The sequence below is a fragment of the Podarcis tiliguerta genome (assembly GCF_965153285.1).
Source record: "Podarcis tiliguerta genome assembly, chromosome: 14".
In the NCBI taxonomy this organism is placed as follows: Eukaryota; Metazoa; Chordata; class Lepidosauria; order Squamata; family Lacertidae; genus Podarcis; species Podarcis tiliguerta.
This window is the reverse complement of record NC_139547.1, coordinates 44049473-44193651: the sequence shown is the minus strand read 5'-3', so window position 1 is coordinate 44193651 and position 144179 is coordinate 44049473. Positions and strand designations below refer to the sequence as shown.

General features: G+C 47.0%; 2 protein-coding genes across 4 annotated transcripts; one reads left to right on the top strand and one right to left on the bottom strand.

The window, feature by feature from the left end:
* Window positions 1-42710: 42710 nt before the first annotated feature.
* On the bottom strand, window positions 42711-104389 carry MAP2K3 (mitogen-activated protein kinase kinase 3). Of its 3 annotated transcripts, none has more exons than XM_083413709.1 (13): window positions 104184-104389; window positions 57660-57692; window positions 56547-56616; window positions 55613-55661; window positions 55068-55181; window positions 54568-54687; window positions 54095-54211; window positions 52394-52445; window positions 49799-49926; window positions 47616-47693; window positions 46685-46824; window positions 44732-44777; window positions 42711-43428 (listed from the first exon to the last, which is right to left on the bottom strand). In XM_083413709.1, the coding sequence occupies exons 1-13, from the start codon at window positions 104197-104199 to the stop codon at window positions 43345-43347; spliced, it is 1047 nt and encodes a 348-aa protein (XP_083269835.1). In that variant the 5' UTR covers window positions 104200-104389; the 3' UTR covers window positions 42711-43344. The 3 variants fall into 3 exon arrangements, with proteins under 3 accessions (XP_083269835.1, XP_083269836.1, XP_083269834.1); XM_083413710.1 differs by lacking the exon at window positions 104184-104389 and adding an exon at window positions 73683-73706; XM_083413708.1 differs by lacking the exon at window positions 104184-104389 and adding an exon at window positions 71626-72504.
* A 12689-nt stretch (window positions 104390-117078) lies between these two features.
* Window positions 117079-143613, top strand: NATD1 (N-acetyltransferase domain containing 1). The gene is made up of 3 exons (XM_083413854.1): window positions 117079-117669; window positions 131269-131387; window positions 140282-143613. Exons 1-3 carry the CDS (start codon window positions 117573-117575, stop codon window positions 140396-140398), a joined length of 333 nt encoding a protein of 110 aa, XP_083269980.1. The 5' UTR covers window positions 117079-117572; the 3' UTR covers window positions 140399-143613.
* The last annotated feature ends 566 nt before the right edge of the window (window positions 143614-144179 follow it).

The following is a 144179-nucleotide window of genomic DNA, read 5'->3' as shown; positions in this document are numbered from 1 at the left end:
GCCCAGTGAAAATGGATTGGATATAATGGCCTGTAACCCCGGAATCTGAAAGTGCACACTTAATAATTTTATTAATTACCATGGGGCAGGGCTTAGTGTGGTTTACAGTAATTATGTGAAACTCCAGGCTCTGCTCCCCAAGGGCAGGGAGGGGATAAACTGGGGCCCTGTGTAAGAAGGGAAAAGTTGAAGGCAGCCCTAGGAAGTGTAGCCAACTTTTGTTTTTTGACACCCGTGCTCTCGTTCTTGAGCTGTGGACACTAGCGGGTGCCAAAAGTGGCCCCCACTTCATAAAGCTTCCACTGCTGATTTATGCACAAATCAAATGGCATCATAAAAATTGCCTCTTTTTTACCTGTTGTTGTTGTTGTTGTCATTATTTTTATATCCCACCAAGGAACTCAAGGTGAGTGAGTTGTGTCCCGCATGTTTAGATCCCTGAAAGAAAGGGGATTTAAATAATAATAATTTTATAAGTTGTGTGTCTTTGTTTCTCAATTTTAGGGTTGCCTTGTTTCAAAAGGAAAACCCCAAAGTTGTTGAGCTTTTTTACAAAAATGCAAAAGAATACGCAATTTTTTGCATTGTGACTTGCAGTTATTTTTATTGATCATAGTTTAGTAATTATTGTACTTGTTAAGAGCGAATTTCTGTTTATTGTTTGCTGATGTTTAGAGAGTTAATTTTATTGTGTGCTATTATGTTCTAATAGATTGTTGAATATTACTTTATCTGATATATATAAGTCATTCCATTTTAAAGTTACAGTTTATTTTGACTTTTTGCATTGGGTCAGATTATTACGAGGTGTGTGTTCTTTGTTGTATATTCTGTTGTTGCAAACCGACTGGTGTATAGTGATATAGAAAGGTGGCATACAAATTAAAAGTGAAATGAAAGAAATGTCATACATGATTCTCTCTTGTCTCCATTGTTACGGCAAAATCTGGGTGCGAGGCTGCTCTGCCACCCAGCTCGTCGGACTAAGTCCGCGGGTCCCTGCGGAGGAAAATGAGTTCAGCCAGAGAGGAGCAAACTGCAGAAGATCCATGTTTATTGTGCAACAAGGTTCAAGGCGAGATTGAACAGCGAGAAAGGGGTGACATGAACTTTTGAAACTTCCCTCCATGTCCCAGAATACAGTGCAAAATACATCCCAGTTACATCATGAATACATTAAGAAGAGGTTGGCTTACACAGATTACATCATGAATATATTAAGAAGAGGTTGGGTTACACAGGATTAACATATGGAGGAGGGAGGGGGGAATATGCAGAGCTGGAGATATGCGTAGATAAGCACATCCTGAGTCCAGGTGATGAGAAGACAATAGCCCATGTATGCATAGTCTGCCACCTGGCAGAGTGATTTGACAGGATTAGGGTCTTAACACCTTGCTTGAGGGATTATGGAGGACAGGGAAGGTGTCATGGAGTTCTAGAGAAATTGAGCAAATTGGCACGTTGATTTTCTATGAATTTTATAGATTTTAGTCCCTTTTGTCATTAACAATTGGAAATAAATGGATATATTGTAGCGAAGAAGGAGGTGAAGAAGACATGCCCCCCCTCCGTATCACCATCTTATTCTCACAACAACCCTGTGAGGTAGGTAAGATTGAAATACAGTAACTGGCCCAAAGGTCACTAGCTTCAGGGCTGAGTGGCTATTCGAACCCTTGTCTCCCAGGCCCTAGTCCAGGCTAGCAGGCTAACCACTATTGTCACACTTCATCCCTGAGACAAATCTCATTTCCTGGTAGCTGTCACTCACTTTGTGCAACAGGGAAAGGAGCACACTTTTGTCCTAATGAAGAAACTAATTAACTTTAGTTGGTTTTGTTTAACTTTTTTTTCCCCTTACCCGGAAGATCTCTGTTCCCCTGCGACTTCCTTCCTACCAGATGGCGACAAGAATTTTTCTCTTTATAATTAAGGGCAACATCCTCAAACCGCTTTGGAAGACAATTGTCACCTCTTCTGCTAGATATCAATGTTTCTTACGTGTCCATCATCGCAAGGCACAGCATTCTCTTTGGTAAAAAACATCACACCCCTTCTGGGCATTAGGGAACTGATAACACTTAGAAGGTTGGCGTGATATGAGTCAGTCATCTGTGTGGGGAAATGGAGGGACTGTTTTCAAATTGAGGGCCGTCATCCCTTCTGGGCAACATGCTGAGGGCCACATGGTGGTGTTGGGCGGAGCCAGGGGCAAATATGGGCAGAGTAATGAATATTCATTTCACTTTGGCCCCTAGGTTTGCCCATCTTCCACCCCTGATCTATGTGATTATTTGTTTATTTGCAGACCACTTTGCATTTCAAAGTAGTCCCAAGGTAATATTGTGGGCTCTGACCAGCTCTCTTCGATATTTGGGCAGGTTTTGGTTTTTGGCAGAATTTGGGCCACAACTTTATTGATTACAGAAAGTGACTGGTTGCCTAGACTCTGCTTCAACTAGCTCCCTGCCATGCAGGTAGCGCTGACCCAGGGCACCAGCGTAGGTCAGCCAAGGGTGAACACCTGGATAAGCGGAAAGCCGGGAATGGGCTAACTCTGCCACCCAAATGTCCCCCTGGACTCAGGAACGGGCACAACCCCCTCTCACGGGTTGACCAAACCATCAAGTCCCTGGATTCCTTTAATGGAATACCCTTCATATAGGGATGGTGAGAGCATTCTCCCATCCCTATCACCTGAACCAGTGCATATCCGCAACCTTACAAGTTGTGATGATTTGCTATGTGGCAGGCGAAACCCAAATGGCAACAGCCAATAAGCCAAGTGGGGAAAATTCCTGCCGTGCCCCTGTCCCAACGACAGACGGCACACGACGGCATAGCAAGGTCAAGCGCAAAGCCCTAAAAGTAGGGAGAGGTGGGTGGGCGGGCATTCCGAATGCACGCTCTGAAAGAGGAAGCTCTGGGTCATGGGCATGAGCATAAATAGGGCCCTCGAACCATTTAGACTGCGTCCCATTGGCCAGATGGCACCCAGCTTCGAGGGACCTACCAATCGGGTGTTGTGGCTGTCCAAACGTACCCACCCACAACACAGGGTGTTGGTTGTCCTTAAATATGTGCCCTCTTTAAGGGAGGACCCTATTTGTCAGATTGTTCTGTTTTGCAACGCAGGGGGGTTTTTTTGTTGCGTGGTGTCTTTGTTTGGCAATCCAAGTGAGCCCGAGGATTTTCCTATGACACTGTGGTTCACATGAGCTCTTGACTCCCTTGAACATAGGAACACAGGAAGCTGCCTTGCAAGGAGTCGAGACTATTGGTCCATCTAGCTCAGTACTGTCCACACGGACTGGCAGCAGCTTTCCAGAATTCCAGGCAGGAGCATCTCCCAGAGTTACCTGGAGATGCCGAGGAGCAAAGCTGGGACCTTCTGCTTGCTCTCCCATGGAGCTATGGGCCTTCCGTGAAATAGTGAATGGCATGGGATCGTTCTCTTCCAAGCAGAACTCTTTCTCGTTCACAGAATACTGAACAATAAACTCAGGGCACACAATGACGAATAGCAATTACATGCCCTTAGCAGGCTATTAGTCTCTCCCCCCCCACACACACACACATCATGTACGTGTTTGAGGAGATTATCCACGATTTAGGATTACCGCTGTTGTTCTCAACATTTAATTCTGCCTTCCATGCACCTATGCGAGGGAGCTCTTTCCGCTTCCCTACCCCACACGCAATCTGGATTTTCGTGATGCTACTGTTGACATTACGATTATTTTATTTTTTAAAAAAAGCATAACCCTAACCCTCCATCGGCACAGATACAGGACCCCAAACGAGCGCAACCACGCTGTAAAATAAACAGCGCAACCTTGAAAAATATATGCCACCACACAAATAACAGCCGCTAAAAAAAAAAGGACAATGGGCTAGACAATAATCAGCTTACCAAAAAAAAAAATTGAAATGGGAGGTCAAAGAAACAAGCTGTAACTGGAGGCTGAGATGATGACAACTTGGGTGAAAGCTGTATCTATGGGGAAGATGTGTACATCTGGTTCCCTCACAACTGGGGGGGCGGGGGGCGTCTAAGGCTTCAATTGGTTTCACTCATTCAAAACATTCCTGAGAGTTTCCTGGCTACAACAGCTAATGTTACTCTAGGCTGCATCAGCAGAAGGATAGCATCCAGGTCAAGGGAAGTACAGTGGTACCTCAGGTTACGAACTTAATTCGTTCCGGAGCTCCGTTCTTAACCTGAAACTGTTCTTAACCTGAGGTACCAGTTTAGCTAATGAGCCTCCCGCTGCTGCCACGCCGCCGCCGTGCAATTTCTGTTCTCATCCTGAGGTAAAGTTCTTAACCTAAGGTACTACTTCCAGGTTAGCGGGATCTGTAACCTGAGGTGTTTGTAACCCGAGGCACCACTGTAATATTGCCACTTTATTCTGCCTTGATCAGACCACACCTGGAATTCTTTGTCCAGTTCTTGCCGCCACAATTTAAGGAGAATGTTGACAAGCTGGAAGGTGTGCAGAGAAGTGTGACCAGGATGATCCAGGGTCTGGAAACCAAAACTCGAGGGAGCTGGGTATGTTTAGCCTGGGTAAGAGGAGACTTGAGAGGAGATATGATTGCCATCTTTGAATATCTAAAGGGCTGTCACATGGAAGATGGAGAATGCTGAACCATTGGCTTCAAGTTGCAAGGAAGCAGATTCCACCAGGACGAAGTTTCTGACAGTAAGAGCTGTTTGACCTTGGAACAGACTCAGGAGGCCAGGCCTAGCAGTCAGGGACTGGGCAGAGGAGGAGTCCCCAGCCTGACCCTTCCATAAAAGAAGGAGACAGTTCAGAATTATAACAGGGGTTTGAGGAAAGTCACAGCTCAGAGGCAGATGAGGGGGAAACCTGGGAAATAATGGGAGAGGAGGAGGAGGAGGAGAAGAAGAAGAAGAAGAAGAAGAAGAAGAAGAAGAAGAAGAAGAAGAAGAAGAAGAGAGACAGCTGATGGACTTTGTGTCTTTAGAAAGCATTCCAGACACACACCCTCTCCCCGAACCTGGTGGGCATTGAAAGTAGGAGAGCCGAGAGCTCAAAGGCAAAAGGCACTTCCCAGCACCCGTAGTTATGACTCACGAGGAAGTGGGAGAGAAGTAGGGCGTGGAGATTCACTTGGAGCGCCATTATTCTGAGAGGCTGCATCCCCAAGCCTCTCTCTGTGAATATTGAATAAAAGCAGATGGTAAGGATTTTTCCTTGTCTTGTCCGTTCTCGGCAGCCTGCTGTGGGGGTTGGTACGTCTGCCGCCTGACTGAAGCTTTCCCACAGTCGCTGAAGCCACTTCTCTGCATCTAGCCATTCCATTACGCTAATAAAGAGATTGGAGGAGCCCTTGAACACATACAACTCATGTTCAGCTTTTGCCTCCAGCACAGCTGGCTGCATCTATCGTTCTGGATATGGATGTTGGTCTCAGCACGCACAATGCTTGGACAGTGTTGTATGGGACACGGGAGAGGGAAATGACTCAAGCACCAACAAGCCGAGTCGCCAGCTTTCCGAGCTAAATACACAAAGATGCAACAGGCAGCTACAGAGACATCTCCAGAACAATGGGGAGATTTGGCAGATAACATGACTGCATCGCAGATACCACGAGACAGCTGGGAGCACATAAAAAAAAACCCCACACATGCACCAGAAGGACCCATCTTCAGTACAGCCCACCTGCCGCCCTATGTCTCCAATGTCTTAATTTACGTATTCAATAAAGGCGTATTAAAGCTGGTCTCACTCTCCTGAGGTCTCTGTGGGCTCTCAGCGGAGCAGTCTCCCCTCCTCTGTCATGCCGTTCTATCAAAATTACACAAGCAATTAAGTCGTAATTAGCCTCTTTTGGCAAAAAGGCATCTGAGACTTAAGCTTACACGGTTGCTCTTAATGACTGCTCGACACCGGCGCTGCGGAAAATTAATCATGCATTTGGCTTAATTAATTAGCTGATCCCTTTGCCAGCAACAGGGTGGGTGTGGAAGCGATACCAGATACCACGTGATCCCGGATAGAGCTGCCTGGAAGGCACAAGGAGGTTTCATGTGGACTAGCGTCATCATTATTATTTATTAAACTTGTACATCTCCCTATCCCCATAGATCATACGGCGGTTCACAACACACTTTTGGTATGTGGAGTGTTTTGTCACTAGGTGCCCATTTTGAGATTTTTCACTATGCAATTTCTTTTCAGAGCAAGGATCTGTTTATGGAAAGCTGGGATCTACTGATGGACCTCTGGCCGATTTGGGGCATAGAACCAAGGGACTGTTGTTTTCTGAAGTAGGAGGATTAGCAAAGAATGTAAGACATTGCTGCCTAAACCCAACATTATATTCTAGAATCAATGGAGACTGGCTACTAGTTTTTTCTATGTAGTCCGCACACAATCCAGATCTATGGTCATTGTTGTTGTTGTTGTTACTGCCCCTGGAAAGCATTTCTTGAGAAACTGGTTTCATTCCTAACTTAGGTCCCATTTATCTGTGAGATCACCTTACCCCTGATATGGAAGGGGGGGGCATGTCTTCTTCACCTCCTTCTTCGCTACAATATATCCATTTATTTCCAATTGTCAATGTCAAAAGGCACTAAAATCTATAAAATCCATAGAAAATCAACGTGCCAATTTGCTCAATTTCTCTAGGACTTCATGACACCTTCCCTGTCCTCCATAATCCCTCAAGCAAGGTGTCAAGACCCTAATCCTGTCAAATCACTCTGCCAAGCCTTTCCTCCGGGCAATGCCAGGTGGCAGACTATGCATACATGGACCATTGTCTTCTCATCACCGGTACTCAGGATGTGCTTATCTGCGCATATCTCCAGCTCTGCATATTCCCCCCTCCCTACTCCATATGTTAATCCTGTGTAACCCAACCTCTTCTTAATGTATTCATGATGTAATCTGTGTAACCCAACCTCTTCTTAATGTATTCATGATGTAATCTGTGTAACCCAACCTCTTCTTAATGTATTCATGATGTAACTGGGATGTATTTTGCACTGTATTCTGGGACATGGAGGAAGTTTCAAAAGTTCATGTCAACCCTTTCTCGCTGTTCAATCTCGCCTTGAACCTGTTGCGCAGTAAACTTGGATCTTCTGCAGTTTGCTCCTGTCTCCGGCTGAACTCATTTTCCTCCGCAGGGACCCGCGGTCTTAGTCCGACAAGCTGGGTGGCAGAGCAGCCTTGCACCCAGATTTTACCGTAACACCCCCATATATGCCCACTCAGCCACTTTGATCTGTGGAACTGGCACTGTTACAGCTGCCCATTCCACATTTGTAAGAAATCAATCTTTTAGGGTGACAGCACCCGGGATTCTTTGGAATTCTCTGCTTACTGACATCAGGCAAGCACATTCGCTGTACCCCTTTCAGTGTCAGCTAAAAACATTTTTGTTTAGATAAGCCTAGATGTAGTGCATTTTAGTCTGTTTTTAGTTTATCGCTAGTTTTTATTTTTTTAAAATGTTTTAGTCGTTTTCAGCTGGCTTTGCCAATGACTTATTATCATAGAAGTCCACTCACTTTCCCCAGTGAGCAGTGACCCGGCTGAAGAGCAGAGGGATGCCGCCCGTGTCATCGGGACTCCCAGCTGCATCATGCCCCCAGCTGACCAATTGGCACAGCCGGGGGCGTGGCTGCTTGCTATTTAAACTGCGGCATCCTCCTTTCACCTCCTCGCCGGATCTCCCAGCCCGCCCACCCTCTTTTTATGTGTTGCTGTGACAGCAGCCTTGCCATGGACTAATGTCGGCCGCCATATTGGTGGGGCCAGGTAGGAATTTTCCCACTTGGCAAATTGGCACCAGCCATTTGGTTTTCACCTACCTTGTAGCAATCATCACAACTTTGCAAGGTTAGGCACTGGGTAAGCCTTTGTTAGGGGAGAGGAGGTTGTAGCCCCCGCCTGCCCCTCCTCAGTAAGAGTATCCTGTTAAAGGGATCCAGGGGGGTGGATCCTGTCTGAAGCCTGGTTGTGGGCGAGGGCCATCCACGACCCATCAGGGACCCTGGGGCTGCCCCAATTTGACATATGTCATAGGGCTCCCCCTACTGTGGTTTACCCTTAGTGGGACTCCCTGCAGATGGACAGGAGTCAGGATATACAGTGGTACCTCAGGTTAAGTACTTAATTCATTCCGGAGGTCCATACTTAACCAGAAACTGTTCTTAACCTGAAGCACCACTTTAGTTAATGGGGCCTCGTGCTGCTGCCGCACCGCTGGAGCACAATTTCTGTTCTCATCCTGAAGCAAAGTTCTTAACCTGAAACACTATTTCCGAGTTAGCGGAGTCTGTAACCTGAAGCGTATGTAACCTGAAGCATATGTAACCTGAGGTACCACTGTAGTCCAGTTTCACCCAATGCATAAGCCAAACCACTCACATCTGTAACCAATAAAGTTGTAGCCTATTTTATCCCATTAACCTAAATATTCGTGTCTATGTGTTTATTATCTAAGGGAACTGTGGGACCTGGGGCCTCGCCACGCAATAGTAGAGTTGCTTTATACTTTTTGTAAATCACTGCGGGGCGGCGGGGGGGGGCGCGTTTTGCAATCAAACGGTGTATATATTTTATGAAACGAAGAAACTAGATTTTCACCTGTGAGTTCAGGAGCTTGGATCCTGGGTTAAGTGGGACCGTGGGTTTGATCCAATAAGATTGTTTTTATGTTCATAGAACACACTGCCAAAGCACCTGAATGAAGTCTCTTTAATCAAATAACATTTTCAAAGGAATGGCTTTGTCAGTTGAGCCATGGATGAAAACATATGCCAAGATGAAAGAGGATGTTGGGCTGATATTTCATCTTCCCCTTTCTTTAGCTGTTATCTAAAAAGAAAAAGGAAAAAAAACACTTCTCCACCAGTGCTACCACCCCCGTAATCCAGACATTTTCTTTAATGAGCCTCACATTTAGAAGTGACAACAATGGATTTCTTTGAGCAGCCTGTTTGTTTGTTGAGGCCAAGGACCTTGGGACGAGAGCAAACCGCAGAATATAAATTACATTTCTCTGAGATCCGCTAAATAAAACATGCAGTTGGGGGAATAAGAGGGGAGTTTGTTAAATATTTCAGAGCATCTCCTTCTTCGAAGGTCCTCTTGCTCCCTCACTCCTTGTGTACCAATGTGCAAAATGTTTTCATACTCAAACACCTGTTAGATTTATTTCAAAACAGCATTTTCTCCCCCACCCCACCCCCAAAAAACCTCACAGAAAGCATGCCACTTAACTCTGTATCAAGAGCCTTACAAGGAATCAATTGTGCCCAAATTAAACAATGTTTGATACACCATGAGCTACGACAGAACCCATTTACTAATCAATATTGGGACTGAGAGCTAAACTATCTTTCCTGGAGATATTTTTACAACTATATGAGGCAAATTTTGCTTTTATTGCTGGAATCGAATCATGGGGAGAAACAGGAGATTCTTTCCCTTATTTGTCAGGCAAGATGCTCCATTATTTACACCGCATTTGTAGAGAACAAAGCCAAAGAGAGCTTGCCTTCCTACTTAATGAAAGGTTCTCCTTTCTTTTAAGAGAGAACACGCGCTCTTCAAATATTTCCTTTGATTGCGTTTCATCTGTAAGCGCTAAATATAACAAAAGCGCAGGGCGTTTTTCGTTCACAGGTTTCTCTGCAAATGGCTCTGAGGCATTTTTGAGCCGCGGGTGTCCTTGCTAGGCAGACTGGGTCAACAGGTGAACCTCTCTGAGGTTCCTGATTTGAGTGAGAAGTTCTAGAACGTGGAACCTAGAAGGCAACCACTAAAGACTTCTGATCTGTTGACAAGGCAAAGAGAGAAAGCCACTCCTAGTCTTTAAAGCATGAATGGGGAGAGGACAAGCACAGGATCCAAAAGCAACTCTCAGAACGCTCCTCAGGTCACACTTCTCTAGGGCTGGACAGCATATTGATATATCATCCAAAACCGGTTTGAAGTCCATGTTGTGATATTGGTTTCCTAATTTCTGACCTAGCGATATATCACAAATCATTATGTGTGTGCAGTGCTGGATTTACGTATAAGCTAAACAAGCTATAGCTTAGGGCCCCACTCTCTTGGGGCCCCCCAAAAAAAATTAAAGGAAAGAAAAACCTGGATGTACATTTCCAAAATATAAGATAAAAAACAAATAAAATAAAACCTACATACAGAGACAGTGTTTTGTTTTGTTTTTTGTTTTGTTTTGTTTTTTGTGTTGTGTTGTGTTGCATTTTGTGTTGTTGTGTTGTGTTGTTGTGTTGTGTTGTGTAGGCTCCTATGGTGTAAGTAAACTGTTTGCGCATTTGTTACGTGCAAGTGGCTTTAGATACCTTTTAGGTCCATAAACTACCATATAGCATATATTCAACACACAAAAAAGCGACAATCATAGCTGTCGTTTCACTTTTTTAAGGGAAATTCCCTTATTCCGAATAGGATTCCTCACAAGAAAAGGGAAAAGTTGACAGCTATAGCGACAATTCGTTGTTGAAAAAGGACAGCTGGACATATAAACAGCCCCATTACTGGTAAGTGGTCCCTATTTATCTACTTGCACCCGGGGGTGCTTTCGAACTGCTAGGTTGGCAGGCGCTGGGACCGAACGACAGGAGCGCACCCGCCGCGGGGATTCGAACCGCCGACTATGCGATCGGCAAGTCCTAGGCACTGAGGTTTAACCCACAGCGCCACCCGCGTCCCTTAAACAAGGATTACAGCAATGCATATAAATTAGCGTGCATAAAAAGTGAAGACTATTGGTGAAAATAATGTACAAAGTTGCATTATGCAAAAATCTGTACATTAGTCAAAACTGCTTATAAAAATGCACTAACATGCTGATGAATTTCCATGAGGGTTTTCATTTAAAAAAAACAACAACAGCACCAAATTGCAGATTGCTGCAAAATGTGGAGAACTGAATTTAAGACTGGAAAAGTTAGAAAGGGAGAGACCCTAAATTGGCAGGTCCTGTTCATTTCCCTGAATGAAAACTGCAGACTGCAAATGACTGGGAGGTGAAATAATACTTTTACCGTCAGCACTTTCCACTCCCCCACCCCTCCCCCCAGCATTTCATTAAAGAAGACATATTGACTCTGATAAAGTTAAAGCCGCCAGTCTCTCTTAATTGTTCTTGACATTTCCTTTGGTGTGCCAAATGATGGATCACCCCAGGAACTCAAGTCTCAGATAGCTGGCAAGGGAAGTCAAGAAAGTCATCTGTTTGTTTTATTTCTGGTGGGGGTGAGATCCTTCCCACTCAAGGGCCCAGTTCCCAGAAGGGCCTCACCTCTGATGGGTGAAAAATAAGGTTTGCATAGAGGGGAACAGATTTGTGGGCTGAGAGCTGGACTTACTTTATTCACATTTATTTGTAAGATTTCTTACCAGCCCGTCACCATAAGGTCGCAGGTTGTCCTGGACTGGTTGGACGCGGAAGAATGGTGGGACTTACAAGCTGGGGAACCCCCAAGGGAAGAAGGCTCTGAGCCTGGGGATTGGTGGTGGGACAACCAGGAGTGGTCAGAGAGATAAGACTGGGAAGAGGAGGTGTTGGAAGCTGAAGGGGTAACAGGACTCAGTGAGTGGGGAGAGTCCGTGGCAGAGAGAAGGCCAGAATCGGAGGCAGAAGCTGGAGCAGGAGGGTGGGATGAGGGAGGCTGAGAGGCAGAGCTGAATCTGGCTGGTGAAGTTTCTCAGGTGTATTCTCTCCTGCTGCAACCAGTTTTCCTCTCCCCTGGTCCCTCAGAACCGGAAGAGGCATGAAAAGGGCAGCAAAGAAGTTAGCAGGGGCAAGGGGGAAACTGCTCAGACCCGTGCTTTCTAGACACAGCACATGGAAGCATGGACAAGCCCTTAGTTTACTTTATCTCTTCAACCAGCAGTCTTACCAGACTGAGTAACGGGTGGCGCTGTGGTCTAACCACTGAGCCTCTTGGGTAGGGGTCAGCAACCTAAAGCCCATGGGCCGAAAGCGACCTGCGAAGGTCCTTTGACCAGCCCACGAGCCACCGCCAAACCAAGCTGCCCACTCGTGCACTGTGCTAAACCGGTGCAGCACGGCACGGGGACTCGCTTCTGGAGCATCAGAAATCACATCTATGCAGTTGCCGAAAATCGTGGGGGCGCAATCCAGCCCATGGAGGGATCTCCGCGGAACCGATCCAGCCCAGGCAAGAAAAACCTTGCTGACCCCTGCTCTTGGGCTCACCGATCGGAAGGTAGACGGTTTGAATCCCCACAATGGAGTGAGCTCCCGTTGCTCTGTCCCAGCTCCTGCCAACCTAGCAATTCAAAAGTATGCCAGTGCAAGTAGATAAATAGGTACTGCTGCGGTGAGAAGGTAAATGGCGTTTCCATGCGCTCTGGTTTCCATCACGGTGTTTGTTCTGTTGTGCCAGAAGTGGTTTAGTCATGCTGGCCCCATGACCTGGAAAGCTGTCTGTGGACAAACGCTGGCTCCCTCTACCTGAAAGCAAGATGAGCACCGCAACCCCATAGTCGCCTTTGACTGGACTTAAGTGTCCAGGGGTCCTTTACCATTTCCCCCCCCCTTACCAAACTATTCATTTCTGCATACTGTTGCAATATATTTACTAAACTCCAACAACAGAACTACCAGAAGAATCCCCTTTGCAGATCTTAACAGGTTGTTAGGTATGGAAATTGCCTTTCAGGTACTCGGGGCCTAAGTCATTTAGGGATTTAAACACTCATGTGAGCGTCTTGAATCGACCTGGAAACACACTGGTGATTCTTATACGCACTTACCAAACAGAAGTTAAAGTCCTAGAATTATGGGATCATAGAGTTGTAGAGTTGGAAGGGACTTTGAAGGTCATCTAATCCAACCCCCTGCAGTACAGGAATCTTCTTGCCCCAATGTGGAGCTCGGACTCATGGCCCTGAGATTAAGAGCCTCGTGCTCAACATTCCAGGGAGCACATGGCAGTGGTGGGCGGGGCCAGAGGCAAAGGTTGGAGGAGCAGCACTTGTCAATTTTGCCTTGTAGACTAGATTCCACACTCACACGCTCCTCTCTATCCTCCATGCAAGGAAGGAAGAAGCATCATCAGAGTTGAAGGACACATTCCGGCCAGGCAAAAACTTAAGGAGGGTACAAAGAAGGTGTGGCCTAGAGAGAGGGGTGTGGCTATGGAGGGTGTTTGGCATGGGGAGAGAGTCCCAAGGGCCAGAGAGGTTTAGAGGGCTGAATAGAGAAGAAGAAGAAGAGTTTGGATTTGATATCCTGCTTTATCACTACCCTAAGGAGTCTCAAAGCGGCTAACAATCTCCTTTCCCTTCCTCCCTCACAACAAACACTCTGTGAGGTGAGTGGGGCTGAGAGACTTCAGAGAAGTGTGACTAGCCCAAGGTCACCCAGCAGCTGCAGGTGGAGGAACGGGGAAGCGAACCTGGTTCACCAGATTACGAGCCTACCGCTCTTAACCACTACACCACACTGGCTCTCTAGACATCTAGAGATGTTTATCCCCTGGGTCTGAGATTCCTCATTCCTCCTTTAACATCGAAAACCAGCACTTTGAGTTGCCTTGCCCTAGATATTCTTGCAGCTGGTACAAAAGCCAAACATTGACACCCAAAAGATTCCTCCCCCCACCTCACAGAGTTGGCTGTCAATTCTACTGCGCTGTCAGATTTGGGGGTTGGGGCTGAAACAAAGTAAAAGAGCTTTTAATTTGGCAAGTGGAGATGGCAACAAAGCGAGGCACCTTGCCCAGTGATTGGCTTCCCTACGCGAAGAGCTGTCTGGTCTCCCCTTCCTCCTCTCTTTCTCTTCTTGTGTGGCCTTCAATCAGCTTGGCTCTTTCTGACATGTGGTGACACCAGTCTAGAAGTCACCATCTGTTTTCCCCAGCGTAGGGCTCCCTCCCTTCCCCGGGCCCAGATCGACGTTTTAATTAACAAGGCCGTTTCACAGAGGCAAAACCTTTGCCGAACATGTAATTTAAAAATTGCAGAGGGCAGGAATGGAGAGAGAGGAGGCGGCAAATGGACACAGCTGCCCTTATTTGAGCTCTCAAAGTGTTGCTATTGAAAATGAGACTTTGGCCCCATCTACGCCATATATTTCAAGCACTCATAGTACCACTTTAACACCGCCATGGCTTCCCGCAAAGAACCATGGGGATTGTAGTTTGTTAAGGGTGCTGAGAGTTGTTAGGCAAACCCCTCACAGAGATACAATTCACAGCACCCTTAAAAAACTACAGTTTACGGAGATCTTTGGGTTCAGATCCTCTAAGACCGCACATGCAAAGAGCTGCACCCTCAGCAGTGTGGAGTGGTTAGAGCACAGGTGAGGAATGCAAGGCCTGAGGGCTAAATGCTGCCTTCCAGGCTGTCGATCTGGCCCGTGGGAATGTCCCAAGGACACACCCTCTCTCCACAAGCCCTTCACCACCTCCTGGAATGATCTTGCCTGGCTGCATCGTGTCCTTGTCCTCTGATAACGCATCTTGCTTGCTTGGAAGGATGGAGGATAGAGAGAGGTGCTTACCTGTTCAGAGGAGGTCAACTGAGATGATCAAGGGTCTGGAAACCAAGCCTTATGAAGAATGGTTGAAGGGTCTGGGTATGTTTAGCCTGGAAAAGAGGAGACTGAGAGGAGATAGGATAGCCATCTTCAAATATCTCAAAGGCTGTCACGTGGAAGAGGGAACAAGCTTGATTTCTCCCGCTCCAGAGGGTAGGACCCAAATCAATGGCTTCAAGTTACAAGAAAGGAGATTCTGACTAAACTTTCTGACAATAAGAGCTGTTCAACAGTGGAACAGTCTCCCTTGGGACTCCCCTGCCTTGGAGGTTTTTAAGCAGAGGTTGAATCATGGCCGTCTTGCCCATAGACAGTGGCGTAGCGTGTGGGGTGCAGGGGGGGCCGGCCGCACCAGGCACAACATCGGGGGGGGGCGCGCTCGCACTCGCAGCTCTCTGCCCCTACCTGGCTCACTCACTCTCTCTCTCACACTGCAGTGCTGGCTGTGCGAATCTGATCCGAGCCGCCCACTGTGGAGGGGAGGGTGCCAGGCGTGCGGTGCGGAGAGAGAGCGAGGGACTATCTGGGGGAGGGACAGTGCAGCGGGGGGGGGGCGCAAATTACTTGCCTTGCCCCGGGTTAGGGGGCGCAAATTACTTGCCTTGTCCCGGGTGCTGACAACCCACGCTACGCCACTGCCCATAGAGGCAAGTGGGGCAGGGCACGAGGGCGCCAAGTTCTGGAGGGCGCCAGGAAAGAGGCGGAGGCTGGGCGCGGTGCCTCCCAGCATCAGCTTGCCGCCCTCGCGCTTCTCGGTGAAGCCGTGCCCGGAGTCTCTGCCTCTTCCCCGCCAGAGGAGCCACCCTCCAGCCGCTGCCTGCCTCCTCCAGCCCCGCAAAGCTGCCGACAGCGCCGTAAAAAGGTCGGTAACTCTGGGAAATGGGTTGAGGGGGCGCCGGAGGGATCTTTGCACCATGGCACTGGATATACTTAAGATGGCCCTGGGTTGAATGGCCATCTGTCATGGGTGCTTTAGCTGAGATTCCTGCATTGCAGAGGGTTGGACTGGATGAACTTTGGGGTTCCTTCCAACTCTACAATTCCATATGAGAGAGAGAGAGAGGGAGGGAGGGAGGGAGAGAGAGAGAGAGAGAGAGAGAGAGAGAGAGAGAGAGAGAGAGAAGGCTACTGTGCAAAGCCCAACTTTATACAGTGGTACCTCGGGTTACAGACGCTTCAAGCTACAGACGCCTCAGGTTACAGACTCCGCTAACCCAGAAAAACTAGAGAAGAAGAAGAGTTTGGATTTGATATCCCGCCTTTCACTCCCCTTCAGGAGTTTCAAAGCGGCTAACATTCTCCTTTCCCTTCCTCCCCCACAACAAACACTCTGTGAGGTGAGTGGGGCTGAGAGACTTCAAAGAAGTGTGACTGGCCCAAGGTCACCCAGCAGCTGCATGTGGAGGAGCGGAGACGCGAACCCGGTTCCCCAGATTACGTGACTACCGCTCTTAACCACTACACCACACTACCTCAGGTTACCTCAACTTTGCTTCAGGATGAGAACAGAAATCGCATGGTGGCAGTGGGAGGCCCCATTAGCTAAAGTGGTACCTCAGGTTAAGAACAGTTTCAGGTTAAGAACGGACCTCCAGACCTACTTTTCCCACTGTTCCTGCCCAGCATAAGCATGCGACCCATAGAATATGAGCCAGAAGAGAGTGCAAACCCACTTTTTTCTGAAAAAGGATTCCCACAAGTGCTGTAGAAATATTTGTGGACTATTGTGCTCCAATATCTTATTTTGGGGTGGCTTAAGCTGCGTTGTCGCCAAAGAATTGATGCTTTTGAATTATGGTGTTGAAGGACTCTTGAGAGTCCCGTGGACTGCAAGAAGATCAAACCTCTCCATTCTGAAGGAAATCAGCCCTGAGTGCTCACTGGAAGGACAGATCGTGAAGCTGAGGCTCCAATACTTTGGCCACCTCATGAGAAGAGAAGACTCCCTGGAAAAGACCCTGATGTTGGGGAAGATGGCGGGCACAAGGAGGAGGGGACGACAGAGGACGAGATGGTTGGACAGTGTTCTCAAAGCTACCAGCATGAGTTTGACCAAACTGCGGGAGGCAGTGGAAGACAGGAGTGCCTGGCGTGCTCTGGTCCATGGGGTCACGAAGAGTCGGACACGACTAAACAACAACAACAAGTCTGTTCCTCCTTAAGGTGCCGCGAGACTTTCCCAGCATCCACGCTAATGTGTGGTTTTTTGCTTCTGGGTTGCGTGCCCTCCGCGGCTTGCATCTCTGGTGCACTTATTAAACCTTCTTCCAAGAGATGTAGGGAACTGATAATACTGGCTGGGGAGGTCAGAGAAGAACCCATTTCATGCCCTTGAGAGCTCCCTCTCCATCTCCATCCCACTGCCACCGAGCTCCAGCCAAATTGACTTAACGCAAGGCAACTGCATGTTAAAGCCTGGTTAAAAATACAACATAACTGGATTGCTATCGATGTTTCGTTTGGCAGGATAAATTCGGGAGACTTTACACGGCCGTCAGCAGAAAGACTCGTTTTTTTCCCTCTGCCAGAGATTGCAAAGCTTGTAAACAGAACCGGCCCAAGCATGAGGCGGATTGCAGCAGGTGGATCCAGAGGCAAAAACGGGCAGGGAAATGGACCTGACTGTTACCTGTGCACAATAGGCAGCAATCTAGCCATGCTAAGAACAGAGATTTACACACATACACACCCCTCTATCTCACATCCAGGCAAGTAAGAGGCAGCATCACTAGTCGAGGGCAAATTCCAGACAGGCAGAAACACTTGAAGAGGTTGCAGAAGAGAATCAGCAAGGGGTGTGGCATGGGGAAGAGGGAGAACCAAGTAGAATCCCAAGGGCCAGATCTGAACCCCTGGAGGGCCACATTTGGACCCCAAGCCTGAGGTTCCCTCCCTGTTCCCTAGAGGAATATTTATTTAGGACCCTCGTACCTACGGGACCGCCACTCCCAGTATGCCCCATGGAGGACCTCAAGGTCCATAAATAGCAACACCCTAGTGGTCCCGGGCCCTAAGGAAGTTAGATTAGCTTCAACCAGAGCCAGGGCCTTTTCAGCTCTGGCTCCGGCCTGGTGGAACGCTCTGCCTCATGAGACCAGGGCCCTGCAGGATCTGATTTCTTTCCGCAGGGCCTGTAAGACAGAGTTGTTCCACCTGGCGTTTGGCTTGGAGTCAATTTGATTCCCTCCCCCTCTTTCTTTTTTTCCTTTCTCCTCCTGTGATGAGGCTGCATTTTAATGTTTTAATGTTGTATTTAAACTTGTTTTTAAGTTGTATTTCAATCAACTTGTTTTTATTATTGGTTGTTAGCTGCCCTGAGCCCGGTCTTGGCTGGGGAGGGCGGGGTATAAAGAAAATGTATTCTTCTTCTTATTATTATTATTACATACATACATACATACATACATACTCCACCCATCTGGTTGCGTTGCCCCAGCTACTCTGGGCGGCTTCCAACACATATAAAAACATAATTAAACATTAGTAGTAACACTATGATCCAATACAAAAAAAAGTCACAATAACTTTAAAACAAACAGCTTATATCAAACAAAGCAACATTCAACAGTCCACCAGAATCTAAACGTAAACAGTACAATTTAACATCAGCAAATAATAATTAAACACTTACCAACCACAATAGGGAATTACCAATCTGTAATCAATAAAAATACGTAATAGCAAATCGCAATGCATAAAATACGGCAAGACATACAAAAAAACCATGTAAAAGGATCCAGTTGAGAAACAAAGGCAGAAAACTTATAAAACATGGCCCTGGATGCTCTGAGGTATTGAGGGAAGTGAAAAAACATCCGTTCCTAGCTGCCCGTCACATGACAAGGGCAAGTATCAGTGCTACTTAGGATGTAAACATGCTTGGCATCATAGGAGCCAACTCTGAGGGGCTGAGGTTCCTTCGCCCCACCCAATAAAACATTTGAGGGGACCAGCCCCACCGCCAAATTGATGGGTATTGCCATTCAAATGGTGTGTGCATGCTGTACCACGTGATCGATTATGTGGGGCGGGACATGCACACCCCCAATATTTTATTCAAGTTGGCACCCCTGCTTGGGATAATTGTGTCAAAAAACAACAACAACCACACGTCCTGAGAAACCCAACGCTGGGATCAGCAATAAATTGTGCTTACTTACATAGGCTCCTACTCCTAGAGACCAAGGAACCTTCACACCCCCCCATGTTTTTTTTAAGGACGGGCCCCCTCCTTAATATTCAGAGGGTATTCCGCTCCATCCCCTGGCTCCTCATGATGTTGCACGCATGATATCAGAAAGTTGAGTCAGGCCCCCTCAATCATCTTGAGAAGATGACACCTCTGCTCACTTATTTATAATAATGACGAGAACCTACATATATACTGGATCATTTAGGGACATCTATATTTTCAAAAGCAAGAACTGCTTCAACATATCCAAGTCAATTCAAAATAGCCGTTACAAAATCATTATCATTTTTTATAGCTGTTATCATTTCCACTCTATAATTGGACTTGAGTTATTATGCACAAGCTATTGGGGAAGACTAACAGCGGAAATACATTCATCTGTTGCGGAGCCAACGGATTTTTTGATTTTATTTTTTTAAAAAAGATGATCTAATAATTTTGCAGTCCCTATTTTTAGAAGTCTTCAGCTGGCGAGAATGGGTGTGCTGCATTTTTTATGGCGCCTGAAAAACTGTACATGTAAATAAATTATTAGCATAGACTGATTTATTGTTGATCCCAGGAACTGATTTCCTTCTGAGTATTCAAACGATATTTATTGCAAGGCCTTGTTAAACAATATATCCCAGTGATGCCCCACACTGGACCAGACCCCAAAAAATCTGGGGGGTCATATTAGGAGCTGCCAGGACCCATAAGAATATTTGAAGAGCCCTGCTGGATCAAATCAAAGACACACCTGGCCAACTAGGTGCAAGACATTAGCACAATAGGCCTCTTCCAGTTGTGATCTTCAGCAATTGGTATTACTCAGCCTCTAATACTAGGGATAGGGACGCGGGTGGCGCTGTGGTCTAAACCACAGAGCCTAGGGCTTGCAGATCAGAAGGTCAGCGGTTTGAATCCCTGCGACGGAGTGAGGAGTGAACTCCCGTTGCTACCCGGTCCCTGCTCCTGTCAACCTAGCAGTTCGAAAGTCCATCAAAGTGCAAGTAGATAAATAGGTACCACTCCAGCGAGAAGGTAAACGACGTTTCCGTGTGCTGCTCTGGTTTGCCAGAAGTGGTTTAGTCATGCTGGCCGCATGACCCAGAAGCTGTACACCGGCTCCCTTGGCCAATAAAGCGAGACGAGCGCCGCAACCCCAGAGTCGTTCGCAACTGGACTTAACGGTCAGGGGTCCCTTTACCTTTAATACTAGAGATAATGCATATAGCAAGGATGGAGAAACTCAGCCTTGAGGACCAGATTAAGTCCTCAAGGCCTCTCTGCCTGACCCTTGGGATTCTCCACAAAATTTATATTGTTGGCATCCGATTGTCTCAAAAGACAATGGAGGTGCCTCTGTGGGTGAAGCCAAACTGCTGCATTAGCAGCACTGGGTGCAAGCCTGGGCAGTACAGAGGTCTTGGGCTGCCCAGGCAACAAGACCTCACGCTTGGCCTTGCTGATGTGGTCCGAAGGAAAGCAGAGCAAGACGTTTGGCACCAACTTAGCTGCACGAGTTGGAAGTAGGCATGTAAGGTGCCATCCAACCGTCTTAGGGACCCTACTCTGGAGTTTGTTCCTGGGCCTTTTCTTCTCCTGAAGATATCCCACAAGGCAGCAGAGGTTTAGGTTCGGAGTTATCCTTCTCCTAGATGGGCTACCTTCCCAGGTTGAATGTCAGTGAAGGATGTCAGAGAAGTTCCTTCACTGACATTGATGTGCCCCTTGCTTCCCACTATGGCACATGCAGAAACCACCTTCTTGACCATTGGACCCACTCTTGGCCTCATCCGCTCAATCCACCAGAGCCTGGCTTCACATGCAGGGGACGCCCTTAACTCGCTAAGAGTTTTGAGACCCATCGGCTCGCCTCACCAGATTTAGCCAACCAGTAGAAAAGCTATTTCCCAGGGTGCGGCCACTGTCACATGCTGACAGCTTCTAGCAGCCACAGGTGAGAGCTGAGTGCAGAGTGGGGACCAAAGGTGGGCAGACTATCCCAGAAGGAGCACAATGTGCCCCCTACCATACACTCCACCATACACTCCCCATACACTCCACAAAATTTATATACCCCTTGATTATGTTGTTGTTGTTGTTGTTTAGTCGTTTAGTCGTGTCCGACTCTTCGTGACCCCCTGGGCCAGAGCACACCAGGCACTCCTGTCTTCCACTGCCTCCCGCAGTTTGGTCAAACTCATGCTGGTAGCTTCGAGAACACTGTCCAACCATCTCGTCCTCTGTCGCCCCCTTCTCCTTGTGCCCTCCATCTTTCCCAACATCAGAGTCTTTTCCAGGGTCCTTGATTATACATAGCCCTTTAAGCAGCTTACAAGAAATATTAAAATTTCAAATCCAATACAGCCCTGGCCAGGCACTAACAAAACTGGGCCTATCTCTGCTCAACAGGGACAATGGAGGGTGTTGCTGAGGGTGGGGTGAATCATTTTGCTGCTCCTTTGCTCTTCCACCAGCCAGATCCCCGGAGATCCGTCTCGCCTGGATGGATCGATAAGACACAGTTCGGCTCCATTATCCTCAATCTGCTCTCTCACGCTTCCGGTGTCTTTTGCAGCTGCTGGCAAGCTTGTCAGGATGCTATTGATCTGTCGCTGAGTGACAGGAGCTCCTTCAGATTTACACGGTGGCAGCCGCTCGGCGGGCATGTGACAAGGAGGCCACCAATGAGGCAGGTGAGCGGAGGTATCACCCAGAGGGAGAGCATTCGAGGAAAAACACCCAGCACAACCCCAGAATCAGGTTTTTGTCTTCTGCCACAACCCAAGAATGAAATGACTCTCTTACGGAGAAAAGTGAGGTGGTTGTTGTTTTTTTATCAGAAGAAAAATGAGTCCAGTGGAGGTTTAAGGTATTGGGCATATTTAGCTGGGAGGGAAAAAAGCAGAGACATCACCTTGCCGACAAAGGTCCATATAGTCAAAGCTATGGTTTTCCCAGTAGTGATGCATGGAAGTGAGAGCTGGACCATAAAGAAGGCTGATCGCCGAAGAATTGATGCTTTTGAATTACGGTGCTGGAGGAGACTCTTGAGAGTCCCATGGACTGCAAAAAGATCAAATGCATCCATTCTTAAGGAAATTAGCCCTGAGTGCTCACTGGAAGGACAGATCGTGAAGCTGAGGCTCCAGTACTTTGGCCACCTCATGAGAAGAGAAGACTCCCTGGAAAAGACCCTGATGTTGGGGAAGACTGAGGGCACAAGGAGAAGGAGACAACAGAGGATGAGATGGTTGGATGGTGTTCTCCAAGCTACTAACATGAGTTTGACCAAACTGCGGGAGGCAGTGGGAGACAGGAGTGCCTGGCGTGCTCTGGTCCAGGGGGTCACGAAGAGTCGGTTTATTCCTTATAAGGAAGAGCTGCCTTGCTTTCCCCCCCCCCTTACATAAAGCATGGTGGCACTTTGTTTTTGCCTTATATTTTCCGCTACCCGCTTGAAAGTTCTAATGAGAGAGATGGTCTTTTATCATCCTAATTAGACGTGACCTTGCAAGGCCTTGGAGATGCATATATGGAGAAGATGAATGGATGCCTATGACAGCAAGACTGGGTGCTCAACCTTTAGATGACAAAGCAATACGGATGATCTTCCAGAAAAACAAAACTCGTGAGCCTGCCTGTTGGCGTCCTTCTTCTAAAAGCCCTCTGCCAGCTTCGGTGCAGATAGGAAAATGTTCCGTGTCACGAAATGGCAGGACAACGGGGAGGAGAAAGAGGATCTCGGCAAAGGGGGCAGATAAACCAGGGATCGGAAGAGAGAGGTTGGGGTTGCGGAAAGTACACACAGGATGACAGAGGATGGCGAGGGGAAGCTGCCTGACTGAGGGTTTCTCTTTTTTAAAAATAATAATAATATTTATTACTTTTTCAACAATTTAAACACTACACAAAAAAGAAAAAAGAAACAATACAAAAAGCAAAAAATAAAAAGAATGCAATACAATACAAAGACACTACATAACACTAACACATTAAACTAACAAAATCAGACAAAGACAATTTAAAACACCTCAAACATTTTCAATATCTTATCTTTCATTCACTTATTTCAACAACCTCCTCACACCTCCCTTTTTGTATTCCACTTCTGTTAATTGTTTCAGCAATTCCTTTCCATCTTCCTCTGTTTTCTATCCTATAATTATCTTAACACATTCTAACCTTATTTTTTTCCTTTAATATTCCATTAATCTATTTATACTTAATTCCTTATAACATTTCTACTAAAGCCATATAACTTCATTCCAACATTTTTCTAACATTAATTTTACAGTATTTCTGTAAATAATCTTTAAACCTTTTCCAGAAAACTGACTGAGAGTTTCTCTTGGTCCACCCTGTAGTCTTCACACCATTTAAACATTTTGTTTCCCTGGCAGCGTGTGTGTTGCCCATGGGTGACAGTGTACAGGAATCTCAACGCAAGCATACAGGATACATGGTGAAATGTCATGAAGTACCATTCCCTTCTGGCAGTTCCCTTGCTGCGAAAAGTGAGGTTACAGGGAACCAGGCAGAGGGCCTTCTCAGTAGAAGAAGAAGAAGAGTTTGGATTTGATATCCCGCTTTATCACTACCCGAAGGAATCTCAAAGCGGCTAACATTCTCCTTTCCCTTCCTCCCCCACAACAAACCCTCTGTGAGGTGAGTGGGGCTGAGAGACTTCAAAGAAGTGTGACTGGCCCAAGGTCACCCAGCAGCTGCATGTGGAGGAGCGGAGACGCGAACCCAGTTCACCAGATTACGAGACTACCCCTCTTAACCACTACACCACACTGGCACCACACAGTAGTATTTATTTATTTATATATTTATTTATACCATACCCCACCCATCTGGCTGAGTCTCCCCAGCCACTCTGGGTGGCTCCCAATCAAGGGATCCGCCGGAAAGCCCTTGGCGCTGGATCTCAGTGTCCAGGCTGAACAATGGGGGTGGAGACGCTCCTTCAGGTATACAGGACCGAGGCCATTTAGGGCTTTAAAGGTCAGCACCAACACTTTGACATGTTTCACCTTTTACTTTCACCTGCCCTGTGTAAAGCCCTCCCACCAGATGTCAAGGCAATAAGCAACTATTTTACTTTTAAAAGACATCTGAAGGCAGCCCTGTTTAGGGAAGTTTTTAATGTTTAATGCTGTATTGTGTTTTTAATATTCAGTTGGGAGCCGCCCAGAGTGGCTGGGGAAACCCAGCTAGATGGGCGAGGTATAAATTATTATTATTATTATTATTATTATTATTATTATTATTATTATTATTAGTGGGTTCCCACAAGGCAAGACACAGTGATAACAGCAAGAACCTTTATTGAACTACATAACTGGGAAACGGGCAAAGCAACTGCTTATATACATTCCTGAAAGCCTGGGCCACTCCCACTCCCAACGTGATTGGCTGCCTAAACTTCCAAGCTGCAAATCATGACTCAGAGTTCAAGGGCCAATGGCAGAGGCCCAAATCCTGAAATGTTCTGTGGTTGGACATCATGTATCGAATCAGAACACAGGAGCTCAGAATCCTTAGTCCGGACTCAAGCTCAGGCAAACACAGACCACTGAATACATAACACATGGCCACCCAAACTCTGCTTGAAAACCTCATAGGAAGGAGTCTACCACCTCCCAATAAGTCTGTTCCGCTGTCAAATGTTCTCCGATAAATGAATAAAACATAAACAAATAACAAACACATTGCTGCTGCTGCTGCTTATTTTGCGGACTTCTGTAAAAATGTAAAAGCAATAAAATTACATTTTTTAAAAGAAATTGGGTGGTAGGTAAGGTGTCCAGGTGGACAGGGCTCTTGCACGTTTAATGGTTATACATAAGAGGGAATTTCAACCACCGTCTTAAAAAACAATAATAGTGACTTTATTCCATTATGTTTGGCAATAAAATATTTCACATTATAACTGTTAAAAAATCTGGAAGGACTGATCTTCGTTACAGCAGCTGCAGAACAGGCAGAAACTTCACAGATGAGGCTTATTTGAGCAATCGGAAAGCTTCCTGTGCGGAGTTTGCCTGCCAACCATATGCAGCTGTTAAAGGCAGAGGAGTCCTGCCAAGGTGGGCAGGCCAGGAGAGGTTGGCACCCTTTTCTGCTCTCAATTCCAGAAGTGCAGTTTTAGAGCGACAAAGAGGAGGGGAAGGAGGGAGACCTATCTAAACATGAAACACTTTGTAGAGGGAAGGAACAAATAGTTCAACAGAGGCCTCGTGAGTGTGAACTCTGGTTATACAGGTATTATTTTTAGAAAGTTTCCAGAGGGGTAGCGGCATCAGTCTCTTGCTGCAAAAACAAAGAATCCCGTGGCACCTTAAAGACTTGGGTCTCCTACAGATGATATTTATTACACATTCATGATTGTTTGTGCTCATGATGTTGTCAGGGAGGTCACACAAGATGCCGCTTTCACTACTGTTTCCGTTTCAAGACGTCCAGGGACAGTCATACGTTGTTTCCTTTTAAATAATTTTTATTAAGTTTTACAATTTTATTTTCAACGCAATCATTATCATCACAAAAAGCATATATACATCCCATTCTCCTCCACCTTCCCTCCCGTGACTTCCCTCAACTTCCTCTTCTGGTTCTTTAAATATTTACTTCTCTTGCTTGTTTTATTCTACCCTAATTTTGTAATCATTTACAGTGGTACCTCGGGTTACAGACGCTTCAGGTTACGGACGCTTCAGGTTACAGACTCCGCTAACCCAGAAATAGTGCCTCGGGTTAAGAACTTTGCTTCAGAATGAGAACAGAAATCATGTGGCGGCAGCACAGCGGCTGCGGGAGGCCCCATTAGCTAAAGTGGTACCTCAGGTTAAGAACAGTTTCAGGTTAAGAACGGACCTCCGGAACAAATTACAGCATTTTTCCATCTATAAGAAACCCCCATGTATAATAAGCCCCCTATTTTGGAGGACCCAGATTTAAGAAAATGGGTGGAGATGGATCCGTGTATAAGACGCCCCCTAATTTTTGACATTAGTTTTAAGGGGGAAAACCTAGTCTTATACACGGAAAAATACGGTAAGTTCTTAACCCGAGGTACCACTGTAGTTTGATATTGGTGTGATCTTAGCATGGTTGTACCATACCTTTTCGTATTACATCTTACCCTTCGTTATTTTCTCATTATTACATCTTAACTTTTATGCTTGTTTTCTTAATTGTAAGTGTTCACTCAAACCCTGCTGGTGAGTCCACTTCTTTACAACATTCCTGTAAATACAACATATACTTTTTAAAGTCTCTATTGTCCTTGTCTCTTAGTTTCCTAGTTAGTTCTGCCATTTCGGCGTACACCAGTTTTTCTTGCCAGTCTTGTTTCTTTGGTATCGTGTCGTATACTTTGCTTCCAATCAGAACTCTTGCAGCTGAAGCCCTGCGACTTTCCGTACTACAAATGTTTTTTTCGATTGTGCCACATCTCCTCTGGACGGCAACGATGTTCGTTGCACCGTAGAAGCATTGCAGAAGAAACTAAAGCGGGATAAACCCACCATTAATGCAATATTATTGGGCCTTAAGAACATGCTGGAAAAGTCACCTGCAGCGCGGAACAACAGTCCCGAGGGACCCTAACCAATTTATTATGGGCTCTATGGAAGCTTGTGCTCTAATATATTTGTTACTCTTTAAGATGCCGCGGGGACTCTCGCCTTATTTTTAGAAAGGTTATTTCAGGTTATTCTGCCTTGAGATGGTCTAATTGCTTCAACATGCCTTCCTGGTGCTTTTCCAGATCCACAAATAGGCCTCCCACATTGCACTAACCTTTCTTTAAATACCCCACAGTCGATTCCAAAGGAGGTTGCCAACTTCTTCCTTTAATACCGGCCCTGCTGCTGTGCTTTTCAACAGTGCATGCGTATAACAAAATGAAGCACCTGGAACTTAGAATCATAGAATCATAGAATCATAGAGTTGGAAGAGACCACAAGGGCCATCGAGTCCAACCCCCTGCCAAGCAGGAAACACCATCAGAGCACTCCTGACATATGGTTGTCAAGCCTCTGCTTAAAGACCTCCAACGAAGGAGACTCCACCACACTCCTTGGCAGCAAATTCCACTGTCGAACAGCTCTTACTGTCAGGAAGTTCTTCCTAATGTTTAGGTGGAATCTTCTTTCTTGTAGTTTGGATCCATTGCTCCGTGTCCGCTTCTCTGGAGCAGCAGAAAACAACCTTTCTCCCTCCTCTATGTGACATCCTTTTATATATTTGAACATGGCTATCCTATCACCCCTTAACCTCCTCTTCTCCAGGCTAAACATGCCCAGCTCCCTTAGCCGTTCCTCATAAGGCATCGTTTCCAGGCCTTTGACCATTTTGGTTGCCCTCCTCTGGACATGTTCCAGTTTGTCAGTGTCCTTCTTGAACTGTGGTGCCCAGAACTGGACACAGTACTCCAGGTGAGGTCTGACCAGAGCAGAATACAGTGGCACTATTACTTCCCTTGATCTAGATGCTATACTCCTATTGATGGAGCCCAGAACTGCATTGGCTTTTTTAGCTGCCGTGTTATACTGTTGGCTCATGTCAAGTTTGTGGTCAACCAAGACTCCTAGATCCTTTTCACATGTACTGCTCTCAAGCCAGGTGTCCCCCATCTTGTATTTGTGCCTCTCATTTTCCTACTATATAGCAGGAAAGGGGAACCTGTGGCTTTTTGGGTGTTGCAGGATCAACTCCGGCCAGACCAAGTCAGCGATCAAGAGACGGCAGGAATTGTGCTCCAGCAACATCTGAAGAGCTGCATGTTCCCCCATCCCTGCCTATAGAAACAAAGTTAAGAGGCAGAGCCGTCTTCCCCATACGGCTTAGTGGTTCGTTGCACCAGGGCGCCGGCCTCTCAGGGGCGCCCCAGCGAGTGGGAGAGCTACGCGGCTTTCCCGGCGGCCTCTCCTTTCCCTGCACACCTGACAGCTACTCCCCATCAGACATATGGCTGGCGGACATGCAGCTTGCCTCCCAAGCCTCTGTGGGGATTGTTCTCAGCAGCATGGGGGAGAGTTGCACGCGCGCACACACACACACACACCATGGCTGGCAGTGCACAGCTTCCCACCCTCCCCCCACTATCCATGGTAATTTGGGGGCGCTGAGCGGATATTTGCACCCCGGCGCCGCATCTGCTAAAGACGGCCCTGTTAAGAGGGGTGAGCAACTCACTACTTCCAAGCAGAGTCTGAATAACTGTAGAATTTGGAGGTGTATAACGATGGAATTTTGCTTTTGCTACTTAATTATTAGTAGGAATAATAATAATAATAATAATAATAATAATAATAATAATTTATTTATACCCCGCCCATCTGGCAGAGTTTCCCCAGCTACTCTGGGCGGCTTCCAATCGAGTGTTAAAAACAATGCAGCATTAAATACTAAAAACTTCCCTGAACAGGGCTGCCTTCAGATGTCTTTTAAAGATAAGATAGCTGCTTATTTCCTTCACATCTGAAGGGAGGGTGTTCCACAGGGCGGGCGCCACTACTGAGAAGGCCCTCTGCCTGCTTCCCTGTACTGTAGCTTCACTTCTTGCAATGAGGGAACCGCCAGAAGGCCCTCAGCGCTGGATCTCAGTGTCCGGGCTGAACGATGGGGGTGGAGACGCTCCTTCAGGTATAGGGATGAGAGGGGAATTCAACTCAGGATGCATTTAAAGGCAAACCACCACTATTTTCACTTTCTGTGGGATAGCCAGCCTCGTATAAGCAACATGCCTAAGTCTACTGAAGCCCTTTCGCCTCAGCATTCCTTGTTTGCTCTTATTCATGGCAAACCTAGTCCAGACCAATCCTCCGAGTGAGGCTTGCAGATGCTCTCGTAATCATTGAAGATCTTCCTTTCTCGTTCCCATGGAAAACTACGTATCCTTGGGGCAGACCTACAGTCATGGTTTTTAACATTAAGGAAGGGTTAAGGAATGCTTAACATAGCGTAGTTGGACACACAAAGTCCCACTTTTAACCTTCGTAACGCGTTATTAAAATGAGACCCCAGAGAGCTCTGCAGAGCAACCAGCAACCAGCAGCAGGGAGACAACGTTTTGACCACACACACAAAACAAAGGTAAAAAAAAAAAGCCGCTCTAATTTACGAGTACGCCCTGTGATGTTTTAGAACGACATTATCTAATATCGTCCTAATAACATTACACAGGTCAGTGTAGATACACCTCTTACTGCTCTCTAGGAAACACCTATGTTTTGTGAGAGCATCCTTAGAATTCTGCTCCATTGAGGAAGAAAAAGTTCAATTAAATCAGGCTCCTGTTTTTTGGCACAGCAAGTCTGAAATAATATTGTTTAGCCGGGAACAGCAAATGCATCGAGGGGCTTTGGGAAACAGCCGAAACCTTAATTCTTTTCGTTTCTTTTTTTTTTCTTTTGGTCAGTGTCTAAAAAAAGAAAGGGGGTGAAATAAAACCCTTTTGAGCTAATAAAGTAATTTTAAAATGATGGATTTCTCTCCCTCTCTCTTCTGTTCCTTTCCTTACTGGGGCCTAATGCATTTTTAATGCTTCTTGATGTAGCTATTAAGTTTGTAATTGAAGGAGAGCGGAAGGAAGACCTGTTTAAGTTGGACTGTTCCACCATGGAGACTTCAGCCGAGGAATGGACAGATCTCCCAATTTCTGGATTTTTCGATCTTAAACTCAGTTCTTCCCAGTTCAACGTCATTTTGCTATTTATTTTTTGTTGTTGTTTGAAAATCTGCAATAAAAATTCACACACAGTTCAAATCAAATCAATGAGCAGCATTTTTATGCCCACTTTTGTATGCCCGTTGCGCCTCAATTGTCAAACGTTTAAGAAGTCAAATGGTCTTCTGGAACAGATTACATTCGACAACTGAGGTACCCCTGTATTTCTATTATTGATATCAATTTCTATTGAGTTATTGGTTGGTTTGTTCCTTGTAGAGGATATTTTGTGTTTAATGTTTGATGTTTCATTGTGTTTTTGTAAGCTGCCCAGAGTGACAGGGGAAACCCAGCCAGATGGATGGGATATTAAAAAAATAATAATTAAGTGGCCTCCCCAGGGTGCAAACCTGGGTAGTGGGTCCGGGGGTCCTGGGCTGCCCAGGCTTGCAGCAGGAGGTAGAGACACCTATGACTCTTCATTCTTGAAAGACCTACATTGGCTCCCACTACGTTTCCAAGCACAATTCAAAGTGTTGGTGCTGACCTTTAAACGGCCTCAGCCCAGTATACCTGAAGGAGCGTCTCCACGCCCATCGTTCTGCCCAGACACTGAGGTCCAGCACCAAGGGCCTTCTGGCGGTTCCCTCACTGCGAGAAGCAAAGCTACAGGGAACCAAGCAGAAGGCCTTCTCGGTAGTGGCACCGGCCCTGTGGAACGCCCTCCCACCAGATGTCAAAGAGAACAACAACTACCAGACTTTTAGAAGACATCTGAAGGCAGCCCTGTTTAGGGAAGCTTTCAATGTTTGATGCATTGTTGTATTTTAATATTTTGTTGGAAGCTGCCCAGAGTGGCTGGGGGAGCCCAGTCAGATGGGTGGGGTATAAATATTATTATTATTATTATTATTATTATTATTATTATTATTATTATTTAGCTAGACTCATCTCTGCCTCTTGGCCCTCCTTCTCTCCTACTTCAGCTTCTCCCTCTGCTTCCGGACTCTCCCTGCTCACTAAGCCCTGTTACCTCTTCAGCTTCCAACACCTCTTCCCAATCTTCTCCCTCTTCTGCCTCTGACCACCCAGGGTCGTCCCACCACCTGCGTCCAACCGGTCCAGGGCAGCACCCTGTTCCCTGCTAGTGTTGTCTCTCAAGAGCCCTCCCTCCTGGAGAACAAGAAAGAGCTGCTCTTCAGTCGCAGCATCTGGTGGCTTCTGCTTCGCCCGCTGTGGGTGGAGGCCCCCCCCTCTGCTAAGACTTCCATGGCCTCCGGTGACCAATGGCCCCATTGTAAAGGGGGAACAATAGCAATGGTCTCCACCCCTGGTCCCACCCAATCGTGTCCCGTCCCCGCTGCAACAATGACAACAAACGACTTGTGTTAGAGCAACAATGCATATTGTTGTGTCCCAAGCTTCCTTTACGATAGCAAAGCAGGGGAAAAACAGAAAGCTGGAATCCTGGCAGTACAGAAGCCTTTGTCCACATCCACTGATAGGGCAGGGCTGAAAGCGGAGGAGTTGGGAGATGGGTCAGGAGCACCAATCACAGGCCTCGTTGTAAACTGGGTGGGTGGTAGCACCCATCACAGGTCTTGACACAAATCAGGTGGGTGGCAGCATGTGGCTATTTGCTATAGTTAAAACCTTTGTGGAGCAGTGGTAGAATTCAAATTACAGGGCACTTCCAAGGAGAGTCCCGCGAGAGCCAGTGTGGTATAGTGGTTAAGAGCAGTGGACTCGTAATCTGGGGAACCGGGTTCGTGTCTCCACTCTCCACATGCAGCTGCTGGGTAACCTTAGGCCAGTCACACTTCTCTGAAGTCTCTCAGCCCCACTCACCTCTCAGAGTCTTTGTTGTGGGGGAGGGAGGGAAAAGGAGATTGTTAGCCGCTTTGAGACTCCATAAAGGTAAAGGTAAAGGGACCCCTGACCATTAGGTCCAGTCGTGACCGACTCTGGGGTTGCGGCACTCATCTCGCTTTACTGGCCGAGGGAGCCGGCGTACAGCTTCTGGGTCATGTGGCCAGCATGACTAAGCCACTTCTGGCGAACCAGAGCAGCGCACAGAAATGCCGTTTACCTTCCCGCCGGAGCGGTACCTATTTAGGCTTTGACTGGCTGGCTAAGCCAGGTGACGGGAACCAATGGGTCTCAAACCCTCAGTGAGTTCGGGACTACCCCTGCATGCAAAGACAGGCTGTGGTCGATTGAGTAGACAAGACCAGTAGCGGGTCCAATGGTCCAGAAGGTGGTTTCTGCACGTGCCGTAGAGGGAAGTGAGGGGCAGATGGGGCTCGTCCACCTGGGAAGGAGGTCCATCTAGAAGGAAATCTCTGGAGCTAAACGTCCATGGCCTCGAGGCTAAACTCATTCATGAGAAAGGCTCTGGGAGTAAACCCATGGGGAAATCTGTACCCTCTGCCTTGTGGGACATCTTCGGGAGAAGAAAAGGCTGAGTAAACGCTACACAGAGTGGGGTTCCTAAGACAGTTGGATGGTGCCTTGTACGCCTCCTTGCGGCAACTCCTTCAGCCAAGCTGGGGCCAAACGTCTTGCTCTACTTTCCTTTGGTCCGTATCAGGGATGCTGAGGGGGGGGGGTGACTTCTGGGCAGCCCAGGACCCCCAAACACACTGCCCAGGCTTGCATCCCGGGGAGGTCACTTTGGTGCTACTAACACAGTGCTTTGACTTCACCCCTGGAAGCAAACTCCATTGTTTCTCGAGACAGACAAATGCCTAAAATGCTATTTTTACCGCCAGGGAAGTGAAGGAGGTGGGTTTTCTTTTAAAAATATTTATTAAAAGTTGCATTTTAATATTATCCTCTCTCAATAAAAATATTTTGCATGTAGTTTTGATTAATAAACACATTTTTTTGCTGTCTGGCATACCTCTCAGGGTTACCGTGAGAATAAAAACGGGATGATGGCAGGTACAGTCCCATCAGCATCTTGGTGGAAAAGTGTGATCTACGATTGTGATGGCTAGTTAGCAAATAAAGCTCCATTCACTTGGAAGCCCCTTCGAATTCAATAGGACTTATTTCTGAGCAGACATGGTTAATACTGTTTCACAGTGCAATCTTCTATTGGTACAGTGTAGAGGGGCAAACATATGTCAACAGCACCCTCTAGTGGTGAATGATGGGGAAGTTTGGATATCACTTTCTTATCAGAAAATTTCCCAGACAATGGCCAACAAGTAAGGAAAACTGTGTTGCAGTGCCTGATGGGATGAATAGCACCTGTGAGTGGAAACACAATGTTCATTTTTATGTCTACTCAGGTGCAAGCAGCAGTGTATAGTGGCAAATTCAGAAGTACAGGGTCCCTTCACGATAGTCCCCTCTGTGGGATAACCAGTCTTGTATAGCCAACATGCTTAAATCTAATTAATGCATGAAGGGGTTAAAACCATAAAGTAAGCTGTCCTGCCAGGCCTAGCTATGTTACTTCCCCTTATCTTGGGAGGAAATGGATAATCAGATCTGTTTACCTGAGAAGCTCAGGATGTGAAGAGCTTTGGGCTGGTTGCTCCAGCTCTGCTGAATGGCTCTCACCAGCCACTTTTGAGTTCATATATCAATAAGCTAGGAACCTTTACCACTTTGTAACTAAACTAAGTTCTACTGCCTCTGCAATTTTTCTGAAGCACATGAACATGGCCTTCAAAGGCTTTGCAAGGAAACCAATTTTTAACTTAACATATTTGCCGCATTTTTCCTATGATGAGCGAGGAGGGAAACTTTGAAAAGAGACAGTTTAAGGGGACATTTTGGAACTCACTTGGAGGGTCACATTTTAAAGGACTAACAGTCTATATTTTCACAATTTACTTTGCTGCATACTTTATGACTTTAAATCTCTGATGGGATCTCTCACCAAAGACTACTTGCCCCAAACTTGGATCTTGGCATCCAGGAATTTATTTATTTTGCACCAATACTCACAGCCACATCCCCTCACAGCCACTCCTCCTTCTACAATTATACAATAATCTTATAACAATGCAATAAGAAATATAATTGCAATGTATCCCTAATTATAATTACGCAATAGTTATAATTAGGGATACATTGCAATGATCAGTGGAGATCTCCATGTGTTGCCTTTCAGCTAGATGTATTATTTTCCATGTACATACATGGGCTGTAATGGTTCTAGGGGTTGCTTGTGCGTAAATCGGCGCCACAGCTGGGTGGGTTGCCTGGGTGAACCTTTCCTGTCCGGACAGCCACTCGCCCGTGGCTGTCTCATTCACTGGCAGAATCCGCCAGTGGGCATTTCTTGAACTTCTTCCAGCATAAAAGTTCTTTGACGCCTAGTCTCCGCCTACTCTCCCTGCGCGGAAGCCTTCTGTGCAGGGAGGGTGTGGGCATCGGAGGGCCCATGCTCTCCCCGCTGGTCCCCGGCAAGGAGTCTTGGAGCCACCTCGCCGATTCCCCCATCTGCCCCCCTTCTCCACTGGTGCTACGCTGATTTCCTTCCCCAGAAGATGTGCTGCTTCTCTCCCTCCCAGGACGCTCTCCGGAATCCCTCTGGAGCCCTCCCTCTCTCTCTGGCTCCGATGGCAGTTCCCTGACATGGGCAAATAATTTGGAGTGCTCCAATATCTTATTTTGGGGTGGCTTAAGCTGTGTTTTCGCCAAATAATTGATGCCTTTGAATTATGGTGTTGGAGGAGACTCTTGAGAGTCCCATGGACTGCAAGAAGATCAAACCTCTCCATTCTTAAGTAAATCAGCCCTGAGTGCTCACTGGAAGGACAGATCCTGAAGCTGAGGCTCCAATACTTTGGCCACCTCATGAGAAGAGAAGACTCCCCGGAAAGGACCCTGATGTTGGGAAAGATGGCGGGCACAAGGAGAAGGGGACGACAGAGGACGAGATGGTTGAACAGTGTTCTCGAAGCTACTAACACGAGTTTGACCAAACTGTGGGAGGCAGTGGAAGACAGGAGGGCCTGGCGTGCTCCGGTCCATGGGGTCATGAAGAGTCGGACATGACTAAACGACTAAACAACAACAAAGCTGTGTTTCCCTTGAAGAATTTAAAATGATGCAAGTAATTCCAGCCTGAACATCTGTGGCACGAAGGTATTGAGGTTATGGGGGGGGGGGCAGTTAAAAATGGATTTCACAGAAGCATCAAATGGAATTTCTTGCACTTGCCCCGGTATGCATTTATTACATTCACCAGGAAGACAACTTTGGCATCGTTAAGCCACTTTGAGTAGACAAAAATGCTTAAAAATAAGCACAAAGCCCCTTCTCTTTTGAAGCTGTGCTGTTATGAATAAAAGATTAATAGGGATATGGTACCTAATTCGGAAGGCATTCGTCAAAATGATGTGATAGCACTCTTGAAGTACCTCCTACAAACCCCTCTTCCAACTCTGTGAAAAAGGCAAATGGCACTTAATTCCTTGCTTTAAGGTGTAAATTCAGCATGGATAAGAACTAGCAACCAGGCGAGAATAAACTAGGTCCCATCTGCACTCTGCATTTTATCTTCTGGTTAGCCTGCACTTTCTACTGCAATCCTCCCATCGTGGTTTTTTTTAACTGCACCAAAAAATGTGGGGAAATGATAAAACGATGGCAATAGCGTATGACATTTTAAGTTCCACCAGGAATTTGGGAAGAAGTCAGGAGACTGCACTGTACTTGCATTGTTCCCCATCCTGTGTCTTCCTGCTGAAATTCTGTAGCATTTTATGACTGATGCTTCGGTTTAATTTTTTTTATTGCCCTTATTTTGTCATGCAGCGGGACCCCTCCAGATAGCAGTAATGCAATTAACATGGGAGAGGTATTGCAGATATAATAGAGCAGAATGATTAGTCAACAGCCCAGTGTAAATCCACCGCTATTTCACTATTATTGCATCCATGTCATGTCGCAAAAATGAACAGCAGCGTAGAAGGCTTCTGTACACTTGCCTTGACGGAATGTAGATTTTAAAAACACTTGGGTTTAACAGTTTTCTGTAAGTTGTTCTGTAAACATGTAAGGCAGTCTGGAGCTATTGCAAATCGGCAATCAGCTCCGATCTAGGTGTGCAACTCAGATCTAGGTGAGCAACTCATCACAGAATAATGGCAACACATTATATCAATAGACAGAACCATTTGGGTCAAACCAAGGATGCCTTAAACAAGCAGTTTCTTCCCCCAGCTAGGAATTAATGTAAGATTTAAGAGTTGTGATGGCGAGCAGCTTTAGAACATTGTTTCTCCGGCTGTCTTTGGACTACAACTCCCATCATCCCTAGCTAGCAGGAACAGTGGTCGGGAATGATGGAAGTTGTAGTCCAAAAACAGCTGGAGAGGGACCCAAGTTTGAGAAACACTGATTTGGAGTAAGAACACATCATCAAGGAAAGCTTGGCTGTTACTTTTATTTAAAGTGTTTGTAAGGGGGGAAAAAATCACAGAAGAAACTGGGTTGGGTGGCTTATTTTATTGAAAACCAATGACCAAGTTCGTTGTTATATACAGTCTTCCAATTCATAAAAGCATCCAGTCCTTTTCTAGATACAAAACCATTTTCCATCCCCACCAGTGAGCCTTTTTTTGGAAAGGGCCCAGGCGGGGTAGGGGAAGCGGAGGAAAAAAAGCAAGCAAGCTGCAGTGTAGTTTAGAGAGAGGTATGTGGTTCTCTCTAAACTAAGATCAACCCAGAAGGTTCTCTCTGGCTCCACGTAGTTCCAGCTCATGTAACAAGGACATGAAAGTATTTTCAGGCTGAGGGCCACATTCCGTAGTGCGCAACCTTTGGTGGGCCACATTCCGGGAGAGGGCAGGGCCAGAGGCAAACGCTGAATGTGAATTTTACCTACATACAATAGGCTAATTTCTACACACACACACCATTCACCATCCAGGCAAGCAAGAGGCATTATTAGGGCGCATTCCAGTCAGGCAAAAACCACTCAACAAGTGTGTGAGGTAAGGTCAGTTATGGGCATGGCCTGGACAGAGGAGGCGTGGCCAGGACAGAGGGGGTGTGGCCTGAACAGAGGGGGCACATGGGCTGCATTTAGCCCCTTGGCCTGAATTCTCTCTAGTGGGGAAGCGGCCATTTCATTCGTTGGGTGTTCAAAATGGAGTCACTCTCGCTTTCTCAAACCAGGTTTTTATTGGAAAAAGTGGGGTGGGGTGGGGATATAAAAGTGGAGAAAAAGAAAAATCCAAAACCATGCAGTTTAAAAAAAAATTCACAAAAGCTTTGAAGGAAGAGGAGGATGGGAGGTATTTTCCAGAAAGGTACAACGGCAATGTTAAAAATAAAGAGTGATAAAAATTATACAACACCTGCAATTCAAAAAACCTGCCACACGACACTTGCAGGGCTAACCCATGACAAAAGTGCAGCAGTTCGCCTTAGGAAGAGATGAAGGGAGAGGGAATTCAGGAGAAAAATGGAAAGTGATCATCTTTTTTTAAAAAAAACACACATTAAAAATGGTGAAGGCATGGGTTTTTCGGGACAGACAAAAGAACGAACTTGATCATACGACACCTATTTAATTTAAGGAGGTTGCTAACGCAATAGTCGCTGGGCTTTGGTGGCTACAAGGAGGGAGGTTGGGCAAAGTAATAGGAGCAATAGTGATGGCAATATACCACCTCCACTTTCAGTGGCGGCATGGCTACTGAAGCCCAGGTGTGGAAAGGCAATAGAAATAGAAATAGAAGTTTATTAGATTTGTGAGGTCCATGCCTTTACACAAAATACCATAAAACATTATTAAAAGATAAACAATAAAATTATAGAAATAAGCTAAAATTCATGCCATGCTGTCCCAGCGAAGAAACTACCCAAGAACCCCCGCCTTTCAGGGAAGAAGATACAGCAACAGGTTAGGGGAGCAATGGGAGGGACCTCACCATTTCATCCAGGAACCATACCCTAGTTTTCATAGCCTTCACCACAAAGACCGCTACCACGTGAGAAATCCGTGGATCAGCGTCCACCAATAAAAACTTTACTTGGTCCTCAGAGTTGGCTATTGATTTGGGAATAGTTTGTAACATCACATCCCTGAAGGCCGAATAGATGGGACAATACAACATGTAATGTGTGAGATCCTCTTTGGTTCTCATATGACAAGGACATATACGCTGCTCTACTGGGATTTTTGCATATCTGCCTGACAGATAGGCCGTAGGAATGGTTTGAAAACGGGCCATGGTGAAAGCTCTCCGAAGGGTGGGATTGGTGATATTCGCCAAGTAATTGGCGCAGGTTTTGACTGTTTTCAGACGGGGAAACCAGTGGGAGGACGCTGGGTTCTGTGTTTTTGTGATATCTAACAGAGCGTCTCTCTCCAGGATCCATTCCCGAACTTTGTCCGGGCTCCACAGTTTGAGAATATTAAACTCCGGTAGGGTGTATCTAACCAGGATCTCAGATAGGTTTTGACGCCAAGTGGTGTTCTTTTGAAGAGATACAAAGGCTTGTTTGGCCAATAAGATGTTTGAAGTATTTGCAAGGTTGATGTAAAATCGTAGGAATCTTAAGTGGGCCCTGGCAGACACAGAGGGTAATCCAACCTCCACCCTCAAGAAAGCTGCTGGGGTTCCTTGGGGAAGGCCTAGAATCCTCTTGAGATAATAATTTTGCAAAATTTCAAGCCGTTCCAACAGCCTCTGGTTCCACCCCCAGAGTTCTATCCCATATAACATCTGGGGAATAGCTTTCCCAACAAAAGCTCTTAATGCCGGGATCACCAATTGTCCTCCCCGGGTATGGAAGAAACTAAGCAGGACACCAATTGTTCTTCGTGTTAGGATGGTTACAGCCTTAAAGTGAGCTAGCCAGCTAGATGTAGCCTGAAATGTAACACCCAGATATTTAAAAAAGGGGCACTGTTCAATCACATGTTCGTTTAAAAACCATCTAAAGGTGTGGCGAGCTCTAGTGAACACCACAATTTTTGTTTTGTCATAGTTTATCTTTAGTGAGTTATGGGAACAGTAGGTTGCGATCCCCTCCAGCATGCTGCGTAAGCCTCTTCGGGTGAGTGCCATTAAAGCCATGTCATCGGCGTATAGCAATATATTCAGACGTTTACCTTCAAGGGCTGGAGCCGATGACTTGTACTTTGCCATGTACTGAACAATGTCGTTTATATAAAAGTTAAAAAGAAATGGGGCTAGCAGGCATCCCTGTTTGACCCCTTTCCCCAATGGCAGTGGGTCCGTAAGAGTTCCCGATGGCCCAGTTCTGATTTTGACTGTAGTATCTGTGTGTAACTCTCTGAGAATTTTTAAAAGTCGTCTATCAATGTCCGTTTCATATAATTTTTTCCATAGTCTATCTCTACAGATTGAGTCAAAGGCAGATGTCAAGTCAACGAAGGCCACAAAGAGTCTGCTCTTATACGCTTTTGCATATTTAGCTACCAGGGTCTGTAGTACCATACAGTGACCTATCGTATTGTGGCCCTTTCTAAATCCTGCCTGTTCCTGGTTGAACAGGTTAGAATGGTCCGCCCAATCTACCAACTTGTTTAATAAGTACCGGGTATAAAGTTTGTATGCGATGTCCAGAAGGCTTACAGGGCGGTAGTTTGCTGGATCTTGAATATCTCCCTTCTTGTAGATAGGGGCTACCACACTTAGTTTCCAATTTGCTGGGATTTTACATGTGTTGTTTATTGCCGTAAAAAGTTTGGCCAAAAAGATGGCCCACCATTGGGTATTTGACTTAAATACCTCAGGGGGGATCATATCCTCACCAGGAGCTTTGCCATTTTTTAATGTTTTAATTAACTGTAGGCACTCTAATTCCGTAACAGGATCCCAACTAGCTAGATGAACATTCTTCAAAGGGAGGGACGGACTCGAATTAGCAATATTTGAGGGTGTGTATAGCTGGAAAAAGTGTTGAAACCACACCTCGGATGGAATACTGTTGTTTACAATTTTTCCTTTGGATGAGACTCCCTGTGTTACTATTGCCCAAAATTTTCTATCATCTCGCGATTTAATCGCCTTATCAAGTGCCTCCCATTGTTCCTTCCTATAAAGGGATTTCTTGAGTTTTAAGGTGTTTTTATAGTAAGAGCGCCATCTGTGGAGATTTACTATAGATGACAGAGTCCTCTCCTGTTTTACCTTGTTTTGTTGCTTCCTAAGCAGGGATCTTAGCTTCCGGCAATCTTTGTCAAACCAGCCCCCCGATTTGTTATGTTGTTTGGGAGGCCTGGAGTTTGTAAGTAGTGGGAAAAGAGACTCTGAGACCCGCTGATATAGTGAAAAAGGATCAGAGTTAGGTAAAAGACACTGGTCTCTCAGAACCAATAAATCTGGAGAGTGCAGGTGTTGTTTAATTTTAAGCTCCAGCTCGCTGTTCCATTTACGCCTGCGTGGGGCCGGTGCTTGAGGAGGGACTGCACGATGTAGTTGTTGTAATCCCCCTGATTCGAGGGGAGTTAGTGAGATTGCTCTAGGAAGATGGTCGCTCTCAGTTCTGTTAAAAGTGCTGAGACCCTGTGCCCTCTCCAAAATTGTTGGAGAGACCAGGATATGGTCAATCACACTTACACCGCGAGGGCCGATAAAAGAAAAAAAACCTCCTGACCTATCCATGTAAGTACCATGCAGGTTGTACAAATTATGCTTAAAGGCGATCTCCAGTAATGTATTACCTGCCTTATTCAGGACCTTTTCATCAGAACTCCAAGGGATAAACCAGTCCGCTTCTGGTAGAAACTGGGACTTGGAGCCATACGAATTGATGTCACTGCCTATCCTAGCATTAAAGTCACCTGCCAGCAGGATGTTCCAGTCAGGAAATTCTATTTTGGCCTTCTCCAAGCATGACTGGTGTGGAAAGGCAACCCAGCCAGTGACGGCATTGTGTTGCCCACGTGAAAGCAGGAGGTGGCACCTCTCCTCACCCATTCCATATACCAGGCGTGGGGAACCTTTGCTGAAAAACAACTTCCATCAGCCCCGGCGAGGCCACTGATCCCAGGAGTTGTGGGTCAGCAACAACTGGAAGGCCAAAAGTAACTCCACGCCCATCACACGCAGAAGCTACGGTTCTCGGGAGCTGTTTAGCAGCCAATCCCTCTTCCCCAAGGGACTCTGTGACTTGAATGGGGTTCTCCCAACAGCTCTCAGCAGTTTCTGGCATTGTTTAAAGTAGAAGGAGGCTACTTCAAATGTACAGAGCAAATGGGGTCAAACTTCAGCACTGGTGATGGAACTGCTTCCTCAACTGCCCCCAAAATCAGCTTGCTAGCTTAGGAGGCATGCAGGTGCCACTCTGTAGCTGCTCCCAGCCCCTCGGCAGATGTAGCCTGAGGCAGACACTTCACTCTGCCAAATGGCAGGACCGGTCCTAACAGGAGTCGAGGGCCCTTAGCTCCCCACTTGCAGGTTTCCCGCAGGGATGTGGTTGGTCAGTGATGGAGCTTGGCCTGATCTTGCTTGCATTCCTATGGTTCCAGAACCCTGGACCTTATTCCACAGAATTACGAAAGTAGTTAAGGCAGAGAACTTTTAGGAACATTATTGGGGTTGGGGGTAGGAAGGAGGGAAACCTAATTTCTCCAAAGGAGATGGCCACTTTTGAAGACCCAAGGCATGCTTTTAAGGATCCAGGGATGCTTCTTAAAAAGGACCCGTTAAAAATTAGGTGGCTTGTTTTTTCCCCCCTTTGAACCACAACGCTTCGCCAACACTCCCTAAGGCTGGTTGGTCTAACTGAAACTGCTGGTTGTTTTGCCAAACCTATTCCCACCTGGGCATAATGCTGAGTTTTCAAAATATAATTTATATGTACAAATATATTAGAAAGAAGGAAGATAATAATAGATATGACTTGGACGTGTGTTTAGGAGAGGGGAGAGAGACGTAATCCACAGAAACCAAGTGGGGCTATATAATATCACAGGTAAATGCTTCCCTTTTGTCGGTCGTGGGCAGGGCATTAGAGTAGGACTTAGAAACAAGTGTCAACTGTGTTGGTAAGCACCTTTTCCGAGAGGATGAGGCAGATGAGCAAAAGGAGGCGGTCCCTAGCTCAGCGGTAGAGCACCTGGCTTTCGCATGCAGAAGGTCCCGGGTTCAGATCCCAGCAGTTCCAGGTAGGAATGGAAATGGGCACCGCCTGAGAAATCCCAGATAGGGACTGCCATTTAGCACACCCAACACTGGACAACCTTCCCCATGTGCAGGCATTAGCTGGCATGAAAAAGCAAGTCTGCTTGTCCCCGTGGTGGGGAAACCGACATGGATGCTTCTACCCTGCAATGTGTCGCAGATGAAAAAGTGTGGATTTTAAAAAAAGTCTTATTAAGACTACAACTCCCATTGTCGCCGACTGGCTGGCTGGTACTGAAGCTGGTTTGTGTGTGTGTGAACTTTGGGGGGGGGGGAGCAGCAGAGAAAGTGTCAACATGCCCCACCCCAATACATATAGACGCGTTCAACTGCTCTTTTCATTAAAAAGGAAAGAAAGATCTGGGGATTTGTTAGATAAATCTGGACGTTAGATTCTTCCCTCCACTACGTTAAATATGGCTATGAACTGCCTGCCTGTCCTTGGGCCTCTTTCTATAGCAGGATTGGGAAACACGCGGTGTTCAAAGCGTTGCTCAACTAGCAATCCCATCACCCCCAGCAGAGAGCATGGCCAGCGGATGAGGGATGATGGGTATGGCAGTCCAGCAGCAGGATGCGCCTGTGGTCTTAGGTCAGCAGAGAGATGGCAGCTCAACTCAATCCCTGCTTCCAGAACAACTCTGGAGAGGGCGAGACTCTGCTTGTGTTTAAAGAGGGGTTTGTGTATGTGTGTGTCTACTGATTTTGCCACACAACTGTGACTGGACAGAGCATTTAAAAGAAACTGATAATATATTACATTTAGCTGTGGAAAAGTGAAGGAGACGTCTGTTAGGCCTAAGAAAAACGGCTGTTAGAATTAAATGAGTAAATGGTTTGGGGGTGATAACAAAACTAAGAGTCATGTTAAAAACAGAATTATAGGCGAGAGTCCTTCCCAGACTTCCATAGTGGAGAACATTTAAATAACTCTTCCATTCTGCTCTAAGAGCTAGTTTTCTACATACAGGGAGTAACTGGGGTGTGGGTTCAGTTCATAGATATCAGATCATAGAGTTGGAAGGGACCACAAGAGGCATCTAGTCCAACCTCCTGCAATGCAAGAATCTTTTGCCCAACGTGAGGCTCAAACCCACGACCCTGAGATTAAGAGCCTCGTGATCTACTGAGCTTTTTATTTTATTTTAATGCGATCTGCCGCTTGCAAGATGACGGGACACCAGCCAAAAAACAACCAGCCCCGCAGGTCTGCTGGTTAACCTGCGACAGGTGACACTTCTGTGGCTGCTGTGGTTTTGTATGCAGTTTTAGATGGGCTCAGATCTCTCCAAGCAAAAGTACACATGCTCATAGACACACAAACATACACACACACGTACACACACACAGCTGCATTTCAAAAAGGCGCCTGGTTTTAAAAGTAACACAACGTGCTTTTCTCAAAACCCACCCGAGGGGGAGTTGTCTTGAGCGCCCTTCAACCCTTAAGCGGACTGTGCGTGGCTACAGTTGGGATCGAAGACGTCTACGTGTCAAAAACATGTCATTCATAGAGGCCTCTTGTTAAATAATAATAATAAAATCGCTCTCTAAGTCCAGCATGATGCCGAGAAAGGGGGTGGGAGGAAAGAGAAAAATTATTTTTTTTGGGGGGGGGGTGGGGAGGGGAGGAAGCAGCGAAGACATTCATTCTCTTTTGTGCAAACCACAGTTGGTGCTATAAAAATCCTTATTCCGTTCTCTCTCCCCGCCAGGAGAAGGCAGGGCTGGTTCTTTTGTTCCGATGGCGAGGTTCCGTGGGACTTTTAGGAGTCCTCTCCCAGGATTTCTGTGACGAAGGAGACCATATCAGTCTCGCTGGTGTCGTGCATAGTGAAGAACGGGTGGGCCTGTTGGGAAAGGAGAACGGTTTCAGTTTGGGACAGGGAGAAGAGGTCTCATTTTGCACAAGGAGCAAAGGAAGAGGCAGTCATAGAATTGTGGACATGGAAGGCACCCCCAAAGAGTATCTCATAGAATCCTAGAGTTGGAAGAGACCACAAGGGCCATCGAGTCCAACCCCCTGCCAAGCAGGAAACACCATCAGAGCACTCCTGACATATGGTTGTCAAGCCTCTGCTTAAAGACCTCCAAAGAAGGAGACTCCACCACACTCCTTGGCAGCAAATTCCACTGTCAAACAGCTCTTACTGTCAGGAAGTTCTTCCTAATGTTTAGGTGGAATCTTCTTTCTTGTAGTTTGGATCCATTGCTCCGTGTCCGCTTCTCTGGAGCAGCAGAAAACAACCTTTCTCCCTCCTCTGTATTACATCCTTTTATATATTTGAACATGGCTATCATATCACCCCTTAACCTCCTCTTCTCCAGGCTAAACATGCCCAGCTCCCTTAGCCGTTCCTCATAAGGCATCGTTTCCAGGCCTTATCTGGTCCAGCCCCCTGCAATGAAGGAATCACACACTAAAGAGTTCCTGATAAGATGGCCGTCCAAACCCTGTTTAAAATCCTCCAATGAAGGGCAGTCATTTCCTGGATAGCTCAGTAGGTGGAACATGAGACTCAGGATCACGGATTTGAAGCCCACGTTGGTCAAAAGATTCCTGCATTGCAGGGGGTTGGACCTACGGGATCGCCTCTCCTGGTATGCCCCGCAGAGGACCTTAAGGTCCACAAATGACAACATTTTGGAGGTCCCAGGTCGCAAGGTGGTTAGATTGGTCTCAACTAGGCCCAGGGCCTTTTCAGTACCGGCCCCGACTTGGTGGAACGCTCTGTCACAAGAGACTAGGGCCCTGTGGGACTTGACATCTTTCCGCAGGGCCTGCAAGACAGAGCTGTTCCGCCTGGCCTTTGGTTTGGACTCAGTCTGACCCTTATGTTTCCCTCCCCTTATGGTTTTTGATCTATGGGCTACTTTTAAAATGAGGCTGCATTTTAAATTGCATTTTGAACCTGTATTTTAAATTAGTGTCCCCCCCCCCCTTTTCACTGTAATTTTACTGTTGTTAGCCGCTCTGAGCCCGGCTCTGGCCAGGGAGGGTGGGGTATAAATAAAAGTATTATTATTGTTGTTGTTGTTGTTGTTATTAATGACTCTTGTGGTCCCTTCCAACTCTACAATTCTATTAATTCCTTGCTGGCACCACATAAGCCTTAACCAAATTTGGAGATAGAAGGAAGAAGAGACACTCACCATGAGTTCCACATAACTCAATCGTTCGGCAGGATTCTTCCTCAAGCTGAAAGAACAAAAAACAAGGAAGGAAAATTCGTGAGAGTTAAGAGGTCGGTTGTACAAAAGGTTAAGAACTTTAGAGAAAAGCTGGATAGACATCATGTTGCTATGAAGGAAGTAAACATAAAATGTAACTTTTTCATAGTAATGAAGCCATTGGTTTTATTTGTGTGGCATTTTAATATAGTCCTGAATATTCATCAGGTTGTTTTATGTAAATAAGAGTTTTGTGATATATATATATATATATATATATATATATGGTTATGTGTAATATATGTTTTGGTGATTAAATGCATCCTACCAAGACCCAGAAGAAACTCAAGTGCTGTGTGAGGCTTTCATTCCTCCCAATCTATATTATTACTGCATAACATTAACAAAGGTTATATTTGAAAAAGGAAAAAACAACAATAGTTTGCATCATATTTTACTCATCCATGGTTTGTTTTTGTTTTTTAAAAAAGGGGGTGTGGGCAGGTCCCAGTATTCTGCTCTTGTTGTAGGCAGCTTTTATGTTGCCTTTTAATTACACATTATAATTTTAATTTGCATACATTTCAGCTGCCCAAATTCATCAGGGACAGTCCTTATTTCCTCTCACCTGTTCCTACAAAATTGCTTTCTTTGCTTTTGCCTTCTGCAGAGCTGCAAGAGTGCAAATTTCTGGATTTGCCATACTTAAGGGTATCAGCTTGCTACCGTGTGACTCAGTAATATCAAAAGCAGCACGATGGCCAGAAACAATTACAATATAGAAAACTTTATGGAATAACACAGAACATCAAAATTATCCAACTGAAGTTTCTAAAAGTCCTTGAATAAGTCACGGTGCCAGATTTTACCCAGCAGAGATCAAGCTTGTAAAGCTTTGTATGATCAGCAAATGTCCAAATCTGAACTCTGCTGAACCGTGTTTCCGGATAGCAACTACTGTTTCATTCAGTTCTTCATCAGTTTGATAATGTTGATGTTTTGCATTATTCCATAAAGTTTTCTATACAGTGGTGCCTCGCAAGACGAAAAGAATCCGTTCCGCGAGTCTCTTCGTCTTGCGGTTTTTTCGTCTTGCGAAGCAAGCCCATTAGTGGATTAGCGCTATTAGCAGTTTAAGGGCTATTAACGGCTATTAAAGGCTTAAGGGATTAGCGGATTAGCTGCTAAAAGGCTATTAGCAGCTTAGCGCTTTAGAAAAAGGGGTTGGGGAGCGGAAAAAAACCCTCAAGAATCGCAAGACATTTTCGTCTTGCGAAGCAAACCCATAGAGAAATTCGTCCTGCGAAGCACCTATGAAAACGGAAAACCCTTTCGTCTTGCGGGTTTTCCGTCTTGCGAGGCATTCGTCTTGCGGGGCACCACTGTACTGTAAATGTTTCTGGCCATCATGTTGTTTTTGATATTGCCGAGTCACATTTTGCAACATAGGGGTTGTTTGTTTACTTATTGCTACATGTGACTACAGGGGTAAATCTGGGCTGGGAATGGGGGTGGTGAGAGTTGGCAGATGCACCTCGTTTCCAAGGCACAGGCTTGCCCATGCATCATCCACATGAACCCAGAGATGCTTCTCCCAGGAATTTCACATGCTGGTGAAGTTCACTGCAAGCTGCTAATAACAGACAGTGGGAAAATGAAGTTCCTCTTCCTTCAAATCACTCCAGCAGCAAAGCTCAGGTGGTGAAGAAGCTGTATTGCACACATCCCTAAAACCACCAACAGCCAAGGGGGTCCTAAACCAGATTAAAATGCCCAAGGGTAAAACCGATAAAACCAACTTGGAGGTGCTGCCAGGGACGTTCTGCATGCAAAGCTGGGGGTGTTTTGAAGCACTGTGCTCCAGGGAAATGGATCACCTCCAGTGCAGTGCATTCTGGGAGACAAGATGGCGGCCTGGATGGGAAGGGCACCTACCACTGGGCTGTGAAGTCCACAAAGTTCTGTGAGAAGTGCTCCGCAGGCAGCTGAGGCGAGGGCTCTTCCACCACTTGCTTCAGCTGCTGGAAAGGGGTGCCCCAGGATTCGTACGGGAATCGGAGAATGGCCATTTCAATCTGAGAGGGAGAGACCAGAACAGAACGTAAACAGAGAGCCCTTCCTGGTCAAACAGAACTTCTACCTTGGTCCAGTGTTTCTGCTTGCTGCAGTGACCAACCAGAAAGCCTGAAGGCAACAGCTTCATCATCCTACATCCCTGACATTTCTTATTTGGAGGTATCCTGCCTTGGAACAAGGAGCTTCCATTTAGCTATCACTCCCAGCAGCCACTGATGAAACTCTCCCTGTGATTTTTTTTTAATCCTCTTTTAAAGCTAAGTACACCAATACACAGGGACACGGGTGGCGCTGTGGGTTAAACCACAGAGCCTAGGACTTGCTGATCAGAAGATCGGCAGTTCGAATTCCCGCGACGGGGTGATTTCCCATTGCTCAGTCCCTGCTCCTGCCAACCTAGCAGTTCAAAAGCACGTCAAAGTGCAAGTAGATAAATAGGTACCGCTCCAGCGGGAAGGTAAATGGCTTAGTCATGCTGGCCACATGACCCGGAAGCTGTATGCCGGCTCCCTTGGCCAGTAAAGCGAGATGAGTGCCGCAACCCCAGAGTCGACCATGACTGGACCTAATGAACAGGGGTCCTTTTACCTTTACACCAATACACACCCCTGCATCTGGTAGCAGGGAGTTCCATATGTCTCTTCTAGATTGGGGCAAGCCCCACAACAAGGTGACAATATCTTTCTTAGATCCCCAACAGCGTTCACGTGTTTCCTAACTGTTGAATTCTTAAACCCACAAGATTACTGGTCCCTTTACACACCGACACACTTCTGCGTAGATTTCTTACCAAGGTGATGCCCAGGCTCCAGACGTCCGATTTCACATTGTACCCCTGCTGGTTCAGCTCGGGGTTTATTCTCTCTGGCTGCAAAGGAAAGGTATCGAAAAGGGTTGGCACGGTCTGGTGGTTGAGCTACGGAAAGCTGGATTCAAGTCCCTGCCTGGCCATGAAAGCTCACCTTGAGCCAGGCCACGCCTTCTCTCAGCCACAAACTACCCTGCACAGTTGTTTTAAGGATAAAAAGGGGAAGCGAAGAACCATTCCCCCAAGTTCCTTGCAGGTAGGGTAAGATATAAATATACTGTTTGCGCCTGCAGAAATCTTCAGGGCAGACACACTGCACATTACATACAGTGCTACCTCAGGTTACGAACAGTCCTGCTTACAACTGCTTCGGGTTACGAACTCCACAAACCCAAAAGTAGGTGTCCCGGGTTGCGAACTTTACCCTGGGATATGAACGCAATCCACTTCCGGGGGCGCATGAGGCCTATCTAGGGAATGAGAGCCTCAGGTTAAGAATGGACTTCCGGAACAAATTAAGTTCGTAACCCGAGGTACCATTGTAGCTTCCTGCTGAAATCCTGTGGGGTTTTTTTAATACTGCAAATATCCAGATACGTTTTGGTTTGCCGCACAAGAGTTACCCTCCAGAAAGGGTACCAGAAAGGGTTACTTCCGGGTTTCACCACTCACGAATGCGTAGAAGCACTAAATCGCGCTTCGCGCATGCACACAGGCACCAAATTGTGCCGCGCACCTGCGCAGATACGGCGCTGCAGGTTGCGGGCTTTTCATGTTGCGAACGGGCCTCCGGAATGGATCCCGTTCTCAACCAGAGGTACCACTGCACTGCAAATATCCAGATACGTTTTGCTTTGCCGCACAAGAGTTATCCTCCAGACGGCAATTATGCCCATTCACATCAGGGGAAGCATCACAGAACAACTAACGAAGTGGAATGACATGTGGACAATCCGTATCACTCCTATCACTAAAACACTATTATGGGACCAATAGCAGAATATACCCTCCCACTCATTCACCCCAGAGAGCCTGGAAAGGGTCCTCAGCCAAGTGACACTCATTCTGTTGAAACGACCAATGGGGAGGAATTGGGTTCTTTGTGTGCTCTTTGAACATCACGGGGCATTTATTCTGGCACCGTTAGATGCACTTTCATCAGCAGTTCTGGAGGGGAAGGTCAAAGAAGTCCCCTATTGCCAATGTAAACGTTTCTCTGAATCCAGAGAGGCAGACTAATAATAATTATTACTACAATTATAATTATAATAATTTTTATGCCACCCATCAGACTGGGTTGCCCCAGCTACTCTGGGTGGCTCCCAACAAATGATAAAACCACAGTAGAACTTGACAACCCATGCATTTAAGCACCACTTCTCTTCCTGGAATTTACATAAGATTTGTACTTGAACTCACTTTACGGAAATTCCCAGGATGATTAAATGCATTTTATGCTTTTTGGGGGGTCCTTTCAGATAAGAACACATCCATCTCTTTCTTCCAGAGCAGCTAAATATTGCGCATGTGAAACTCACCAGAGTTCATTTGAGCAAACTTATAATTTTGTTTTCCATGCCTGCCTAAGACTGTTATTAGTAATTTTATCAGTCTGGTTTCCCATTATTGATACAATTTATATTACCACCCTTTATCCGAAGATCCCAGGGCCTGGTATTATTGTATAAACAGCTCAGGATCGCAATACCTCAAGGACCACCTCTCCCCATATGAACCCACCTGGACCCTGCAGTCATCACCTGCGGCCCTTCTTTGTGTGCCTACCCTGCAAGAGGTCCAGAGGGAGGAAACATGAGAGCGGAGCCTTTTCTGTGGTGGCTCCCCACTTGTGGGATGCTCTTCCCAAGGAGGCTTGTCTGGTGCCTTCATTTAAACGCCAGACGAAAGCATTCCTCTTCTCCCAGGCCTTTGGGCTAATTAAACAATCTATAGCCTCTTATACTGGGGAGTGGTTATTGTTTACATTTGTTACTAGGTCGTGTATCTTTGTGATCCTCGGATATAGGAAACAAATGAACCAACAAATAAATAATTGTGCATGTTTCTTCCTGGAGGCTGATCACAAAAAACTGATGGATTGAACAGAGGGGGGCTGGGAGACAAGAGAAGGGCGGTGCACCCCAAACAGCTGATCAAAAACTCACCGCCATATAAGGTTTGCAACCAGCATCCAGGGTCTTCGCCACGGAATCTACCAAGTATCCACTGATCCCGAAGTCACACATTTTGACATGTCCCTGTTTATTGATAAGGACGTTGGACGGCTTCACGTCTGTTAAGAGGAAGAGATCGGTTAACCCTCCTTTCTCTGGATCAACTAGGGAGACTTCCCTCCGTTAAAAATGTTAACGAAGATTATTTAAAGGCACATTTGTGCACAGTTTTAGTCATATGCTTGAAGAGCACGCAGCTGGAGCTGTGAAGGCTTTCTGCTGCCATGCCCACAACTCGGTTTGTGCAACCCGTACAGCACATAGGCGACAATTATTCACACAATTAATATTCTTGTCCAAAAACAATTTTCACCATTTTTCAAATTTGTGAGAATAAGAAAACTACTTACAAAGTGCCATGAAAACTAATAAGCTATCTAAAATAAAGTGAATTTGCAGTATCAGATTTTACTAAGTTCTTACAACTTCTTGACTCAATTTTTGTTTTTTCTTGTTTTTTAGGTAAGTTCAAGAAGAAGGTAGGTAGGTTCAATGATGTTCCCGGTAGCTGTGAAGTGCAGATGGAAGACAGGGTACCAGAGTTCTATCCCGTTTCGCCCTAGCAGTCCATAAAGTTGAAGAGCTGCTATTTCGCCCCCGACAGGGCCGATTTATTGGGGTTGGCTGATAGCCCACTCCTTGAGCAGAGTTTTCTGGACTTCCTCAGTAGCCTCGAGCCATTAATGTGACTATTAGTGCTAAATGTAGTTATAGAAACAATTTCTTGGCTTAAGCATAAAGAACTGAATGGCTTAGCTTATGCTGTACGGGTTGCACAATCATTACTAACAGCACAGGTTGTATTTCTTCAGCATGTCCACAACTCTAGCTGTGTGCTGAACGTAAGAGTCTTAGTCAATGCCAAACCAAACCAAACCACAACACTTTTCAGGTTCCTAGACCTCATGATTGTGTCTGCGGAAGGAACACAAAACCTGGGCAGGGCTCCCGTGCTGTGAACGGCAGCCTCCCCAAGGGCCTTTAAATTAGGGGGGGCTACAAACACAGCTGAAATGTTCTGTACTGAGCTCCCATCCTGTTGCATTGCATCAAGTTCCCAAGACTTTCCACGTGTTAACATGCGAATCAAAATTATGCATGTGGAGTAACCGTCCCCTTGAAGGACCAGGTACGAGGCCTGGGAGTCATTTTGGACTCACAGCTGTCCGTGGAGGCGAAGGTCGCTTCTGTGTCCAGGGCAGCTGTCTATCAGCTCCATCTGGTATGCAGGCTGAGACCCTACCTGCCCGCGGACTGTCTTGCCAGAGTGGTGCATGCTCTGGTTATCTCCCGCTTAAAGGTAAAGGTAAAGGTACCCCTGCCCGTACGGGCCAGTCTTGTCAGACTCTAGGGTTGTGCACTCATCTCACTCTATAGGCCGGGAGCCAGCGCTGTCCGCAGACACTTCCGGGTCACGTGGCCAGCGTGACAAGCTGCATCTGGCGAGCCAGCACAGCACACGGAACGGCGTTTACCTTCCCGCTGGTAAGCGGTCCCTATTTATCTACTTGCACCCGCGGGTGCTTTCAAACTGCTAGGTTGGCAGGCGCTGGGACCGAAGGACAGGAGCGCACCCCACCGCGGGGATTCGAACCGCCGACCTTTCGATCGGCAAGTCCTAGGCGCTGAGGCTTTTACCCACAGCGCCACCCGCGTCCGCTTAGACTACTGCAATGTGCTCCACGTGGGGCCACCTTTGAAGGTGACCTGGAAACTACAACTAATCGAGAATGCGGCAGCTAGACTGGTGACTGGGAGCAGCCGCCGAGACCACATAACACTGGTCCTGAAAGACCTACACTGGCTCCCAGTACGTTTCTGAGCTCAATTCAAAGCGTCAGTGCTGGCCTTTAAAGCCCTAAACCTGAAGGCGTGTCTCCAGCCCCATCATTCAGCCCGGACACTGAGGTCCAACTCCAAGGGCCTTCTGGCGGTTCCCTCACTGTGAGAAGTGAAGCTACAGGGAACCAGGCAGAGGGCCTTCTCGGTAGTGGCACCCGCCTTGTGGAACGCACCAGATGTCAAGGAAATAAACAACTATCTGACTTTTAGAAGACATCTGAAGGCACCCCTGTTTAGGGAAGTTTTTAATGTCTGGTGCTTTATCATTTTTTATTGTTATTATTATCATTAATTCTGTTGGGAGCCACCCAGAGTGGCTGGGGAAACCCAGCCAGATGGGCGGGGTATAAATAATAAATTATTATTATATGCAAGATACAGATGCAAACATGACATGTGTCCAGTCAGGCAGAATGGAAACAAACTTTAGCAGCTCTGGAATGATTAATGGTGAAGCCACCTTCTATCAGCTCAGACTGTTCTCTGCCTCTAGCTCAGTATGGCATATTGACTGGCAACAGCTTGGCAGGGTTCTGGGCAGGCAATCTTTCTATATTGTCTACAGCCAGGATCGTTCCAACAGGAGATGCTGGAGGCTGGATCTTCCACATCCTAAGAGGTGCTCTGCCCATGAGCTCTACGCCCCCTACTCAGCCCTCGCAATGCACAAACTCCAATGCCTACCTCTGTGAATCACAGACAGCTTGCTATGCAAATGCTCCAAGGCTCGGACAATCTGGAGAAAGACAGAGAGAGAGAGGTGTGTAATTCTAGCTGCAGACCAGCTTTGGCCAACCAGGTGACCAGCCTTGACTGCAGCGACCCAGCAGTAAAGCCTCTCCTCCTAACAGAGGGGAGGAGTTGTGAGCAGGAGTCGGTTCCCCTGACGGCAGGGGGGTGTATTCAGCCCCCTACGTCAGCTTACCTGGCCGCCGCGCCACGCCTGTAGGCCAGCCAATAGGACCGGCTTCTGGGCAGGGTTTAGCCACATTCAAGCAGCTGTGGCAGCTCCATCTTCTCATTCTGTGCCCCTTTGTCATCGGATCACCCGCCCACCCTCCCTTTAGGTCATATTTATGCGTCTGACTTTGCTATGGACTCAGGTTGGTTGCCCTGGTTGCCCAGGCGGCCTGGTAGAAATGTTTATCCATCTGGCAAATTGGAACCAGCCTCTTGATTTTTCACCTACCTCGTAGCAAACCGTCAGAACTTTTTGGGTATTGGCTGTTAGGCATTGGATTATGTGTTGTGTGTTGGAGGGCAGCTGTGGCCATCACCTACCCCTCCCCTGGTTGGGTATTCCATTAAAGGAATCCGGCGGTCGTGGATCCTGTCCAATGCCCTGCTGGTGGCTAGGGCCATGGCACGACCTCCGGTGACATCATGGGAAGCTTCAGTTGTACACTGGTACCTTGGGTTAAGTACTTAATTCGTTCCGGAGGTCCGTTCTTAACCTGAAACTGTTCTTAACCTGAAGCACCACTTTAGCTAATGGGGCCTCCTGCTGCTGCTGTGCCGCCGCTGCACAATTTCTGTTCTCATCCTGAAACAAAGTTCTTAACTCGAGGTACTATTTCTGGGTTAGCGGAGTCTGTAACCTGAAGCATATGTAATCTGAAGCGTATGTAACCCAAGGTACCACTGTATTTTCATCAGCAAGCTCTCCCACTGGTTGTTAACCTTCGGGTGACTCCCCGCTGAGTGGGGTGGAGTCATGTATAGACTGTTTGATCCAATGCCTAAAGCCAATAGCACTCACATGCTGTAACCAATAAAGTTGTGGCCTTCTTTAGCCCATTAACCTCAAATTCATGTGTCCCTGTGTCTTTTTTATCTCTAAGCGGGTGGCGGATCCTCGACTCACCAATCACGCTATGCAAGCTGGAGTTAACTCTATTAGCAAAAAACACAATCTGCAAAGGAGTGTCAGGCCTAATGAGCACAGCAACTCATCTCCAATAAGTCTTGCCCCCATGAGACTGAAGGTCCCCCATCTCCCCACGGCTGCCTAAGTCCCCTCTTTTCCACATAATCAGAGACTGCGCCTGCGGGCGGCCTATGTCTCCTCTGCCCATTTCATGCCTCTTCTGGTTCTGGGAGGCAAGCAGGGAAGGGAATTTGTTGCAGCAGGAGGGGGAGATACACACGCCTCTACACCAGCCTGAAATAAGCAGCTTGGGGAGACAGTCCTCGATATAGAAGTTTAATTAATAAAAAGGGTTTGCACAACCCCACCCTGATTTTAAAAAGAAGCTGGGGTCTCTCCATCTGTGTTGGCTGCTGCATTCTGTGTTTGCAATCATGCAGACTGCCCTCCCTGGCTCACTTGCTCTGGGTGGGTGGGTCCCACAGCAACCTTCCCCATAGAAAGAAGGTGCCACTCACAGACACGGTTATTTTCCCAAGTATATCTTCGGGGATCGTCTTCTTCTTTTCCAGGACCCTCTTATAAAATTTATCCAGAGACGTATCCATTAGCTCCATGCAGATCCACACATCACCCTGAAAAAGAAGGGAGTGAGAGGAGGAGAAGGGGGAGAGAGATGAATTGGTTGGCCTTCGTCAGAGGACTGAACCTTTAGCAGGTCCTGCCCTGTGGAACTCCCTGCCAATGGACATGCCTTTGGAACTTGACTTTTCAAAAATGCACTTTATTGAGAATGCTATTTGTTTAACCAATGTTAAGTGTTACATTTTTTGTGCTGTATACCTCCTTTAAATAAATAAATACGTAAGACATCTGGAAGGCACCAGGTTGGCTTCCCCCTGCTTTTCAGCAAATGCTTCAGAAGTTGTGCTCGCTGTCTGAGGTGGCCGGCAAAAACGAAGAGGCTCTGGCCTTCCCGCTGCTCACCTACCTCTCTGAAAAGGGCTCCGTAGAACGTGACGGTGTAAAAGCAGTCCACGGTCCTCATGGAAATGTCCAAGTCCATCACTAGCCTCTTCTGTTCCTGAGAGTTCACAGTGGCTCGGATTCTCTGCAGAGAGTGGGAAAGGAAAAAGAAAATAACCATACTGTCAAGGCTTCGGGAAAATTATTCCTCCCCCGGTTGTTTTTAAAAGTCTGGAACGGATTAATCCATTTTGCATTACTTTCTATGGGAAAGCGCACCTTGGTTTTGGAACGATTTGGTTTTGGAACGGACTTCCGGAACGGATTAAGTTTGAGAACCAAGGTACCACTTTTATAAAAGACGCAGGAGGAAATGACTAACAACAGGACCCACAAAGGGGAGGAGGGACGTCCAGGAGGTTCTTTGGAATCTTGTTTTTATGATGTACGTTGAATATGTGATTGTAAAACTTTAATTTGAAAAACCAAATAAATAAATTGTTTATATAGTACTGCGGCTCTTACCTTCACAGCCATGGTGGTGTCGCTCTGCGCGTGATACACTTTCTCCACTACACCGTAAGCTCCTCTTCCCAACTCCGAAATGCTCACCAAGTCATCGGCCTCTACTTCAAAGTTCTGTTGACCGGGAGAGAGAGAGAAAGATGCACAAAAAATTGTCAAAATAATACGTTTAGGATCAAGCCAATATTCGTATTGCTAGCATCAGCCGGCGACCTTCTTTATCTCTTTCGCAAACAAAATTTGTTGTTAAAGAAGTGATTTGCCTCAGAGAAACACACATAGCGAGGAAACGTAGAAGAATATTGAAGAACAAAAGGGCTTTGGGAAAGGACTTTGTAACCTCAAGTGTAACAAAAAAGGAAGGAGCTGTAATCCATATAAAACCGGACCCAAAACAATTTTAAAAAGATGAACAAGGAAGAATCATTAATAATCCAGATAACATCACAGGGAGTAAGAAATTTGTTAATCGGTCTGCATGTGCCAAACAAGTAAAAAAAAAAAAAAAAAAAAAAAGAACAACATCAGCATCAGCATCAACATACCTTCTCACCAACAGTAATGAAAGTCCTGGAATCCAAGTTTCTTGGAGGTCTGCAAGGAAAGACAAAGCCTCTATTTAAAAATCCAATCCCGTATCCACCACCTAGTGTCGATTTTCTGAAATTTTGCAATTTGGCTGCTGGTGAGTATCAAACGGGTACTCTCAGTAAAGTCACTAGGGCTCCAGCAAAACTGAGGGGCACATAAATGGGGAGGAGAATCTAAAGAAGAAGTGGGCAACTGTGCCCCTAACAAAGGTGATGTTGGACGCCAACTCCCATCAGCCCCAAGCCAGCATGCACAATGGTCAGGGCTTTATGAGAGATATATAGTCCACCAAAGCCACAGACTCCTCTCTCCTTATGTAGACAAACAATGAGCTAGAGAGTTCCAGCTTTATTTGTTTTTATTTATTTATTCAATTTATAAACCACCCTTTATCAAAAACATCCCAGGGCGGCGTACAACACTAAAAACACATTAAATGTAAAGGGACCCCTGACCATTAGGTCCAGTCGTGGCCGACTCTGGGGTTGCAGCGCTCATCTCGCTTTATTGGCCAAGGGAGCCGGCATACAGCTTCTGGGTCATGTGGCCAGCATGACTAAGCCGCTTCTGGCCAACCAGAGCAGCGCACAGAAACACCGTTTATCTTCCCGCCGGAGTGGTACCTATTTATCTACTTGCACTTTGACGTGCTTTCGAACTGCTAGGTTGGCAGGAGCAGGGACCAAGCAACGGGAGCTCACCCCGTCACAGGATTTCGAACCGCTGACCTTCTGATCAGCAAGTTCTAGGCTCTGTGGCTTAACCCACAGCGCCACCCATGTCCCTCTGAAAACACATTACAGAGCACCAATAATTAAAAAAAAAAAAAAAGCATTACAGCAGACAGCATATTAGGAATTTGCAAGAGAGCGAGGCAGAGGTTCTTACGTTGGTGGGACGGATGACTGCCTGTTTGCTGACGGCATGCTCAAGAGGGGCGGCCGTTTCTTCTTCGGCCCTGGAAAGAAAGAGGACACACACTCTCTTATCATCTTTTTATATAGAACTGTAGAATTGGAAGGGACCCTAAGGGTCATCTAGCCCAACCCCTGCGATGCAGGAATCTTTGCCCAACATGGGCCTCGAACGCAAGACCCTGAGATTAAGAGTCATATGCTCTACCAACTGAGCTACCCCAGGTTATTTTTAATAAAGCAAAACCAGCAGGGGCATAGCAGTGCTGAAATGAGGTTGGGAAGACTCAGGTTCGAATTCACACTCCAACACCATGTTCACTGGACTGGGTGACCATGGGAAAGTCACTATCTGACCTGCCTCACAGGGTTGTTTTAAGGGAGAGGGGGTAACTTGAGCTCTTTGGAGAGGGAATAAAAAAATGTACACCCAAAATGCAATCAATTAAATCTTGATGTACCATGTTCAGAATAGGACCAGGTCCTAAACATCGATTCCAAAGTGTTGACCTCTCAAGCAAATCTGCAAGACAGGGTCTTTTCAAGAGTGGCACCAAAACAATGGAACACAACTCCATGGAGAACCACCAGGGTGTTTCTCCTTAAGGAATCAGTTGAAAACTTCCCTTATGTCACTATACTTTATTCTGCAACTTTATATTAGCCCACAAAATATCGATTTTAATTTTAATTTTAGTCCACAAAACTTTGTATTAAAAACCCTTTAATTAGAATCCTTTAATTTAGCCTTTTTCAGCTGTCTGCTTCTTGGCCTCCCTCCTCTTCTGCTTCAGCTTCAGCTTCTGCCTCTGAATCTGGACTCCTCTCTGCCACAGACTCTCCCCGCTCACTAAGCCCTGTTACCTCTCCAGCTTTCAACACCACCTCTTCCCAGTCTTCTCCCTCTACTTATCATTGTCCCACCACCAATCCCTGGGCTCTGAGCTCTCTTCTCTTAAGAATTCCAAAGCCGGCTCCTCCCACCATTCCTCCGCTTCCAACCAGTCCATGACAGTCCATGGGTGGGGAGAAGAAAAAGCACTGTGGAGACGAAGAAATGTTTCCAAAAGTTCAGGTGATCCCTTACCTCCTTTCCGCTTTTCCGAGGATCCTTTAGGATCTATGAGAAAGGAGAAAGAGAAAACAAACTAAGAGCCCAATTCTAGCTATGCCGCTATCCAGGTACTAAAGAATTCTAACCCCCCTGCAATGCAGGAATCTTTTGCCCAATGTGGACCTCGAACCCACAACTCTGAAATTAGGAGTCTCATGCGAGAAGTGAGGTTACAGGGAACCAGGCAGAGGGCCTTCTCGGTAGTGGCACCCTCCCTGTGGAACACCCTCCCATCAGATGTCTGGGGCAACCCAGTCAGGTGGGCAGCATATAGATCAGGCAAACTCGGCCCTCCAGATGTTTTGGGACTACAACTCCCATGATCCCTACCTGACAGGACCAGTGGTCAGGGATGATGGGAACTGTAGTCCCAAAACATCTGGAGGGCTGAGTTTGCCTATGCCTGATACAGATATTGAGTTGTTTTTGTTTTTGTTATTGATTTTGTATTTTTTATATTGTGATTTTATGCTATAACCGCCCTGAGACTTGCAGGTATAGGGCAGTACAGTGGTACCTCAGGTTAAGTACTTAATTCGTTCTGGAGGTCTGTTCTTAACCTGAAACTGTTCTTAACCTGAAGCACCACTTTAGCTAATGGGGCCTCCTGCTGCCACTGCACGATTTCTGTTCTCATCCTGAAGCAAAGTTCTCAACCTGAGGTAATATTTCTGGGTTAGTGGAGTCTGTAACCTGAAGCGTATGTAACCAGAGGTACCACTGTATACAAAAGAATAAATTTATTTTTATTATTATTGGGCTCTACCAACTGAGCTATCCCTCTCTGCTACATGGACCAATGATCAATCCATCAATCATTTTATTTGTATGTCGCCTTTCCAAAGTTAAAACCACGCTCAAGGCACCTTACAACACATGTACTAACCATGAACATAAGCAAAAGCAGTCAGAAGCAAAACATCAGAACCTACACAACCAAACTGAATGATTTCCACATAAACCAACGATCTGATTTGGTACACGGCAGCTTCCTACGCCTGGATTTTGCCATTTAACTCCTAACCAGTACGAACCAGCTCTGGGCTGTGGGGTGCACAGCACAGTCTCAGGGCAGCGGCTGAATTTCAATTCCCCAGGGTTCCTATTCCTTGGGGAGCCAAGGGCGAACGAGCTCTGGGCTTCTGCCACTTCAGGCCTTTCTTGACCGCTAGAGGTCACTACATCTCCAAGCATTTGGATGGGGGGGGTGAAGCAAGATATAAAACCCAGTTTGGGACAACGCCGCCTTTTTCGAGAATCCGTTCAAGCTCTTCATTCAGAATGCGGTGGCGGCAGCAACCGCTCACAGGGGGTTATGATCGTTCAGGTCACCAAGTTTCCAAGGCTGGATCCAGCTGGCCAGGACTGGCGTTAGCAGCAATCCTTGCTATCCTCAGGATAACTCGAGAGACGGTGCAAAATGCCCATCTATTCCACGGGGAACTTTGGTCTTTTTTTTAAAGAATATATGGATGATTTGAGAAGGTTGTAGAATGCAAAGATTATTGTAAATTGTATAATGTGGAGGAAATCGAGTGGGGGCGGAGGGACGTGGGAGGAAGGAGAAAAGAATAATATGATGTACTGAGGAAATAGAAATGTAAATGTATGGGGGGATGAGGAGGAAATGGGGTTTGGGCTTTGGTACATTTGTATTGTAATGTAGTATGTGAAAACCAATAAAAAAGGGGGGTTAATAGAGGTGAGGGAAAAGGAGACAACGGGGCAGATAGATTGTCAAAGCTGGGGGGAAATACGGGAGAATCGTGCATTGAAAATGTTGTCTATAAGAATAAAAGAAAATTATTATTTTTTAAAAAAGGGAAACTTTGGTCTTAACGGCTCGGGCACCAAGTGTAGGGTTCTTAAGGAGAGCTCTTCTCAATTTCCACATAACAGCATCGGTGGGAGCGGGGTGTTGCTGTGTGTTGAGTTACTGCTTGTTCATTTCTTGCAAAGTGATCAAGGTAGCATGCTTGTTTCTTCCTCCCTCCTCAATTAACCGCCACAACAACCCTGTGAGTAGGCTAGGCTGAGATGCAGTGACTTCCCCTCCTATAGGGAAGGTTTTAATGTTTGGTGTCTTACTGTATTTTTTTTTAATATTTTGCTGGAAGCCGCCCAGAGTGGCGAGCTAGTCAGATGGATGGCATATAAACAACAACAACATCATTACAGTGGTGCCTCGCAAGACGAAAAGAATCTGTTCCGCGAGTCTCTTCGTCTTGCGGTTTTTTTTGTCTTGCGAAGCAAGCCCATTAGCGGCTTAGTGCTATTAGCGACTTAGCGGGCTTAGCGGATCAGCTGTTAAGCGGCTTAGCGGCTTGGGGAAAAGGGGGGGAAAGGAAAAAAACCCCGCAGGAACTCGCAATACATTTTCGTCTTGCGAAGCAAGCCCATAGCAAATTCGTTTTGCGAAGCACCTCCAAAACGGAAAACCCTTTCGTCTAGCGGGTTTTCCGTCTTGCGAGGCATTCGTCTTGCGGGGCACCACTGTAGTAAAAACAAAAACTACTACAGCTACCCCAAAGTCACCCTGTGAGCTTCATGGCCAATATCAGTGGCAGACACGGGTACTATGGCGCCCTGTGCAAGGCCAAAATTTGGCACAGAGACATGCCCACTCCTTGCTGGGCCTTGGCAAGATCTGTTGATGGCCCTTGACACACTGTCTGATTAACGCCTGGACTCCCCCTGCTAGAAAGCTTTCGCCTTGCACATTCCAAAATGCACACCCAACATCAATTCTGCAGGAGTAGGCTGCATAAGGCATGGGGGGAGGATTGTAATAATTCTGGTATAGAGGGGGGGGGGGCTTGCAGCTCCAGGATTGCAACAGCAGCTGATGACACAGATGATGTGAGCTAAAGTGAAAATCTGTAGTCAGGCCGCAGAACATCTGCCTTGGGTAGGCAAACTAAGGCCCAGGGGCCGGATCCAGCCCAATCACCTTCTAAATCCGGCCCACAGACGGTCCGGGAATCAGCATGTTTTCACACGAGTAGAATGTGTCCTTTTATTTAAAATGCACCTCTGGGTTATTTGTGGGGCCTGCCTGGTGTTTTTACAGGAGTAGAATGTGTGCTTTTATTTAAAATGCATCTCTGGGTTATTTGTGGGGCATAGGAATTCATTCATTATTATGTTTTCAAAATATAGTCCGGCCCCCCACAAGGTCTGAGAGGCAGTGGACTGGCCCCCTGCTGAAAAAGTTTGCTGATCCCTGATGTAGAAGGTCCCAATTCCATAGCACTTCCCGGCACAGTTAGAGAAGACTCCCCATCGGAAAGCATGGAAAGCCATCCCCAATCAGCAAAACAGTTAGAAGGATCAGTCATCTCACTTAGTAGAAAACAACTTCCTGCGCTGCCAACCACAGTCTAGGCTCCAAACCACAAATTGTGCCCCCAATATTCAGGCAGACCATAGCATCTATTGTTTCCGTTCCCCTGTGCCTCAAAAGTCCCCGAATCCTACCCCCAAACCAAAGCCTCTTGAGGCCGAAGCAACACCACAGTTTGTCAGTTCACATGCAACACCAAACCACGATCCGCCTGAACCATGGTTTGGAAAAAAAACAGTTTCAACAGCCACTCACAAACCATAGCTCTATCAGGTGGGAGCCGGTGCAGATGCCACAATAAATCAAGCATGCAAAAAAAAAAAAAAAAAAATTCACAGTTTCAGAGTCAAGTCTGAACCCTCTCAGTCTCAGCTGAGCTCTCCTGGAGACGTGAAGATGTAGAATGGAGCTTGCAAAACTCAAAGAGATCATGGGAAGGGTTAACTGGGGAGAGAGAAATTGTCCAACACCATCGCAAAAGAGCGCCAGTGATGTCAGCCTGGAACAGCAGGCAGCAGGACAATGGCCATTCATTACGGCCTTCATGAAGGAGGCGGCAGCAATGGCGTATCCTCCTATTTTCTGCTAGTGTGAAAGGACTGAGAGAAGCCATTAACTGCAACGGGCCTCTACTGCTTGGACCAGGTTTACATGGAAAAAATGTTCGAAATCACAAAATGGCCTCCATGCACTTTTCAAGACAGAGCTTTTTGGGTAGGGGGGAGGAGTGGACGGCCAATATTCAAGTTCTGCTTCTGGCCTCATCTGCACTAAACATCTGAAGCAGTTTCATGCCACTTTAAATCACCAAGGCTTACCCCAAGAATTATGGGAGCTGTAGTTTCTTAAGGGTACTGAGGGTTCTTAGGAGAACCTTGTTCTCCTCACTGAACAAATTCCCAGAGTTCCCTGGGAAGAGGGATCGACAGTTAAGCCGCTCCGGGAACTAGCTCTGGGATGAGACTAAAGGGGGGGGGGGATGTCCTCTCCTAACACCTCACTTAACAAATGGGGGAAGCCATGACTGTTTAAAGTGCTTTTACAGTCATACCTCGGAAGTCGAACGGAATCCGTTCCAGAAGTCCGTTCGACTTCCAAAACATTCAGAAACCAAAGCGCAGCTTCCGATAGGCTGCAGGAAGCTCTTGCAGCCCATCAGAAGCTCCATCGGACATTCAGGTTCCAAAGAACGTTCGCAAACCGAAGCAGTCACTTCTGGGTTTGCGGCGTTCAGGAGCCAAAACGTCCGAGTACCAAGGCGTTCAGGATCCAAGGAACGACTGTATAGTGCTTTAAATGTTCAGCAAAGATGGGGCCAAAAAGAGTTGGGAGATAGAGAGAGAAAGATACATAGATAGATAGATAGATAGATAGATAGATAGATAGATAGACAGGGTGGTACCTCGGTTTACAAACTTAATCCGTTCCGGAAGCCCATTCTTAAACCGAGGTGCCTTTTCCCTAAGGAGGCCTCCCGCCGCCGGTGCGCTTCCACTGTTTGGATTCCGTTCTTAGACCGAAGTAAAGTTCTCAAACTGTTTCTGGTTTTGCGGAGTTTGTAAACCAAATTGTTCTTAAATAGGACTGTTCTTAAACCGAGGTACCACTGTACCCTGTTTCCCGTTGCAAACGGACAGCCAGAGCAAGCATGGGGAGGCCTGTTCTAGCTGACACCCTTTTCAAAGCTGGGGCTCACTTGCTCTCCATACCTGGAAAACCTGGAACCAGCTACTTGGTGTGAGGAGTCTGTTTTGACAACCTTTCTCCAGCCCCAAAGTTCAGAGGAAGCCTGAGATCTCTCATGTTGAGAGAAGATGCAGTCAGCTCACAAGACCTGAAAAGCAGAGCTGAAGCATGCAAAGGCCCCGTCTGTCTTTCCCGTTTCCCGTCCCTGTCGCTGAGACCTCGTTGCAAGCTGGCAGGGAGGGGCAGAGGCTCCACAAGCCCCTCCCCACGGTCTTGTGCAAATTTCTCCCCAAGAGATGTGGCTTCATACAGAAAATAATGGAACGCAGAAAATGTTCCTTTGCCCTAAACCGAGTGTGTAACCTGGACCCCAAAGGGCAAACAGATATGAATTAAAATATTTGATGGGTGGTGAGGGAAAACCCATTAAGCACATTTAATGTTACATTTTAATAATAGTAATAATAATGCAAAGCTTTACCTGGTAAGTAATTTTCTCCGAATACCTGGCAGTATTTGAGGCAAAATAGCATTGTGTTCTTAAGACATATGAAAACTCAAGTGAATATTATTTATGAATAAATAAATAAGAATACCCGGAAGTATTTCAAGGCATGGCCTGTAGTTTCCTTACATTGTTTAAGGTAAGAAAACTATATAGGTCAATGCCTTGAAATACTTCCGGGTATTCTTCTGTTTTTATCTCTAAACTTTGAGTTTTCAGATGTTTTAAGGAGGGAACAAGGAGGGCGTAAACATTAGCATTTGTAAATTTTAGCACACCCCAAAAGCGGTGCACCCATACACACACACACACACACACTTGAATTAATTGCAACTCTAAAACTGCCTGATGTTTGACTGGTATTGCAGCTATTAATAATGTCTTTTAGAAAATGAAAAGCTTTCCAATACTCTGATTTCTCTTCCTCCCCACCATGAAAAGTTCCCCATCCATGTTACTACCCACCTCCCAAATTCAGGAAGATTTTAAAATGTAGGTTAGTGAGGGGTTGGCTAAGGTGGGGGGGGGGGGGGAGAGAAAGCTGCCAAGGCCTCAGCCGTAGACTGAATTACTGTGTGAACCGTCCCTTCGTCACCCATAAAATGAGTGACTGCAACAAGGCTGGTCTGCCTAGTGTCAGGCGCTATAAATCTTTTCATAGCTGAGGGGATGTATGTTCCCCGCTGCGGCTTTCCAGCGAGCAGGTAAAAACCCTTAATCTTGCCCTCCGACTAGACGCCAACTTATAATTTTTTTAAAATGCCCATCTAGTAACAGTTTATTAGTGAACTCTGATCGTGGGGACTTCTGCAGAATTTAGAATGCTGCAGGAGGCAAAGGGGTAGAAATTTGGGACAGGCAACAAGAAAGGTCCCGAGAGAGAATTGTTCAACATTTACCAAGCGCATTTTGCAGCTGGCGATTATCCACCACTTGCAACCAAGCGAAGATGCCCAGGTGCCAAAATGTCACCTGACGTTTGTATCTTGCCTGTTTTCACAAGCAAATCCTGTAGAATTTGACCCATGACATTTTATCTGCACCATCGGAACGAAATTCAGGAACCCAAAAGTAGTGTTACTGAAAAATAGAACTTTCGAGCCGTCGGGCCCCCAAACGGCATCTAAGACATTCGGTTTTGGCGACTGTAATCCCAGTTTAAAGGAGCCATTTGCTGCCTAGTTTATATATCCTAGTTTCTAACACTGAGAGACCCCAGAGAAGGGGGGGGAGCGTATTTCTAGGCTAGGCAATCCAAAACCCTGCATGAAGGAAACCCAAAATTCTACCATCAGCATAAAATTAAGCCAATTGGCTTATTTTCCTCAAGGAACCTCTGCAGCAGTCTGCTATTTTTGCTCCTCTGATTTCCCAAACAGAGCCACCCAGAAGTTCTTACTCAGATGCCTCCCTGGGATTCCGGGATTCTGGCAGCCATCGCCCCCACTCACTTTCAAGCACATCCTCGGATCCTTGAGGCCTAGAGACTTGCTCCCCGCTCCCCCAAAGTGAAATCTGGGGTGGATCAGGAAGCTGGAATGCCGTGTCCACAAACTGCAGCCCACAACTTCTACCGAGAGTGTGTGACACACAAGGGAGAGAGTTCTACTCATTGGTAGACGGGCACAGCTATCAGTGGAGAGGTCTCCCATAGGTGGCCAAATCCTTAGGTCCAAACTTTGCCCCCTTCCCTCCGCAATCAGGGGTGCTAGTACTACCACGTCGGCAGCAAATGCTACTTCAAGGATCCAGAGTCTAGTTCCAGATTATTATTATTCATTTATTTTATTATCCGCATCTTATCTAAAAGGACTGCTGTAAACAGATGAAAACACTAGCAGGATTGCAGTAACACTTGTAATGTGGCAAATATTACGGACAAAATGGGAGACATATAACATGTAATACGAAATAATATGCAGTTGAAAAGGATGACAATAGGACCCCGTGGAGGGGGAGGCGGGAAGTCCAGAGATTCGGATAAATCTCTAAATATGGATATCTATTTTGTATTGCACTTTTATAATTCTATATTTGTAAAACCAAATAAAAACTATTTTTAAAAATATGTGTGTGTAATTATTAGCTGCATCTTTTGCCACAGCAACTCAAAGCGACTTACAATATTTTAAGCAGAAAACAAGCACAAACATGCATTAACACTGGAGAAGCATCACAGAAAAAAATAAAGCAGAATGATACTGAATGGATGGTCCAATATATATCTACCACCAAAGGACTATCATTACATCTCTGAAAAGTTGCAGAAAATGCTTGCAAAAAGACCCCAAACATCTGGAGGGGTCCTACGTTAGAATAATCTCCCTGTAGGGCAGGGGTCAGCAAACTTTTTCAGCAGGGGGCCGGTCCACTGTCCCTCAGACCTTGTGGGGGGCTGGGCTATATGGGGGGGGGGAGAAAATGAATGAATTCCTATGCCCCACAAATAACCAGAGATGCATTTTAAATAAAAGCACACATTCTACTTATGTAAAAAAACACCAGGCAGGCCCCACAAATAACCCAGAAATGCATTTTAAATAAAAGGACACATTCTACTCTTGTAGAAACATGCTGATTCCCGGACTGTCTGTGGGCCGGATTTAGAAGGCGATTGGGCCGGATCCGGCCCCCGGGCTTTAGTTTGCCTACCCATGTTGTAGGGTGCAGGTTGGACGACAACCCCACCCCTCCACAGATCTTCAGACTGCAGTTTACATAGCAACCAGAAAAGCATCTTCAAACCCACCGCCTCAATGCCTGCGCCCTTGTTAACATTTTTATTTCCTCAGCGGCACCATTGCAACACCTCCGAGATTAAAGGGTGGGTTGCAGCCTCACGTTGCATTGCAATCTCCACCCTTCTGACGCACCAACTTCCTGGAACACCTCAAGCCAGGAGCATGCATGAAAATATGCACATTTGGTGACCTGTTCCTAACCCAACAAGCTCTGCTGGAAATTCCGCCTTTCTGTTTTGGAGGCCTTGTCAACAACGCTTGCTGCGGCTACAGTTCCAGGGTTGCCTCTTTTGCGAAGGCTGCAGCGCAGTTCCCTCCACCTCTTGTATACCTCTTCATCACCGCACAAACACACACACACACAGGGCAAAGAAAAGCTATAAATAGCACAAGGAGATTTACACTCAGCTGACACTTCTCCGAATACTTGTCTGAGCAAGCAGGAGGATGACAAACCAAAACGGAGAGACGAGGAAAGAGAATTCCAGCTAGTCTAAAAATCCACCCTCAAAAAACCAGGAATTGCACATTAACTAAATGCCAGTTTGCAGGGAAGGGGTCTGCTAAGTACGGGGATAACAGGACCGCTCACTCGCCTAACCAAGAACGCATACAGCTTAGGAGCCATCTTTCTGCCTTAATGTGCTTTCAGGTGCTACAGGCAAGAGGCGGCAAGACTCTGTATACCAGCTGCAAGCGAAGAGACGGCTGTTGCACCCAGGAGTCCTGCTTGCAAGCTTCCCAGAAACATCTGCTTAGCCACTGCGAGAGCAAGAAGCTGGATTAGGCGAGGCTTCTGCCTGACCTGGCAGCCTCTTCTTATATTCTGATGCTCTTATACGGTATTAGACAAATGGACCAGAGCTAAGGCTGTATGCTGTACCTCTTCGTTTTGGAGGGAGTCTGCCTCTGAACTGCAGCTGCTGGAAATCGCCAAGTCCCAGGGGAGCGAAGCTGCAACTCAGATCCCCATTCGTGGGTTTTCTATTGGGACAGGACATCTTTTTGGCCACAGTGAATACAGGGCACTGGACCAGAGAGCGCCGTTCTTAAATCCTCAAGGCCACTATGTCTTTGGTGCTGCTCCACGCATCTTGCAAAGTTCACTCGCACGGGCTTGCATGTTAAGTTTGCAAACAGATTCCCAACTTGCAGGCTGGTTTTAACAATGCAGCAAGGAAACTAGTTTAATCACTTCATTACTGGCAACGTGCAGCCCAGACAGAGAGATGCACAGATTCTGGTGTAGCTTTGTTTATGGGGGGGAGGGTTCTCTAATTGTTTTGGCTGGCATGGGTAGCCAAAACACATTCCTCCTAATACACGCAGCTAACAGCCGCTATAGCCAGTAGGAGAACCTGCGCTGTGCTAAATGTGTGCCGTCACACCGGTTGAGGGGAAAGAGAACAAGCAGCCCTCGCTCATACTCTTGTCGACCAACTAACCCCGTAAATAAAATCGAAAAGATAAAACTGCTGTTCTGCACAGTGTCATTCTTACCTTTAGGAATTACAGAGAAGCCGATTGTTGACATTTGACCTATTAGCGGACAAGCATGCAGCACACTCACCTATCCTCAATATCTAGCCAAAACAACCCAGGCAACAATTGTTTTCCAGGGGGCGTGCTTTTAAATTATTTCACTTCCATTGCACTACCTTTTCTTTCAGCCTGAGACCTTCCTCCAATTCCCCTAATGGAAACCCTTCATAAACACACCCAAAATCACTTGGCGGATTAGGGTTGCTGGTTTTTTTTAATGGTATGTTTGGGGCATCAACCACCAGCCCTCTCCTAAATCCTTGATTTGTTTGGTACCAAGTCTGGATTTTCGGTAGCCTTCCAGATGATCATTCCAACAATGTCAAAGCTCCAGGGAGGAGCTTCTTGTTATATTCTGGGTTATCAATTCTACAGCGGACGACACGTAGTGTTTCGCTTGGAATTCTCCCTGCCTTGCAGACCATGCGTCAAGACAGAATTGCGCATGTGCGTTAAGCGCATGAGCAGAGTGGAGCACAAAATGATCAACGAAAGCCATGCACATCCAGGAGAGCTGGGTAGAGATCCCTACTCAGGTACCAAGGTTTCCCGGAGGATCTTGGCCCGTTCACACTATACCAGTCTAACCACAATCACAGGATGGGTTTAAGGGATAAAAACCCAGCATGCTACTCTGAGCTCCTGGAAGACAAGAAGAATAAATACTGTAAAAGTAATGCTGCAAACAGAGACCAATGTGCTACAGTTTGAAGAACTCCTGTTCCGGGTTTAGAGGTCCGTCCCCCCTCCAACAATCAAGAGGTATATACATTTTATGGAATAAATACAAAGCCAGCCTGCGTCTCTTCCAGAACACACATTCTAGCCCCCCACCCCATTCATCCAAGAGAGCTCAGCATTCTGTGGTCACTGAGCATCTCTGGGCTTCACTGGACAATACTGTATGGGGGGGGGGGGTTGTTTGCAAAATACTCCCAACTATTAAACTACTCCACCCTCATCATTCTACCCGGACACTGAGGTCCAGCTCCGAGGGCCTTCTGGCGGTTCCCTCGCTGCGAGAAGCCAATTTACAGGGAACCAGGCAGAGGGCCTTCTCGGTAGTGGCGCCCGCCCTTTGGAACGCCCTCCCACCAGATGTCAAAGAGAAGAACAACTACCAGACTTTTAGAAGACATCTGAAGGCAGCCCTGTTTAGGGAAGCTTTTAATGTTTGATGGATTACTGTATTTTAGTATTTTGTTGGAAGCTGTCCAGAGTGGCTGGGGAAGCCCAGCCAGATGGGCGGGGTATAAATAATAAATTATTAGTAGTAGTAGTTGTAGTAGTAACATGTAAGGGTTTTTGGGTACTTCTGCAAAGCTCGAATTTCCTCTGAGCACACAGGTGACCTGTTCCAACTTGGCTACAGTTTTGTTGGCACTCACCAGCCGCGTTCACTATTAGATGGAGATACACCTGGAGTCAAATACCGCGCTAAGTGCCAAACTGACAAAACTTTTATTTGCCCAGACATTTCGGTATACAATATCTCCAGCTGCTTGGATGGTTTTATTCCTCCGAGTCTCCATCTGCACTATACTTTTAAAGCAGTATCATAGCACTTTCAAGAGTCATGGCTTGCCACCCAAAGAATACTGGGAGCTGTCATTTGCTAGGTTTTCTGGGTGTTGTTAGGCGATTCCCAGTGCCCCTTTGCAGAACTACAATTCCTGGAGTTCCCGGGGGGGGGGGGGAGGGCCTGGAAAATGACTGTCAAGTTAAGTGCAGCTGGGCCAGGATCAGTGCAATATGCTCAAACCATCCTGTCCTCTGTGTGAGATAACCACTGGCATAGTAAGAACACAAGGGATGACCTGGAAAGCCTTAAATCCCACCTCTGCACAAACTGAATGGGTGGTCTTTGGCAAATCAGCAAGCCCTTCCCATGTGTTGACAACAGGATATATAAAACCACTGAGGTGGGTGGCTTGAAAAGAGAAGTGAACCAATCATGGAGGACAAAGTTATGAATGGCTACACAAGTCACCGATGGCTATAAATAAGTGGGTTTTTTTTCAGGGGGTGCTTAAAGGTATGCAGTACCGGCACCTCTTTTTTTGTTGTTGTTAAAAAAGTGTGGCACTTACTATAACAACTTCATTGTGAGTTCCGGCACCTATTTTTCTAGGGGGGCAGGATCACTGGCTACACCATGGGTAGGCAAACTAAGGCCTGGGGCCCGGATCCGGCCCAATCGCCTTCTGAATCTGGCCTGCAGATGGTCCAGGAATCAGTGCATTTTTACATGAGTAGAATGTGTCCTTTTATTTAAAATGCATCTCTGGGTTATTTGTGGGGCCTGCCTGGTGTTTTTACATGAGTATAATGTGTCCTTTTATTTAAAATGCATCTCTGGGTTATTTGTGGGGCATAGGAATTCGTTCATTCCCCCCCCCCAAAAAAAATACAGTCCGGCCCCCCACAAGGTCTGAGGGACAGTGGACCGGCCCCCTGCTGAAAAAGTTTGCTGACCCCTGGGCTACACTCTGTCTCTGGAAGGAGCAGCGGGTCTCGGAAGCAGCAATACTTCTGAATATCAGTTGCCGGAAACCACGCGAGGGAAGAGCACTCTGGGGCTCAAAAATCCTGCTTGTGGTTTTCTGGCCGGCCACTGTGAGAACACGATGCTGGACTTAGAGGAGCCACTGAAACTGATCCAAGCAAGCTGGTTGCATATTCTTACGTCCGCTTGCAAGGATTCCTGCCTGGTGCGCACTGCACAGATGTTGCCTCAAGAGGAAGGATAATAGGCTGAGAAGCAGGGTGCCTTTTCCGCGTCCAGCCGCCTCTTAAGCCCTGCCCCTCCCCGTTGCAAGAGATGCGGCAGAAATTCTGTGCATGTCTGCAAACTTTTCCTTTCTAGAGCCAAACTTTTCTTTCAGCCAGCCCCGAGAACTGGAAACTTGCTCAACGCGAAACCACCGCAGACATCAAGAGATGTTCCGATGGCATGCCTTAATCCGGCAGAGATTGCAAGAAAGTACACGGAGTCCTGAGCGAGTGGGGCAAAAGTTCGAGTTTCTTTCCCACCCCTCTCCAAAGAGGCCTTTCTCCACCATCATGTCCCCGGGAGCACACAAAGATATATACATGTTGCGAACGCATGCATGGCAAGGCAAAAAAAAACCCTGTTTTTGCGCACGTGCAGAGTGCATCGCCTTATGCCCCAGAATTATAAACTCGCCCGCCCCCATGGTCCAAAAACAAGTGGAGACTGCAGAACAAATAAATGGACCGAGCACATCTTGGTCTAGGAACAGAGAGGTTTTAGGTGCGTGCGCGCGCACTCTGTCATTCTCACATACACACACATAGACAAAACAACTGTGGACATTGCAAGCTTTGCAAGCGCTTGGGGGGGGGGAGCCTCTAGTTGCGGCCCATCACCCCATCGCCGACCCTCGGAGAGCTTTCTCCTGCAAGGGCCAAGTGACCTTTTTGTTTGCAGAAGTTGCAACTGGGCGTGGGGGAGGGGAGGCGGACGCGAGAGGAAAAAGCAGCTCACTAAGAAAAGTCCCCTTTCCAAGGCGCAGAGGCCTGTGCAAAGGAAGGGGAAAGGGGGGGGGGTAAAAACTCAGCAGCAGCAGCAGCTGCAAAGGCAACCCCAGAGAGTGTTACCTGTCAACTGCCAAAGCTAAAATCAGAACTTGGAAAAGGGGAGCGGGGGGGGGGGCTTGCAAGGCAGCATGCAACGTTAAAATGCTCTGCAGAACAATAACCCGGCGCTGGGGGGGGGGGGTAAAGTTGTGCAACGGGGAAGCATTTCCGCGCAGACCCTCCCGCACACACACAAAATGCATCACCCAACTCTTCCCCCCTGCAAAACTTTTTTTTTTTTTTGCACGCTCATGATTGAACCAGGATGACATTTCAGCCGCCCCCCACCCTCCACCTTGCAAATCCCTTCCTCCGGCTGTTCCCGGCACCTCCCCGCAAAAGCATGCAAGTTTCCTGCGACTCTCCGCCGAGCCCAGACCCTCTTTTGCAAAATAAAAAAAATAAAATTTGCAATTGCACACAGGGCATTTTAATGAGCCTTGGGAGCAGCACGAGCTGCATTGCAATCGACCTCTCTTAAGCCTTCCGCCACCCTTTTTCCGACAGTTGCAACACATCTACCTTGTTTTCTGTCCATGTTGGTTTCCCAGAAGTGAAAGAACAGCGAACGGCACGCCTCGGAGGGGCGATTTTGCGCCCTGCAGAAAAGCAACCCCGGGTCGGCTGCAAGAAGCGGCGGCTAGTCGGAAAAACACGGGTGCATGCTCCCAAGTTCTTGCGGACTAGAACCTTTATCCGCCAATTGCTTCTTTTCGCCTCCTGCTCCCTTAAAAAAAAAAAAAAAGCACTCTTCCTTCGTGCTCTCGGCGTGCAGAAAACCCGCAGCAAGGAGGCGAGTGGAGGGAGGGAAGGTTTGCACAGAGTCAAAGCAATCCGGATTTTTTATTTTTTTCCCTTTTCCTCCCGCAGGCTAAAAAAAGAGACCCCGCGAGAGAGGCAGCAGGGAGGAGGAGGGAGAACCAACTCCCGGCGGTAGTAAACGCAGCGCGATCTCTCCAGGCGGCAGCTGAGGTTGCCCCGTTCCGGGGGCTTCTCGGATTACAAGCGGAACGCAGCGCAAGTTGCAAAAAAGAGCAGCGGCGGCGGCAGGAGAGAGGAGAGAAAGAGAGAGGCCCGTGACGTCAAACAGGAAACTGGAAGGCCGCCAACTCGGGGAGGCAGCGGCCAGGCTGCCCGTGGGGGGCGGGCGAGGAAAAGCCCCGGCTCCCGGGAATCGGGGCGGAAGGGAGACGGCAGCTCTGGGACCGGACACGGAGGCTGCTCATTGCAGCCTCCTCCTCCTGCTGCTACTGCCGCTCGCCCAAAAAGGAGAATGATCCAGCAGCCCAAGCGAGACTTTTGCATTGGAAACGCCAGCGCAGGATTCGAACCGGGGACCCATTCTCTCCAAGCGCGGAAAGGGGGGCGAGCGGCACCCATGGGCAGCTGCCGCCCTTCCCTCCCTCCCTCCCTCCCTCCCTCCCAATCAAGCAAATAAATAAACTTAACCACAAGTTTACACTGTAGCGGTGCTCCCCCCCCCCCCGAGGGACGCATACACCTAAACATTTTGTGGATCTAAAGTTTGGCCTCATTGAGGGGCAGTATTTCAATAGGAATAGGAAAATGAGAGTATGCACCCCTAAAAAATTTTTTACGGCAATGCACTGCATTGTAGAAAAATTGACAGATTTTTGTAAGCACTTGGGGGTCAAAAGAAAAGTAAAAGAACTGCTGTGGAGACATTTCCTTTGGAATCTGCTGAGTATGATGATAGGTGGGTGTCCTGCCCCCCCCATCCTAGATACCTGCCCCCCACAAGATAAATCCTGGCTACGCCCATGCCAGCACCCCAATATTTCGCTCCCTGTCTGGGGGCTCGCGGAAAGGCATGCCCCATTCATGTACAAAATTGTAACTGAATCAAACCAAGGTGCAACCCAAAGTAAGCTTAGGAAATTTTAGTTAATTTTATTAGAAACATGATTTTGGAGAACTGTTACAATGTGATACAATGAAATTCACTTAGGGGGGATTTGAGGAAGTCCCTTGACAATGAAAGTTAAATTAGGTCTTAGAAGTAATAAGTGTTTTTATTTTCTTTTTTTCTTTAGTATTGTAATGTGTTTTGTTTTGTGTGTTGTGTATGTTATTTCTGTTATAAATGTGGAAAATAAATAAAAAAATGGGGGAAAAAGGAAATCATGAGATCATAGAGTTGGAAGGGACCCCGGGGAATCATCTGGCCTAACCCCCTGAAATGCAGGATTTTTTTTGCCCAAAGTGGGGCTCGAACCCACAACCCTAAAATTAAGAGTCTCGTGCTATCCCACTTACAATAAATTAAATTTGTTAGTCGCTTTTTCTTGCCCCGAGGCAACGCTCGTTGCACAAAAAGTCCCCAAGCAGCTAATGACATAATAAAATGTTATAATTAACAACAATGTGTTTTTATTATTTGGCTATAATACTGAGTACTGTTTCTAAAAACCTTGCCAATGTTGAATTCTAGTATTCTAAAAACCGCTTTGAGGTTTCCTTTTTTTTAGCAATCAGGTGGCATATAATTCTTATGAAATAAATGAGTTACGAAACAGCAGAAGCATCTACTAAGAACTGTGGGCAGACGGAAGAGTTACCTGAAAGTCGACTTCAGAGGAGAGAGTTACTTCAGAGGAATAATACTTTAGGGGAGAGATCAGGTTCAGAGTGGGGGCGTTTGTGAGTAATGTGCTGTTGTTTCTCGGCCGGAAAATAGCCCACTTTCCTAGAAATGTTCCTCTCTGTGCACAAAGGCAGAATCTGATTTTTATTTTTAGGTCAGGAGTGACCTCGATGACCCTTGTTTTTAGCTTAAGCCAACAGATAAACGCCAAATTGCTTGTAATACGAATGGAAGGGGGGAAAGTAATAAAAATGTGGATAGCAGATACCTTTATGATAAATAGATCTGAAAGAGTCATTCCTTCCTGGATAAGAGAAAAGGGGATTTTCCCTTCAAAGATGGTGGTCAGCTGCAACGCAGGCATACACAAGCCGACAATCACACTTTGTCTCTCTAAAACAGTTCTCCCAAATATTTTGAGTAACGGTAGGCGGAGCCTATTGGACATGGGGTGGAGCCAAGAGTGAGAAACTAGCTAGACACGAATTCTAGCACCTTCCGCTCAGATATTCCTTCCTGCCCTGAAACTTCAGATCAAATTACAGAGGGTTGCATCTAAGTTTTACCTAGACTGGGCCCACTGAAATTGATAAATCAATTTCATTAATAGCACTGATTTCAGTGGGTCTTCTCTGGGTAAGACTAACACTGGAGACAACTCCGAGACTTGGCAACCCTTGTGTGATTTCACACATTACACGGACAAACCCGGGTTTCAGAACTCCAGTGGGTACACACCCAAAACAGGTGTGGCCTACAAGTTAATGTCCATAGGGAACCATCATCCTCTCAGGCCCTGTGGGTACATTTGCAAACCAGAGGAGCTTCTGCGGGCAGAAACTCCCCTCTCTCCCCATCTGTGGCATCGCTGAAATTGTTCCTGGTTGGGCTTTTAAAATGAGTGTTTTATTGACTAAAGGCGGCCTCTTTCAAGCACAATTTCAGCAGGGATGGGGGGGGGCGGTGGAGAGAATGGAATCCTGTGGGCACGAAGGCAAACGTTTGGGCGGATGTGTGCCCGCAAGTGCCACACTGGCAACCCACATTTCAGCCCCTTGCAAGGCTCTGTGTGCGTGTGCCCTTGGCAAACACAGAATCATGGAACTGCAGAATTGGAGGGTCCCTAAGGGTCATCTAGTCCAACCCCACTGCAATGCAGGAACCTCAACTTACACAGGCCTGCAAACTCCCTGCATTTGGCTTAAGAAGCACCGTGCATCTCTCCAAGATATGGAAGGGGAAGCCGACGACGGAAACAAAGGCTACCTCGTGTGTGTTTTTAAAAATAAACGAAATAATAACAGTAATATAATAATAGCAGCGGTGAAAAGGTTTTGTTTGTGTTCCACTGTAGCTGGGTAGCTATGGAACTTCTTCGGGAGAGGGTGCCTCCTGGTGACAGCTCTCACCTATCCAGCTGACGCCAAACTGCCAAGCCCGGCCTCCTTCACGGCAACCTGCGTCAGGAGCGAAACAAGAGATCCTCTTTTGGAACATGAGCAAGCCAGCTGTCAGGAGGAGAGTGGAATCGGTAACCCTATGCCAGTGCGCTTGCAGGGGTTTTGATTTTTTTCCGGGGAGGGGGAAGGAGGGCGGCCGGGAGGGAGGCAGAAAGAGAAGAGATTGGATGGACTTGTTTGAAGTTAGGCAGGCGGGCACGGGAGTGAAACACAACTCAGTGCAGGATCTGTGCTGGGAGGAGCATTTGTTATCAAACTGATGCATCATCCACCACAAATATACGATTATTGCATCAATTAAATACTGCAAATAAAAAACACTCTGGAGGAGCTCATAAGGATTTAATAATGTACCTCTCTGCTCAGTGCGGGGTAGGGTGAGAGAGAGATTTTAAGTAAGCGCTACAGCATGGTTGCAAAACTTAGATCCCTTCCTCTACACCAAAGTCTCAATCAAAACCGGGACCTCTCTGCAGCTGAGTTTTAGGAAGGGTGAAGGGAGACGTTGTTTGCTCCCAAGACGGATAAACCTCCCTCTTCTGCCCAGCTATTAAAGGTAGCAGAGGTCCAGTCCTGATTATTATTAACTAAGCTGCTAGACACCATATACTTAGTACGATTCCCAAATGTATCTACTCCTTTAAGGACAGATTTGAACACTCAATCCCTGACATGGTACTAAATAGATTTCCAGCTCGCTTTTGGGGGTAACTAGCCCCTTGTAAAGCAGATTACAGCACACTTGTAAAAGCAGAATGAATAGACAAACCATAAATAAATAGCTAAGGTGGCGGCAGCAGAGAAAACCTCTGTTGAAAAGCACCGGGCATTGAAACTAACCACATGCAAAAAGGGAGACCATACGTTCTTCCAAAGAAAATGTGGAGTCGCCATAGAAGAGGCTCTGTCCTTGGTACTCACTAATCTCACAGCTTTCACCAGTAGATTAAGGTAAAGGTAAAGGGACCCCTGACCATTGGGTCCAGTCGTGACCGACTCGGGTTGCGGTGCTCATCTCACTTTGTTGGCCGAGAGAGCTTCCGGGTCATGTGGCCAGCATGACCAAGCCGCTTCTGGCGAACCAGAGCAGCACACAGAAACACTGTTTACCTTCCCGCCGGAGTGGTACCTATTTATCTACTTGCACTTTGACATGCTTTTGAACTGCTAGGTTGGCAGGAGCAGGGACCGAGCAACGGGAGCTCACCCCGTCGCGGGAATTCGAACCACCGACCTTCTGATCGGCAAGTCCTAGGCTCTGTGGTTTAACCCACAGCGCCACCCGCATCCCCACCAGTAGATTACATGGCCTCAAATGCTGATTATAAAGCTCGAGCAAGCTCATATGAACTGACGCAGATCCTGCAATCATCACCTGAGGTCCTTCTTCATTTGCCCCATTCATGAGCAGTCCGGATGGCAGCAGTACAGGAACAGGCCTTTTCTACTGTGGCTCCCATTTGTGGAATATTCTCCCCAGGGAGGCTTGCTTGGCCCCTTTTATTACATATCTTTAGGCGCCAGGCGAAAACATTCCTGTTCTCCCAGGCCTTTGCTTAAATAATATATGGCAGGCTTCAACCTCGGCCCTCCAGGTGTTTTTGGCCTACAACTCCCATGATCCCTAGCTAGCAGGACCAGTGGTCAGGGATGATGGGAATTGTAGTCTCAAGACATCTGGAGGGCCGAGGTTGAGGAAGCCTGATCTATGGCCTTTTAAACTGCGGAGGGAGCAGTGTTAGAAACTCCGGTATATAAGCTCACTACCAAATGGCAGTGAACCATGCAGTCCTTGGAGAAAAAGGTGGGATATAAATACAATAAGCTCTTCTTGCTTACCTGTGTAAGAAAGCTGGAAACAGCCAGCCAGACGGAGATGTCGGTCGCCAACCTGGCATCCCAGAGATCTCCATGTGCTTACAATTGGACCAGCACTAGTCAAAAAACGCGCCTGGCGCCTGGCTAATTTCAAACATCGGGAAGGGGTGTTGTTTTGCTTGTTACTATGTTATGTATTTTTGCATTTTTATATTGTACACCACCCTGTGATGTAGAAATTTAATAAATACATACAGTATATAAATCCTGCTGACCAAGTCGAGCATTTCTGTTAGCTGCTGGGAACAGAATGCAGTAAACGCAGAATTTTTTTTAATTTTTTAATTTTTTAAATAACTTTTATTTACAACATAGCATAAACCCCCCACCCCCCAATACATTTCTGTATTGGGGTGGGGGGTACAGTCAACACAGAATTAAACTCCGTCCTCCCACCCATAGGCTGATGTCACCATGGTTGGGGAATGGCCTGGCAGGCCGAATTGGACCCCATTTTTGACTCACCAGCTGCAAGCTCCATCCACCGTATTAAGGGAAATTGCATGCATGCATGTACAGTGGTACCTCGCAAGACGAATGCCTTGCAAGATGAAAAACTCACAAGACGAAAGAGTTTTTCGTTTTTTGAGTTGCTTCGCAAGAGGAATTTCCCTATGGGCTTGCTTCGCAAGACGAAAATGTCTTGCGCCTTTTTTTTAAAACCACCAATGCATTCCTATGGGAAACCATCAATGCACAGTGGTGCTTCGCAAGACGAAAAAATTCACAAGACGAAAAAACTCGCAGAACGAATTAATGTTGTCTTGCGAGGCACCACTGTATATTATATATATGACAAGCTTGCATACGTAAATGTATATATCTGCATAAATTTGAGACAAACACTGGTGAATTTAAATTAGGCCTTTTTTAAAAAAAAATCACTTAATGTGGAGAACTGAACTTAGGGAAAACGAGAAACCAAATTTGACAGATTCACCAACCTCACAGGGTTGTTGTGGTGGTGAAATGGGCAGAATCAGGCGTGCCACCTTGAGTTCTTTATGGAAAAGACGGAACACAAATGCAATAGTAGCAACATAATGGAATAGAAACGCACACTGTCTTCCTACCAAGGGCTGGTAGGAATACTGGTCATCATTACCTGATCAAAGAGAAATCGAAGTTTCAGTGCGGCTGGAGAAACTTGTTCATCTCTCTCTCTCTCTCCCCTCCTAACTATCATTCCAAAGTGAGTCAGTCTAGGAAACAATAGGGCACCCAGTTGCTTTACCTTCAAATGAGCAGAGAGTTTCGTCATCGCCAAAAAATGCCCCAATTACGTTACGTTAAGTTAAACCATATACGTTGAGTGAGGCTTGTGGGGAAAGGGGGTGGGGGTGGGGGAGGAGGACCGTGGCTGAGTTAACCGCAAAATTCTTGCATTATGAGGCTGTGCCTCTTCAGCCCCTCTATAATGGGACCCAGATGGGCTGCAGAGGCATAGATCTCCATATACAGAGAGGCGCGCTGAGGTTTGCTCTGCAGAAAGCCTAAGAAGTGGATAGCAACCTTCCCCGCAAGGCTGGCTCCCTCGAACCATTTCTGCTGATTGGATTTTAGAACCGTGATCTCATAAGCCCCTAGAGAAAAGGGGCGGGGGAGACTTTTTTTTTCATCCAACTCAGCAAAAAAAATCCAGCTCATGCAAGACTCAGGCACATGAGCTGACCTGGCACTAAACCCACGATCCAGCGGGCTTGCAAGGCCGTGGGCACAGCAGATTTATCAGCTAGAGGAAGAGAAACCAGGAAGGGGCTGGGTGGGAGCAGCAATTGAGCCTTGGAGGTATGGACAACCAGTAAAGAGGAGGGTTTTTGAGACAGACAGTAGTTGTGTGGAAAGGAATTGCACTCTCATGGCATGCTCTCTCAGATACAAGAAAAAGACGCATCACAGGCAGAAGCAGGGGTGTGGCCAGGAGGCAGGCCCAAGACACAAATTTACATATGCTAATATATACGAATAGATGCTAATTTAAAATCCAATCACAGCAAATTAAGATGTACAAGCTTTCTGCTTTGCAGCACAGCCACAGACCCCATAAGCAAATAATTATATCTCTTTTGGTTATGTTTTTAAAAGTTGCAGAGGGGAGAGAAGGGGATGGAGATATGGGGCCCAGACTGAAAAAAACCAGGGCTTAAGTCATTCTTGAACACCTGGGAAGAAGGATTCAGATTAGCCCACCAACATGCAGTATTTTTCAGCCTGCAGGGAGAAGGAATGTGAGGAGGCAAGGCTTTCCATCCTCTGCATTTGTCACAATCAGCGCTGTTTCCCTTCGGCTGCAGTTCGGCTTCCTCCAAAAGCAACATAATTAACATTGGGTATATGCAGCTTTGCATGCCTTCACTCAGTAGAGGGCAGGGTTGAGTGCGCACTCTCTCTCCCCCTCTCCCTCCTGCATGAGACAACCATGAAAAACTAGCTGTACTGTGTAGGTTAGAATCCGATGCCATCCTTGTAAATACAAAGAAACTCAGTATGTTCTCTTTTTTTGTTTAGTAATTTTTACAGATTTTCTTTTCACATGTCAAATATCCAACATCCTTACTAAACGTTCACTTTTCAAATTTCCCCCCTCCCTGTTGACGTCCCTCAGCTTCCATTTCTAGTTTGTTACATCAAATGATACATTCTGCTGTTTTTATATAATACTATGTTATACTTCTTGCTCTCTGTAAATCAAATTGTAAATGTTTATTTAAATCCTGCCAACGAGTCCATATTTTTTTGTTGTTTCTGCAAATATACTGTAAAGGGTTCCCATTCTTTTTCAAAATCACCATTGTCCTTTTCACGCAGTTTGTCCGTTAACGTTGCTCATTTGCAAAGAACCTGCTCTTTACAAGTGGGACCTTGGTGCAATCCATTTACTCTTCTTAAGCAATGGTAGTGAGGCGCGAATGAGACAAAATGGGCAGACCCAGCTTCCAAACTATTAAAACTCTCCTATAAACTAACTGATTTTATTACCATATTTTTTGCTCTATAAGACGCACCAGACCACAAGACGCACCTAGTCTTTGGAGGAGGAAAACAAGAAAAAAAATATTCTGAATCTCAGAAGCCAGAACAGCAAGAGGGATCGCTGCGCAGTGAAAGCAGCAATCCCTCTTGCTGTTCTGGCTTCTGGGATAGCTGCACAGCCTGTATTCGCTCCATAGGACGCACTCACATTTCCCCTTACTTTTTAGGAGGGAAAAAGTGAATCTTATAGAGCAAAAAATACGGTACTTTCTTTAGAAACCCAAGGATTAATTATGCTGTTACATAATTAACTTCAGTCCGTTCTAATGGAAGGGAAACATCAAAAACGATGCAGCTCAGAGGTGGAGCATCAGCCTTGCATGCAGAACAATGTCCTAATGTTTGATCCCAGACATCTCCAGGCAGGGCAAGGTGAGGGCTCTGTCTGAAACCCTGGAGAGATGCCGTCAGCCAGAGCAGACGCTCTCAAGCCATATGGGCCAATGGCCTGCTACCAGGCAGCGTCCTAAGTTCCTACGAGCAAAATAAACTTGCATCTGCATATCGCAAAAGAAATTTGCATCTGTATATCACACAGCAAAGTCCCAGCGTACTGTCTTTCCACATGCAGGCAGTGTTCTAAATTAAAGGTAAATGGACCCCTGACCATTAGGTCCAGTTGTGGCCGACTCAGGTTGCGGCGCTCATCTCGCTTTATTGGCCGAGGGAGCCAGTGTACAGCGTACAGTTTCCGGGTCATGTGGCCAGCATGACTAAGCCGCTTCTGGCGAACCAGAGCAGCGCACGGAAACGCTGTTTACCTTCCCGCCGCAGCGGTACCTATTTATCTACTTGCACTTTGACGTGCTTTCGAACTGCTAGGTTGGCAGGAGCTCGGACTGAGCAATGGGAGCTGACCCCATCGCGGGGATTCGAACCGCCGACCTTCTGATCAGCAGTCCTAGGCTCTGTGGTTTAACCCACAGCGCCACCTGCGTCCCCTTAACCTAGCTCAAGGGTGTCATCTGAACTAGCCAGAGGTTTAACTGAGAATCAATCACAAGCCGTCCATCATTTGAAAAATAAAGACTTTGCAGCCGCCTTGCAACTAGACATTCCGTTTTGGCGACTGCAACCTTGGTTTAAGAAGCCTTTTGGCGCCTAGCTTGTGTATCTGAGTTTCTAAGACTGCATGCGGGGAGTTTGACAGGGGTGGGAACATTCAGATGTGCAGCTCTCCCCCTTGCAATCCGAAGAGGTTCAGTTCCAGCAACACCGTAGCTCTTGCTTCCCATTGGCTTTTTACATTATTATTTTTTTGGCACCGACTGTCCACATTCTTGCGCTCTGCAGGTCAGCTCTGAAATATGTGGTGCCCCGAGACCCCGTCTGCCAGCAGCAGCGTGGCTGGCCTTGCAGAACGAACGCCGGCTGCACACTCAACTCTTCCTGCAAGGGAAGAGATTCTCAGAACGAGGAGCGACTGGAAGAGAGGCCAGCATGACTCAGCGCCTTGCCGACAAGCCTGGAGCTCGGCCAGAGCTCACTTCTATCTAGGGCAGGGGGCCTTTGCAAGCTCCGAAGGTAGCACAAGGAGGAAGGCTGGAGGCAGAAAATGAAAATGTACCCCTTCAACATTGTCGCACCTCTTGCACAGCTCAGTGCACAACAGAATAGGAGCTCAACCATGGCAGATGGCCATGCAACCTCTGTTTAAAAGCCTTCAGAGAAGGCAAGCCCCTTTGTTTTTGCATGTTGTTCCCCACTAACACGTGCATTCTTGTGCATATATTTTTATGCAAATTTTACACTAATAAGTGCATTCTTGTGCACAGCACGTGGCTGCAACGCTGCATGCATAATTCAGAGACGTGCAAATCTGCTGGGTTTCAGTTTGTTTCAGGAAGGGCAAATAAGACAAGGCTCACCTTTAAATGCAAACCAGTTCCAAATTCTTTCTGCTTCCCAACTGATCACCAACCCCATCTCAAAGATTTCTGCCTAAGACAATCTAGTTTTAAAAAATGGGATAGAGGGAAAGGAGGATTTTTTAAAAAGCATCATTGTAACTGAGATGGTAGTTTCCAAGATTACATGGAAATCTAACTTTGCAGGTTTTCCCCCTCTACTATCCACAGTTAATGACGGAGGAAATAAAAAGTCATTCAGTTCTATGGAAATTGAATTTCCCCACAGCAGGCTAGTCCCAGGCGCAAAAGCACACCATCCCTTGCCAGCTCAAGATCTCAAAGGCTGTGAATCAACCCTCCTGGAACCAGCAGGGCAGGACTTTCAAGGCAGAGATGTGGGGCCCCACCCAGAAGAATGGAGAGGAAAGCCCCCAAACAGACCAGGGCTGCCTTGCCCCATTTTGAAGTGAGTGAAGGAATATACTATCAGGAGCAGGGGTGTGTGTGACACATTGCACCCATTCAATGCAGCCTAAAAGTACCTACTAATTGCTTCTTCTTTGGTGATCACTCATAGCTGAGTAAGATTGTCTTCCATAAACACAGTTTTAACAGTGAGTCCGTAAATGACTGGAGGCCAATTCTGGATCCACACATCCTTCCACAGTGGGGACATAGCTTTCCGGGCGGGAGTTGATCACGGTGAGGGTTTGCCAAGCATGCCTTCCTCTTAGCACGTTTCTCCCTTGCGTCCCGAGTTCAAGTGTCTTAAAAGCCCCTAACAACAACAATAGTTTATTATTTATACCCCACCAATCTGGCTAGGTTTCCCCAGCCACTTTGGGCGGCTTCCAACAAAATATTAAAATACAGTGGTACCTCGGGTTTAGAACTTAATTCGTTCCGGAGGCCTGTTCTTAACCTGAAACTGTTCTTAACCTGAAACTGTTCTTAACCTGAGCTACCACTTTAGCTAATGGGGCCTCCCGCTGCCGCCACGGAATTTCTGTTCTCATCCTGAAGCAAAGTTCTTAACCCGAGGTACTATTTCTGGGTTAGCAGAGTATGTAACCTGAAGCATCTGTAACCCGAGGTACCACTGTACAATAGTCTGTTAAACATTAAAAGCTTCCCTAAACGGGGCTGCCTTCAGGTGTCTTCTAAAAGTCTGGTAGTTTTTCTGTTTGACATCTGGTGGGAGGGCGTTCCACAGGGCGGGCGCCACTACCGAGAAGGCCCTCTGCCTGGTTTCCTGTAACTTGGCTTCTCGCAGCAAGGGAACTGCCAGAAAGCCCTCGGTGCTGGACCTCAGTGTCCGGGCAGAACGATGAGGGTGGAGACGCTTCTTCAGGTGTGCTTCAGCCCATGACACCTTTGGTAAAGGCTGCTCTCCAATTGGAGCAGTTGCAGGCCAGTGTGTCCCAGTTGTAATTTTTTTAGATTTGCCTTGAGAGTGTCTTTAAACCTCTTTTGTTGACCACCAGCATTACGCTTTCAATTTTAAAGTTTGGAATAGAGTAGTTGCTTTGGAAGACGATAATCAGGAATCTGCACAACATGACTAGTCCAACAAAGTTGATGTTGAAGAATCAACCTACAGATTGCACCCAAGTCGTCGCTGCCACAGTAACATTCAGAAGAACAGCGTGTCACCTACCTGCATGTCTGCCTTTCCTCTAGCTACAGTTGCTGTGATGTCCAAATGTACACTTTCTTATTTTTAAAAAATACATTTTCCCCTGTTTTGTTTTATATATGTAAAAAAGTCAGAGCAGCGTACAAAACAAAGTTCTGTTTGTTACATTTATAAACCATCTTTATCCTCCAAGGAGCTCAAGGTGGTTGTTTTCTTCCCCGTTTTATCCTTACAACTACCTTGTGAGGTAGGTTAGGCTGAGAGATTGTGACTGGCCCAAGGCCACCCAGTGAATTCCATGGCCAAGTAGGGGTTTGAACCCGGCTCTCCCAGGCCCTAGTCCAACTGTTTAACCACTACACCACCCTGGCTCTCCTCATACACTCAGATCAACTTTAATATATAAAGCTCTTAACCACTTGGGACCAGTTTATTGTGGAATTGCCTTTTCCCCTATACGCCCACTTGACAGCTTCAGTAAACAGAAGTCGCCCTGTTACACATACGGTCCACATTTGTGAGAAACTGATCTTTAACTGTGGTAGCAGATACACTTTGGAAATCCCTGCCGATTGAAATCAGGCACCTTTGCTGTATGCCTTTCAGCACCTGCTTAAAACTATTTTGTTTAGGCAAGCCTATCTGGACATACAGATGTTGTTCTTTTTAGATTACAATTAAATTAATTAAAACCGGCAGTAAACATTTAAACTGTTATTGATAATCTGAATATTTCTTGTAAACTGCCAGGATGTTTTACTGCAATCATAAATGATGAAATATTAGCGGTCCTATCCCCCTCTCCTGCCAGATTAAGTACAGCAGGTAGGCAGAGAAGAAGGTAGGTGCTGAGGCTCTAAAGTCTGCAGTCTCCCCAAGGAAGTCTGACATGCCTGTCATCATAGACATTTTCCCCAGCTAATTAAAACCTGACTTTCAGGATGCCTTTGGGGAGGTTGGTATTGATCTGCTGCAGCGCTTTTGCTGCATCATCAAGAACATGGGTAGGCAAACTAAGGCCCAGGGGCCGGATCCAGCTCAATTGCCTTCTAAATCCCTCGGACGGGAAACACAAGAATCAGTGTGTTTTTACATGAGTAGAATGTGTCCTTTTATTTAAAATGCATCTCTGGGTTATTTGTGGGGTCCTGCCTGGTGTTTTTAAATGAGTAGAATGTGTGCTTTTATTTAAAATGCATCCCTGGGTTATTTGTGGGGCATAGGAATTCGTTCATCATTATTTTTTCAAAATATAGTCCGGCCCCACAAGGTCTGAAGGACAGTGGACCGGCCCCCTGCTGAACAAGTTTGCTGACCCCTGATCAAGAACATAGGATTTTGCTTTCTATACCACAGGGGTGTGGAACCCTGTGGCCCCCCAGATTTTGCTGACGCACAGTTCCCACTATCCCTGACCACTCGTCTTGCTGGTCAAAGCTGATACAGAGCTGGAGGGCCACAAGGTTCCTGACCTCACTTAAGCCAAATCAGATTGCTGGTTTATCTTCCTCAGTAGGATTCAAGATTTCTCCAGGGGTCTCAGGCAACTGCCTTTCCCAACCCTTATCTAGGGACATGTTTTGCATCCAAAACCTACACTCTCAACTCACTACCATTAAGCAGCACGCTCAGTGTGCAGAAACTGTGAGAAACAGTTTCTACGCAAATGCAATTCTGGTTCTAAATGCAGCATAAGGGGTCTCTATAGTATAGTGTATTTTAAAATGGGGTTTTAGAGTTTTTAGGGGTTTTTGAATGTTTTGTGTAGTTTTTCAAGTTCATTGTTCTGCATGAGACAATGACAGTAAAGATACCGTATCGGATGCCAGGCAAGGATTGTGCTCTATGCCTGAGCCACCTGTTCGTTCCCCTAAGATTTTTATTTATGGCTGCTGGGTTTAAACATGTTTTGCTGTTAAATGATTTGGGCTCTTGAAGGGAAGAAAAGTAGAATTATTTTCTAAAAAATACATTAATAAGTAAAAAATAAATAAATACAAAGGACCCCCCAAAAAACACCTTTAAAAAACCCCACTTTGTCATGAAGCTTCATTTATTTCTGTTCTTGTTTAGTACATTTCTACGCCACCTTTCATCCGAGGATCACAGGGCTGTTTACAACATAAAAACACAAAGATAACGCACGTAGCATAGTAACAAACACTAACAAGGATCATCGGGTGACCTTGAGCTGTCACTCTCAGCCCGACTGACCTCGCAGGGCCCTTGTGAATAATAAAGTTATGGTGGAGGAAAGGACCGATCGCACCGTCCTGAGCAGGTGGCATTTTTTAAAAATGGAATAATTGGAATGACCAGTACAGTGGTACCTCAGGTTAAATACTTAATTCGTTCCGGAGGTCCGTTCTTAACCTGAAACTGTTCTTAACCTGAAGCACCACTTTAGCTAATAGGGCCTCCTGCTGCCGCCGCACCGCCGGAGCACGATTTCTGTTCTCATCCTGAAGCAAAGTTCTTAACCTGAGGTAAGATTTCTGGGTTAGCAGAATCTGTAACCTGAAGAGTATGTAACCTGAGGTACCACTGTTACAGAATACAACAGCAGAAACAGCAGCCAACAAGTCAACTCAAAGGCTATTTGGAAAAGGTACTGATCAGTCTTCGAAAGGGGAGCAGTCATACCAACATCCTTAAGGAATAGTTTCCTAGGCTTAACAGCATGCTTCCATAAACCATTATTTTACACCCACAGGTGTTTTGTGTGGTTTTAAAGCAGATTTTGAGCCTGAACCACAATAGAGGATTGAATTCAGGAAATCTTGAACTGCACCAACATTCCTTTGCTTGTGTAAGAGAAACACAGAATAAATAAAGCGGGGGCGGGAGGGGGAAAATCATACAATTCTCCAGGGAGGAACTCAAGAACAGCGCAAACAAGAAGGGTGGCAGTAGTTAGCATCTGAAGATGAAAGAGAGAGAGAAACATTCCTCTCAGCTTCTTCCCGTGCAATTGTTACCAGCACAATTCAAGGAAAGGACGTTAACAAGGAAAACCCAACTTCTAACTAAAGCCTTGTCCATCCCAACCTGAAAAGGCTCAGCGAAATGTTGATTTTCTGGCAGATAAGGCGTTTATAGCAGGCCTAGGTTCAAACACACCTGGAAAGTCCGTGGTTCCAGACATTACGGAATGGTTTGGAGACACAGGGAGCAGAGGAAGCACATGTCCCCTCACGCTTCCTGTTCCCTTCATTTCTTGGTACGGTATATCCGACATGGACATTATGCATCTCTCCATGTGTTAGGAGCAGGTTTGCACACAAGGAATGGGGAAGCTGCAGCCCTCCAGATGTTGCTAAAGGGAGCCAGTGTGGTGTAGTGGTTAAGAGCGGTGGACTCGTAATCTGGTGAACCGGGTTCGATTCCCCGCTCCTCCACATGCAACTCCTGGGTGACCTTGGGCCAGTCACACTTCTCTGAAGTCTCTCAGCCCCACTCACCTCACAGAGTGTTTGTTGTGGGGGAGGAAGGGAAAGGAGAATGTTAGCCGCTTTGAGACTCCTGAAGGGGAGTGAAAGGCGGGATATCAAATCCAAACTCTTCTTCTTCTTCTTCTTCTTCTGCTACACTGCGGTTCCCATTAGCCCCGTTCAGCGTCACTAATGATCTAGGATGATGGGAGATGCAGTCCACAGGCACCCAACGGAACCACATGAGACAGGCTCTTGCTATGTGTTGTCCCCACACATTACATCGTGTCCGAAACCACTTGTACATTTTTATTTTTAAATCAGGGTCCGTATGGTGCAGTGGTTAGAGAGTTGTAGGACCTGAGAGACCAGGGTCCAAACCCACACCCAGCTTTGAAAGCTCACTGGGTGACCTTGGGCCCATCAAAGTCCCTTAGCCTATAGTCTACCTCGCAAGGCTGTTAAGAGGATGAACTGAAGAGGGGAGAACCATGCACAATCCGGGGAGTCCTTGGAGAAAAGGCGGGATATAAATGTAAATAAACGAATATTGCACTCTTGAATTTTCAACGCCCGTGACTGCTTGTATTGAGGGTTGTGGTATGTTGCACTGACCGACATGCCCCGTTGTAGCCTTAGCCCTGCCCACAAAAATTTCCCCAGAGTCTAGTTTTCGGGCCTGACCCTTCATAAGGAGAGAGGTTAGGCTGGCCTAAACCAGAGCCAGGGCTTTTTCGGCTGTAGCTCCGATCTGGTGGAGAGCTCTGTCACAAGAAACTAGGGCCCTGCGGGACTTGACATCTTTCCGCAGGGCCTGCAAAACAGAGCTGTTCCACCAGGCCTTTGGCCAGGGCACAGCCTGACCCCCTCCTTTGGCAATCCTCACAGAACTTCTAGCCCAATGGTTGCCATTAACTTGATTGGAATTAATTTTATAATGAAATGATTTTAGAATGTTTTATCATTTTACTGTTGTTAGCCGCTCTGAGCCCGGCTTCGGCTGGGGAGGGCGGGATATAAATAAAAATTATTATTATTATTAATTATTATTATTATTATTATTACAAAAGCACGAATAATCTGAAGCAGTGAAAGAAAATTCAAGAGAATCACACCCGTGAGAAATTTGCAAGTGCAATAACTTCCAGCCAAATGCTTGCGGATTTTACAGGCTGCAACACAGTTTCAGCCTCGAAAAAGGAAATGAAACAAAAATAACAGTTTCCCACCCCCACCCCCTTGTCAATGCTGCCAGGAAGATAAGAGAGCGAGCCGCAGTTATGATCCCATTCACAACTGAGCCACCCACACAAAAAGCTCCTTCCACAGCAGCCGGCCTGACATCCTCTCTTTATATACCGTTGCTTTATTTGGCTTCTGCGAAACACCAGCCAATAAGGGAGGGCGTCAACAGGAAGTGTTGCTAGCTGACCGAGTTTGAATTAAATGGGCAACGCCGGGTGGAAAGCAAAAAAAAATTCACCTAAAGAAAAGGAGAAGGGATACTTATTTTTTAAAAAGAAAAGCAGTGACTCGAGTCAATGCTTTCGACACTGTTGTAAAAATAAACCCGAAGCCACTATGTGGAGCTCTTGTATAAATGCGCTCCAGAAATGCAAGGCTGTAACTAGTCAGCAAGGCAGCCTAGTCTGCATGAGAGAGAACTCGGCTTGTGCGTCATGTCCAGAAACTTTCCAGGAATCGCAGAGCATTGGGGACATTCATGGGGGATTGAGACAATCATTGGCTGCTTGGCTGGTCATCTTGGCTGCTTTGTACCCCCGGGGATGAGAGGCAAAAATGCCTCCAGATTCTGGGGGATGACAGCAGGAGACAGTCATTGTACTAGTGACCTGTTTGCGAGTTTCCCACTAGGGTAAACAAAGATGATGGAGTGGGCTGGAGGCATAGGATCCGTAGCCCTCCAAAATGATGGTTGAGTAATACTATTTGTTTCGCTGCAAGCCAGAACAAAGGGGGAAAGGCATTCAGAGCCGAGTCACGAAGTCGGCCAATGCAAACAGAGAACAAGGCAAGACAACGTTAATTTCCCTTGCGCAGCAGCAAAAAGAAAGCAAACTCCACTTGATGTAGCAAACTTTGCCGAGCACAACCTCCATCATCCCAGAGTCCTCTCCTGACCCATTATTAGCTCAAGAGATCTAGGTCTACATCTAAGAACCTCACGATCTAAGTCAGTGGTTCTCAAAGGGTGTGGCAGGAGACAAGGGCAAGTACGTATGTTGGGAAGACCCAAGGATGATCGAAGTAACACTTAAACATTCCTGTGTCGTATATCATGCAGTGGTTGGACTTCACCGCCAGAGGCAAACTCCATTGTCTCTTGAGACAGACGGATGCCAACAAAGTACAGCACAGTATAATATCAAAATGATTACTGTATTATAATTATTTGACTATTATGCTGTCTATTATGCTTTGTATTTTGCTTTTACTATTAAATGATGGACACCACACTAGGATCTTTTGATTGGTGAAGATCAGTATTTAAATCAATTTATTTATTTATTTATTATTATTATTATTATTAAATGTTCTTATTTGCAGAATATGTAGCTGCTTTCTGGATGTCCCAGCTGCAATAGCTACTAGCCACAATGACTGGATCCTGTCATAGAATTTTGTAGGGACTCTGAGGATCAGTCCAGCCCCCTGCAATGCAGGAATATGAGGTTGTCCCAAATGGGGATCAAACCTGCAGCCTTGGCATTATCAGCACCACGCTCTAACCAACTGAGCTATCAGGCAGTCTGCCTTGGAATACCAGCTGCTGGGAATTACAAGTGGGAAAATGCTGTTCCACTCAGGTCTTGCTGGCAAGCATCTGGCTGCACAATGTGATCAAAGATGTTGGACTCGATGGGCCTTTGACCTTTGTCTCCAAGGAGCTCAGGGTGAAATGCACAACCCTCATTTCATCCGCACAACAACCCTGTGAGGTATGTTAGGGTGAGAGGTCAACCCAGTGAGCTTCACGGCCGAGTGGAGATTGGAACCCTGGTCTCTCGGGTCCAACACTAACCACTACACCATACTGTCTCTCGTGCACAGCCCTGGCAGCACAAGATCCAGATCAGCTCCTCCCAGAAGGAGCATGATTAGCCTTCAGGGTTCAGAATAACTTCCATTTTCATTGTGCAGAAAGGGGAAGGAAGAGCTGGTGGGTTTCAAGAGCTGTAGGCGTACTTGTGAGGCTCAGGCACCTGATGGCTCTTTCGGCCCGTCCTTCCTGTCTTACTGGATAACCCCAACCCGCATTTCCTTCCACTATCTGCAGCCACCACCAGCCAGAAGGAACTTGCCCCATTCCCAGCACAGCCCCTTCAGCTTGCTGCGCTATTGATTTCCTGCCTCGCCAAGTTCCAAGATGGTACTGTTTGTTTCCCCAGAGATGACGTCTCCCACCACACAAACCTTCCCTCTCTTATGCATCGCATTCCATTAAAAGAATCACAACATGACCCATTTTTTTACCTCGAAATGTACCAAATTTGTGGGGTCGCCTGGACCAGATTAAAAACGGCTGCTGCGCTAGGTGCTCGTTTCCACGTTGCACACTCATTTTGATGTCGGGAATCTCAGCTCTTGTGCAAAATCGAGCTGGTTTACTTACAAAACAAGTTCAGACACTCTCCCCCTTTATGCTTCAGCAATGCACCAGACCAATTTCAGTCAGGCTACCAAGACACGGTGGGACACCTCTACCTTGATGGAACTACCGGATTTGGCAGCGTCAACCAATTAATATCACAACATGACAGATGCAACAGAGCCAAGTTTCTCCAAGTTGGGACAATCTCTTGGCCAACTAGCGTTATGCAGTTGATGCCCATTTCAAGCTGTCTGTTTGTGCATTAAAATATAATAACATTGAAGGAGCGTCTCCAACCCCACGGTTCAGCCTGGACACAGAGGTCCGGCCCGGAGGGCCTTCTGGCAGTTCCCTCATTACAAGAAGTGAAGTTACAAGGAACCTCTCAGCAGACACGAGAGGGCAATTAAAGGCATAATGAAGAGAGATACCTTCGAAGACACAAGGGCCCCCTTTCTTTAACTATGTTAATGACCAAAATCAAGACCTTGTTACACTAACAGATCAATACTCTCAGTGGAGAGGTTCAGTTAACTAATCACACCCTCCCTGTGGAACACCTTCTCATCAGATGTCAAAGAAATAAATGCCTGATTTTTAGAAGACATCTGAAGGCAGTCCTGAAAAGGGTAGTTTTTATTGTGGTTTTATTGAGGTTTTATTGCAGGGGTAGGCAACCTAAGGTCCATGGGTCACAAGCGGCCCTTGGGGGGGTCATTTAACTGGCCCACGAGCTACCCCTGAACCGAGCCACCTGCTCGACAAGTCCCCGCGCGCTGCACTAAACTGGCACAGGGCAGGGACTCGCTTCAGAGGCGGCGGAAATCGCCTCTGCACAGACGCAGACGCCGGAAATCACGGGTAAACCTTGCCAACCCGTTTTACTGTGTTTTTAATATTTTGTTGCAAGCCACCCATAGTGGCCAGGGCAACCCAGTCAGATTGGCGGTGCACATTTATTATTATTATTATTATTATTATTATTATTATTGCAAGAATCAGGTCTTGTTAGTTCCCAATATCTCCTACTGCACCATATGATTCTACTCTCCAGATAGCTCAGCTGTGCAATGCCACATTAAAAAGCTCAAGCTGTTCAGTATTGTTGCCGCTGCTGCTTTTAAACAAAGGAAGAAATCTAATCCCCTCTAGCCAGTTCTACTATTTTCTACACAAGGAATGCATTTTGCCTGTTGGGTTTATAAATGCTGACCCACTGCAGGCACCAGGCTTAGAAATTTGAATTTATTATTATTAATTGCACTTTGTCCTCTCTTTTTTTCTCCAAAACGTGAACCAGCGGGGGGGTGGGGAATGTAAGTATTTAGTTGAGAAAAGGCGAATAAGAGCTGAGAGGGGACACGAAATTTTGTCCTCACTCAGAGAGCCACATTACCAACGTTCGCCCCGAACCCAGACCTCCAACACATGAGGGAAGCGGAAACTGGACCAGTTGGGATCTATCCTTATACAGTGGTACCTCGGGTTACATACGCTTCAGGTTACAGACTCTGCTAACCCAGAAATATTACCTCAGGTTAAGAACTTTGCTTCAGGATAAGAACAGAAATCGGGCTCCGGTGGCACGGCGGGAGGCCCCATTAGCTAAAGTGGTGCTTCAGGTTAAGAACAGTTTCAGGTTAATTATGGACCTCCGGAACGAATTAAGTACTTAACCCGAGGTACCACTGTACTTGCACTGCAAACCCTGTCACAACTCAAGGCCACACCATTTCCCCTTTAAAAGGCAGAGCTGCTTGCTTCAAGGACCAGGAAGCCGGGCCCAACCTACACACTTCTGCCGGTGAATCAGCTTCTTCATTCAGAAACATGACGGTGCTGACTCATAAGAGGGTTACACGCCAATAGACAGGAAATGCAAATCCAGATTCTCTCTGGTTAAACACACACACACACACACACACACACACACACACACACACTCAGCTCAGCTCAACCTACTGGGACGTGTTATGGCGTCCCTCACTGAAACCCAGCAAGAATCCTGCACACCTCCTCACCGGAAGGAAGATCCCCCTCAGTTATTGAAACCTCGGTGGGATACCTAATCCGGAAAGACAATAAATGAGCCCACCTACACCTACACACTATTTGTTTAAAGCGGTATTGTAACACTTTAAACCAGTCCTGTCCAAAGTCCGTTTCGGGGGCCTAATCCGGCCCACTGATCTGTTTAATCCAGTCCCTGTGGCAGTCTATCTCCTGGGGTAAAATCCTTAAAAAAGCTCAACAACGTCAATCTTAAAAAAAGGCTGAACAACTTCAATCCTTAAAAACTACCGTATTTTTTGCTCTATAAGACTCACTTTTTCCCTCCTAAAAAGTAAGGGGAAATGTGTGTACGTCTTATGGAGCGAATGCAGGCTGCGCAGCTATCCCAGAAGCCAGAACAGCAAGAGGGATTGCTGCTTTCACTGCACTGCAATCCCTCTTGCTGTTCTGGCTTCTGAGATTCAGAATATTTTTTTTCTTGTTTTCCTCCTCCAAAAACTAGGTGCGTCTTGTCGTCTGATGCGTCTTATAGAGCAAAAAATATGGTACTTTGGTTGGCCCTCATGCATGTTCACTCCATCAAATCTGGCCCTCTTTGAAAAAAGTTTGGACACCCCAAAACTGTCATGGCTTCCTGCAAAGAATCCTGGGAGCAGTAGTTTGTTACGTTTAAACCGTCCATTCCTCTTCCCAGGGAATTCTGGGAACCTTGTGAGAATAATAAGGGGCCAGCTAACAATCCTGGCTCTGCCTACTGTGGGCCCCCCGGCCTTTCGCCGTAAAAGCACCTTCGGCGCCAGCCACCACCAAGGGTAGCCCAGTCAGTTTGCTGCAACGAAAACGGCAAAGAATCAACGAATTCAGAACGGCAAGCCTTTGGCGTCCCCAATCCACCTCTTCAGAATCCATGCAATGTTGACAAGTGTTACTGGGGAGGAGGGAAATGTGGGAGAGAACGGTTTGGAGGCAGGAAATGGTATGCAAAACCTGCTGACCACAATCCTTCAAACATTTCCTTGGGAGAAATTCCACTGCAATCTGTGGGGCTTCCTTCCAAGCAAACAAAGATAGGATGTTCAAGGCAAAAAAGGATGGGACACGTCTGTCAAAGAAACTCCTGCCCACATACCAGCCGAGGATTTTAATTTTATTTTATTTTATTAAAGATGTTCTTGGTTTACAAAAGTATGTCTGTCTGTCTGTCTGTCTCTCTTTTTTCAAGTAACATTTTTTACAGATCAGTTTTTTACAGACCAGCCAAGGATTATTATGAACTGTAGAACTGTGAACTTTCCCCACATGCCCAGATTTTAATCTTCCTCGCCCTCTTCCCTGACGGTTTATTTAAACATCCAGCCTGAAGAATTCTGCGGGATAAAAAGCAAGATGAACAATGAAATACACAGACACACCTCTGCAACATTTTGGTTGGTCCAAAAATGTTAACTACACTTTTATCCTGCCATATCTCCAAGGAGTTCAAGGTAGAATAGACAATTATTTCTCCACAGCCAACCCATTTACACACACACACACACACACACACACACCTCACACACACTTTGTGAAGTAGGTTACGCTACAGAGCCAGGAAACCTATAGCATCTCCAAGCATTTTTGGACTGGACAATTCCTATCACTCCTAAGCCCGATCCAGACCAGTGCTCTAGCCACTACACCATGCTGCCTCTCACACCCTGTCTTTCAATAATAATAATAATAATAATAATAACAACAACCAAAGAATTGGTGCTTTTGAATTATTGTGCTGGAGGAGACGCTTGAGAGTCCCATGGACTGCAAAAAGATCAAACCTCTCCTTTTTGAAGGAAATCAGCCCTGAGTGCTCACTGGAAGGACAGATCCTGAAGCTGAGGCTCCAATACTTTGGCGACCTCGTGAGAAGAGAAGACTCCCTGGAAAAGACCCTGGTGTTGGGAAAGATGGAGGGCACAAGGAGAAGGGGATGACAGAGGACGAGATGGTTGGACAGTGTTCTAGGAGCTACCAGCATGAGTTTAACCAAACTGCAGAAGGCAGTGGAAGACAGGAGTGCCTGGCGTGCTCTGGCCCAGGGGGGTCACGAAGAGTCGGACACAACTAAACGACTAAACAACAACCACCACCAAAGTACACAACGGAAACTTCCATCCTGACTCAAACTCACTTCCTTTCCTCGAGGGCTTAGTAATGATGTGATGGCCAACATTTTTGCATGAGCTTAACCGGATTCAGAAGGAAGTGATTTTTATGGCTGATGGGAATTGGAGTCCAACAACAACTGGAGGGTGTGCAATATTTGCTACGCCTGCTTTAAGACAGCTGTATATTACTCTTCTGCAAATTACTCTTCTGCAAATATATACCACAGCAGTTCACAACACGGTCCGAGGTTTTGGTCTGAAGTTGCAGGAGGGCCTGCTGAAGTAAAATAGGTCTGCTTCTGGTCAGTATCTGGGTGGCTGACCATCTCAGAACAGGAGGTATGCTGATTTGAGTTCCAGGATGGAAGAATGGTGGGACAGAATTTGCTGTTGACATCCATTTGTCCTGGACGCAAATCTCAGCAGTGTATATGGAAGGCAGCCCTGTACATATCGGAGTTTTAAATGTTTGACGTTTTATTACGTTTTTATATTTTGCTGCAAGCCTCCCAGAGTAGCTGGGGAAAGCCAGCCAGATGGGCAGGGTATAAATAATAAAATTGTTATTATTATTAAATTATTATGGAGGTGCTGGGCTGCTCAAACATCAAGACACCCCACTTGGTCTTGCTGATGTGGTCCAAAAGAACGCAGTGCATTGAGAGGGATATTATAATATGATGAATGCGCAAGCAGGATTTGAATTGTGAGCAACGGAAAGATTTAGAAATTATTGTACTGTGATTAGGATACAAAAGAGGGAAGATGGGGTGCAGCAAAGAGGTAGGGGGGAATTGGAAAACAGGATAAGAAGAAGAAAGAATTGTAGTCGTACCTCGGTGTGACGTTAACATATGAGAGTGCTGGAGGTGAAATAGTTAAACAGATTACCCAATCAGAACCCAGGGGGGTGGAGTCAGAGGGACTATAAAACCAGCTCTGGGAGGGGGAAACAGGAAGTTCATTGGGAGTTGGGTGGTTGGTTGGAGTGGGAGTGAATTGGGATAGAGTCTGTGGGTAGGTTGAGTTAGTGTAGCAAAATAAGCCGAATCAGGAACAGTTAGGAGCCAGGAAGACAAGTAAAAATATATGAGAGGTGGTTCAGTGAGTGAGAGCAGGTAGCGGAAGTTATAGGTCTGGATAGGCAGCCCATGATTGTAATTGACTGAGACCGTTTATGAAACCACACGCTTGTTAAACTGCAATAAATAAACAGAAGTTTATGTTCCAATTGAACCCTGACTGGGCCTGGGTGGTGGCAGCGAGAAATAAAGTGGTGAATTAACCGTGGATCCTGTGTGATCGCCACACTCGGTTCCCCAATGCCTTGGGAGTCGAATGTTCTGGCTGCTGAAGGATCAAAAACCAGGAGTGTTCCAGTTTTCGAACGTTCTTTCGGAAGCTGAACATATGACGGGGCTTCCACGGCTTTCGATTGGCTGCAGGAGCTTCCTACAGCCAATCAGAAGCCGTGCTTTGAAAGTCGAACATTCCAGAAGTCGAACAGACTTCCAGAATGAATTCTGTTCGACTTCTGAGGTACAAATGCATTACATATTGGTATTATATGTGAAATCTGTGAGAACTGAATAAAATACCGTATATTTAAATGAAAAAGAAAGCAGAGCAATACGTTTGACATCAGCTTGGCAGCAGGAGTTGCCAAAAGGAGGTGAACAAAAAATAAAAATAGTACAGTGGTACCTCAGGTTAAGTACTTAATTCGTTCCGAAGGTCTGTACTTAACCTGAAACTGTTCTTAACCTGAAGCACTATTTCTGGGTTAGTGGAGTCTGTAACCCGAGGTACCACTGTATTTTGTAATATAATGCCGCTACGTATTTAAAATACTCCCCAAAAACACAATTAACACAAAACCACTTTCCAAATTCACCTCAAAACTTCCAGCAACTGTGTTGAAAATATAATTTCCCTCCATAGGGCTCTGTAGTAAAGCATTTGCTATGCAGGCAGAAGGGGCCCGGGTTCAATCTCTGAGATCTCCACATAGGGCTGGGAGAGACTCCTGCCTGAAACCCTTGAGAGCTCCTGCCAGTCAGTGCAGACAATACTGACCTACATGGACCAATGGTCTGACTCAGGTGTAAGGCAGCTTCCTATGTTTTGAAAAAAGTATTCAAGTTCCTTGTCATCACACTCACCTGTAAAGGCACCTGACAAGCCGGTGATGCCTTCCAGGCTCACTCACCTGCACAGGTGATAATTCCCCAGCATCCTTTCCACATGAGGTTAAGCAAACACAAACATGCAAGCAGCAGCAGCACAAGATACAGCATTATTTGCAAAGCTAATAGATAATAGCCGTTGAAAGGACCGTACTTTGAGCACATCCAGTGATGTTGCTTCTCCAAGAAAATATTCTGCTGCTTTAAGTTGATTAAGATCGGATACTTATAATAAAAAGTCGTTTGCTGTATTAATTAATATATGAATCTATTAAAGGCTTTTAATCCTAATAGCCCAAAGTAGTGTTTTCTTATGGGTGAGCATCCAAAAAAGTCCATTTTCAGTGCAATCCTATAAAAACTTTCATTAATTCCATTAAACCATTAACCCATTATTATTTATATTATTATACTTATTATATTTATCATCATCATCATTCCCTTATTATTCCATTAACCCAATATTAACCCAATCCCAATAATGGGGCTTACTTCTTTGTAGATACATATAGGAATGCACAGGTAACAGACAATTCCCGTCAGCCCCTTGGGCAATGGTCAGAAATATATTGATCCAGCAACAGTGGGCAAGCCACAGGTTCCCCACCCCTGAACTAGGACTGACCATGGATTAGCTCACAGAAAGAGCATACTGGCAGCTGTCTTTTCTTTGACAACCTGTGGCATGTTTATGTGAGAAACAGCCCAGGTCGTTGCATGTCTTTATATGCTCGGTTAACACAAGGTCATGCAAGTAGCTTTTGTATGTGATGCTAATACAGTTGTACCTTGGTTTGCGAACGCCTTGCGAGTCGAACGATTTGGCTCCCAAACGCGCAAGACCCGGAAGTGAGTGTTCCTGTTTGCAAACATTCTTTGGAACCCGAATGTCCGACGCGGCTTCCGATTGGCTGCAGAAACTTCCTGCAGCCAATCGGAAGCTGCGGTTTGGTTTCCGAACGTTTTCCCCACTTACATGCATTTTGACTCACGTGTGACCGTATCTACATGCAGCACCAGGAAATATTTAAATAGATAGATTTAAATAGCAAAAATGGCAGGAACACAGCTTGCAATCCCATGAGCCTTTACAGCAACGTTTGACGACTGTGGAGAGCTAGAGTTTGGAGGGAATTGTTGTGATGGAGTTTGGTGGGGGGTTTTGTGGATTTTGGACCGAGTTCGGCTTTTTAGATGGTGTTCCCCACTATACACAATTTCACGTATACGTGTGGTACCTGGGAATGTAACCCCCATCAGTGGGGAGACGCCTGCATCAGGATTTCTGTCATTTAATTCTACTTGGGGCTCATCATGCTCTTCCACGACTGCTGATTTATGTATCTTCAATGGGACTGCCAGATCAGGAGCATCCCAGATCGTAGATTTCAGGGCCCAAGCCTGAGACTTGGTGATGTCACAGGACAGGCCCTGGAGATGGAAGTTAATTGGGAGAGGGGAGCAGAGGAGGACAGGTCTCCCAGAGGTTCTATGGTATAATTTGCAGCCAAGTCCTGCTGGGCTAAAGCTCGCAAACCACATGCATAATCTTCTTAATATTCTTTTACTCTATTAAAGGCATTTTCACCCACCTGAAGATTCAAGCCGTCCACCTGTCAGGGGAAGGCAAACCTGGAGACTAGTCAGAACTGGAGGTCTGGTAACCTTAATGTATAGTTTTTAATATATTGACCAAATATTCTATCGCTGCAAACCGCTTTCTGTTCATTTTGCAGTTTGGCAAGGAAGATAAGCAGATACACACACCTTTAAAAAAATAAATGGCACAATGACCCTACAGCTTTCCATTTCCAACTTCTTTAAAAACCCACATAATACAAAGTGGTTTTGGAGTCGTTTAGAGGGTTTGTTTTTTAAAAAATGATCCAAATAAATTAGCCCACTTCATTAAGTGACTTCCTGTGTCACCTTTGGGCATTCTCACCCGCCAAAGAGATTTCTGCAAACGTGCCAAAAGGGAAGTGGGCGATGACAGGCCTCCAAGTATGTGCCGAAAGGATATTAAGGACTGATTTTTACAACACAGCAACCGCTTGCTTTTATCACACTAGCTTTTGAGGCATTTCCAAAAGCTTCTGGCTGTCTCCAGCAAAACTCTATTCCACAAGACAGTAGCTTAGGGGTAGAACATTAAGTCCATTAATACAGGGATGAGGAACTTATGACCCTCCAGATCAGAGCTTTTCCAAACTTTGTGTCTCAGTGACACACTTTTTAGACGTACATCATTTTGCAACACAATAATTCAGTTTTACTAGCAAACTGGAGGTTAAACTAACCCCTTTCCAGCCCCAGGAGGAGTGCAGGGAGCGTGACACACCTAGAACACACTAACATGTCATGACACACAGTTTGGAAAGCTCTTCTCCAGATGTTCCTGGACTCAGCCCCAGGCAATATGGTCAGGGATTGTGGGAGCTGTAGTCCATCAACATCTGGAGAGGCCCACAGGTTCCTCACCCTTCAACCAAAGTTACTTAGCCCAACCAGAAAAACATTGCCTGCCTGCCCATACATATTTGTTGACTCATCTGCCTGCCTGCACATACCTATGTTAGTCAGTGATGGACAACTGTCCTCCAATTTTCAAAATTCTCCCAGTTCATTTGCAGGCATGAGATTCTTACCCACCGCAGGCAAATCGGGCAAGCTGCTATTTACGAGCCTGCCATAAAGCAAGCCTGGGAAATGAAAACACCGAAACACAAAGAACATTTCGGTATCTAGTCGTCTCTCTCTCTTCTTGCCAGTTACGCAAGTAGTAATTACTCTATTATGCCTAACTATGCAAACAACGTGCGGGCCATACCCCAGTAGTCATTAACAGAGTACTTAAAAGGGTTCCCCGGCCTTTGATGTGGGGAATTAACAAATAACGAAGCATTCTTGTTCCAACTGTAATCCCAGAAAGGGACATTCCCTTATATTTAAATTTTTTATTTTTATCTTAAGCAGAACACACACAGGCACACAGAGCTCAGGTGTGCTGCCCGGCCAAAAGTGTCAAACAAAATTCCATTTTCATACGCTTACAATTCCCACTGTGCTCAACGGGGTTTATTTGATGGGCACAGGATTGCAGGCCAGTATATTTTTTTTGTACAATTAACTGCAATGTCGACACAAACCAAGCTGTTTTCCAAATTTTGCTGCCTTCCCCTCTCCCGCCCCCCCCCCCCCAAAAAAACTAGAATTAAACCACTTCAGCAGCCTTGGAAATTCTAGGTGCAGGACAAGGATGCTGAACATAGACAATTATTTCTCCACTGCCAACACATTTACACACACTCCAAGACGCACGCACACCCCGTCATTTATTTCCCAGGAAATAAATGACGGGGGGGCCCCAACCTGTCTCCCTGGCCCTTGGGACCCTCCCTCAGGCCATGCTCCAACCCGGATGAAAGGAATGAATAATCTAAATAATCTTATAGCATCTTGAAATGTCTGTCCATTTTATGTCTTCAGGACCAAAGCCCACACCTCCATTAGGACCGCCCACCACCCATCACATAAATGGCTGCTGGATGGCAAAACACACCTGGCACCTGGCTAATTTGGGACACTGGGGCCATCTGAATAAGTCAATCTCAGCCTGCCAAGGAGGGAGCCAGTGTAACCTCTCCTGGGAGGGAATTCCACCAAGCTGGGGCCACGGGAAAAGGCTCCCTTTCGTGCCGCCAACCATGTGCTTCTGATGCTCATGGGACCGACAGAAGGTGGTCGACCGAGGATCCTAGCACTCAGGCAGTGGTATCTCAGGTTACATACGCTTCAGGTTATAATACTCTTCAGGTTACAGACTCCGCTAACCCAGAAATAGTGCTTCAGGTTAAGAACTTTGCTTCAGGATGAGAACAGAAACCGTGCTCCGGCGGCGCAGCGGCAGGAGGCCCCATTAGCTAAAGTGGTGCTTCAGGTTAAGAACAGACCTACGGAATGAATTAAGTACTTAACTCGAGGTACCACTGCATAGGGAGGCACATTCTCTCAGGGAGCCTGGACCCAAGTCAGATAGGCCTTTGGAGGTTATAACCAACACTTTTAATTGTGCAGTTGTTTTCATGACCTGGGGTGGCCCAGCTGGTACAGCACGAGACTCTTAATCTCAGGGTTGTGGGTTCAAGCAAAAGATTCCTGCATTGCAAGGGGTTGGGCAAGGTTATCTATGTGCGCTCCCTTCCAACTCTACAATTCTATGCTCTCTGAAAGAGGCGCCAGTCAGCAGCATTTTGAGGCAGCTGAAGCTTCCAAATTAGAGGGGCTTGATAAAGATTTTGTCCAGGACAGGAGGACACTGGCCACAGACTCCACCTCTGCAGAGCCACAGGGGTACTTGCGTTCATGCTGGGGGCTTTTAAAGCATCTCCCCATATCCCTCGTTGCCAGTGGCAAGAATTCAGACTGAATCTTGCCCTCTATCTCTGTACTGCTGTTAGCCACTGCATCCTCCAGCCACTTACTCCTAGCAGGAAAGGAAGCTGCCTAATACAGTGGTACCTTGGGTTAAGTACTTAATCCGTTCCAGAGGTCCATACTTAACCTGAAACTGTTCTTAACCCGAAGCACCACTTTAGCTAATGTGGCCTCCTGCTGCTGCCGCGCCACCAGAACACGATTTCTGTTCTCATCCTGAAGCAAAGTTCTTAACCTGAGGTACTATTTCTGGGTTAGCGGAGTCTGTAACCTGAAGCATATATAACCCGAGGTACCACTGTACCAGATCAGACCATTGGTTTTTATCCAGCTACATCTATCATCTACAACAGACACATCCAACTCTTCAGAGACTGCGATCTACTCCCAGTATAATGTGATCTACCCATTGTCATTGCTTTTTTTGGGAAAGGTGGCAGACCATCAATCACACAACAGTCCACAGCCCTCACTCCTTCTCCCACTCTGCCGCCAAATAAGGGAGTTAAAGCTTTCACAGCAGCGCCAGGATGCGTCGCCATTGCTCAGGAGCAACAGGGCAATCTCTTTTTTTACTCCTGCGATCGACCTGGATAACCCTGGCGATCTACCTGTCGTTCGTGGTCGCCCGGTTGGTCTACAATTACCAGCAGCACCTCTCCAGGGATTCAGGCAGGCAACATTCCCAACCCTACCTGGCGATGCCGTGAATTGAACCCGTGACCTTCTGCATGCAAGGCAGAAGATCTACCGGTGAGCTAGGACCTTTCCCTAGCAGGACTCTTATTCTGCCCTACGTCCTCTGACATGCGGCGAGGACCACAGGAGCTGTGCAATGTCTTGCCCCTTGGACAGAGTTCAGGCAGTCGAGAACAAGCAGCCAGATCCCACGCAAAGAGGACCGAGATTTGGAAACAGAAACGTGAGCAAGTGTTCCAAAACAAAAGCATGACACTATCTGCCCATCCCACCAAGGCTGAGTTACAGCTCAGAGCTGCTGCATGACACAGAGCGAAGCTCACGCAGCCTGTGATGATAAGAGCAGAAATATGAAACATCTGTAGAAAGAACTGGCGCAGCACAGGGGAAGAACTGCCTGTGAAGCTCATAAGGGCAAGCAAGGCCTTCTGGTTTCTCCATACGTTTGTACCTTATACCATCATTATGCCACCCAGCCTCTTAAGGAACTCAACTCACCCACTTTCCACAACAAGCCTGCAAGGCCAGGAGCAAAGAACCTTGCGGTGGGCCAATGCTCTAACCGATGCACCACACTGCCCCTCATGTTTATATGCACAGATAAAGACAACACACAATTTTCTAAGATACGCATTACTTATAACACAAAACAGCGTACACCACCTTGAGCTCCTTGAAGGAACTGGGGGAGATAAATGTAATAATTTACATGTTATAGAGAGGATTGTTTGGCTCCCTCTGTTAAGTTTCAGACAAGCTGTTTTTAATTTCACCAGTAATTCAGCAACGTCTGAATTTTTATGCTTAACTGGTTTTTCACACCCAGCTCTTAGGTTTAAGCCATGAACTTGTTTCTTAGCCATCCGAGCTGTTTCATTAACATTTTATGCCTTTTTTCCTTCTTTTGTAAGCGACATCGCCTATTTCTCAAAGAAAGGCAGGACGCAAACTTCCAAATAAATAAATATCGCCCATACAAAATGTTATACAGAAGCACCTTTTCAAATTCCATTTCTTCGCTATGTTGAATGACCCTCGCACACTAGTGTGACCCCAAAATATATAACTCGGGGTAAGTTTGGGGTAGGGAGAAGGAAGGCTACGTGCCACCAATATTCCATGACGTTCTACAAGTCTTTAGCTGAATCAGTGCCCTATTTATTTTCTTTATCCAAAAAGATGTCTAGCATCACTCCGCTTTTGAATAACTTACCAGAAAAGTGATATTCCTTGTCCAATGCAACACACTGCGCAGAGTAGGGATTACACGACTAAACGACAACAATACTTTCACACTAGTGCAGTTTACAACACACACACAAAGCAAAAAAGAATACATCCATCATAAAATACAATCCACTGTGTAATCCACTGTGGGTGCACACCTGGCATACCTGTTTGCACCCACAGTGGATTACAGAGACCTCGATACAATTTTGGACTGGAAAATACACTCAGATTTGACACCTAAAGCGGTGATTCCGATTCCGCACCAATCACGCTCCTGGCAAGCCACCTTTCAGATATTACTGTACCACAAAACCATTAACAATCACCTAATTAATAGTACTGGCAAATTGCCTTTCAACACTGTTCTCAAGACATTGCACTGGCATAATAAGGACTGAAAATAAAACGCATTCAAGGAAGTTCGGGAACAACCGATCTCATTCTCACCAATGAATTCAAAACTCGTTTTAAAAACGGTTAAACAAAACAGTAAGAGATAATAAAAAAGGCAGTGTGACCACCTTTCGGTTTTAAAGAGAAGAGGGCAAAATTAGGAAGATCCTGTTCTCGGAGCGCCAGAGCTATCGATAGGCCAGATTTATAGTCACAAGATTATTCCATTTGACTTTGCGCTCAAACACTTCGCATTTGGGAGAGATCAGCAAGAGATCTTGCATTGCTTATCCTTGCAAAAAAAAAAAAATAATTAATTTTTTTGGCGGTTTCGAGCGCGTTTCCTGCCATCCGTTTCTGAACACCGAAGTTTGCATTGGGGTGGAGCGCGGGGGTGCGAGCAGCTGGCCTTTGCCTGGGGCGCAAAAGAGCTCTTGCCACTCGCGCAACCCACGCGAGATCCCTCTCTTACCTTTCGGAAGGGACATGGCTCTCTCTCTCTGGCTGAGTGGATCGGCGGAGGAGAGAGAGCGCTGCTTCCTGGCGGGTTCCGCCCGATGAAGATCCGGCTAGGCGCCCAGGTGAGGCAGCGGGAGACGTCGGGGCAGGGCGCGCGCCGGCAGCACCCAGGACATGTCCAAACAGCCTCGCACCCTTCGCAAGGATCAAGCGCAACAGCCTCTGCAGGAGGGGCGGCGAGAAGCTGCGTAAAAGGAGTCCCGGCCCCGCCCAGGACCATCCGTTCTGCCCCCCGCATTGGCTGCCTTCTCTGAAGGGGGCGGGGTTGTGCTAGGCCACGCCCCTTCACTGCTCTACCTTTTATACGCAGGTAGCCCTGCAGGGAATCCCAGTCACCGGCTCCGCGGTGGAGAAGCGTTGATCTATGCACAAAGCGGAAGGCGCTCTGGGTGCCCCAGGAATCCTCGTCAACTTCTCCCCCTGCAAGTTGTTTTTTTTTAAATTTCTGTACCGCTTTATATTTTTAAGAAAAATCTCAAACCGGTTTAGGTAAAGGTAAAGAGACCCCTGACTATTAGGTCCAGTCGTGACCGACTCTGGGGTTGCGACGCTCATCTCACTTTATTGGCCGAGGGAGCCGGCGTACAGCTTCCGGCTCATGTGGCCAGCATGACTAAGTCACTTCTGGCGAACCAGAGCAGTGCACGGAAATGCCGTTTACCTTCCTGCCAGAGTGGTACCTATTTACCTACTTGCACCCTGACGTGCTTTTGAACTGCTAGGTTGGCAGGAGCTGGGACTGAGCAACAGGAGCTCACCCCGTCGCGGGGATTCGAACCGCCGACCTTCTGATCGGCAAGTCCTGGGCTCTGTGGTTTACAGTAAAGCGGTTTACAGCATATTAAATCAATAAAACATAAATAAAACAATCTGAAGAAAGTCAAATATAGAGCATACAATCAAAGCAACATGACAGAAAACTAAAATGTTATCTTTAAATATTTCAAAATAAAAGTTGCTTTCCCTGCACTGGGTTACCACTGGCATGCTGTGTTTCAGCATCCAAGGTCTTCTTCTGCGCCCTTGCCCTCTGAGGTTTGGCAAGAGGCTGCCAGGAAAACAGGAAGCTAGCTGCTGCTACTGGTCTTCGTTGGCATAAGTTAAAACAGTAAAATCATCCAAAGTCATCCAAATGCATTGATAATCCAAACACAGACAATAAATAAAAGACTACATAGCCACCATTGAATAAATCAGGAAATGTTAGATTTAGCTTTAAAGATCTTGGCTAAGTACCCCGAAACAATCTTTGTAGTATCATCCCTCGACAAATATTGGATGACAGACTCTTTGTAAATCAATATTTTGAGCTGCAAGGCAGTCCCTAGGAGATCTCTGCGATGAGTGTTGAGAAGAGGGCAATCCCAAATTATGTGATGGTGTTTTCCTATTACAGGAACAGAATCTGTTCTGGGAGGGGATTTTTATTTTTTTTTAAACCTCAGGAAGCTAGTTGTCTTGTTGCACCAAGTCAGAAAAATCCATAATTTTCATGTGGTCCGTGGAGGGGGTGTGGGTGGGGAAGTTTGGGAATTTAGGGAAATTTGTATTTAGGGAAAATGTGTTATCTCCAGATGTATCACCATGGGGCACCATAAAAGCTAACTGCTGCAAACTCAGCCACCTTACAACCATGTGTATCCCATCCAGCTACAGCCGAATGATCCCACAGTGCATTAAAACAGCCCATTAAGAGTTTCACCCCATCGTGCATCGTGCAAGATAGAAGTGCTACATTGCTGTCATCAGGAAGCTGCCCCATGTGGTGAACCAGAGAACTACAAGTGGCAGCATTATCTGCGGAGAACCACCCAAGCTTGGAATCTGGAACTTCCAGAGCAGGATGAGTTATCAAAAGGGATTCTTGTTCCAGCTTAACATTGTGTGGCGGGCAAGAGTCACGTCCATGCCACACGTTCCTTAGCACTTTTGTGCCACATTAGCAGTCACAGGGAATCCTGGGAACTGTAGTTTGTTCAGGGTGCTGGGAAATGTAGGTCTGTGTTTTATTATTTATGAAAACGGTGTCCATGGATCTAAGGGCAGCCCTCACGCAGGTGCCTGCTTCCATGGGGATCCCCGCCCCATTCTGGAAATGGCAGCAGAGCAACTCAGGTTCATGATGAGCAGCTGTGAACCCCAGAATGAGGCGGGCGAGGGGCCCCAGCATAGCTCAGCCCAGTGCTCCGCTCTGAGGATGTTGGAGGGATTCCCTGCCAAAGGTTGCATTGGCTGGTTGGGCTCTGCCCTTTGCAGGCTCCAGTGGCGGTGAGCTCAGGTGGCGGTTGCAACTTGCCCACCCTGGGTCCCGGCAACCCACGCTATGCTGCTGCATCACCAGAGGCCACCCCTAGCTCTCAGTGTGGTGTAGTGGTTAAGAGCGGTGGACTCATAATCTGGTGAACCGGGTTCGCGTCTCCGCTCCTCCACATGCAGCTGCTGGGTGACCTTGGGCTAGTCACACTTCTCTGAAGTCTCTCAGCCCCACTCACCTCACAGAGTGTTTGTTGTGGGGGAGGAAGGGAAAGGAGAATGTAAGCCGCTTTGTGACTCCTTAGGGTAGTGATAAAGCAAGATATCAAATCCAAACTCCTCCTCCTCCTCCTCCTCCTCCTCCTCTTCTTCTTCTTCTTCTTCTTCTTCTTCTTCTTCTTCCTTTTCTTCATGTTGGGGCCCTGAAATCTCAGGGTTTGGCGTGCTCCTGAGCTGGCAACACCCTACACCAGGCATGTCCAAACTTGGGCCCTCCAGCTGTTTTGGGACTACAACTCCCATCATCCCTAGCTAGCAGGACCAGTGGTCAGGGATGAGGGAATTGTAGTCCCAAAACAGCTGGAGGGCCAAGTTTGGCCATGCCTGCCCTACACACACTGGGGGGGGGGGAATAGGGATTCAAATGCAATCTGGCCTCTCTGTGTGTGTCTTAACTCCCTCTTATCTCGAAGGGTGGAATTGGGTAAGAAGGTGGACAGGAAAAGAGAAGCCTTATGAGAAGAATGAAAGGGCGGGGAGACGTCAGGACAGCATGCGTGGGTGGAGAAGTTATTCATTTCAGTAGGAAAGGAAGGAGTGGAAAGGAAGCTTGTTAGGTTGTTAATCTGTGTCATGGATTAAAGGAGTACCCACCACCTGGGAAGAAACAAGGAGAGATTGCAGGCCGCTCCCACCAATGTTAAATGTGTCTTTTGCACCTAACAGGCAAATACACTAATAATAATTATAATAAGCCTCTGCTGCAGGGAAGGTTTGACAGGTATCTGGGCTGCAGCAGGTAAGTAGGTAGCAGGGGAGTTTAACCCATTTGCACCTTGCTGTGGTCCTGAGGAAGGTCCCTTCTCTGAAACTGAAGTATCTGTGCTGGGAGGAATCCCCCACTTTGGTTCACTCCTGAGAATCCCACCACAACTTCCTGCAGCGAAAGGGCTAAGCATATAATCCAGGGTATAGATAACATGGTAAAAGAGATGCCTCTTTTATTTACGGTACTTTATTGTTCATCTAGGGACGCGGGTGGCGCTGTGGGTAAAAGCCTCAGCGCCTAGGGCTTGCCGATCGGAAGGTCGGCGATTCAAATCCCCGCGGCGGGGTGCGCTCCCGCTGTTCGGTCCCAGCGCCTGCCAACCTAGCAGTTCGAAAGCACTCTCGGGTGCAAGTAGATAAATAGGGACCGCTTACTAGCGGGAAGGTAAACGGCGTTTCCGTGTGCTGCTCTGGTGCCGGTTCGCCGGAGCAGCTTCGTCACGCTGGCCACGTGACCCGGAAGTGTCTTCAGACAGCGCTGGCCCCCGGCCTCTTGAGTGAGATGGGCGCACAACCCTAGAGTCTGTCAAGACTGGCCCGTACGGGCAGGGGTACCTTTACCTTTACCTTTATTGTTCATCTATTGCATTTCCATCCCACCCTTTTCCTCCAAGAACCACTGTACATTTAAAGCAGGCTTCCTCAAACTCGGCCCTCCAGATGTTTTTTGGCCTACAGCTCCCATAATCCCTAGCTAGCAGGACCAGTGGTCAGAGGTGATGGGAATTGTAGTCTCAAAACATCCGAGTTTAAGGAAGCTTGATTTAAAGTAATATTAGATCGCTTTAAGTTGTAATGGCTTCCCCCAAGTCTTGGGAACTATAGTTTTTTAAGGGTGACTGAATGTTGTTAGGTCATAGGGTTGCCATATCTTGAAGACCTGCCCCTGCCGCACCCGTGCACCTCCTAGGCTGGCAATGGCCATGGTGTGCAGAGCAACCCGAGCCCGAAACTGAGCCCTCCAAAACCAGGACATTTCCTTTAAAATGTAAACATCAACCCGGATGGTCATGTTGGCCCCCAAAAAGAGGATATATCCAGGTTTTCCCAGACATATGGCAACCCTAGGTAAAGGTCAAGGGACCCCTGACCATTAGGTCCAGTCGTGATGGACTCTGGGGTTGCGGCGCTCATCTTGCTTTATTAGCTGAGGGAGCCGGCGTACAGCTTCCGGGTCACGTGGCCAGCATGGCTAAGCCACTTCTGGCAAAGCAGAGCAGCGCACGGAAATGCCGTTTACCTTCCCGCCGGAGTGGTACCTATTTATCTACTTGCACTTTAATGTGCTTTCGAACTGCTAGGTTGGCAGGAGCTGGGACCAAGCAACAGGAGCTCATCCCATCGCAGGGATTCGAACTGCCGACCTTCTGATCGGCAAGTCCTAGGCTCTGTGGTTTAGCCCACAGCGCCACCCGTGTCCCTCCATGGCAACCCTAGGAGACCCCTATTCCCCTCCCAGAGCTACAAGTCCCTGAGTTCCCTGGCAAGAGGGATTGATCATTAAACCATTCTGGGAAGGGGAGTTAGGGGGTCTCCTAATGGCTCTCAGCACCCCTTAACAAAACAGGGGCGGCCCACCAATTAGGCAAGGTGAGGTGACTGCCTTGGGCGGCAGGATCCGCAGGGGCGGCAGAGACAGCCTCCAAGGAACACATCGCCAGCTGCCGCCTCCACTGCTGTGATAGCAGCATGACAACTGCCCCTCACACCTTGGGGGCTCCTCAGCAGCCTCCCCCATTCCGCCTCTACAGCAGCCTCTTGGCAAATAGGTGCTGCTGTTCTCCTCCCGCCATGGGGAGTACCGTATTTTTCTATAAGACGCACCTAGTTTTTGGAAGAGGAAAACAAGGAAAAAAATATTCTGAATCCCATAAGGCAGGACAGCAAGTGGGATCACTGCACAGCGATCCCACTTGCTGTCCTGGCTTATGGGATAGCCGTGCACAGCCTCTCCCAGGCAAGGGGACCCTTCATCCCCCTGCCTGTGAGAGGCTGCGTGCGGCTAAGGCTCCCCCAAGAGCCACACTCCCTTTAAAGAGCATGCAGAGTGTGTGTGCGGCTCTTGGGGGCTTTTCCCCGAGGAGGGAGAAGGGTAGCCCTTCTCCCTCCGCTGGGAAAAGCCCCCAAGAGCCGCACACATGCTCCACATGGCTCTTTTAAGGGAGCGCTGAGCAGAGCTTCCCACCTGCATTCACTCCAAGACGCACACACATTTCCCCTTACTTTTTAGGAGGGGAATACAGTAAATGGCAGGGGCTGCCCTCTGGGGGCTGCTGGCATGATTATGAGCAGGCCCCTTCCTCACCACCCACAACTCTTTTGATTCCCACTTCAGCCATCAGGTAAGGCTGATTTTATTCTTGCCCTTGTTCCCCATGTAGATCTTCATTCACCCCCTTGCAGTGGCGTAGCGTGGGTTGTCAGCACCCGGGGCAAGGCAAGTAATTTGCGCCCCCTAACCCATGGATTTGCGCCCCCTAACCCTAACCCCCAGATGTTGCGCCCGGTGCGGCCGGCCCCCCCTGCACCCCCCACGCTACGCCACTGCCCCCTTGTTCCCTGGTGGAGTGCTATGCAGACAACTCTGTTTCGGGGCCGAAAAACGGTGCACATGTTGGCAATTGTGTACATGTCAAACGTGCACAAAGGGGTAGTTGCCTGTATTGTGGTTCATTTCAGGCGCCAAAGTGCCCTGGGCCAGCCCTCTTAACAATTCTTTGAGGTAAATCATGACTGCTTAAAGTGGGATGTTACTGTTTTGAAAGTACAGTTTGATGGGGTCTTTGTTATGCTTTGGGCATGAGCTTGAGGGAAAGAATGTTCACCACCTATGATGGATCCTAAGCTTAACTCACCAGTGGCATAGAAGTCTTGGGTGTTGCACAGATGGTGTCGTTTGATGGTTTAATCACAAGGTGGCATGGGACTTGTTTGAGCTGTGACTTTCAAGAAAGCCAAGGTGCTTCCAGGTGAGGCATTAGGTCAGCCTTCCTCAAACTTGGGTCCCCAGGTGTTGTTGGACTACAACTCCCATCATTCCTAGCCAGCATGGCCAGCAGTCAGGGATGATGGGAGTTGTGGTTCAAGAACATCTGCAAACCCAGACTCCGAGGCAGAAGAGGAGGGCTGGAGAGGGGGCAAGAGGCAGTGAGGGGGCAGGATTCTCCCTGAAGAATCCAGGGAGTTCCAAGCAGGGAGACTGTTTGGGAAAGACCCTGGAGGGGAGGGGTCTTGCAGAGTGGGGGAAAGGCAGGGACCTTCAGTCCTTGCAACTGGAGAAAGACCTACTGGGAAGAGATGCTAGGGTCACCAGGCCTGCTCTGTGAAGAGTGAAAAGCACTGACACCATGTTTTTTATTGCTGGTCATGTGACTCTGGCTCCTGACACCCGGTCAGCTGCTCAAGGAGGGCAGGTGTTGGCACCAGCCCAGGTTGCATTTGGACTTCTACTTAGGAAGCTGCCTTATACCAGGTCAACCAACTGGTTCCTCTAAGCTCAGTATTTTCTGCAATGGCTCTCCAGGGTTTCAAACTGGGAGTATTTCCCAGTCCTACCTGGAGATGCCAGGGACGAAACCATGGACCTTCTGCATGCAAAGCAGGTGTTCCAACATCATACTATGACCATCCCCAGAAAGCCTTGGATATGAGGCTCAGGTTATAAATAAGCTCTACGTTCCTACACTGCCAGCCTTTGAGTGTTTGTGTGTGGAGACTCGGGAGAAGACAAAATTGCTCCTCCGTCTCCCCCTTCCACCCTGAGCTTGAAAAACATGCCCACACGTCATTCATGCTTCCTTGAGATTCAGCCAACAGAACCTTCCCTTGTTTGCGATTTAACAGGAGCGGGGAGAAGGTCAGGTGGCCTTGCAGGAAAAGGACTCGTAAATGAGCTGCATGAGTAAATAGCACAGCACATACTGGGTGGTTTTCATATTCCCCACCCACTTCCATTCCAGAAATTCTTTGCTGTCAAGGGCCCTCTCCAAAGAATGCACACAACAGACACACAACGAGAGGCAAGAGGCTGGCTGAAAGCGAGGCAGCAAGTGACTTGGCATGTGTACACATTAGCAGCTTAAAACACAGTGAGGTCGTCTGTCTGCTGTCCCCACCACTGCATTTCAAGTTACATTTGCACATGCTGTACTTAGCCAGCCCTCCAGGTCTGAGCTGAAGTCTTCAGGTCCGCCTGGCCCCCTCCAGGTGGCAGGTGGAGGGCTTGAATCTCCAAGAGTGGCTTTATTAAGAAAGCGGTGCATGCAGCTTGCAAGCTTCAGCTCAGAAGCTGGCTACAAATTATAGCATGTACACGCTGGAGGATATGCCTTCCTCTGCTCCCCTCTCTCAATTAACCTCCGTCTCCAGGGCCCATCCCCATGACATCCCCAGGAGCTGCCCTTAGGACTCAGGTTTGGGCCCTGACCTGGGTGCATCACCTGATTTGTTTCCCTGTACCTGCAACTCCTCTGAAATCCTATTCTAGGAAGCTGTTGTCTGAACATGCGCAATGGGAGTCCAAACTGTACACACTTCAGCTTATCTGTGGCTTGCATTTTCAACTTGTGTTTAAGTTGGTTTGTGGGAAATTTCAACAAACCTGATCACTTCTCAGGAAATACAGGATGCATATGGATTGTGTGGCTCACTTCATGTGCACTCAGCTACAAACACCAGTTGTGGGAGCATGCTGGAGTCAGAGTAAACAACAACAACAACAACAATTTATTATTTATACCCCTGGGTTTATAAATCTGGCTGGGTTTCCCTGCCACTCTGGGCGGCTTCCAACAAAATATTAAAATACTGTACAATAGTATGTTAAACATTAAAAGCTGCCCTAAACAGGGCTGCCTTCAGATGTCTTCTAAAAATCTGGTAGTTGTTTTTCTCTTTGACATCTGGTGGGAGGGCGTTCCACAGGGCAGGTGCCACTACCGAGAAGGCCCTCTGCCTGGTTCCCTGTAACTTGGCTTCTCTAGCGAGGGACCCACCAGAAGGCCCTCGGAGCTGGACCTAAGTACACGGGCAGAACAATGGGGGTGGAGATCCTCCTTCAGGTATACGGGACCGAGGCCGTTTAGGGCTTTAAAGGTCAGCACCAACACTTTGAATTGTGCTCGGAAATGTACTGGGAGCCAATGTAGATCTTTCAAGATATGTGCACATATCCTTGTAGTACCTAGAATAATGATGGTCCAACTTGTGACCAGTGGGTCAGATCCAGGCCCCAAAGCAATTAATACCAACAATAATAATCTGAACCCGGTTAGTTAATCATGGAGATCAAATTCACACCCTAAAGTTCAAACACTCCTACCGCTTTAACATGGCCATGGCTTCCCCCAGAGAATCCAGGGAATCCTGGTTAATGAAGGGTGCTGAGAATGGTAGCTCTGAGGTCACTAATAAACTCTTGGCTTATTTGGGGAAAACCATGACTGCGCTCCCGTTGTTCGGTCCCAGTGCCTGCCAACCTAGCAGTTCGAAAGCACTCCCGGGTGCAAGTAGATAAATAGGGACCGCTTACTAGCGGGAAGGTAAACGGCGTTTCTGTGTGCAGCTCTGCAGCGATGTCATGCTGGTCACGTGACCCGGAAGTGTCTCTGGACAGCGCTGGCCCCTGGCCTCTTGAGTGAGATGGGCGTACAACCCTAGAGTCTGTCAAGACTGGCCCGTACGGGCAGGGGTACCTTTACCTTTTATGACTGTGTTAAAGTGGTATTAGAGTGTTGTAAATGGACATCCTACCTTTCTGTCGAAAACAAATCAGAGCTAATTAAAAGAGGAGAGAACCAAAATGGAACAAATTAGATCTTACAGACATCTTCACTGTAAAGTCAGCAACAGCTAAAGCTTCATGAAAGATCATATAAAGATAAAAATTCACTAGAAACACATTTAAATAATATGAAATAGCTGTTCATAAACTGTAAGTCAGCTGGATGTTGGTTTGTGTTTTTTTTTTAAAGAAGTCCCCTACTATCTAAAAACAAAGAGAGGGGGAGACAAACTGGGATGGCCGCTCGTACATCACCCAAGAAGAAGACAAGAGACAACACCAATTTGGGTCAAAAATGCCTTTGTTAATTTGTGTACCACTTAATGGGAATCCCAAGCGGGGAGAGCATTGTCACACTCCGATCCTGTTTGTGGGATTCCTATCTGCATTCCCATCTTGTAGGCAGCTGAGAACTAGGTTGGCCTGGGGTGGGGAATATTTTTTTGGCTCTACAAGCTGAACCTGGCCTACCTGCTCTCTCCAGTTAACCTAAGAGGCTGTTTTCTGAAAACACACCTGGCTGTCCCATATGCAACATCAGATGTGAGGCAGGCCGTCCTGCAGCTGCAGAAAACTGGAATGAATTTGAAGCAGATGCACGGGGAATTCCTGTGGTGTGTACACACTATGTATTTAAAGCACATTCAAGGCATGTTTCTTTCTGGCTGCACTCTGATGTCCATCGATCCCACCTTCGTCGCCACTGTTAAGTTGTGGGTGAACATATCAGACGACACAGCAATTCTTCAAACAGCTCTTGTTTATTCACAGGCCAGGACAGAACTGAACTGAAGGGCTCAGTCAGCCTGCTTATATAGAGCTCCAGTACCACGTTACTGTAACAACTTTCTAAAACTATCCAATCACTGAACGTCACTTTCGATCTTTCATTTGCATAACTATCTACAGTATCCATCCAATCACTGAACGTCACTTTCGATCCTTCATTTGCATAACTATCTACAGTATCCCCCTGCTGGCCCAGGGTGAGAACTTCAGTACATAACACTTTCCCTCAAAGGATTCTGGGAACCTTGGTTTGTTAAGTTAGGTTGCTGGGAGTTGTAACTCTATGATGGGTAAACTACAGAGCCCAGAATTCTCTGAGGGAAAGAATGTGCTTTCATTGTGATTTAAAGGTATAGTGTACACAGCCAAGTTCGGGCGCACCGGCCAGTTCCCAGACTTTAAACTCAAATATAAATGTGAGAAGGATTTTAGCCCACTCTCTTAAAAAAAGAAAAATACATTTATATTTAACTTCAAAGGGGGACATTGCAAATAAGAGGCTTAATTAAAAAGTGAGAAGTGAATAAATTCAGCCAGTATAGTTTCCTCCGTTTCCCAGTTAGCTATTATGACTCATGCCGTTCAGTTTAATCCTAGGCGGAATCCACACAATGGGGCAAATTCAGAGGAAGGTTTCGTGCCAGTTCCATAAATGCCCTAAGCATTGAAATTTAATCTCTCTAATGGCAGCCTTCCCTAACTTGGTGCCAGCCATGTTTCCTGAGGGTTTGATGGGAGTTGTAGTCCACAAGATATAGCAGGCACCAAGTTTGACAAGATTGCTCTGTGGTCCGGTTCCTATTGTTATCTGATCCCAACAAAAATGGAATGTTGCCCCCACCCAACAGAAAGAAACACAATCCAACTGAGATCTGAATATCAAAATTCCACAAGGTATATTCCACAGTATAAGCTGGTTATAGAAGGCAACTTTATAGTATGAATATGAACAGCTTAAAACTTGACATGAGTTTTAAATGCTTGCTTAGAGAGAGAAAACCCAGATCAACCTAAATATAATTAAGCCAAATGCTTTCTTCTGTGATTTACAAACATATAAAATGTTGTTGTTGTTTAGTTGTTTAGTCGTGTCCGACTGTTCATGACCCCCTGGACCAGAGCACGCCAGGCACTTCTGTCTTCCACTGCCTCCCACAGTTTGGTCAGACTCATGTTTGTAGCTTCGAAGGCACTGTCCAACCATCTCGTCCTCTGTCGTCCCCTTCTCCTTGTGCCCTCCATCTTTCCCAACATCAGGGTCTTTTCCAGGGAGTCTTCTCTTCTCATGAGGCGGCCAAAGTATTGGAGCCTCAGCTTCAGGATCTGTCCTTCCAGTGAGCACTCAGGGCTGATTTCCTTAAGATGGATAGGTTTGATCTTCTTGCAGTCCATGGGACTCTCAAGAGTCTCCTCTAGCACCAGAATTCAAAAGCATCAATTCTTCGGCGATCAGCCTTCTTTATGGTCCAGCTCTCACTTCCATACATCACTACTGGGATGTATTTTACTACTGGGATCACTACTGGGATGTATTTTATCACTATATAAAAAAGGATTAGGCAAATTCCTGGAGAACAGGGCTATCAGTGGAACAGGCTCCACCGAAGGCACTGGGTTCTCCTTCCTTAGAGGTTTTCAAACAGAGGCTAGGACACCTCCCTGCCAGGGGTTCTTTAGCAGCGGTTTGTGCCTTGCAGGAAGAGAGGCCTTGGGGGAATTCCTTCCAACTGCATAATTATTTAACTTACACGACCAAAACAACCCCTATGGAAGCACAAAGAAGATATTAGGCAGCCCAAGTTGGAAAGGGTGAGTTAAGGATTCTTCTCCTTCTTTTAAGGTAACCTATACAGTGATACCTTGTTTCTCAAACGACTTGGTACTCAAACAACTTGGAACCCAAACACTGCAAACCCGGAAGTAAGTGTTCCGGGTTGCGAGCTTTTAGAAGCCGAACGTGCTCTGTTTTGAGTGTTACGATTCCGCTTTGAGTGTTACACTGAGGTCTGTCTGTTTTTGCTATTTATTTTGTTTTGTTTTTGTGACTGTGTGGAACCCAGTTCAGCTTACTGATTGATTGTGTGACTGCAGTACAGTGGTACCTCAGGTTACCTACGCTTCAGGTTACAGACTCCGCTAACCCAGAAATAGTACCTCGGGTTAAGAACTTTGCTTCAGGATGAGAACAGAAATCGTGTGGCGGCAGCAGGAGACCCCATTAGCAAAAATGGTACCTCAGGTTAAGAACAGGTTCAGGTTAAGAACAGACCTCTGGAACAAATAAAGTTCTACCACTGTACATTGTTTATTGCTTTCATTTTATGGATCAATGGTTTCATTAGATAGTAAAATTCAAGTTAAATTGTTGTTTTAGGGGTTGTTTTTAAAAGTCTGGAACGGATTAATCCATTTTGCATTACAGTGGTACCTCTGGATGCGAACGGGATCCGTTCCAGAGCCCCATTCGCATCCTGAAGCAAACGCAACCCACGCCCATGCATCTGCACGTGCAGCGATCCGCAGCTTCCGCGCATGCGCGTGATGTCATTTTGAGCATCTGCGCATGGGCGAGCGGCAAAACCTGGAAGTAACGCGCTCCATTACTTCCAGGTCACCGCGGAGCGCAACCTGAAAATGCTGGTGCTGAAGCTACTTCAACCCGAGGTATGACTGTTCTTTCTATGGGAAAGCACGCCTTGGTATGGGAACACTTTGGTTTTGGAACGGACTTCCGGAACGGATTAAGTTTGAGAACCAAGGTACCACTGTAGTTGCAGACAGGAAGAACTTATCCCCTTTAAACATAGACACACACAAACACGAGACAACCACGGAGAATAGATGGGGGGGGGCGCCCCGCTGAACAAGGGGCCGCGGTCCCTTTAAGAGTCGAATGGAATGTATCAAAACAAAAAAGGCCGAGCACCCATTGGACGGCCAGCTGGCACGTGAGTCCACAGCTGATTTCCTGGCTTTTTTTGTGTGGTTTTTATTTTTTTTGTTGCTGCTGCTGCTGCTGCTGCTGTGTGTCAGTTTCAGCAGGAGATTATGATGTCTCTCCCTGGTCACTGCCCTGCACTCTTTCTCCGCTGAAGTTGGCTTGTGGGGGGGGGGGTAGGCGGTGAAGGGGGAGGAAGACGCAGAACAAGAGGTGGAGGGGGCGGCAGCAGCAGCAGCAGCAGATCCTGCCTAACTATTAATTGCTCCCCGCCGAACATTTCCCCTTTTCCTTTCTTTCTTTCTTTCTTTTGGACACATCTGGCTGGTTTGGCAGGAGCGCGCGGGGAGGGAGGGGGGCAGAGAAGGCAAGGGAGCAGCAGGGGCGGCCCTTTCGCAAGGCGCCCCCCCGCGCGCTCACAAAAGAACCGAGCCCACGAAGAGCACGCCGAAGCGGGGCGCCGGAGGGAGGAGGCAGCCAGCCAGCCAAGCAGCCAGCCCGCGCCCGGGTCGGCCTGCTGTGCCCGCGCCACCATGGCCCAGGCAGGGCAGCTCAACATCCTGGAGCCCGGCTGCCCGATCCAGGTGGAGCACGACCGCAAGAGGAGACAGTTCACCGTCAGGCTGAACGGTAAAGGCGAGACCAGGTGGAGGTGGCGGAAGAAGAAGGGGCAGACAAGGGGAGCTTGCGGGGTGGGGGGTTGGAGGTTGGCTCGTGCATGGCTCCCCTCCCTCCTTTTATTTGGCCCTATCGGGTTTGCTGTGTGTGTCCCCCACCCAAAAAAAATACCCCCCCCACCCCCGAGCAATCTTTTGTTTGGAATGTAGGGAGGCGATGGATGCGCTTGCAAAAAAAACCTAAAAAGCCTTCCCCGCAACGCTGGTGTTGTTCCCTTGGAGAATTCAAAGCAAATCTTTGTGGTTTTTGTTCTTGCGAGGCTTAGTTTTTATATATTAGTTTCTCTCTCTTTCCTTTACCCCCTTTATCTTTTTATTTAAAAAAAAAAAACTTGCTGCAGTGTGAGGCTGGTTATGCAACAGATTAGTTATGGTGTCAACCTCTTAGCAACTGGATACAGGGAGATTGTGGGAAGGAGGAGGAGGTGGGGGAGAAGGGGCGACCCAGAAATTTTATTCCTGCTTTCTCTTCTCTTTCTCTCCCCCCCCCCCCCCGCGCCTGCCTTCTTCCCCTGTGTGAGCTGCGCTCTTTTGCTCCCCGTAAGCTCCTGCTACTGCTGTCTTGGTTACTCTCTGGTTGGTAGGGGAACACCTGTCCTCGCAGGATCTATTTTTAAATAAGCTGTGGAGGTTGATACCAGAAGCCCCCACGCCCTCCCCCTTCCGCCCCGGCTCGGTGGTACAAACTTGCTTAATAGTTTAGTTTGATTGCTGCCGCCTTCTCCCCCCTCCCTTTTCTCTCAATCTGCTAATTTTGAGTAAATCATGTGGTGGGCAAGATTACTTTTATAAATCCGGTTCCCTACTTATTTTTGCTGCAGGGAACAGTACTTAGATTTTAAGCTGCATCTTACCAGCATGTGGGGCCTGGTCCTATGCGTAACTTATACTGTGCAGACTTTCCAAAGGGAGTTGCTTTCGAATAATTTGCTGTGGTTGCCAGAGATTGGCTACCGCTGCAGTCCTGTTTTCGGTGGTGTGGCTTGAGAGTCCTAAAACACATGTAGTAAAAAAAGCACCACCCATGACCTTGTTTCCTAGCATCACGGCTGAGGCCCAGGGCTAGTTCAAGGCATGTTGCCGCCTGAAGCAAAGCGGCAAATGGTAACACTAACACTAACCCTTCCCGAGTCTGGGGCTGCTCACAAACCATTCATGTACAGCACATGAGTCCTGGAAGACTATAGTTTGTTAGTGGCGCCCACCTGAGAGGTGCTGGAACTGTGCTCCAGCTGAAAAAAAGCACTGCCCTGGTCCATGACTGCAATATTACTAAGGGCAAGCCATGTGAAAAGAATGAAGCTTGTGTGTTTGTGTGTGTGTGTGTGTGTGTGTGTGAGAGAGAGAGAGAGAGAGAGAGAGAGAAACCCTTTTAACATTATTTTTTGCAAGGTCCATGCTGGAATTCTCAAATGGCTTAAGCATGCTTTGTAGCTTTCCTGCTTGACCACTGAAGGGATAGATTACGCAGGGTTCCCTAAATTTAGGTCCCCAGCTGTTTTTGGACTACAATTCCCATCATCCCTAGCTAGCAGGACCTGCAGTGAGGGATGATGGGAATTGTAGTCCAAAAGCATCTGGAGACCCTGGATTAAGGGGTAGGCAATGAGAAAGGCAAGGGTACCAGACTTGGGCTGGGAGACCCCCCTGCCATAAACCTTGGAAAGAAGCTTCCAGTCAGAACAAAAAACACCGAGCTTAAATGAGCCAATTTCTGCAGAAAGCAGTTTCCCTTGTTTTCATGAGAATTGCTGTTGCATTCAGGCTTGTTATGAGTCTCTGTACGAACAGGACACCAGATTAGAAATGCCTTTGGCCTGATCCTCCTGGGCTGTTATGGAGGCTCCTGTCTACCCATTTAACGGATCAACAATGTAAAGGAATGCATATTTGCTCCCAAAGCCAGCCGCACTGACCTGCATCTTCAGCAATATGCTGGTGTTAGATATTATCAATGCTATTTTGAAAAGTTGCGTGGAAAGGTACAACACCATTGCCCATTCAGCAGACGGGTTGTGTGAGCAATGCAAAAAAATAAGTTCATTAAATATTAAGGGTTGGGGAGTCGAAAATGATGAAGTAACTCCTCAGAGTGCCATTTGGTTTCAAGATGGTTCTGTGTCAGATTATAAGAGTGGATAAAAGTGCCTTGCTGATGAATACATAAAACTTAACACCTTGCCCAGTCAGAGATGTGCCTCTGTTAGTCGTTTATGACCCACAAATGACCTGAAAGGAACACGGAAAATCTCTTCTCCTGTTTGTATAGGAGAATCTCCTGCAACAGATTCTTGCTCGCTGCAAGCGACCAGGCAGGTGGCTATTTCTGTTAACCTCAGCTGGGATATATACTGCATTGCATGGATAACTTTCTCTCAATGAAAATGCTTGTCTTTTCTAAATATACCAAGATATGTTCCATTTTTCCTCTTCTGCTTTTATTTTTAAGCTAAGACCCACCATTTTCGGGTTAAGGAAAAAAGAATCTAAGCGCTTGCTCCTAGTCAAATTGCAGGTTATAATAAAACGGGTAAACAATTTCAAAAATGATATACCCAATAGGAGACATTGTTCATAAGCTACTAAAAATAGTAACACAGAGATTTTGTTTTTTGCTAAGTACCACACCGCATGCTGTTTTTTCAGGCCTAACAATGGGTGAAAGTAAACCATCAAATGAATATTGCTGGGACAACTGAAGGGCTGCAAAGAAAACAGTGAAGCCAAACAGTCTCTTTAAATAGCACATGGTTAAAATAGTTTCATACTGATGGATTCCCGTAGGAAATCTGCCGAGCCGTAAATCAGTTCAGTTGCTCTTGTTGTTTTTAAAAAAGTTGTGTGAGTGAAAAGGTATTGTTGCAGTAGGCTTTAATTTTCTTTAGCTCCGAAAAGAGATCTCGTAAGGGTGTGCGGAACATGATAGGGAAATATTTATACAAGGGTGGAGAGTTTGGGGGGGAAATGAGCAAGGAACAGATGTTAGTGTTCACTCTTTACAATGAAGGCAGGGTGTATAGGGAACACTGCTGAATAAGCTTGCAGCTGGTTTCAATAACATTTTCCACCAAGCACCTGAATGAAATGTGGAACTCTCTGCCACATGATGGCCAAAGGAACAGCTGCATCCCCAGAAGGGCTATACAGGAGATCATTTTAAATATTCAGGGTTTCATTGAACAAGTGGTTCCTTTTAGGGAATGGTATGTTCTATTGTTGGACTCTTGTCGCCTTTTAAAAGAATTATATTTCCTTTCCTCCCAAGAGCTCAAAGTAGTGGTACAGCCCTGTGAAGTAGGCTAGTCTGGAAAAGTAACTGGAACAGGGTACAAAGGGTGCTACCTAGCTATAAAATCAGTTTACTGGCCTTGCAGTGAGGGCAGACATCTGAACCCTAAGGTAAAGGGACCCCTGACCATTAGGTCCAGTCGTGACCGACTCTGGGGTTGCGGCGCTCATCTCGCTTTATTGGCCGAGGGAGCCGGTGTACAGCTTCCGGGTCATGTGGACAGCATGACTAAGCCGCTTCTGGCAAACCAGAGCAGCACACGGAAACACCGTTTACCTTCCCGCCAGAGCGGTACCAATTTATCTACTTGCACTTTGATGTGCTTTCGAACTGCTAGGTGGGCAGGAGCAGGGACCGAGCAATGGGAGCTCACCCCGTCGTAGGGATTCAAACCGCCGACCTTCTGATAGGCAAGTCCTAGGCTCTGTGGTTTAACCCACAGCGCCACCCGTGTCCCATCTGCACCCTAGACTTGCTCTAATGATCAGATGTAACGCTAAACCTTGGCTTGCCTACTGGCACAGCTACAAGGAAATGATCAGAAACTTTTCATTTCCACTTTAGATTTACTGCAGTTTAGTATGCCATTGATCCCTAAACTTGATTGATATTGACTGTAGTTAGTTGAAACAAGCCACTTTCACAAACTATGGCTTAAAACGCCTTCTTTCAACAATATACCCTTCAGGGTTTGTACGACACACTAAACTGCACTTAATCTGAAATGGAAGTGGAAGCTTAAGGTCGGCTCCTTGCAGTTACATCAGAAGAGGAGAGGGAGGAAAGACAAACAAACCCAGAGCTCACTGCAGATCGTCCACGGTTTAGCACTGCATCCAAACAAAGCCACTATTTATCCCCATTGTAACCTGGGAACTGTAGGGATCAGCACGACTGCAATAACACATGCATAAGAGTAAAGTCCACTGAAGTCAGTGGCGACTGCAGAGCTTCAGCTTGATGTTGTTTTTTTAAATATTTTTTATTAAGTTTAGCATAAGAAAAAAATTAGAAACAACTTACAATAAACAACAAACAAAACAGAAAATGTACACAATCATCACACAAAAAACAAAGATAAAAACAACAAGAATAAAAACAGATTTATCTTCATAGTGTTCCTTGCATTAACTTGTTTCTCCGACTTCCCCAAGCCTCCCTTCCCTGTATATTCCAAATCATACCACCAGACAGCAAATCCCTTCCCTCTTTCTTAATTCAATTTTTATCTTAGTTTAAATATCCTAATATAGATTGTTCAATTCTTATGTCTTAAAATGTTGGATCTTTTACTTTTTGAAATTTTTAACTAATAACCTTTTGCATTCAGTCTGATGTCCTTCTAACATTCATTAATCTTATGATATTTCTGTAGGTAATCTTTGAACTTCTTCCAATCTTCTTTCACCGTCTCTTCTCCCTGGTCTCTGATTCTGCCAGTCATTTCAGCCAGTTCCATATAGTCGATTACTTTCATCTGCCATTCTTCCAGAGTGGGTAGTTCTTGTGTCTTCCAGTGCTGTGCGATGAGTATTCTTGCTGCTGCTGTAGCATCCATAAAAAAAGTCCTATCTTTCTTTTGCACCTGTTGGCCGACCATGCCCAGAAGAAAGGCCTCTGGTTTCTTCAAAGGTTCAGCTTGTAAGCACGCTAAGCTTTACCAAATGATCGTCACCAGCCAAAATGCAACCTTTAGTCTTTACTTGGAAATGCAAATGATCATGGAAAGAAGTTCTAGGCTTTAAACAACTGGTATGAAGTGGGACTTTCATGCTCTGACTTTCTCCATTGCCAGCCTTCCCCAGCTTGGTGCCCCCAGCCAACAATAGTTGGGAGGGCTGCTCTGTGCTAACCCATCACAAACTTGAAAGCCTCATTATCTCCGCCTTCCCTTGCCACAGCTCTACAAGTGGTCATAAGTGCTCCTGCCCTGGAAAAAAAAAAAGTATTGGAGCTGCACTCCCAGTCCACAACACAGCTGAACAGTAGTTTGCGGGGAGAAGGTAGGAATCTCTCTAAAGTAAAGGTAAAGGGACCCCTGACCATTAGGTCCAGTTGTGCCCGACTCTGGGGTTGCGGCGCTCATCTCGCTTTATTGGCTGAGGGAGCCGGTGTACAGCTTCCGGGTCATGTAGCCAGCACGACTAAGCCACTTCTGGCGAACCAGAGCAGTGCACGGAAACGCCGTTTACCTTCCCGCCAGAGCGGTACCTATTTATCTACTTGCACTTTGACGTGCTTTTGAACTGCTAGGTGGGCAGGAGCAGGGACCGAGCAACGGACGCTCACCCCGTCGTGGGGAATCTCTCTAGTTTAGCCTTTTTCCTGATACGCAAGCTTTGTAGTTTTAGGAAACATTTTTCTGGGGATATATGCCATTGTGAGAGTTTCCTCCTTCCATCCAGATTCAGATCTACCGCCTTATCTATGTGAGACTTTGCCTGCACCAGCAGCAGAATCAGTTGGTGGGAGTTCTGAGAAGATAGAATGGGCTGGACTGTGTCAAGTGAGCTTGTGTGTGTGTGTGTGTGTGTGTGTGTGTGTGTGAATTACACTTTTGATGCTCACCTACATTTTAAAAAAAAGCCACCTCTACCTGCAACTGGGTAACAAACAAAACAAAACCTTTCCCCGTGATGAGCCTTTTCTTTTTTACTACCAGAGCTTCTGCTTCTTTTTATTTACAAGGCGGGGGGCGAGAGTGTTCACATCACCCCAACCTGCAGTCGGTCCACTCCACTATTTGATCATCTGAGGACCTTTTTTGTGGGCCTCCTCTATGAGAGGCCCGGGAGCCAACAACACCAGAACAGGCCTTTTCTGTGGTGGCACCCTGTTTGTGGAACGCTCTCCTCAGGGAGGCTTGCCCCGTGCCTTCATTACATATTTTCAGCCACAAGGCGAAAACATTTATATATAACCAGGCCTTTCGTTGATTAACATTCTATGGCCTTTTAAAGGTGTTTGTTTTTATTTATGTTTTTTTTGTATTTTTATGTTGTGAACCGCCCTGTGTTCTTCAGATGGAAGTCATACCTTGAGTTGAAGTAGCTCTAGGTTGAGCATTTTCGGGTTCGCTCCGCGCCGACCCAGAAGTAACGGAGTGCGTTACTTCTGGGTTTCGCCGCTCGCGCATTCGCAGACGCTCAAAATGACATCGCGCGCATGCGCGGAAGCGGCAAATTGCGACTGGTACGTGCGCAGATGCAGGTTGCGTTCGCTTCAGGATGTGAACGGGGCTCTGGAACGGATCCTGTTCACATCCAGAGGTACCACTGTACGTTAGAAGCTTCCCAGAGTGGCTGGGGCAACCCAGTCACATGGGTGCAGGGTATAAATAAATTATTATTATTATTATTATTATTGAATAGGATGTCCCTATTTTCATCAGAAATGGGTATGAATAACATGCTGCTTGTATTTCAGAGGGGTTGTAGAGGACGTGCTCCATTTACCGTATTTTTCACCCTATAGGACGCACCGGCCCATAGGACGCACCTAGTTTTTTGGGGGGGAAATCAAGGAAAAAAATTTTATTTCCCCCCCAGGTTTGCGCAGCCATACCCAAGCTAGAAGAGGGAGACAGAGCGCTCCGTCTCCCTCTTCTGCCTTCAGGGACAGCCTCTCTAGCCTCCGTGGGGCAGCGGCTTGCCCCGCTGTCCCCCGAGGTTGTGGGGCTGGCGGGGGGGAAAAGCAAGCTTGCTTCTCTCCCTCCGCCAGCCTCCAGATCAGGTCGGGGAATAGCGGGGTGGCGGTGCTTCGCCTCCCCGCTATCCCCCGAGGTTGTGGGGCTGGCAGGGGGGAAAAGCAAGCCTGCTTCTCCCCCCCCCCCCCGCCAGCCTCCAGATCAGGTCGGGGAATAGCGGGGTGGCGGTGCTCCGCCTCCCCGCTATCCCCCGATCTTGTGGGGCTGGCGGGGGGGAGAAGCAGGCTTGCCTCCAGATCAGGTCGGGGAATAGCGGGGTGGCGGTGCTCCGCCTCCCCGCTATCCCCCGATCTTGTGGGGCTGGCGGGGGGGAGAAGCAGGCTTGCCTCCAGATCAGGTCGGGGAATAGCGGGGTGGCGGTGCTCCGCCTCCCCGCTATCCCCCGATCTTGTGGGGCTGGCGGGGGGGAGAAGCAGGCTTGCCTCCAGATCAGGTCGGGGAATAGCGGGGTGGCGGTGCTCCGCCTCCCCGCTATCCCCCGATCTTGTGGGGCTGGCAGGGGGGAGAAGCAAGGTTGCTTCTCCGCCCCCACCCCCCGCCAGCCTCCAGACCAGGTCGAGAAATAGCGGGGTGGCGGCGCTGCGCCTCCCCGCTGTCCCCCGAGCTTTTGAGCTGCAGGCTGCTGCCCGCAAGCCTTGGTAGCCCGCGGGACTTCCCGCCGGGTTTGCAAGACTTGCGGATAGCTTCCTGTAGCCTGGAGAGCGAGAGGGGTTGGTGCGCACTGACCCCTCTCGCTCTCCAGGCTTCAGCGAAAGCCTGCATTCGCCCCATAGGACGCACACACATTTCCCCTTCATTTTTGGAGGGGAAAAAGTGCGTCCTATAGGGCGAAAAATACGGTACCTTTTTTGCTGGTCTCCTTCGTGAGTGTGTTTTAGAAGGCTATTGCGTGTGTGTGAAATAATATGTCTAAAATTAAGGAAAGTGATAGATAGAGCTTGCAGATTTTAATAGGAATCCTGCAACGTTCCCCCCCCCCCCCAATGATTCTTTGTGTTTGCTTTGTCATTGTGGCCTCTTCCAAACTTCCCTAGAGGATCTGAACGCATTTAATTCTTGGCACCGAAAACAAAAGCCTTCCCAGTAACTTTTCTCACTTACGTGCAATAATTGTTGCTGCTGTTTTAAATTGCCCTGCCCAGTTTGCCTTCTCTGATTTGAATTGAAGGTGAATCCCAAAGAGGAAGAAGCTTTGCATTGTCAAACATGAGCTGGCCTGTTTGCCAAGCGAGTTCTCTGGCACTCCTGTGGCTTAAGCCCTCTCTCTGTGGTCTGCTTGACTGTCTCTCTCTCTCTCTCTCTCTCTCTCTCTCTCTCTCTCTCTCTCTCTCTCTAGTAACATGCCAGTTGCTCGAGTTTGAGGGAAAACAACCCCCTTCTAAACAAGAGTTTTGTCCTGAATCACAAGAAAGCAGCGGCGCTCTCGGAACAAACTGTTCCTTTTAATTCTGCAACCTGCCTGGCCTCTCTGTCTCTCTCTCTTTTCTTTCTCTTTCTCTTTCTGTGGGCGCTTGTTCAAACAGCATTCATAGCCGTTTCCTGTTGCCTAGTCCGAAGGCCAAGAAGGAGTCTCCTTATCAGCATTACCTCGTTTGCCTGTTTAGAAAGTGTGAGAGACAGGAAGGGGTGGTATGAACACACCAGAGTGTTAGTGCGCGGGTGGGTTGCATAGATCCAGCTTTCCCCATGTGCATTTAATTTTTGCGTGTTCCTTTGCGCACAATCACATGCAATTGAACTCTTACCTCCATGTTTCCCGTCCACACTAGTTATTTCGGACCCTGACTAGGGGGTGAGGGGACTGGCTGGGCCAGGCCAGCGGAGAGGCTCCTACATTTTGCTTATCCTATGCAGTCATTTGCACAAGGGCCCTTCCAAGCTGCCCTAGCCATCTGCCTGATTCTAAGAAAGAAGGAGGTGGGGGGGGGCATTTATTTGCCCTGCACCAGAACTAGGGGCTACCCTCTCCCCCAGCCAGCTTGCTGTAGTTTTTAGCACCCCCACAGGCAGCAAATTCTGCTGTTGCCAAACCAGCATCTGTTCAGGCCTGCCCCGAGTCACCCGGCGACTTTCTGTAACAACTTCATGGTGAGTTCTCTGAAACTTACAGTGGTACCTCTGGATGCGAATGGGATCCGTTCCGGAGCCCCGTCCGCAGCCAGAGTAGAACGCAACCTGTGACTGCGTGGGTCGCGATTCGCTGCTTCCGCGCATGCACATGACATCATTTTGAGCATCTGTGCATGCGTGAGCGGCGAAACCCAGAAGTCATAGAATCATAGAATCGAGACCCCAAGGGCCATCGAGTCCAACCCCCTGCCAAGCAGGAAACACCATCAGAGCACTCCTGACATATGGTTGTCAAGCCTCTGCTTAAAGACCTCCAAAGAAGGAGACTCCACCACCCTCCTTGGCAGCAAATTCCACTGTCAAACAGCTCTTACTGTCAGGAAGTAACGCACTCCACGGAGCGTAATTTGAAAACGCTCAACCTGAAGCACATTTAACCCGAGGTATAACTGTATTTTTCTTTGGGAAAGCACTGGTCAGACCATTGGTCTGCACTGCCTGGCAGTGGCTCTGCGGGATTTCAGACAGGGAGACTTCCCTAGCCCTACCGAGAAGCGCTGGGGATTGAACCTGCGACCTTGTGCGTGCAAGACAGACGCTCTGGCCCTGAGCTCCATCTCTTGCCTCTTTCATATTGATTCGCTGTGAGCGCAGATTCCCAAAGCACAGCAGAGCTTACCTAACCCACGGAAGCGATATTTGGAAATGCCATGTCCCCAAAGAAACTTCCTTGTGTGGCAGCTCCTTCGCCATTGCAGTGGTTTCAGCCTGGCGACACTGAGCTGAATTGTGTGTCTGACACACTTGGCCTGTTGAGGCTGGAAAAGGCCTAGCTGACTTCCGTCATCCCTTGTTTGGGGTTGTACCAGCCTCTCCACCTCCCAAGGAGCCCCGTCCTGCCCAGCATCTTCCCAAGACTCAAAGCTGTGCCTGGGTGCTATTCAGCGCATGTATGAATTGGGGGCTTTTTATTCTGCCTGGGATGATTGACAGCTCTATGCGGGAGCGCATGCAGTCTGCGCACAGAGCCCTGCAACCCCCCCCCCCTGGCCTGACATGCTCCCATGCCTACAAGATTATGAGTCAATGCAAACCTTTCTTTCCTTTTTAATTGGAGTTTAGTCAGTCTTTACCCTGCCTCATGCGTCCTGTGCGTGAAATTTAAACCACACAATCTCTGCGGTCTTTTGCACCAGCTGAAAGAAGACTCGGCCCCATCCTCGCTATAAATCTGAAACTGTGTCCTACCACTTTGAACAGTCATAGCTTCCCCACCAAAGCATCCTGGGAGCTGTGGCTTGCAAGGGGTGCTGGGAGTTGAAAGGAAACTCCTATTCCTCTCACAGAGCTACGGTTCCCAGAGGGGGTTGCAATCAATTCCACCACTGTGGTGTAGTGGTTGAGAGCAGTGGACTCGTAACCTGGTGAACTGGGTTCGCTTCCCTGGTCCTCCACATGCAGCTGCTGGGTGACCTTGGGCCAGTCACACTTCTTTGAAGTCTCTCAGCCCCACTCACCTCACAGAGTGTTTGTTGTGGGGGAGGAAGGGAAAAGGAGATTGTTAGCCACTTTGAGACTCCTCTGGGTAGTGATAAAGCAAGATATCAAATCCAAACTCCTCCTCCTCCTCTTCTTCTTCTTCTGCTCAGTTTAGACCAGGTGAGTGGAACCTTTTGGCCCTCCAGATGTTGCCTCGCCGAGCATGGCCAGAGATGATGGGACTTGTAGTTTAGCAATACCCAGAGGGCCGGATGTTCCCTGCACCTGGTCTGGACATGACTGAGCTGGATAAGTGAATGGCCTGACTCAGTGGCTTCCTACCTGCAGATAGTAGGCTTAGGATGTAGAATCATAGTAGAGTTGGAAGGGTCATATAGCCCAACTCCTTGCAATGCAGGAATCTCAGAAACCTGTTGTCTTTTTCTGCAGTAGTGTTAGAAGAGCACTCCGTTTTCGCAGTGGCCAACCAGTTGCCTATGTGAAGTGTGCGGTAAGACCCGAGTGCGAAAGCACCCTCTCCACTTGAGACAGCAGACCTACTTGTGGGAGCCTGCCCCAGTTAAGACAGAAAGCAGCTTTGTTCAAACATGCTTATAAGTTGCCTTGATGTTGGCCTTCTTATTTTTTCAAAATATTTTTTTAAAAGGAATTTTACCTTGCCTTTGCGGCTCAAGAGCTTAAGCTACACATGGTGGCTAATGCAGGAAGTGAAAAATGCCTTCGTAACACGTGTACTTAACAACTAAGCAGGTGGATTGCGGAGAAAGTTTTTAGCAGAAGAAGAGAGACAGCAAAATAAATCCAACGAGGCTGGGGGGGGGGGTCTCCTTGTCTGGGCAGCCCAGGACTTTACCATGTACACTGCCCAGTCTTGCGCCCCAGAGAAGTGCTGCTAACCTCAGTGGTGTAGCGGCATTTGCTGGCGCCCGGGGTGTGCGCAGCTCTGGAGGGTGAATGGATCCCGTTGCGCTGGCCCAACCCTTGTCCCCAGAGCCAAGCAGGCCTGTGCTATGCCGCCTGTCCATCCACATAGGGGGGAGCCTGGCTGGCCAACATGGCCCTTGGTGGGTGAATCTTCCCATGGAGAGGAATGCCAGACCGGGCTATGCTGGGGTCACCCCTTGCCTGCCTCCGTCTGTGCCCATTCACTGTCTGAGTCAGGAGTGAGTGAGCGCTAGCTGGGCAGCCATTTAGCGAGGGGGCCAGGGATGCTGCAAATGGGGCCAGGCCGGGCTCCGGGCCCAGAGACCCCTGGCAGCAGGCAGGGCAAGACAGGGATTCCTGTGTGGGGAAGCCTGGTTTGCGCCCCTCCAAATTATGTGCCTGGGGTCCTGGCCCTGCACTCCATTGTCCCTCAAAACAGAGGCTAACAACAACAGCCCAACACTAGGACCAGAACCTCACTCCTCCTCCCTCTCGCCAGATGTTCAGCATCAACCCTCATCCCCCCTTGCCAGCTTGGCCAATAGTTAGTGCTGATGGGAGTTGTAGTTGAACAACGACTGGAGAGGTATGGATTCCCTATCCTTGTTTTCTATAAATACTAATCAGCACCCCCCCCCCGGGACTGTTAAAATACGCAAGCTCCCCCCACCTGCAGCCTATCCTCTGTCCATTATGAAGACTGATTCTTTGCTAATGGGTAATACAATTCTGCTCCCTTAGAGAATTATTGAGAAAATATACTGGTAGTAATGTAATATGAATGTATTGAAGTGCTGTATAAATAGTGTTTAGTACTCTATAAAGTTGACCCTAAGATAATGGAAGAAGAAAGATGCGATCATAGAATTGTGGAGTTGGGTCATCTTAGTCCAGAGCTTTCCCAACTTTTCACGTTGGTGACACACTTTTTAGACATGCATCATTTCACGACACAGTAATTAAATTTCACTAGCAGGAGGCTAAACGGACCCCTTTCCAGCCCCGGGAGGAGCACAAGGAGTGTTTGTGTGACACCAGCACCAAACACACTAACGTGTCGCGACACACAGTTTGGAAAGCTCTGACCTCGTCCAACCCCCTGCAAGGCAGGAATACACGGCTGTTCCATACGGGGATCGAACCTGCAACCTTGGCATTATCAGCACCACGCTCTAACCAACTGAGCTATATAGGCATCCTGTGGAGGTCCATCCCATACAATGTAGGAATAGAGCCTTTAGTGATTAGTTGAGAGTGTATTAATTTATGGTCTCTGTGTGTGGTTTGGGAACTGCACAGTCGGGGGGAAAACAATGTTGTCCGGGGTTGTAAAGACTGCGGAGAGAATAATTGGATGCACTCTCCCTACCTTGGATCAAATCTATGCTTCCAGGTGTCATAATAAAGCTGCAGAGATAGCACAGGATAGTGCGCACCCCGGAAATGATCTCTTTCAGCTTCTGCCTTCTGGAAGATGGTACAGGGTTATAAAGACTAGGACTAGCCACCTGAGAAACAGTTTCTACCCAAATGCGATTTTGGTTTTAAACGCAGTGTAAGGTAGTCTCTATGTGAGTATACTGTATTTAATTATAGGGTATCAAGAGTTTTTAGGGGGCTAACCAGGCTGGGATAGCTGGAATAGCAGACTTGTTGGTTTCTGAATGTCTGATGTAGATTTTCAATTTTGTTCTTCTGTATGGGACAATGACAATAAAGATTATTGTATCGTATTGTAGCGTGGTGGCACTTGCCCTTTTGGAATATTAGACAGGCACTACCTCTGTTGTCCTTTTGGGGCCTACCAAAGACCTTCCTCTTGCAACAAGGCGTTGAAGTTGAGCTCTTTCCCAGCCTCCACCTGTGTTGAAATTGTTGTAAAGTTCTTTAAAATCTATTTCTACTGTTGTTTTATCCATTGTTCTTTACCACCCTGGGCTCCTTTGGGAGGAAGGGTGGGCTATAAATTTAAAATAACAACAACAACAAGTCCAGGAGATTTTGGTTCTTGGTTTTGTTCCATATTTGTTGTAAGTGTGTGGATGCCATCTTTTCTCCCGCAGGTTGTCATGACAAAGCAGTCCTGTTGTACGAGTACGTGGGGAAAAGGATAGTGGACCTGCAACACACGGAAGTACCAGATGCCTACAGAGGAAGAGGAATAGCCAAACATCTGGCAAAGGTACGGGTTGCAAATGGTGCTTCTACTTGTAGCTCCTCCCCAAAAGAGTACACATATTTGCATAAAACTTGCATCCCACACTAAGTTATACTTGGAAAAGACCGATAGAAACAAGTGAACCTGTTAATAATAATAATAATAGTAATTATTATTACTCCCAACAGAATATTAAAAAACACAATAAAACATCACACATCAAAAAATTCCCTAAACAGGGCTGCCTTCAGATGTCTTCTAAAAGTCAGATAGTTGTTTATTTCCTTGACATCTGATGGGAGGGCATTCCACAGGGCAGGCGCCACCACCGAGAAGGCCCTCTGCCTGGTTCCCTGTAACCTCACTTCTTGAAGTGAGGGAACCACCAGAAGGCCCTCGGAGCTGGACCTCAGCGTCCAGGCTGAACGATGCGGGTGGAGATGTTCCTTCAGGTATACTGGGCTTGCCGATTAATTTTGATAGGTCAAACTCCGAGTAGGACTAGCATTGGGTACAATCCAGAGTTTGTGGCGAGGAACCTCCAGATATTGATAGACTCCAACCCCCATCAGCCTCAGCTAGCATAGCCAGTGGTCAGGGATGGTGGAAACTGTAGTTCTACAGCATCTGGAGGGCTACAGGCTTGCCATCCCTGTAAGAGATGCAAGTCTGGAAATAAATTGTCATAATTTAGGGGAAGCTTTAGGGGAAGACTGTGCTATCAGGTGAGGATGCAGGTGTGGGTGGGCCAGCCTTTTGGGGGGTTCTTTAGTTTGTACTTGGACTAAACTACCACTGATGTTAAAGATACCGTTGTATTGCAGGATACACAGGGATTTGGTTCCAAGGGTGGTGTGCACACGCGAAAATCGCGCATAGCCAAAATTACTTTTCCCATGGCTGGCTGGCAAGGGGAGGAAGCCTTGTGAGGAGGCCTCCCCAATGTCTCTGCTGCCTCCCCTACTGGCAGAGAGCAGGAAGAGGGATGTAAGCAGAGACAGATGAAGGTAGAAGGGAGGAGCAGAGATGCAGGCAAAAGAAAAAGGCTGGAATGAAGCTGCAGCCGAGCATGTGTAGTTGAAATTCTGCATGTGAAATGCATGTCGGCTGTGGCTCAAACAGAGGATCATCCTCTGTAAAACAGGACTTGCGGCCACCCTGAGTACCTTTGTGTGTGTCAGTGGCTTTTCCTCCTGGCAAACTTAATTCTGGGTTTGAAATTATTCAGAAAAGCACTAGAGCAGGCGTCCTCAACCTTGGCCCCCCAGATATTTTGAGACTACAGTTCCCATCATCCCAGACCACTGGTCCTGCTAGCTAAGGATCATGGGAGTTGTAGACCAAAAACATCTGGAGGGCTGAGGTTGAGGAAGCCTGGAGGTTTCCTCAGCCAGATCTGGAGATCTGGCATGGTGACAGGGTAGGTGGGGAGACACCGTAATTCGGGGGTCGGACGCATGCTTTGACTTGGAAAACTGGTGGTGGGAAAAGGCACAGAAGGGTCAACGTTTTAGGTAGAGAGCTCAGACCCACATCTTAATATTCATGAATGACGAAAATATATGGGGTCTGGGTGGCAGGGGGCGAGCTACTTGTTGAGGTGTGGCTCCCCCTGCCCTTGCAACTCTGGTATGATTTGTGCTCACAGAAGATCCCAGGATCAACCCCTGTGGTGGTATTTCCAGGTAGGCTTCCTTTCTCAGACCCTGGAGAATTGTTATCTGTCTGTATAGGCGATAGTTAGCTAGACCCAATAATCTGGTTCTCTATACAGTGGTACTTTGGGTTACAGACGCTTCAGGTTACAGACTCCGCTAACCCAAAAATACAGTCATACCTCAGGTTAAAGTAGCTTCAAGTTAAGTATTTTTGGGTTGCGCTCCACGGCAACCTGGAAGTAATGAAGCATGTTATTTCTGGGTTTCGCCGCTCGCGCATGTGCAGACGCTCAAAATTACGTCACTCGCGTGCGAGGAAGTGGCGAGACGCGACCCGCAGTCGCGTGTTACGTTTACTTCAGGATGCGAATGGGGCTCTGGAACGGATCCCATTCGTATCCAGAGGTACCACTGTAGTACCTCGGGTTAAGAACTTTGCTTCAGGATGAGAACAGAAATCGCGCAGCGGCGGCAGTGGGAGGCCCCATTAGCTAAAGTGGTACGTCAGGTTAAGAACAGTTTCATGTTAAGAACGGACCTCCAGAACGAATTAAGTTCTTAACCTGAAGTACCACTGTAATGGGCTGGGGAAGGCTGCATTAGGTGGATGTGATTTGGGGAAAATGCGCTTACAGGCCAAATTGGGATCTAGGCCAGGTCAAATTTAGCTCACAGGTCAAAGGTTCTCTGCCCCTATAACCAGGGTGGGGAACTGTTTTTCAGCTTGAGCACCACATTCTCTTCTGCAGAACCTTTGTGGGGGAGGGGGACACATGCCAGGGGTGGGCGGGGCCAGAGGCAAAAGTAGGTGGAGCAATTTATACAAATTTATTCTGTACAGTAGTCTTGGTTCTTCACATACTTTCTCTCACAAGAGACATTATCAGCAGTGGCGTAGCATGGGGGTGCAGGGGGGGCCGGCCGCACCGGGCGCAACATCTAGGGGTTAGGGTTAGGGGGTGCAAATCCACGGGTTAGGGGGCGCAAATCCACGGGTTAGGGGGCGCAAATTACTTGCCTTGCCCCGGGTGCTGACAACCCACGCTACGCCACTGATTATCAGAGTTGAAGGACACATTTCAGCTAGGTAGAAATGCTCAAGGAGGGTGTGGAGTGTGGTTGTGTGAAGGGGTGTGGCTTGAGGAGAGTCCTGAGGGCCTGGCAGAGAGGCTTAGAGGGGCCATATTTGCCCCTCCCCTGGGGCCTGGGGTTTCCCCTCGCTCCTGCTCAACAAGGCAACTTTGTGTGCTCAAGCCAGGTGGAAAATGGGCTTCGTTGTTACCTGGGGAGCTGGTTGGAGTGGAACCGAAATACGGCAAGGGAAGGCTCAATTGAATGCCGAGCTTGGAGGGTTGGGGGTGGGGGGGACAGGAGAAAGCCATATGCCCAATTACAGCCTGCTCTAATAAACCCTGACGAATGTCCGCGTTCTCCTTCTGCACTGCTGCCTCCTCCTCTGTCCCCTCTTTAAGCCTTCTTCTCTCGACGCTTGCCTGCTATTTTTAGCCCTCCTGTTTTCCAGAAGCGGAACCTGGTCTCTTTGGGAGTAGTAGCACCAGGGTGGGCAAGGCGTGGAGATGGAGAAGCCTCGTTTTTGCATATTTGATTGCCTGTGATTTGCCTCATTTCCATAACGAGGGTTGGCAGGCAGCAGATGTGACGTGCTCTCTCTTCCTGATGTCCTCTCTTGATCTTCAGCGTGAGAACAAGAGATGCTCTCCCCAGGGATGGAAGGAAAAGAGGCTGCCCACGTCTGTTGACTGGCTCCACTCTGTTCAGTGGTAGCCTGATGTTGACAAATGTGAGGAGGTGAAAAAGCTGGTCGGAGAAGCTTTATCTGCCACATTTCTGCCTGTCAGATTGCTGTTTAAATGGTTTGGTGGTTTGTTTGTTTTGTTGCTTGCTCTGCTTGTCTGCAGCGCACTGGTAGGGAATTGCATTTGCATGAATGCACCGTGCTGGCAGTGCATAGTCTACCACCTTTCTAGGGATAGGGGCGAAATTTTATTTAGCTTGCATTTAAAGGCGAACCTACCTAATTCACACTTTGCAAAACAATACAGGCACAAAACCCCAACCCTCAAAATCTCTGCTTCTTCCAATTTTGCAGTGTAATATTCCAGTCAATAAATATGAACAATTTTTTCATTTCGTTTTATTTATGGTTTTGGATATTATAACTTAAACTTTCTCTACCACACACACACACACACACAGGTAAAATGTCCATGAAAATGCCTATATCGATGAAACTTAACATCCAGAAATGCATTATATTGGGAAACTTTCTTTTTGCAAAAATGTGTATATCTGGCAAAATTGCATACCAAACTTTGTACGTAAGAAAAAATTCTTACCAAAAGGTTGGTGAATTTTCATAAGGATCTTTTGTTAGAAAGAGGGGAGGGGAATTGCAAAGTGATACAGAAATACAGTTGTACCTTCGTTTTTGAACAGCTTAGTTCCTGAATGTTTTGACTCCCGAATGTCGCAAACCTGGAAGTGACTGTTCAGTTTGCAAACTATTTTTGGAAGCTGAACATCTGATAGGGCTTAGCCATGATTTGGTTTTTCAACGTTTTGGAAGTAGAATGGACTTCCGGAATGGATTCTGTTCAACTCTCAAGGTATGACTGTATTGAGAGAAATTTGTTTCAATTCATATTTTAAAGGTGAATCTAACTAATTCACCCTTTGGAATTCTGAATTTTGTAGTGCGGTTCTCCAGCCCAAGTAATGTGTACAAAAATATACATGGTAGAGTAGAACATGCACATATTGCTGAAAATAACATACAAAAATGCATTATGTAAGGAAATGTGTTTTGCAAAAGAAAAATGTCTGCATTTGGTTACATTAGAACTAAAAGGCTGATGAATTTTTGTGAGGCTTATTCTTTTTTAAAAATAATCACAAATTGGTATGGAAATGAATTTAGGATTGGAAAAATGAAAAATGGAGTGAAACTAAAACTGACAAATTTCCCTGCTGGGTTCCCTTTCTACGTAGAACTTGGTTGAAAGCAACCTAACTTTAAAATGGGTCTGGAAACAAATCAGAAGAGAGTGAAAGCTAGAGGGGGCCAGCATAATATGTTGGTAATGCCCAGTTCTGATTCATACAGAATGCCTGCTAGATTCTGTAGAAGAGGACATTTCTAGACTATTTTCAAAGGTAGCTCCTTGTACAACAGTCATACCTCAGGTTAAATGTGCTTCAGGTTGAGCGTTTTCAGGTTACGCTCTGCGGCAACCCGGAAGTAACGGAGTGCGTTACTTCTGGGTTTCGCCACTTGCGCATGCGCAGACGCTCAAAATGACATCATGCACATGCACGGAAGCGGCGAATCACGACCTGTGCAGACATGGGTTGTGTTCGCTTCAGGATGCGAACGGGGCTCCGGAACGGATCCCGTTCGCATCCATAGGTACCACTGTAATGCAGACAGAATACTTAGCAGAGCATAAACTGCTGACCTTCAAGTAATCTGTACCCCAAGAGGTTGGTATCTCAGGTGACCCTAAGTTTGTAAAAGGCTCTGACTGCCACTGAAGCCACTTGTGTCTCTTGTTACCCTGATGGATCCAAATGCGTCATCCTTCTCACAGTTCCCTCACTGCGAGAAGTGAGGTTACAGGGAACCAGGCAGAGGGCCTTCTCAGTAGCGGCGCCTGCCCTGTGTAACGCCCTCCCATCAGATGTCAAGGAGATAAACAACTGTTTGACTTTTAGAAGACATCTAAAGGCAGCCCTACAGGGATGCGGGTGGCGCTGTGGGTTAAACCACAGAGCCTAGGACTTGCCGATCAGAAGGTTGGTGGTTTGAATCCCCGCAACGGGGTGAGCGCCCGTTGCTTGGTCCCTGCTCCTGCCAACCTAGCAGTTCAAAAGCACGTCAAAGTGCAAGTAGATAAATAGGTACCGCTCCGGCGGGAAAGTAAATGGCATTTCCATGTGCTGCTCTGGTTTGCCAGAAGCGGCTTAGCCATGCTGGCCACATGACCCGGAAGCTGTATGCCGGCTCCCTCGGCCAATAAAGCCAGATGAGCGCCGCAACCCCAGAGTCGGCCACGACTGGACCTAATGGTCAGGGTTCCCTTTACCTAAAGGCAGCCCTGTTTAGGGAAGTTTTTAATGTTTGATGTTTTATCGTGCTTTTAATATTTTACTGGGAGCCTACAGGGTTTCTGGGGGAATCCAGTCAGATTGGCGGCATATAAATAATAAAAAATATTATTATTATTAATCATTATTATTAGCCACCTCCTAATGGTGCCCCAGGGACGCGGGTGGCGCTGTGGGTAAAAGCCTCAGCACCTAGGGCTTGCCGATCGAAAGGTCGGCGGTTCGAATCCCCGCGGCGGGGTGCGCTCCCGTCGCTCAGTCCCAGCGCCTGCCAACCTAGCAGTTCGAAAGCACTCCCGGGTGCAAGTAGATAAATAGGGACCGCTTACTAGCGGGAAGGTAAACGGCGTTTCCGTGTGCGGCTCTGGCTCGCCAGAGCAGCGTTGTCACGCTGGCCACGTGACCCAGAAGTGTCTTCGGACAGCGCTGGCCCCCGGCCTCTTAAGTGGGATGGGCGCACAACCCTAGAGTCTGTCAAGACTGGCCCGTACGGGCAGGGGTACCTTTACCTTTAATGGTGCCCCTGTCTTGTCTGGATCAAGCTTAATCCAGGCCAGACTACTGCAGCCAGGCATGGAGATCTATTCAGGAACCAGTTGTTTCTCTGTGATCTGAAGCAGATATATATGCAGCGGATCCCAGAGCTCTTGATTCTGTCTTAGCTGCTCATTCCTGATGCCAGAGCTCTCCATTCTCTTGGATCCTCTGCATTTGAGCCTCCTTCATTTCTGCCTCCCCTCTCCCCCTGCTAAAGCATCCGTTCGCTAAATTAGCTAATGATCCAGGGGAACTGTGCAGCGCTTATTACATCTGAGCATTGGAAAAAAGAGGGAAAGGAAAGCTGCAATTTCTGGCAGAAGTGGCATTGGTTTGCAATTTTGATCCATGAAGCTCCCAGTAGGGATTTTCTTATTTCTGCCCACCCCTGACCGATTTGTGGGGGGGGGGGGGTTGGGGAGGGGAGTCCTGCTATTCCTGCATGTGCCGCTTTTCTTCCTCTCCAGTGGTAATCCTGCTCCCTCCCTCCCCTTTGCAACAGACATAGGGGAGATGAGGACAATTTACAGCTTCCTTTGTCTGCGTGAGGCCGTCATAAAGGGGGCCCAGTCTGTGCCAGGAGGAATTCCTGCCACATCTTAAAGAGATAGCTATTTCACGAACATCAGATCAGAGGTGGCACTCAGAGGCTTCCTTAAGCATCCAGACAATGGCTTTGTGTATCCCTGAGCAACTTTCTTAGCCAAGCTGCTTTTGTCTTTTTTTGTTTGTTTTTAAATTCCCATACACAAGCTTGATAATATCCTCCCAGCATTTATCATTGTTATTACAGTGGTACCTCGGGTTAAGTACTTAATTCGTTCATGAGGTCCGTACCTAACCTGAAACTGTTCTTAACCTGAAGCACCACTTTAGCTAATGGGGCCTCGCGCTGCCGGAGCATGATTTCTGTTCTCATCCTGAAGGAAAGTTCTTAACCTGAAGCACTATTTCTGGCTTAGTGGAGTGTGTAACCTGAAGCGTATGTAACCTGAAGCGTATGTAACCCGAGGTACCACTGTACACAAATTCAGTAAATCATAATCACAATCTGCTTTGCATGCAGAAGGTCCCAGGTTCAGGCCCCGGCATCTCCAGGACTGAGGGGCAACCCTGCCAGAAATCTTGGAGACCCTCTGCCAGTCAGTGAAGACAATAATGAGCTAGATCAAGGGTAGGCAAACGAAGGCCCCTGGGGGCCTGATCACGCCCAATCACCTTCTAAATACGGCCTGTGAACGGTCCAGGAATCAACGTGTTTTTACATGAGTAGAATGCATGCTTTTATTTAAAATGCACCTCTGGGCTATTTGTGGGGCATAGGAATTCGTTCATTTCCTCCCAAAAATATAGTCCAGCCTCCCACAAGGTCTGAGGGACAGTGGACCCCTGCTGAAAAAGTTTGCTGACCCCTGAGCTAGATGGACTAATGGTCTGACTCAGTATAAAGCATTTTCCTAGGTTCCTGACATTAACATGTTAAAATCTGCTGTCTGAATGAATCAACTAAAAATGTGCTCCTGATTAACATTTTTTATAATAATAATAATAATAATAATAATAATAATAATAATAATACAGTGGTACCTCGGGTTAAGTACTTAATTCGTTCTGGAGGTCCGTTCTTAACCTGAAACTGTTCTTAACCTGAGGTACCACTTTAGCTAATGGGGCTTCCTGCTGCTGCTGTGGCACTGCTGCATGATTTCTGTTCTTATCCTGAAGCAAAGTTCTTAACCCAAGGTAATATTTCTGGGTTAGTGGAGTCTGTGACCTGAAGCATATGTAACCTGAAGCGTCTGTAACCCGAGGTACCACTGTAATAATAATAATAATAATAATAATAATAATAATAATAATAATTCCATTTAACATTGCAGCTCTGGTTGAGACAATCAAAGTCATGAACATCAACAAAAAAATAAAAATAAGGATGGGGCAAACCAGCTTGTAATTTATATTCCTGAAAATCAGTATGCACAGTAGGTCGGCACCTGTACGGACCAGATATTCAACATGCACCTGCAACCTCTATGTAGCTTACTTGTTGCACTTTTAAGGTCACATCCTTACCATACATTGAAAGCACAGGGCTTCTCCCAAAGAATCCTGGGAACTGTGGTTTAAGGGTGGTGGGAGCCGCTGCTCAGGGGGGTAAACTACAATACCCAGGATTCTTTGGGATGGGAGCCACGTGCTTTAAATGTGTAGGGCAGGCATGGGCAAACTCAGCCCTCCAGATGTTTTGGGACTACAACTCTCATCATCCCTAGCTAACAGGACCAGTGGTCAGGGATGATGGGAGTGGTAGTCCCAAAAACATCTGGAGGGCCGAGTTTGTCTATGCCTGGTGTAGGGTATGGATGTGACCTCACTCTTTCTCCAAAAAGATGCTTGCTTAGCATTTGCAATGTCACATCCGGACAGCCAAACCCTATTTAGCCAGAAATTAGTCAGAAATTTGGAACCTTACCCTGCAAACAGCCAGTGTCTTATTCAAAGCAGAAAACTCAGCTGCATTTGGGTCTTGACAGCGCTTACGAGAGCTTGACATTGCAGGATGTTGATGGTGGTTCTTTCGCTTTCCTGTGTTTTCAGGCAGCCTTGGATTTTGTGGTCGAAGAGGACTTGAAAGCCCACCTGACGTGTTGGTACATCCAGAAATACGTCAAGGAGAACCCACTGCCTCAATATCTGGAACGTTTACAGTCTTAACGCAGGAAGGCTGAAGAGCCTACACTACTTAGGACATGAGCGAGCCTGGCCTCTCTAGAAGGCCCAGTGCAGCTTTTGTTTGTGGGCTGACTTGGGACCCCTGAACTGCCCCCTGCACATGCTCAAGAGTTCTTATTTTTGTAAAGACAAACGTGCAGCTCTTCAACAATGCTTCCACCTGGCTCTTGCGATAGCTGGTCTCACCTGGATGTTTGTTGTTTACATCGGCCTCCTATCTTAAGGAAACCATCAGGTGTCAAACTAGGCCTTCGTTAGCGTTGTGGCAATAGAGGGGTGGGCAAGCGGGGGTCACCTCCTAATTTTGGTTCTTCCTCCCGAAATAATAAGCATCAAGCAGAATGATCTGAGATCAGGCACCGCTTTCCTTGCCAACACAGGGTTGGGAAAAGCTGGAAATCTACAACCCTGCAGAGGCGATGGTCTTTTTTAAACATCCACTTAGGCCCTTAAGCACATTTTGCTACGTCGGGATGCCAACTCACAATGCAAAATAAACCGTGGCTGTCGCAGGGGTTGGACTTGGAAAGAAAGCAGGTTTTCGGTGCTAACTGCAATAAACACAATGCTTTAGAGACGAGAAAACTGTGTCACCCCGATGTGCTTCTGCAGACGTGAGCAATATGGACCGAGTGAGACAGTTAGCAAGTGTACATGGTGAATTTCGTTCCCCACAACAAGGGAACGGCCTACCTGGGTGGCCACCCAGAGGCGAAAGGTGTAATTAAGCGATCCGGTTCGTTTGGGATGGAAGGCTGAAAAACTTGACTGCACATTGGAGAAGGAAAGGGCCTGTTGTTTTGTTTTCGTTTTGGGGTTTGGTGGGATTCTTCTTCTTCCTCGCCCCCTTCCAGAACTCTCCTCAAGTGGCGGGCGTTTCCTCTCACACAGGAGAAGCAATAACAAGACTGAGAGTTTAACGGGTAGCAGGAGGAAGGAAGGAAATGGCAGGGCAGAAGAAGCTGTGCGAGGCAAACGAATCCTGGGCATTTTAACAACAGGAAAGCCAGTCACGATCGGCAGCCACTTTTTAGGGTCCCAAATGGAGACGAGCCAAGGAAAAAGCTCAGCTGACTTACTGACAGAAACGGACAGTGCAAAAAAATAAAATACAACAGGATTTGCTTGGCTGCCTTGGACATAAGCATGTGAAAGCTGTTGGAAAGAAAAGAGGAGGACTTGGCTTGTTCTGTGGCTTGCTCTAAGCAGCGTTCGTGTGGATGGAGAAGTAATTAACACTTGAACCTCATATCCGCATGCCTGTGGGTTACATGATTGAAAATGGCAATACCATTTTTTTTCTCTAGTTTTTCAACACTTCATTTTGGCTTCCCCTTTCCATCATGTTGCCCAAACCCTGTCCCTCTGCTCCAAAGTCCTTGTGTGGAGACTTATACTCGACTTAAGAGCTATTGTAGCTTTCTCAGCAAGGCGGGCTAGGCCAGGCTGCCATGGCGACGGCAGGCCACAGGGGCTTCTCTGTTCCAGGCATTTATCGCTTTGAAATGTCCCCCTCTCTTGCCCGGCTTGGTTCTTCAACAATATAGCTGGTGGGTTTGGCTGAAATAAGACCATGGGTCCCCGTGGTAACATTACTCCTTTCAGCAGGAAGCTAGGTTGATTGGTGCTTATCTGTATTGTATTTAAAACAGCAGAGAACCAGTTGTGGCATTTGTGGAGGGAAATCTGATGTATTTCCACTCTCCTGACAACTCACTCTCTCCCCCGCTCTTTGACGCACACCCCTGCCGACCCCTGCTGACATTTTTGGGTTGGAAAATGGGTAGACCTCTGCCCATTTCAGAGCTGAAGACAGCTAAAGCAGATGGGCAGAGGAAGCCACCAGTTTCTTACCGTTCTGTAACTGCTGTTACGTCCGCACCATATTTTTAAAGCACTTTTGTACCGCTTTCACAGTCAGGTAGAATTCGGAAGATTCTCTAGGGGAAGCCGTGGCTGTTAAAAGCGGCATAAGAGTGCTTGAAATGTCTGGTGTGGATGTTGACCGTATCATGATTGCCAGTCCCCTTGTCTTGATAAGATCAACATTTCAATGCAGCACTCGTGCTAGGTATGCTGTCGGGTGTCATGTGGAAAGAACCAAGCAGTGAATGCAATCCTAGTCCCACTACTTTTTTTGTACACTGAGTGTGTGTGTGTGTGTGTGTGTGTGTGTGTGTGTAGGCAGTCATTTATGGCTGTCAGAAATTACGGACTGGCATCTCCTGCTCGTGTATACCACTGTTCAACGCAGGTAGAGTTTCTGCCTAGGATGACTGCAGTGGAGGGTCCTTCGTTTTGATTTCTTGAGAGAGCTTAGTGAGATCAAGGCCGGCCAACCCTGCCTTAAAAACAAGCTCAGTATTTTGATAGTGCTGCAGCTTCATCCTGAAGGTGCTACAACCATCATTTCAGTCTCTGATCCACCTGAGATGTGTTTTGATAGTATTTTATTACAACACCCAAGGGTTTACTGCTGGGTCCACCCCCTTCTCTGTGTTTTGATATTATGTTGAATAGCAGTGCTTGCCAGTTCCAAGCTGGAGTTTCCAGTTACTCATCCCTTGCCACCAAGAGATTTGCAGAAGCAACTGTGGTGGGGTGGAAACGACTTCTCTCCCTGTCTAGATCAGGGATTGAGAACGCATGACTCTCTGGATGTTGTTGGACTTCCCAACTGCCATCACCTCCAGCTGGCATGGCCAATGTTCAGGAGTGGTGGAAGTTAGAGCCCAGCCACACCTGGACAGCCACAAGTTCCCCAGTTTGACTCTAGCTTATTCCTGTGATGGGGCATCTCCCTTGCAGCTTGCTAAGACAATTGCTACGGCTTGCTGCTGGAGAACAGAACAGACGATGGAGACATCTCCCTTACTCATGTGTTGAAGGCACAAGCTATAAAGCTAATTGGGGAAACACAGACAATTGAATAACTCCCCAAACCACCAAATGGAATATCTATTTATGACTTGTCCTCCAGTGTTGTTTTCCACTTAGTGTGGATATATTTTCATTGCCCCCAACCCCTTACTATTCAATTAAAAGTGGTAAATAATGTGCCTTTCCTACTCAGGACCTCTTAAAATGATCTTTCTGTTGTTGTTTGTGTCTAACATTATCCTTCCCCCATTTGTCATATTATTAAGGAAACCCGACCCTATTGCATGGTATACAATAAAAATGTGTGGCTAAACCAATCGGCATTGACTTGTCTTGCTGGTATTTGATAGGGAAGGACATGTAACTTAAGAGGTAACTCGCATGGATTAAATTGTGGGCATTAAAAAATGTAAAGGCAGTGTCTCTAGGAATACATTTCAAAGCTCTAAAAGTAGAGAGAGCCACCATTATTCTCTCCTGGTGGTTTGACTCCAGCTCTCAGCCCCAGGCAGCATGGCCAATGTTCTTGGAGGCTTAGACATATTCATGGAAGATAAGGCTATGCACTATGTCCGGTATCAAAGGTGTATGTTTCTGAATATCAGTAGGGAGAGGACTGTTGTGGTCAGATCCTGCTGGTGGGCTTCCCATTGGCATCTGGTTTGCCACTGTTAGAACAAGATGCTGGACTCGATGTGCCTTGGGCATGATCCTGCAGGGCTTTAGTTATGGGCACTTCCAGATTGACTCATATTCCTGCCATAGAGCTGCAGTTCCTGGAGTGGCTTAACAGGGAATTCTGGGAATTGTAGTCCTGTGAGGGGAATAGGTCTCCTAACAACTCTCTGCACCCTTAACAAACTACAGTTCCCAGGATTCTTAC

Bases quoted from the DNA above. Each gene is read 5' to 3' on its own strand.
- MAP2K3 (XM_083413709.1), bottom strand. The intron at 54,212-54,567 runs GTAGGTGAGCAG...CTTCTTTTTCAG, and splicing joins ACGGAGCCCTTTTCAGAGAG to GGTGATGTGTGGATCTGCAT. The intron at 46,825-47,615 runs GTAAGAAATCTA...TCTCCCTCTCAG, and splicing joins GGAGCCTGGGCATCACCTTG to ATTGAAATGGCCATTCTCCG.
- NATD1 (XM_083413854.1), top strand. From the start codon at position 117,573: ATGGCCCAGGCAGGGCAGCTCAACATCCTGGAGCCCGGCTGCCCGATC. The intron at 117,670-131,268 runs GTAAAGGCGAGA...TTTCTCCCGCAG, and splicing joins GTTCACCGTCAGGCTGAACG to GTTGTCATGACAAAGCAGTC. The intron at 131,388-140,281 runs GTACGGGTTGCA...CTGTGTTTTCAG, and splicing joins TAGCCAAACATCTGGCAAAG to GCAGCCTTGGATTTTGTGGT.